Here is a 140,892-nt window from a genome sequence, read left to right as displayed (position 1 = left end):
TGTACGAGTCCCCGCAGTCATTCCATTTCCAGCCCTGGGCAGGACCCTCGTGCGAGGCTCTCCCGTGAACGCCAATGCCGTCACGGGGATGGATGGATGGCACAATGCATTTGCTGCGCATGGGTTCACTAATTCCGTCGAGTTATTTTGTTCTCTGTGACGGATGATGTTCGTCGTTTGACGAGGAGTTGAGAGAGGCGAGTAGGGGAGGGCAGTGGTTTGGTTTCCTGCTTTTAAACCGCGACACAAACCCAGACTGCTGGCCATGCGCGCCCTGCCTTTAAAAAAAGCAAACTCAACTTTAACAATAACGTTCCGTCGAAAGCGATCCTTTTGCATACTTCTCCAGGGAATATCTTACACGCTGGACGAACGGAAGATCCGGCACGGGCCGTTTCCCGCCGTGCACGTGGGCCGCGTTCGCGTCCACGTGTGCGTCACGCGCGCGTCACGTGCACGTGACTCACGCACGCGTCACGCGCACGTGACCCACGCACGTGCACGTGACTCACGCACGCGTCACGCGCACGTGACCCACGTGTCGTAGCGCCGCGTGTGTTTTTGTGCGCCGCGTCGTTGGAGGCTTTTTCCTGCTCACAAGCGTGCTTTATGTCTTCTCCGAGCCTCAGTTTGCAGTCGTCTGTTGCTATTATTATTACAAAGATTAATCTGCTTTGTTAATAAGGACTAAAGTCATCTGGGATCAGATCCCCTCTGCCAGTGCCCCAACCAGCTTGCCATTGAGATATCCTCAACTTAATGACGCTGATTAGTCTAATATTGACACAACTGTGTACGTTATGAAAGCAATTAATGTGATTATTCACCGTTATTTGTTAATCTTACTGCTGGATTAAGACCTTCCCCACGCCGTCAGTCATGGGGGTTTTGTTTGACCGTACTTCACCACGCTGGTCAGTGCGGGTTGGTGATGGGGATGGGGGGGGTCGAGAATGGTTCAGATATCATTCGGTGTAACTGGTGTTGGCCTGGCCGGGAGTCGAACTCGGGTTGGGCCTGGTTCGTCGTGGTGCGGTGTGCGAACCACAGCCCCACCGCCTCCCCCACCCACCATCCCGTCCGCCAAATCATTTTGAGTAAGATGCCCAATATCAAATGCGGTTTGGCATGTACTAAACGATATAGCATTTACACTACGAAAAACTTGGCACGCAATTCGTCACATTGGCCATCATTGTACAGTTGAAAAGTTTAACGCGAGCGTAAAAAAATTTGAATCGTCTTTGGTTACCAACGTCCGAGTCATTTTCTGCGTGACGGTCGCTCGCGAATTGGCCATGGATGCATTGAATGTAGCATTTTTGCAATGATGTTTAAACAACCACAATTGACTTTTTTTCTCCTGTTTTTTTGATATAAAACCTAAAAAAAAACTGTGTTGGGAATTATCGGCAAATAATGATTGATCCGTCCACAATAACGCTCAATAAAGGCAAGAGAAACTGAACGCGCGCGCGTATTTTCTGGGCTTAAAACGATTCGGCTGTTAAGATGCCTAATACTGGTAGGAACCCACTGGTTCCACCAGCCCACAGGGGATGATTGTGTCCGTCCGTCCGTCGTGCAGGGAGGGGCTGGGAGGGGCTGGGTGGGGAGGATGGGGCTGGGTGTCGAGGGTGGGGCTGGGTGGGGCTGGGTGGGGAGGGTGGGGCTGGGTGGGGAGGGTGGGGCTGGGTGGGGAGGGTGGGGCTGGGTGGGGCTGGGTGGGGAGGGGCTGCTCACCCCGTGGTGCCCTTATAAAACTCAACGTTTAACCTACTCACGCCGGCTTGTGCCCGCCCTCACAGTCGGGCATATTTGCGGACTACACCACGCCGCCGTTGACCCTGGCCATTGACCAAGCAACCCAACGTTCCTACCAGCTCCCTCCGCAGGAATGTGTTAAGGAGTGTACCGAGTGATGCAGAGGTCATGGCGATGACCCGGCACCGCTGAGATTTCATGGGTTCAAATCCAAGTGATTCAATCTGGGTCTCGAGTGTAGCGATGAGTTGTTGATGGCCTGAGACAGGTCACCATTGACCTCACACACAGTGGCTCAGGGGTCAAAGCGATGACCCGACACCGCTGAGATACATGGGTTTCAATTCCAGGTGGTTAACCCGGCTTCCCGAGCGTAGCGGTTCATTGATGGTCCCAGGCAAGTCATCAGTGATCGCGCGCACACAACAACAATAGGAACCCCATCGCATTCAATTTGTTTCAGCGATGTCAACTCTTGTGAGCGTCTCTTCTCCTCCATTAGCGACCAACCTCTGACAATTCAAACGTCCGTTTGACCGTCACGTAACGACCCCCCCCCCCCCCGCCGTTCTCTCATACGCACATCGAGCAGAGAAGTGTTGCCCTCTGGAACTAAATAGTGGGCTGGGCACTTGGAGGAGACTTGGGTGATGTCCGCTTCCAGGGGTTGTTTTCCAACGCGAAGTGGTCGCACAGCTGCAGGCAGGATCCGTTGCAAAGGTTTCCTTTATTTTTAAATCCTTTATATTAAGTTCACTTGCTTGCTTGCTTACGACCGTGCAAATCTTTCGGTCGTTTTTTAACCCACTTCCCGTGATCCAATCGAGCTGACATTTTGCACACAGACTCGTTGTGCGTGACAATGTATTTTCGTGAAAAAAATTTCCACAATTTCCACAATTTTGCACTTCTTAGGAAAAAATTAATTATATTTAATTACCAATTGCTTAATGGTGGCAGCCATTCATCTGACCCATAGGTGGCAGCCATCTCAAGCCAGAGGACGAGAGGACTCTAGCCGCCACGCATATAAAGGATTTATAGTGAAAAACTCTGTTTTTACGGGTTAATTTTTTTCGCACGAGGGTATTTGAGGCGCGATTGCCATCCGTGTTAGTGCTTGTGGGTCAGAGAGCTGGTCGCTTAACTGAGCATGATATTTTTATATGCAAATGATTTTGTCAAGGCGCCCTTCCCCCCTTCCAACCCAGCTTAAATATACGCTCCAAGCGTGGTGGTGTTTCATTCAGACGCTGTCTCCCCGACAGACCTGGTCTTCACCTGAGGACGGCTGCTTGCGTTGTGGCCGAAACGTGAGAATTATTTTATTATGTTTTATTTTTTTTATTTTATTACTTCCCTTCTACGTGACTTTACCGAAAGAACCAAGAAGATAACTGAGCATGGTCTATGGCATTTGAGCACACGTTCCTTGAGATGGACCGCTGCGAATTTCGCGGCAACGCCGGAAAACACAATGGCACAAGTCCGGAAGAGAACGTGGCGAAAGCGAGTGTCCTAGATGCGATTTGGCAACGACAACAAAAGCGAGCTAGGATGGGGTTTGGTGGGACCCGTGTTGGGGGTGATGGGGCAGGGTCTTGAAGGCATCGATACTCCATACTCTTTGGTTCTTTCGGTAAAGTCACGTAGGTAGAAATAAACTAAAACAAATCACGACGTTTCGATCGCAACACAAGCAATCGTCATCAGGTGGAACAACCACAGCAAGACAAAATGCTGAAGTAGGCGAGAGAGCCGCCGTGGCAAGAGGTTATATAGGTAAGAAAGGGGGAGGAGCTAGGGGGGAGAGAGAGTGAGGGGGGGGGCTGCGTGAGCGCTAGGGGGAGAGGACGTGAGGCTGGGGGGGGGAGTGGGCGGGGCTAGAAGTGGGAAGCTGAGTGTGGGACACTGGGGGAAAGTAACTCGGAAAAATCTACTAGTACACGGCTGGTATAATGGAAACAACCACAACCAGTTAGGGGCCATATTCTTAGGTTTTTTCGGTAAAGTCACGTGGGTAAAAAAAATAAATTAATAAAAGTAAAATAAAAATCACGACGTTTCGGAGGCAACACAAGCTTCCGTCTTCAGGTGGAACCGTCACAGCACGATAGCTGCATCAAGTAAGAGAAATTCTAAGAAAACAGTCAACCAGTATATATACACCTGAAGACGGAAGCTTGTGTTGCCTCCGAAACGTCGTGATTTTTTTTTTTTTTAAGTCACGAAAGCTTCAAATCTAGAACAGTTAGGGGCCGTCCATAAATGATGTCACGCACCTGGGGGGGGGGGTCAGACATTTGTGACGATGTGTGACGAGGGGGGGGGGGGGGTGAGAAATGTGACGTCACATCAAAATGCGCAACTTTAAATAAATATAGACAACACGTTATGCTTAATTAAATAGACTTTTTTTTTTATAAATGTTTTCTCCAACATCAGAGTGCAGCGCCACATTAAATACGCACTACGATGACAATAGTTTAAAGCGATTTGAAGCATGTTTTAATTTAGGGGGAGGCGGGAGCAGAGCTTTGTGACGTCATATTTGAGGGGGGGGGTCTAACTTTGTGACGCCGTGTGACGAAGGGGGTGGGGGGGGGTCAAAAATCCTCCAAAAGCGCGTGACGTCATTCATGAACGACCCCATTAAGGCTTTACCTGGTGGTGAACAAGCTTCAAGCTTCAAATCAAGATTTGCGTCGAGAATTGTCGCTCTGCGATTCGCTGCTCTGGATCCCAACCGTCGACCCGTCCAGCGAATGAGGAGCGGGCCACGTGGCTGATGTCGCCTACTGATGTCCCCAATGGCGGCCGTGGCAAGCGGCACGGCCACGGATCAAGAACCGTCGACCGCATCGTAAAACACTCCGACGCTGCCGCCGCTGTTACTGCCTTTCAGAGGTCGCAACCGGGTACCCGATACCCGTACCCTACCCGAAACCCGGCTACCCGTACCCGGCTGGGTAACGGGTACCCGTTTGCGACCCTGGTGCGGCCGGGTACGGGTAGGCCGTGAGTCACTGGTGAGTAACTGTTAGTCACTCATTTCCCAACGTCTTGTCTCTTCTCACAATTCAAGTTCCTAGAATCAACCCACCCGCGCCTGCAACATGGCTTCATCCCAGAGGTCGCAATCAGGTACCCGATACCCGTACCCTACCCGTACCCGGCCGGGTACGGGTAGGGTACGGCCGGGTACAGGTACCCGTTTGCGACACTGGTGCGGTCGGGTACGGGTAAGGAATCAAAGCCCGTTTGCGACTTCTGCTGCCTTTGCCTCTTTAAGGGAGGATCGGACGTGATCTACTCTGCTTCTAAACAAGACAATTGAGCCGGGTTGAACGACAGATTTATATTTTTGCGATCTAACCCAGCAAAAAAAAAACTATTATGGATGATATTGGTCGCGAAAGCCTACGTGTTGAACTAACAAATCTAAACTTGCATACTCTTTGGTTCTTTCGGTAAAGTCACGTAGGTAGCTGTTTTAGACTAATTTCAGGGTGCTGATTCCAAATCTGATCTCAGATTTGCTCTATCACATCTCATTTTATGCTATCGGCATACCCCATTTTCATTGATTTTACCCGAAATTAACTGTCACTTATGATTGCAAGTTGTTGCGAGTCAGTGACTGCTTTAGTGTTAAAATACGGTGCTGTATTTTTAGGATAGTGTGTTTATAATATCATTTTATGTAGATATCCACATTTATTTAATATTTTTCTTCCGCAGTTTTTATTGAAAATGCAATATTTGATATCTCAAAAACCTGAGGTGATAGACAAAAACCGATGCCAGATTTGGAATCAGCACCCCAAAATTACCTTAAACCCGTTGGAATACCTTACGCCAGAAAAAGTGTGTTGACCTGTGTAATCGGAGCGCCGCTAAACACGCTGTTGATGACAACACCGGGAGCCAATGTAAGTTTGGCTGCGCCGGGTGGTGGAGGTTGTCACCGACACACATTTCGCCACTCTACTGCTGTGGTTTATCTGTGCTGTGGAGGAGGGTCGTTGCCCGAAACGTCGCCGATTACGTTTCATTTTCTTTTAGGCCGTACGGTGATGTCAACGGTGATCGTGTGGATCTTTTGTTGTCGTTAGTTGTGCGTGCGCGTCACTGCCAGTGCAGAAGAAGCGGCATCGCCCAGATAATTTGAAGAGAAAATAAATATCGATTTTAAGCTTTCGTGACTGCAGGGATTCATCTTCTTGGTTCTTTCGGTAAAGTCACGTAGAAGGGAAATAATAAAATAATAAAAATAAAATTATTATGTTTTATTTTTACTATTTTATTACTTCCATTCTACGTGACTTTACCGAAAGAAGCAAGAAGAGAAAATAAATTTTAAAAAATCCAGACCATGACGTGACTTAACCCAAACATCCATGATGACTTTATTGGCTGCGGAACCCGTCGTGTGAATGAGTCAGGACGCAATCGGGCGAGATGGTTGGATGATGGCCGAGTGCCAAAATAAATTCCAGGAACAGTGCTCCGGACTTGCAGCAGCGATACGAGCAGCCAGACCGTGAATAATACATGGGGGGGGGGGGGGTTGTGACTCGATGCGTGTGTGCCACGGGGAGCGGTGGTGCAGCGGTCAGCGGACGCTGCGCTACGAACCCTGGTGACTAGGGCCCCACGCTGGTCCACGTTTAGAATCAACGTGCGTTGAGCGTATTTGGCTGCTTTAAATGTCCACGTGATAAGCCACTTGGTTGAGCGATCATTTGTGGCCAGGTTGCTTCTGAGAAAGAGCTGTATGGCTCAGTGGGCCTTGCCGAGTAAAATATAAAAATTAAATAAAATTATTTAGTCAAGGCGCTCTTACCCCTCCAACCCAGCTTAAATATACGCTCCAAGCCTGGTGGTGTTTCATTCAGACGCTGTCTTCGCGACAGACCTGTTCTTCACCTGAGGACGGCTGCTTGTGTTGTGGCCGAAACGTCGTGAGAATTATTTTATTATGTTTTATTTTTATTATTTCCCTTCTACGTGACTTTACCGAAAAAAACCAAGAAGATGAATCCCTGCAGTCACGAAAGCTTTCAATCGAAATGTAAAATAAATTAGTTTATCTTCTTGGTTCTTTCGGTAAAGTCACGTAGAAGGGAAATAATAACAATAAAAATAAAACATAATAAAATAATTCTCACGACGTTTCGGCCACAACACAAGCAGCCGTCCTCAGGTGGAGAACAGGTCTGTCGAGAAGGCAGAGTCTGGCCAAAACGTCGTGAGAATTATTTTATTATGTTTTATTTTTATTATTTTATTATTTTCCTTCCACGTGACTTTACCGAAAGAACCAAGAAGATAAATTAGTTTCGTTTTAAATTGCTACTTACCGAGTTCAATTCCTGCTCGACGGCCACCAACATCGGTGACGAATATCTGAAACCGGTTTCTATTGCCTCCTGCCATAGCTCGACTCGGCCTTAAATGAGCACCTCATGTGCTGTGTAGAACATCAGCACTGGGGAGACAAAGGTGGCCGGGCGTGGTGCTGGCCACCGATGCCTTCGTGCGCCGTTCCGGCATTCATAGGTGGGTGCTACTCGCGAGACAGCACTTGCCCTGACGGCCCGTCAAAGGCTATACGGGGCATCTGTGCCTTTGTGGTCGTGTCGTTCCGAGGGTCAGTTTTTGTTGTTGTTGCCGAGCAATATAAACCCCATTAACAATGAGTCACGTAGCGCATTTACGCTGCATTGACTAAGCCGTCATTCAATCGGACCGTATGATGTCACGCCTTGGCTTTAGAGTGCCCTTTAAAAGGGGCCTCTATTCTCATCGCGAGCTTTGAGGAAGACGGCCGCTGAAGGGGGGGGTGGTATGTTACCGTCTATACTCTCAGATCGATGGCGTTCTGCGCTGCTTTTAAATCGCGAACATTTTCCGAGCATATTCTTAGGTTTTTTCGGTAAAGTCACGTAGGTAAAAAATTAAAATGAATAAAAGTAAAAATAAATAATTCTTTTTTTACCTACGTGACTTTACCGAAAAAACCTAAGAGTATGAATCCTTGCAGTCACGAAAGCTTCAAATCTAGAATTTTCCGAGCAGGCGTTCAGTTTGGGTGCTCGTAATGTTTGAAATGAAATAGGGCGCACGAACGATTTGTTAGGAATTTTGACAATTTTTTTCGAGTCGAGGGGAGCATCTTCAGCATTCCTCCTCCGGTCTTCCTGATCAACCAAAATCCATTTCGCGCGTTTGTCCAGGACGTGCCGAGATTTTCATTTCATTGGCTCTTGTCGGATGGCAGAGGAGGGTATAGCAGAACAATGACATCGTACTCCTCCACGCGACGGTCAGTTCCAAAGAGTAACGAGTTCATATTCTTAGGTTGTATCGGTAAAGTCACGTAGGTAAAAAATTCAAATTTATAAAAGTTAAATAAAAATAAAATAAAAATCACGACGTTTCGGAGGCAACATAAGCTTCCGTCTTCAGGTGAAACTGTCACAGCACGATAGCTGTATCAAGTGATACGATAGCTGTATCAAGTGATACAGCTATGACAGTTCCACCTGATAACGGAAGCTTGTGTTTCCTCCGAAACGTCGTGATTTTGATTTTATTTTTATTTTACTTTTATTAATTTACATTTTTTTTTACCGAAAACCTAAGAATATGAATCCTTGCAGTCACGAAAGCTTCAAATCTAGTAACGAGTTCCATGAGTGACGACACTGGTGTCGAGAACGCCTTCGTACAAAATTATCCAGTGATGATGCCGCTGCTGCTGCTGCTGCTGCGTTAGCATCGGTGCAGAAGCACAAACAAGCAACAGACACAATCAGCGTTCCGCGTTAATTCCAACACTGTGTGTGTGGCCGTCAAAGGAAATAATAGGAGACGTTTCAGGCATTGGTCCTTCATGGCACGTTCATGTCCATCCATAATCATGTTCCATGAACAAGGGCCAGTGCCCGAAACGTCGCTTATTATATATACACGCCGTGTTATTATTGACGAATGTGTTGAGTTTGTGTTGTTTTGCTGCTTGCTGTAAGGTACTTTAAATATCATCTCATTACTTCCTCTTGGTTCTTTCGGTAAAGTCACGTAGAAGGGAAATAATAAAATAATGTAAAATAAAACATAATAAATTATTATATTATTTTACCTTATTTTGTTTTATTTCCATTACTTTATTATTTCCCTTCTACGTGACTTCACCGAAAGAACCAAGAAGATGAATCCCTGCAGTCACGAAAGCTTTAAATCGAAATCTCATTACTTGTTTAGATTTTTTTTTGTGCGAGGAAAGATCGGACTGGACCCAAGAAAGAGCGGCGGTGCCCGAGATGCCAGGAGAAGAAAGGGGTTGAGATGAGAGAGGGACGATCAATTGTGTCAAAGGCTGCAGTGAAGGTCGATCAAAAGTTAGAATGGAAGAAAGACCGGCGCGCTTAGTTAGGTAATTCTGGACAGCAAATCTTGCCGTCTTCAGTGGAGTGAAGGGAACGGGGCCCGGATTGGAATGTTGGGTATTTGCGATGAGAAGTAATGAACTGGGCGAGGCGGGAGTGGACCGGTCGTTCCAGAAGTTTAGAAAAGGGGAGTAGGGAAATTGGACGGTAGTTCTCTGGACGAGAGGTATGATGATTGGTTTTTTACCCTTCTATCTGGCAACAAAACTGACACCTTTTTTTACGAGGAGTCATGTTTGCATAGACCACAATACCTGCAGTCATAATGCAAAAAAAACATAACTCTGATAATGTAGGCACTGTCCTTATCAGAGTTGTGTCAGTTTTGTTGCCAGATAGAAGGGTAAAAAAACAATTTTCATATTTTTTACTGACAAATGAGGTTCCAATGGTGGACGAGAGGTGTCAAGAGTTGGCCTTTTTTTTGTAAGGAGGGGAATAATGGTGGCAGATTTGAATTCAGAAGGAAAGGCACCAGTGGAAATGGAGGGATTGAATAGGGAGACAAGATAAGGGTTTAATCAGAGGGAAGAGATGGGGTGTTAGGGAAGAGGTAATTGGATCGAGAGGACACGTGGTGGGGTGGGATTTGGAGACGGTGGAGATGACTTCGGAGGAAGTTGGTGAAGTGAAGGATTAAATGAGTGGAATCGGGAGGAATGGGCCAGGCAAACTCCTTGCGGCGCTCCGCACCACGAGATGATGATGTCAGCATCGCTCCATCTCCGTACCATCTCGAACCATTGCCCCCTCTCTCTCTTGTCTAGATATCTTCCGCCTTTTACTATTATTGTACTATATATGTGTTTTTTACCAGGTAAGGTCCCGCTGAGCTACACTGTATAGCTCTTTTTGATTTAAAGCTTTCGTGACTGCAGGGATTCATATTCTTGGTTCTTTCGGTAAAGTCACGTAGAAGGGAAAAATAAAATAATAAAAATAATAAACAATAAATCCACAGCAAGACGATTTTCTTGCTGTGGTTTTCACACCTGATGATGATTGCTTGTGTTGCAATCGAAACGTCGTGAGAATTTTATTTTTTATATTTTTTTTATTTTATTGTTTCCCTTCTACGTGACTTTACCGAAAGAACCAAGAATATGTATAGCTTTTTTTAAGAAGTGGCCTGGCCAAAAATGATGTATGTTGAACTGCTTTCGCAACGTACGTAGCCAACCATGTTAATCGGAGGTGCTCAACGAAGTGGCTTATCACGTGGACATTTATAGCAGCCAAATACTCTAAACGCGGGATGTTGATTCTAAGTGTGGAGGGAAAGAACCCGAGGACCCGGAGAAAAAAAAACCCACACGCCCACGGGGAGAGAGACACCGCAAACTCCAAATATACAGCAGCAGCCGTCAGGGTCAGGATCGAACCCACGACATCCTGTGTACCAGGCGAGGTAGTTAACATCTCCTAGCCACCGTGATAATGATGATGATGATGAGAGAAACACCGCAAACTCCAAATATACAGCAGCAGGCGTCAGGGTCGGGATCGAACCCACGACCTCCTGTAAACCAGGCGAGGTAGTTAACATCTCCTAGCCACCATGATGATGATGAGAGAGAGAGACACGCAAACTCAAAATCCACAGCAGCAGGCGTCAGGGTCGGGATCGAACCCACGACCTCCTGTAGACCAGGCGAGGTAGTTAACATCTCCTAGCCACCGTGATGATGATGAGAGAGAGAGACACCGCAAACTCCAAATACACAGCAGCAGGCGTCAGGGTCGGGATCGAACCCACGACCTCCTGTGTACCAGGCGAGGTAGTTAACATCTCCTAGCTACCATGATGATGATGGGAGAGAGAGACACGCAAACTCCAAATATACAGCAGCAGGCGTCAGAGTCGGGATCGAACGCACGCCAGGCGAGGGAGATAATATCTCGCCAACGCGGCGACTTATTGATTTAAGGAACGTTATTTATGATTGCCCAACTCCTTTCCTCCCACCATTCCCCCTCCCCCACTCCCCCCCCCCACTCCTTCCCCCCCCCACTCCTTTCCCCCCACCACTCATTTCCCCCCCCCCACTCCTTTCCCCCCCCCCACCATTCCTTCCCCCCCCCCACCATTCCTTCCCCCCCCCCACTCCTTTCCCCCCCCCCCACCATTCCTTCCCCCCCCCACTCCTTTCCCCCCCCCCCCACTCCTTTCCCCCCCCCCCACCATTCCTTCCCCCCCCCCACCATTCCTTCCCCCCCCCCACTCCTTTCCCCCCCCCCACTCCTTTCCCCCCCCCCACCATTCCTTCCCCCCCCACTCATTCCCCCCCCCCCCCCACCATTCCTTCCCCCCCCCCACTCCTTTCCCCCCCCCCCACTCCTTTCCCCCCCCCCACCATTCCTTCCCCCCCCCATTCCTTTCCCCCCCCCCACTCCTTTCCCCCCCCCCCACCATTCCTTCCCCCCCCCCACTCCTTTCCCCCCCCCCACCATTCCTTCCCCCCCCCCACTCCTTCACCCCCCCACCATTCCTTCCCCCCCCACTCCTTGCCCCCCCCACTCCTTCTCCCCCCCCCACTCCCCCCACTATCCCCCGAAGATCCCAGCCGAAGAGAGATCTACGACCTCGGCCTTCGTGGCGACATTCACGGGTCAATGCCCATGAGCTCCCACTGTCCCTTGCGGGCTCCATCACGTCGGCAGTGCTGTAGTAGCATCCCCCCCCAATTCCACAGTCGTTATCGTCATCATCATCATCGCCACCACCACCATCAGCCATGGTCAATCCACTGCTGGCTGAGGGCCATTGCCTCTCGTGAGCCCGCGATGCAATGAATTCCAGAATGTCCACGGGAACCCCCAACAAGCACACCGGAAGAACGCTGCTCTTAAACGTATAGAGGTAGCAGGTCAACAACCTACTTGCTGTATCTTCTTGGTTCTTTCTGTAAAGTCACGTAGAATGGAAATATTAAATAATAAAAATAAAACATAATAAAATATTTTATTATTATTTCCATTCTACATGACTTTACCGAAAGAACCAAGAAGATGAATCCCTGCAGTCACGAAAGCTTTAAATCGAAATTCTACTTGCTGTACTTGCCTTACACAAGCATGACTTGGTTTTTCCTGCGGGTGGGACACTGTCTTCATAGCTCCGTGGTGCCACCGACTACCTCGCCTGGTCTGCAGGAGGACGTGGGTTCGATCCCAACCCTGGCGCCTGCTGTATATTTGAAGTATGCGGTGTCTCTCTCATCATCATCATCATCACGATGGCTATGAGATGTTAACTACCTCGCCTGGTCTGCAGGAGGACGTGGGTTCGATCCCAACCCTGGCGCCTGCTGTGTATGTGAAGTTTGCGTGTCTCTCTCCCTCTCATCATCACGGTGGCTAGGAAATGTTAACTACCTCGCCTGGTATACAGGAGGTCGTGGGTTCAATCTCAACCCTGACGCCTGCTGTATATTTGAAGTTTGCGGTGTCTCTCTCATCATCATCATCATCACGATGGCTATGAGATGTTAACTACCTCGCCTGGTATACAGGAGGTCGTGGGTTCGATCCCAACCCTGACGCCTGCTGTGTATGTGAAGTTTGCGTGTCTCTCTCTCTCTCATCATCATCACGGTGGCTAGGAGATGTTAACTACCTCGCCTGGTATACAGGAGGTCGTGGGATCGATCCCAACCCTGACGCCTGCTGCTGTATATTTGGAGTTTACGTGTCTTTCTCCCCGTGGTGGTGTGGATTTTTGTCCGGGTCCTCCAGTTTCTGCCTCCACGTTTAGAATGAACGTCATGCGTTTAGAGTATGTGGGTGCTGCTGTTAATTTGTAGCCAGGTTTGTTCTGAAAAAAGAGCTGCATTACTCAGTGGAACTTACCTGGTGAAATAAAACAACAAGTAAACCCGTAAAAACAAAGTTTTTCACTATAAATCCTTTATATGTGTGGTGGCTAGAGTCAGATGATTGTCTGCCAGTATTAAGCAATTGGTAATGAAATATTTAATTTGTTTTCCCTAAACAGTGTAAAATTTTGGAATTTTTTTTAACGAAAATGAATTGTCACACACAACGAGTCTGTGTGGAAAATGTCAGCTCGATTGGATCACGGGAAGTGGGTTAAAAAACGAGCGAAAGATTTGCACGGTCCTAAGCAAGCAAGCGAACTTAATATAAAGTATTTAAAAAATATATATTCGCCTGTGGAGGGCGCGGGGATCGATCCCGCGACCTTTGGCATGGGAAGCGAGGGCGCTACCAACTGCGCTACTCCGCCACGGCCTGTGGAGGGGTTACGCTCTGGGCTCCTACACTGTGACGTTCAGCCAAAGCCATGAATGAGTTGTATTTGGATAAATGTAAAATATTTTTTTTTGCCTAAAAAGTGTCAAATTTTTTACAAATTTTTTTAACGAACATTAATTGTCTCGCACAACGAGTCTGTGTGGAAAATGTCAGCTCGATTGGATCACGGAAAGTGGGTTAAAAAACGAGCGAAAGATTTGCACGGTCCTAAGCAAGCAAGCACGCAAGCAAGCACGCAAGCAAGCAAGCAAGCACGCACGCACGCACGCAAGCAAGCAAGCAAGCGAACTTAATATAAAGGATTTAAAAATAGTTCATAGTTTAGTTTTGTCCCTTCAGTTTTTCGATAATAATTGTTTTTATAAGCTGGGTGCCACGTAAGGGTTTATAATAATAATAATAATCCCTAGGACGCTACGTTTTATTGACATGTTTAAAAAATAATAAAAATAAAACATAATAAAATAATTCTCACGACGCTTCGGAGGGGGAAGAAGAGCGCCTTGACAAAAGAATTTGCATATTCTTTTTATTGACATGTTTAAAAAATAATAAAAATAAAACATAATAAAATAATTCTCACGATGTTTCGGAGGGGGAAGAAGAGCGCCTTGACAAAAGAATATGCAAACTCTTTTGTCAAGGCGCTCTTCTTCCCCCTCCAACCCAGCTTAAATCTACGCTCCAAGCTTGGTGGTGTTTCATTCTTCACCTGAGGACGGCTGCTTGCGTTGTAGCCGAAACGTCGTGAGAATTATTTTATTATGTTTTATTATTTTATTATTTCCCTTCTACGTGACTTTACCGAAAGAACCAAGAAGATGAATCCCTGCAGTCACGAAAGCTTTACATCGAAATGTTTAAAAAAAGCAGTAAACCGAAGCAAAGCAATAAAATATTCATTTGAGAAATGCGCAGCCTGCAGACAAGCCCCTGGCAATGACTAACTACTGAAGCAGCCTCCTCGCTCGCTGTCGTAAACAAGCCGAGCCACCACCACCCTGGGCACCAGACGCCCCACGCATAGCGCCAGCAACCTCGCCATCGCAAATGACAACTCAGCGAAGCGGTCCCATCTTCGCGTGGAAATCCACAGCGGTAGCCAAATAAGTCTAGAGACGCGTGATGCCGACTCTGAATGTGGAGGGTTGAAAACCGGAGGACCCGGAGAAAAATCCACGCGACCGCGGGGAGAGAGACACTGCAAAACTCCAAATATACAGCAGCAGGCGTCAGGGTCGGGATCGAACCCATGACCTCCTGTATACCAGGCGAGGTAGTTAACATCTCACCACCGTGATGATGATGATGAGAGGGACACGCAAACTCCAACTATACAGCAGGCGTCAATGTCGGGATCAAACTCACGACCTCTTCCTAACCAGGCGAGGTAGTTAACATCTCACCACCGTGATGATGATGATGATGATGAGAGAGACACGCAAACTCCAACTATACAGCAGACGTCAATGTCGGGATCAAACTCACGACCTCTTCGATTCCAGGCGAGGTAGTTAACATCTCACCACCGTGATGATGATGATGAGAGAGACACGCAAACTCCAACTATACAGCAGACGTCAATGTCGGGATCAAACTCACGACCTCTTCGATTCCAGGCAAGGGAGTTAACATCTCACCACCGTGATGATGATGATGATGAAAGAGAGACATGAAAACTCCAACCATACAGCAGGCGTCAAGGTCGAGATCGAACCCGCGACCTCATGCATGACTAAGATGACCGGCAGATGCACCCACCACCTGTACCCTCTACTGTGCCAACTTGCTGTGCTCCTCTGTCCTCCGTTGTTGCTGGAGGGCGACTTCACTAGCTCGCAAGCACACGCGCGCACCACTCCCACCATTATCTCTTGATATCAGATATCAGATTCGACATGGAACCTCCCTGCCAACGGCCAATTTGCTTGTCAGCCAACGCACGCGCCGCGCACACAGAGGTCAAGTCAAAGGCAAGTGAATCTGCCCCAGCCAAGGCAACGCTGACTTGCAACCCATCTTAGTTGGCAGCACTGATCTTTGTCCCGGAGGCAATCCCCCCTTCAACAGCTGCTGGTTTTACTGGTAGGAACCTACTGGTTACACCAGCCCACAGGAGATTATTGTGTCCGTCGTGCAGGGAGGGGCTGGGTGGGGAGGGGAGGGTGGGGAGGGGCTGGGTGGGGAGGGGCTGGGTGGGGAGGTTGGGACTGGGTGGGGGTGGGGCTGGGTGGGGAGGGGCTGGTCACCCCGTGGTGCCCTTATAAAACTCAACGTTTAACCTACTCACGCCGGCTTGTGCCCGCCCTCACAGTCGGCCATATTTGCGGAATACACCACGCCGCCGTTGACCCTGGCCATTGACCGAGCAACCCAACGTTCCTACCAGCTCCCTCCGCAGGAATGTTTTCCTGACGCTATATGCTGGCTTGATGTCGGGATGATCGGCATAAGGCACTACCACTAGAGTCCCGAAGTAACCTTATTCACATTCAATAATACGCCTAAATTAATCATATCGATGGGGTCAATAAAAAATAACGATTTTCACTTTGCCCTGTGGATAAACTCGTCCCCGCCATGGGAATATGGAATTTCCATAACTGGTTCTGGGCTTCATCTTATTGGTTCTTTCGGTAAAGTCACGTAGAAGGGAAGTAATAAAATAAAAATAAAACCTTTTACGTGACTTTACCGAAAGAACCAAGAAGATGAATCCCTGCAGTCACGAAAGCTTTCAATCTAAATTTTGCTCTGGGCTCTAAATCGGACAGGAGCAGTAAAGAAAGAACATCTCTTGACTATTTACCTGACTCTATTCTCGGGTCTTTCGGTAGAGTCGCGGAGATAGGTTCAATGAAAATAACAAAAATAACCAAAAAACTACCACGTTTCCCTTTAGCTTCCAAAGCAAACTGTTTATAAACGGTTTGCCTCGGAAGCTAACCCCCCTTTCCTTGATGACGACCGCTTGTGTTGCGATCGAAACGTCGTAGTTTTTTTGTTATTTTTTAAATTTTCTTTGAACCTATCTACGTGACTTTACCGACAACCCAATAATATGAATTCCTGCAGTCACGAAAGCTTTAAGTCATCAAGATATTAGCTGACTTTTAAATCCCATGTTCCTCCAATCCTGTGTATGGACATACGTATAGGAATATAGGGGGCAGAATCAGGACACAATAATAATACACTTATTTATCTATTAAAGTCACACTAAGTCGTTGGACTCTTTTATCCTGACATATCTGTGAAAAATAGCCTCATAGCTCATCGGATTTTCCTTCAATAGAAGTAAAGATTCGGATTACTTTTTGTCAGGAGGGACGTTTACATCCCCAGCCAATGACGAGTCGTGTTTTCCTCCCCATAGCTAAAGCGGTGAACTATTTGTCTTTGTCAACGTGACACTTTTTTACTGATTGGCCGTTTCGGGTGGTGGAGGGTTACGACACATTTATAAATAACGCGATCTAAACCCCAAATACGTTGATTATGAGTCGTGTTTTGTTACGCCGCGTGGGGGGGAGGAAAGCAGAACACCCGGAGACAACCCCACGCCTCGCGCGCGAGCGAGGGAGCAACGCTCTATCCCCCGCCGAACAAAAACAGATGGGAGATGAGAGCACCCACTTGCGAGCCAGATGTGGGGGGGGGGGGGGGGTATGATGGCACCTCCCCGACGCACACGGCGAAGGGAGTTTCATTTGCGGCGGTGACTCACCAACCCTCACTGCTGTATCCGCAGTGAGTCAAGCGAGGAGTTGTCTGCAGGGTGCCTCGGCTCACGTGGTCGTTGCCCGGGCGTGCGCCCGTGTCCCCGGGGGCGGGGGGTCTTGAGAAGTCAGCCGTGCCGACGATAGAATCGTGTGCCCGGCGTTGGGCACGAAACGAGACGTGGTGGGTGTCTGTCAACCCCCTCTAGCCCCCCCCCCCTCTAGCCCCCCCCCTCTTCCCCATCTCTTTCCGCCTTGGCTTTGCCTGCGCGCATGGATAGCGAGTGTGCGTGTGTGTTGATGAGCTCATCAAATCGCTCCATCTCCGCGTTGTCCGCCCTGATCATCATCATCATACTAAGGCCGTAATTATAATATATATTGGGGAGGACACATCCCACCCAATATTCAAATATGCTCAAAATGTCCCCCCCCCCCCCCATATATTGCTATAAACAATATGTAAAATATATATAATTGTTATGTGATGTAAATAAAAACAACTATTTGCTAAACCTTGGCCACAATATCTGGACTTGTCTTCATATAACAATGCATAGGTTTCTGTTCATATGATTGTGGTTAAGGTTGTACTTTATAAACCCCTAATCTCTGCCATTGCATACAATGAAACAAGAAAATGTTAATAAGGAAAAACAGAGCAACGTAATACAATACACTATTACACTTTATTGTAAACAAATAAATAAAAAGTCCATCACGTGTGTTAGTGAATTTTTTAATATTTTAGGAAGAAAATTTGTTTTAAAATGTATAATCTTTTTTGTCTGGAAGATTTGGTCCCCCCCAATGTTGACTCCATGGCTCCGGCCTTGCATCATACGTTTGAATTTGTATCAGTTTACATGAGTGGTTCTTCACCTGTGGGTGCTAGAAATGCCCCTTTCTGAGAACCCGGCGGCTCTAAAGGTTAAGAACCGCTGGTTTCATGATAACTTGAGCCATCATCATCATCAACAAACAGTTACCCATCACCAGCGTCAACCATGGCACCCGAGTCGGTCCCGTGACTCCTGCCAGCGGGCGTTCGACATTTCAAGCGGCCTTAAAGTGCACCTAGCCTGGCACAAGCGCCGTGGTGAAGTCACTGCCGCTTAGTGGCGAACGGCTGTTGTTGTTGTGTGGGGAACGGTGGCGTTGTGGTGAGCGCGCTGTGCCAGGGACCCAGATGAGCCCGAATCTCGCGGCATAAAACATAATAATCGGCGATGAAATATTTGAAGCGGCAATGGCCCTCCCCTCTTGCCCGAGTTCGACTCAGCCATGAATGAGCACCTGGTGGTGTGAGCAATCAACATCGGCACCGGGGGACACAAAGGCGGCCGGGCGTGGTGTGTCGTACGAGCCTCCAGAGGTGCTCGCTAACATCACTTTGCCGCCAACAGCTTCTGCAGGCGAGACGTGTTGGCTGTCTGTACGTACACCGCACGCACACACACACACACACTGCTGCTATTCTGTTTTCTTACGGTGTGTTAAATATGTAGTGACATCAGGGATGTCACATCGGGGATGTCACTGTCTTGTGCCGGCCCGGAAGGGTCGTGCCTTTCGATGTTCCTACATCGTGTACAGCACCGTGTGGGTGGTTGTGTGTAACACCAGCCCAAGCGGGGCTTGGCGAACACTGGGATAGTGCGGCCACCACACACAGCGTGTGGAGCCCCCCCCCCCCCCGAGGGGGAGGGGGTGAGTGTGAACCCAGGAGCGGGGTTTCCCTGGGTCGTGGCGCTCTGGTTGACCCCGTAGACACGTGATCCTGAGTGTCCACGTAGGGGGCCCCAGGTGGGGGGGTTAGTGGGTGGTCACGTGTCCGGGGAGAGCTCTTGAGAAGGGTCGAGAGGGAACGAGAATGTTCGGGATGGTGGGCGGGGCCGAGGGCGGAGCGGCCTCGACCGAAGAGGGATATAAGGCGGGTCCCTGAGAGGGGCCGGGGTCTCTTCGTGCTACAAGCGGGAAGCTCAACATCTACAAGCTGGAAGCTCAACATCTCAAGCTGGAAGCTCAACACCTACAAGCTGGAAGCTCTACAGCTGGAAGCTCAACATCTACAAGCGGGAAGCTCAACATCTACAAGCGGGAAGCTCAACATCTACAAGCGGGAAGCGCAACATCTACAAGCTGGAAGCTCAACATCTACAAGCGGGAAGCTCAACATCTACAAGCGGGAAGCTCAACATCTACAAGCGGGAAGCTCAACATCTCAAGCTGGAAGCTCAACACCTACAAGCTGGAAGCTCTACAGCTGGAAGCTCAACATCTACAAGCGGGAAGCTCAACATCTACAAGCGGGAAGCTCAACATCTACAAGCGGGAAGCTCAACATCTCAAGCTGGAAGCTCAACACCTACAAGCTGGAAGCTCTACAGCTGGAAGCTCAACATCTACAAGCGGGAAGCTCAACATCTACAAGCGGGAAGCTCAACATCTACAAGCGGGAAGCTCAACATCTACAAGCTGGAAGCTCAACATCTACAAGCTGGATGCTCCACAGCTGTAAGCTCTACATCTACAAGCTGGAAGCTCAACATCTACAAGCTGGAAGCTCAACATCTCAAGCTGGAAGCTCAACACCTACAAGCTGGAAGCTCTACAGCTGGAAGCTCAACATCTACAAGCGGGAAGCTCAACATCTACAAGCGGGAAGCTCAACATCTACAAGCGGGAAGCGCAACATCTACAAGCTGGAAGCTCAACATCTACAAGCGGGAAGCTCAACATCTACAAGCGGGAAGCTCAACATCTACAAGCGGGAAGCTCAACATCTCAAGCTGGAAGCTCAACACCTACAAGCTGGAAGCTCTACAGCTGGAAGCTCAACATCTACAAGCGGGAAGCTCAACATCTACAAGCGGGAAGCTCAACATCTACAAGCGGGAAGCTCAACATCTCAAGCTGGAAGCTCAACACCTACAAGCTGGAAGCTCTACAGCTGGAAGCTCAACATCTACAAGCGGGAAGCTCAACATCTACAAGCGGGAAGCTCAACATCTACAAGCTGGAAGCTCAACATCTACAAGCTGGAAGCTCAACATCTACAAGCTGGAAGCTCCACAGCTGTAAGCTCTACATCTACAAGCTGGAAGCTCAACATCTACAAGCTGGAAGCTCAACATCTACAAGCTGGAAGCTCTACAGCTGGAAGCTGGAAGCTCAACATCTACAAGCTGTAAGCTCTACAGCTGGAAGCTCAACATCTACAAGTGGGAAGCTCCACGTCTCAAGCTGAAGCTCTCCGTCCTGCGAGGCAACCACGTGATCAGAGACCCGAGTGAGGGATCGACCCTTCGTATCAGTAACTCGCTGTAGTCTGGTGAAGCGGCAGTTACCCCTTTGTGTGTGACGGTGTTACAAATAAGAGTGTTGCCTCTAAGAGGAACTACGTCTGCCACGAAGTTGGACCCACTACAAAATACAAGATGCAGAGACATACAATAGCATGATAGGGGAGTAGTGCGAGATGAGATGAGAGGTAGGCGAGTGCGTGGAGGGGAGTAGAGTGAGATGAGAGGGGAGAGGCAGGAGAGTGCATGATAGGGGAGTAGTGCGAGATGAGATGAGAGGTAGGAGAGTGTGTGGAGGGGAGTAGAGTGAGATGAGAGGAAAGGTAGGAGATTGCGTGGAGGGGAGTAGAGTGAGATATGAGAGGGGAGATGTAAGATATTGCGTGGAGTGCAGTAGAGTGAGATGAGAGGGGAGAGGTAGGAGAGTACGTGGAGGGTAGAGGAGTGAGATGAGAGGGGAGAGGCAGGAGAGTGCGTGGAGGGGAGTGGAGTGAGATGAGAGGGGAGCGGTCGTGGTATCTCGCGGTCTAGGTACCTCGTTTTGATGATGCTGGGGGTAGATTACATTCACTTCACAACGGCCTTGATGATATCGGATGGCGCATGAAGTCTGTTTGCAGGGAGTTAGCTGCTGATGATCCCGTGTGATTGCGAGGCTTTGCCACACCTCGCGTTATCAGATGTGACCGGGGCACGGAATGCATTGTGGCATCATCAGCAGCAGCATCATCATCATCAGCAGCATCGTCATCATCATCAGCAGCAGCAGCATCATCAGCAGCAGCAGCAGCATCATCAGCAGCAGCAGCAGCATCATCATCAGCATCAGCAGCAGCAGCAGCAGCATCATCATCAATCATCATCATCAGCAGCAGCATCATCAATCATCATCAATCATCATCATCAGCAGCAGCAGCATCGACCGTGATCTATCCACTGCTGGATGAAGGCGTCACGTCATCACCATACGACACATTCCTGCAATGGCTTGGTTCCATCTCCTGCGGATGTATTTTGATCAAGGCTATATAACGAGCTGAATCTGTATAGTCTCCAAACCTCTAGGGTACTTCCCGACGAGGTAGAAAGCTGAAATGTGGTACGCAAGTAGCTTAAATGACACAAACAACAGAAAAAACTGAAATTTTCGCGATTTTTAATTTAAGGCCCCCAAATCTCGATTTTAAGTGCCCCATGAATACGTCCGTGCGTCGTCTCATTCATAAACCGTTCAAAATATAAGATTGCGGGTTTTTTTTCCCTTTGATAGAGCGTTAAACAGAAAATGAAACTACAGCTAGAACTATTGTTCTATCTTTAATTGCTTTCGAGATATTTCGGATTCAAGCAGTTTTGAACGAAAACAATACGTATTTTATGATGTTCAAATCTGAATCATTCGAAAACTGTCAAAGATAGGAACTTCCCACTCATAGACTATTACGGTAATAATGTTTTGTTCGCTCTTATAAAAAAAAAGGAACGGAATATTTAAATTGAGCGGTTTCCGATGGGTCACGTCTTTAAATATAAGTTGAATAAAGTTGTCAACTATTTTATTTTTTTCTGCGGAAAAATGCAATTTTTTGTGTAGTTGTTAGTGTCTGATTGTAGATACTATATTGTAAAAAAATAATCATATCACCTTAATTATTATATTTATTGAAAACTTTTGCCTGCAAAAGACAGGCTTTATGAACTCGTATACGAATAAAACTAAACTTATCAGGTAAAGCCCATTTGAGAGCTGTTAAAAAAATATTTTCCTAAGCGACCTGTCCACCACAAGTGATATAGCTCAACAGAAGTGCCTCATCAACGAGGCCAATTTATAGAGGCAAACTAATAATCCAGACCCAGTGGCGGGTGAAGGAGTGACACTCGCTTCACTAACCCCGTGTGAGCGAAACTCCCCCACGGCGACTCATCGCAGCCCCCCCCCCCGCGTGACTGCCCGGACCTTTCTGCACTCACCCCGGATGGCGTGACCCCAAACGCTTAAGAGCCTAAGCCTAGCACGCTTGAATCGGGCCTCGATCTCGAAACCCTTAACCCGAACCACTAAAACATTCAGCCGTAATCCTGAGCCCGAATCCCAAACATCTAAAACATACATTTCGATTTAAAGCTTTGGTGACTGCAGGAATTCATATTCTTAGTTCTTTCGGTAAAGTCACGTGGAAGGGACTTTACCGAAAGAACCGAGAATAATTTTCGATTTGAAGCTTTCGTGACTGCAGGGATTCATCTTCTTGGTTCTTTCGGTAAAGACGCTGTCTTTCCGACAGACCTGTTCTTCACCTGAGGACGGCTGCTTGTGTTGTGGCCGAAACGTCGTGAGAATTATTTTATTATGTTTTATTTTTATTACGTGACTTTACCAAAAGAACCAAGAAGATGAACCAAGAATATCTAAAACATAATCATCACCTCGTCACCCAATTCATTGACCCTAATCTCGAACCCTTCATCTTAAGTAATTAACCAGAAGCCCTGATCCCTAACCCTAACTCCTGAGCCTAACCCTTACAACCTAATCATAACCTATCCCTAAGCACTAACATTTTACCTTAACCCATAATCATTAACCCCTGACCCTTACCCCTAAAAATTTACCCTAATCCTAACCACTAATCTTTAATCCTTAACCCTAACTCGCAAACCTTGACCCATAACCTTTTTTCCCTAGTCCCTGACCCTATTCCCTAACCCCTCATCCTATGCATTGATCCTAATCCTTAACCCTAACCCCAAACTCTAAACCTGACCCTAACCCACATGACCGAGGCTTGCCCTGAACTCTGACCCTGGGAGGTTTTCCTGGAACCGCACCACTCGTGACGCAGCATGGCGACGCGTTTTTCATCGCACGCCGCATGCCCCCGATGATTACACAATGTAACACCATTTTTGTTCCTGGGTAGCAGGAACCACTGCGACAAAGCTGTCCCAAGCCGCTTTCTCCTTACTGGTGAGCTTCTTGGGGAATTCATTGCACTCCAGGATCTTCCTTATCTGTGGTCCGACGAAGACATCAGCTTTGACCTTTGCCTCAGACAGCTTAGGGAAGAAGTCTTGAAGGTACTTGAAGGCTGCCGACTCCTTATCTACAGCTCTGACAAATTGTTTCACAAGGCCCAATTTGATGTGCAGTGGTGGCATCAGCACCTTCCGGGGGTCCACCAGTGGCTCCAACTTGACGTTGTTCCTCCCCACAGAGAACTTGGTTCGCTGTGGCCAGTCCCGCCTGTGGTAGTGCGCCTTGGTGTCTACATCTTTTGTAGTCATTTTTGTATTACTTTAGTATAAATACATTACATTTTTTATTCATATGTTGTTTTTTTCTGACTTTATGTGAACGAAAATATACAAATTCGCCCGTTTTCGCATTGAAAATAGGTACATTTCAAAAATATAAATGTCCTGGGTCACAAAAGCAAAGTTTGTGGGGAATAATAGCCATTGTCTGAACTTTTGAGGCATCAGCAATTAGGAAATAACACTGACTACCCAGGAACAAATAAATAGATCAATAAAAATGTGTTACACAGTGTCACTACACACGCTTGTACGTGACGTTTCAGCCCCTATGCCACGTAGAACAAAAGCAAAGATCCACTGCACTGTATAGCCTTCGACGGACTGTTGGGGAAAGTGCTGTTAAGGGGCCGTCCATAAATGACGTCACGCACCTAGGGCGGGGGGGGGGTCAGACATTTGTGACGATGTGTGACGAGGGGGGGGGGGGGTTGAGAAATGTGACGTCACATCAAAATGCGCAACTTTAAATAAATATAGACAACACGTTCTACTTAATTAAATAGACTTTTTAACAAATGTTTTTGTCCAACAGCACGCCCGGCCGCCTTTGTCTCCCCAGGCGTTTATGCAAACAACTCTTGCACTCGATGTTGAGGCGTATAATGAGGATATGTATTCATAATATAGGTTTTTTTTTTGGGTCAGATCGCGTTATTTATAAATGTGTCGTAAAACCCTCCACCACCCGACACGGCCAAACAGTAAAAAATGTGTCGCGTTTTTCAAAATGACAAAATAGTTCACTTCTTTAGCCCACCGGTGTGCTGAAGAGAGAATCAACTGCATTTTAAAATTTGAGTAGCACGACGTTTCGCTGATAATTACAATCAGCTTCATCGGGCAAGAATGGTGAAGCTCACCTGTTGCTCCCGGTCTTAAATAAAGCAGCATCAGGGTGATGACATCATTTAATTCATGTTTTACTGATTGGCCTGTCGGGTGGTGGAGGGTTACGACACATTTATAAATAACGCGATCCGACCCAAAAAAAAAAATATTATGAATAATATTGGTCGCGAAAGCCTACGCGTTAAATTGAGATGATTGATGAGCAAAGACGAGGTGTATGATGAGGTAGTGTATGATAAGGTGGTGGTGTATAATTGAGTGTATGATGAGGTGCATTATGATGAGGGGTGTAGTACGATGAGGTTCAAGTTCAAGTTCATTTATTAGGTGTAGCCCTGTGAGCCATTCGGCTCTTGAATCGGGTGCAACCGCAACAAACAAAAAACAAAAACACGAACAAAAAACATCTTAAAGTGAACATGTGACTAAGTGCAAACAGAAAATCCAAGAAAAGACAGCAAAATATTGCAGAAAAAAAACACCGTACACCAACGCTGTGTGCAAAAATCCCAGTGGGATGCAAGTCAAACAACAACAACAACAACAACCATAAGACAACTTAGATTAAGGCCATCAGTCTAACTCTGTACTACAACAAACAAACATGGCTAAACCAATACACTTTTCGAAATCACCAAAATAAAGCCATGAAAGCAATGAAACAGCGATCATAGGAACTGTGACGGAATTTTCACAATAAATGGCATAAACAACATGTACTACCAAAACCCTGCAGCCATAGTTGGCTGCATGAACCACTCCACAACAGCAGGAGCATCAATCGGAGTGTTATACTGGTAGGAACGAAGTGAACCAGCCTGCAATAGATTATATCGTCCGATGTCCGATTAGGTGTAGCATCATCGCCCCCTACTGCAAACACTTGGCAGGACCCTACAAAAACCTTTAGACTCAGTGGGGCTTTCCTGGCTAAACAAGTGTAACATTCCCTTATAATTCTCTGAGATAGCTTTTAATTAAAACATTTCAATTAAAAATTAACTCACAGCGGCCTAAAGCCTACAGCTAGTAATTCCCTGAGATAGCTTTTAATTAAAACATTTAAATACAAAATTAACTCACAGCGGCCTAAAGCCTACAGCTAGGCCTAAAGCCTAGAACTAGGCCTCAAACTCTCCCTTCGTATCGTCTGATTAGGTGTAGCAGCATCGCCCCCTACTGCAAACACTTGGCAGGACCCTACAAAAACCTTTAGACTCAGTGGGGCTTTCCTGGCTAAACAAGTGTAATAATACATTATGTTTATATTCTTTGGTTATTCGTTCCTACCAGCCCACCCCGCAGGGTCCTGTTAAATTTTCAATGCAGGTGAGTGACGAGGTGAATAACGAGGTGGAGGAGGGGTGGCTACACCTGTGTGTGTGGTGTGTGCGTTGGGCGCGTGGGCAGCTGTGTCAACACTCAACCGCCACGCACAGGCAAAGGTCCCCCGCGTAGCCTCCACAGGCTGTTGGGGCAAGTTGCCTCTTAGTTGGCCGTCCATAAATGACGTCACGCGATTTTGGACGATTTTTTAACCCCCCCTCCCCCCTTTCGTCACACGACGTCACAAAAAGTCAGACCCCCCCCCCCCTCAAATATGACGTCACAAAGCTCTGCCCCCCCCCCCAAAAAAAAAACATGCTTCAAATCGCTTTAAACTATTGTTATTGTAGTGCGTATTTAATGTGGCGCTGCGCTCTGATGTTGTAGGAGAAAACATGTATTAAAAAGTCTATTTAATTAAGTAGAACGTGTTGTCTATATTTATTTAAAGTTGCGCATTTTGATGTGACGTCACATTTCTCAACCGCCCCCCCCCCCCTTCGTCACACATCGTCACAAATCTCTGACCCCCCCCCCCCTAGGTGCGTGACGTCATTTATGGACAGCCCCTTAGAGAGCACCCCCATGAAGGTCGGGCACTGGTTTGGTGCGATCCAGGCACCACGCCCGGCCGCCTTTGTCTCCCCAGTGGCGACGTTTACGCACCACACCAAGGCGCTAATTTAGAGGCCGAGTCGACCTAGGGGAGGCCCGGGACCGGTTCAAATATTCGCAAGTGGTGTTGGTCGTGGCAGGGAATTGAACTCCGGGTCGCCGGGTTCGTAGCCCAGCGCGCTCGCCACTCGACTTCCTCTGCCCACACACACACACGCAGAGTTGCACACTTTGACACAAAGATCCCCCGTGTAGCCTGTCACAGACTATAGGGGCAAGTGCTGTTAGCGAGCAGCAACTGTGAAGGCCGGCACGGCACACGAGGGGGTGGGTGGCCAGCACCACGCCCGGCCGCCTTTGTCTCCCCAGTGGCGATGTTTACTACACACCGCACCAGATAGCCATTTGAGGCTCTTTCTGAGCCGTCCCCCCTCTCTCTCTCTGAGTCGTCCTCTCTCTCTGAGTCGTCCTCTCTCTCTCTCTGAGTCGTCCTCTCTCTCTCTCTGAGTCGTCCTCACTCTCTCTCTGAGTCGTCCTCTCTCTCTCTCTCTCTGAGTCGTCCTCTCTCTCTCTCTGAGTCGCCCTCTCTCTGAGTCGTCCCTCTCTCTCTCTCTGAGTCGCCCTCTATATCTCTCTGAGTCGTCCTCTCTCTCTCTGAGTCGTCCTCTCTCTCTCTCTGAGCCGTCCCCTCTCTCTCTCTCTGAGTCGTCCTCTCTCTCTCTGAGTCGTCCCTCTATATCTCTCTGAGTCGTCCCTCTCTCTCTCTCTGAGTCGCCCTCAGGGTCGGGATCGAACCCACGACCTCCTGCACACCAGGCGAGGTAGTTAACATCTCCTAGCCACCGTGATGAGAGAGAGACACGCAAACTCCAATATATACAGCAGTAGGCGTCAGGGTGGGGATCGAACCCACGACCTCCTGCACACCAGGCGAGGTAGTTAACATCTCCTAGCCACCGTGATGATGATGAGAGACACGCAAACTCCAAATATACAGCAGTAGGCGTCAGGGTCGGGATCGAACCCACGACCTCCTGTACACCAGGCGAGGTAGTTAACATCTCACCACTACTTTGCGACAGCGTCGCGTTACGCAACCTGTAAGATTAATAAACCAATGTTTGTATCGCAGCTTTGTTTGATCATCGCAGAGTGAACCGAACCGCGCCTTGGCATGCGGCGTGTGGGATTAGCGCGCGAGCCGAAGTCCCTGAGACTCGGGGAAGTGACTCCAATTCGCGTCGTTTATTCGGAGATCCGTTCAAAGCGCAAGAGGGCGACACTCAAACGACGGTGGAACGCGTCGTAGTAGAAGTCGTCGTGGGGGGGGGGGGGGTTACGCACGACCAATATAAAGGGCCGTTCATAAATGACGTCACGCACCTAGGGGGGAGGGGGGGGGGTCAGACATTTGTGACGATGTGTGACGAGGGGGGGGGGGTTGGAGAAATGTGACGTCACATTAAAATGTGCAACTTTAAATAAATATAATCAACACGTTCTACTTAATTAAATAGACTTTTTGATAAATGTTTTCTCCTACAACATCAGAGTGCAGCGCCACATTAAATACGCACTACAACGACAATAGTTTAAAGCGATTTGAAGCATGTTTTATTTTTTGGGGGGGGGGGGGGCAGAGCTTTGTGACGTCATATTTGAGGGGGGGGGTCTGACTTTTTGTGACGCCGTGTGACGAGGGTGGGGGGGGTCAAAAATTATCCAAAATCGCGTGACGTCATTTATGGACGGCCCCTAATCCGTTATTTAGGTTGTGTTCTTTTTGCGAGGTCAGATCGCGTAAATATAAATGCGTCGTTAAACCCGCGAATTGGCAACATTCTGTTCACGTGGCAAACCTCACTAATGGGCTGTGTCGGGTGGTGGCGGGTTTACAGACACATTAATATTTTCGAGATTTAACCCAAACAAAGCCCTCTCTATTAAGGACCAAACAACGGGTTACATCAGCGCCAAAGGTGTCAGCCAGCCAGCTGATCGGCCGGCCAGACTGCTGATGAAACCCTTGAGTGTAGAAACACAATGCTGCCGATTGAGAGTGCACTCATCAGAAATCCGTAGCGCCGATGTAGTAATGTGTGAGAAGTGTTTTTGTTATATATAAAATATGTATTTACTGTTATTCAATGTGGAAATACAACGAGGGGAATGATGCAGGCTCTTTTTTTTAAAAATCAGGGCAAGTAAGGTCATGTTATAATTTGAGACCATCCCTGTGCTCTGAAGTAGGGCTATTGCCCGAAACGTCGCTTTATGTTTTTTTCGTCCCCCCTTGTAAGGTCACACGGTGTTGTTGTTGATGAATCCGCTGAGTTGGCTTCTTGCAGGCAATTCAGTAATTGATATCCCTTGCAAAAAGGTCTTTTATTTGGTGTCTGAACATCTTAAAACAACTGTTTTATTGCCAGAAAGGGTAAACCCCATTCGTATTTTCCATACTTTGATACTAAAAGCTATCCCATGATAGTCGCTGCTCACCCCTAGCTACAAATGCTCTGCTACGTGTGGCATTGCCATTGCACTGTTCGATTTAAAGCTTTCGTGACAGCAGGGATTCATATTCTTGGCTCTTTCGGTAAAGTCACGTAGAAGGGAAATATTAAAATAATAAAAATAAAACATAATAAAATACAATTCTCACGACGTTTCGGCCACAATGCAAGCAGCCGTCCTCAGGTGAAGAAACTGTTTTTTTTTTCTGATGACGGCTGCTTGCGTTGTGGCCGAAACGTCGTGAGAATTCTATTTTATATGTTTTATTTATTATTATAATTAATTATTTTATTATTTCCGTCCTACGTGACTTTGCACTGTTCGTCACTTGGCGTTGTCGTCTGGTCTGTCACTGGTGGTGAGACTAGGCAATGAAGAAGGCTGCCGTCTCTGGTGCAGGCCAACGAGTTTCAAAGACAATGCAAATATGATCAAATCCACGCTTGTTGGCATGTTCACTACAAGTACCAGTGTGTGGTCAGTGTAGCACGTGCTTCCTTGGCGTTTGAACATCTTTAAACCACAACTGTTGCTGCTGCTGCTGCTTTATTGCCAGAAAGGGTAACACCCAATTCTTATTTCTCATAAATTGACACTGGCAAAGAAAACGATGTCCCGTGATATGAATTATTCTCGCCGTCGTCGTTAATCGCTGTGCTTCGTGCACTACGCTGACAGATCGTTTAGAGGAGAGCGGCGAGTCACCAAACGGGAAATGATTTTATCGGTTCGCCTGGATTAACATCGCGAACAAAGAGGAAAAGCGGATTGGGAGGGGCGTGGGGGGGGTGCTGCCCTCTGTTTGAATTAACGAAGTTGGTTAACCATCCCCTCCCCTATTACCACCACCACCACCCCATCCCTGCCTGCCATTTGTCAAACACGCGGTGCCATTGTTCCATGGCTCCTTGTCAATGTTTGGTTCCATTTGCATGCGGAAGACTTACAGATGCAAACACTGCCCCCCACCCTTCTTTACCCCCCCCCCCCATAGCCATTTAACAGGATGTTGTAGTCGCAAGTGCTGTTGGAGAGCACCTATCATGCTGGCGTCGCCGGCACACGACGTGGTGATTGGGGAAAATAAACAGCGCCCGGCCGTCTTTGTCTCCCCTAGTAGCGATGTTTACACGCACCACACCAGACAATCAACACACGCGCGCATGCGCACACGGACACACGGGCACGCGTGCACAGAGGCAACGACAAAGATCCCCCGGGTAGCCTGTAACAGACTGTTGGGGCAAGTGCTGTGAACGAGTGGCACCCGTGAATGCGGGCACGGCGCACTACCGGGGGTCGGTGGCCAGCACCACGCCCGGTCGCCTTTGTCTCCCTCGTGGCGGCATTTACACTCATTTGAGGCTGAGTCGACCTAGGGGAGGCCCACGACCGGTTGAGATAATCGTCAGTGGTGTGGGTGCACAGATGCACACACAGAGACGCAGAGCGAGAGAGAGAGAGAGAGACATGGGGGTGTGGTGGTGTTAGAGAGAGAGAGAGAGCAGCAATCCGTGAGAGACGGTGGAAGTCGATAGTGAGGGGAGAGTCAATAGCGGTGCTGGTGTCTGGGAGAGGGGGGGGGTAGGGGGAGAGATGGAAGGGAGAGGGAAGAGACCTGGGGTGGTGTTCAATAGAGAGAGGGGGAGAGGGAAGAGAGAGGGGGGGAGAGAGGAAAGAGAGAGGGGGGGAGTGAGTGACGTGAGGATGGGGAGAGGGAAGAGAGAGGGGGGAGAGGGGGAGTGAGTGACGTGAGGATGGAGAGAGGGGGGAGTGAGGGGGGGGAGAGGGGGGAGTGAGTGACGTGAGGATGGAGAGAGAGAGATGATGACCGAAACAAAGTGCCGAATACACCGAGCATCTTCTTGTTTCCACTGATCGTAAAAAAAGGAGAAAAAAAAGAGAGAGAGAATAAAGAGTGAGAGAGAGAGGGAGGGAGAGAGGGGGGAGTGGTGTTTGTGCCACTCGAGCGCTGTAGGAGAGCGAGGGAGAGTGGGTGGTGGGGGTGGAGAGACGGGGGAGAGGGAGGGGGGAGTTGGTATCAATAGCTGAGAGAGAGAGAGGGGAGAGTGTCGGGGGAGAGAGAGAGAGAGACGAGGGAGCTGTAAATGTTATGCGTGGTTGGTGTGCGGTGGGGGTGGGCGTTGCCTCTCGCAAGGTGAGGAGCGGGAGAGGGAGGGGAGGGGAGGGAGCAGAGAGAGGGAGGCAGGAGACGAGAGGCAAGACGAGCGGGGACTCACACACGCCTTCTGAGACGCGCCACGGGGTTGAGGACTGCTTTAGAGAAGAGGCGGGTGCCGGGTACATCGAACGAGACACACAGACACACACAGACAGAGACACACACGGAGACACACACACGGAGACACACAGAGACATACACAGAGACACACACACAGAGACACACACACGGAGAGACACACACGAGGACACACATAGAGACACACACACACACAGAGACACACACACAGAGACACACACACAGAGACACATACACAGAGAGAGACACACAGAGACACACACACAGAGACACACACACAGAGACACACACACGGCGAGACACACACAGACACACACACACAGAGACACACACACGGAGAGACACACACAGAGACACACACAGACGCATACACACGGAGAGACACGCACGGAGACACACACACGGAGAGACACACACGGAGACACACACAGAGACAGACACACACACAGAGACACACACACGGAGAGACGGACGACCCTTTAATAAGCCGAGAGTTCCGTGCGGAGCCACCCCACGTAACGGGAGAACACCGGCGTATCATCATCGTCATCGTCATCATCCTCCTCCGCCAGTGGGGCGAGATTTTTGTTTTATTTTTCACGAAATCTCCGAGACTCTGGTGAACTCCTTCACGACGCGCAGCCAGTGAGACAAGATCCAGCGGACAGACGCAGTTGGACACGGACAGATCGAGCGGACAGAGGGAGTTGGACACGGACAGATCCAGCGGACAGAGGGAGTTTGGACACGGGACAGATCCAGCGGACAGAGAGAGTTGGACACAGGACAGATCCAGCGGACAGAGAGAGTTGGACACGGGACAGATTCGGCGGACAGAGAGAGTTGGACACGGGACAGATCCAGCGGACAGAGAGAGTTGGACACGGGACAGATCCAGCGGACAGAGTGAGTTGGACACGGGACAGATCGAGCGGACAGAGAGAGTTGGACACGGAGAGATCCAGCGGACAGACGCAGTTGGACACGGAGAGAGAGAAAGATCCATGTGGAGGAGGATGGAGAGATTCGCTGGGCCGGTGATGGTGGCGGTGCTGATGGCGGTGGTGATGGCGATGATGGCCCCATCAGCGTCCGCGTTCAACCTGGACGCCGAGAAGGCGCTGGTGAAGGAGGGCCCACAGGGCAGCCTCTTCGGACTCTCGGTGGCCATGCACCAGAAGGTGGAAGACAAGGGGTTCGCCAGCGTGTGAGTACACGTGTGTGTGTGTACACGTGTGTGTGTGTGTGTACACGTGTGTGTACACGTGTGTGTGTACACGTGTGTGTGTATACACGTGTGTGTGTGTACACGTGTTAGTACACGTGTGTGTGTGTACACGTGTTAGTACACGTGTGTGTGTACACGTGTGTGTACACGTGTGTGTACACGTGTGTGTGTGTGTGTACACGTGTGTGTACACGTGTGTGTGTGTACACGTGTGCGTACACGTGTGTGTGTGTACACGTGTAAGTACACGTGTGTGTGTACACGTGTGTGTGTGTACACACGTGTGTGTGAGTACACGTGTGAGTGTACACGTGTGAGTGTGTACACGTGTGAGTGTCTGTACACGTGTGCGTGTGCACGTGTGAGTACACGTGTGTGTGTGCACGTGTGAGTGAGTACACGTGTGTGTGAGTACACGTGTGTGTGTACACGTGTGAGTGTGTACACGTGTGAGTGTGTGTACACGTGTGAGTGAGTAAACGTGTGTGTACACGTGTGTGAGTACACGTATGAGTGAGTACATGTGTTAGTGTGTGTACACGTGTGTGTGTGTACACGTGCTCGCTAACAGCACTTGCCCCTACAGTCTGTCAAGACTATACGGGGGATCTTTGTCTTTGTGTACACGTGTGAGTGAGTACACGTGTGTGTGAGTACACGTGTGTGTGAGTACACGTGTGAGTGAGAACTCATATGAGTGTGTACACGTGTGTGAGTACACGTGTGAGTGAGTACGCGTATGAGTGTGTACACGTATGAGTGTGTACACGTGTGAGGAGCGGTGGTGTATCGGTTAGCGCGTTGCGCTACTAACCTGGCGACCCGGGTTCGATTCTCGATCACGGCCAACACCAGTGACGATTATCTGAATCGGTATTGTGCCTCCCCTTGGTCGACTCAGCCTTAAATGAGTCTGTGGTGTGTGTGTGTATATATAAAACGCACTGGGGAGACAAAGGCGGCCAGGCGTGGTGCTCGCCACCCACCCCCTCGTGTACCGTGTCGGCCTTCGTAGGTTCTCGCTAACAGCACTTGCCTCAAGGCTATACGGGGGATCTTTGTCTTTGTACACTTGTGTGTCCTGCACGTGTGTGTACAGCTGTGAGTGCTTGAGCATTTGAGTACGTGCTACACTGTTTGCTAAGCCGTCTCCATCCACAGTTACGTCCGCCTGGTAAATGGGTGAACACAGTCCTTCCAAAGTAGGGCCATTGCCCGAAACGTCGCCTTGTCTGTACGTTTATCTTGTAGCGCCAAGTCATCGTGTCGCTATCAAACCCAACAATGGTTTCAAATGTGCGTCGGACCTCCTCGCGCGCCGATGATGCCTCTGAAAATTCGCGAAGAGCACTCACCTATAACGGTCACCACTCACACGCGGATGGACCGGCCGCCGGCCATGGGAATGTGGAATTACCACCACTTTCTCACGCTCAGTGATAGCTGACCGTACTTGGCCCTTCCCCTCTTCAACCATTATATATACGGAGTGTAATCTCTCATTTACTTGATACAGCTGTCGTGGCTGTGACGGTTCCACCTGAAGACGGAAGCTTGTGTTGCCTCCGAAACGTCGTGATTTTTATTTATATTATTACTTTTATTAATTTTTATTTTTTACCTACGTGACTTTACCGAAAGAACCTAAGAACACCGATAAAACTTCAGAATAATGTGTGGTGCACGTGTGGGTGCCCACCCCTCTGAAAATTAGCGAAGAACTCTGACCTACATGGTAACCCACATGCGGATGGACCGGTACCGGCCCTGGGAATGTGGAATTTCCCACCAACTTTCTCATTTCGTCATCGCGCGCGGCGAGGTTCGAAGTTGCGTGAGAAGTGACCCGGCAAATCACCTGCTCCGTGAAATCCACACCGCCCCCCCCCCAGCGGGTGTTTCTCAAAAATGTTTGTGTTGGCCCACCGTTTGCCCCACCCACCCTTGTCGAATTTTGTTCCAAACCGAATGAATGAACGGGTGGCCAGTGACTCCTCCTCACACTGTGTGGGTGCTGTTGTGTGAGTGTGGTGAGCGGTGGTGCAGCGGTTAGCGCGCTGCGCTACGGACCCGGGTTCGATTCCCGCTCACGGCCAACACCAGTGACGATTATCTGAACCGGTCCTAGGCCTCCCCCCTAGGTCGACTCAGCCTCAAATGAGTACCTGGTGCGATGTGTAAACATCGCCATTAAGGAGACAAAGGCGGCCGGGCGTGGTGTTGGCCACTAAACTCCCTCGTGTGCCGTGCCGGCCTTTATAGGTGCTCGCTAACAGCACTTGCCCTACAGTGTGTGAAGGCTATACGGGGGATCTTTGTGTGGGGAGTGGTGGTGCAGCTGTTAGCGCGCTGCGCTACGAGCCTGGCGACCCGGGTTCGATTCCCGCTCACGGCAAACACCGGTGACGATTATCTGAACCGGTCCTGGGCCTCCCCTAGGTCGACTCAGCCTCAAATGGTGCGTGTGTGGTCCTAGCCACCCACCCCCTCGTGTGCCGTGCCGGCCTACATAGCTGCTACTCGCTAACAGCACTTGCCCCTACAGTCTGTTGCAGGCTACACGGGGGATCTTTATCTTTGGTATTTAACGGAGCAGCGGTCGTGCGCTTTGAACCCGCTGGGACCTGAGTTCGATTCCCGTTCACAGCACTAAGTACTATACGTACCTGCTACAGAGTACATCTGATGTAAACATACATGCACTGTATAGTAATATCAATATGTGTCTAGCACAGTACCTAATAATATACACAAACAAAGCTATGACTTCACAAAGGATAAATATTCCCCCGTGTATAGCCTGCAACAGACTGTGCGGGCATGTTGCTGTTAGCGAGCACCTATGAAGGCCGGCACGGCACGCGAGGGGGTTGGTAGCGTGCACGACGCCCGGCCGCCTTTGTCTCCCCAGTGGCGATGTTTACACGTCGCACTCGGCACTCGTTTGAGGCTGAGTCGACCTAAGGAAGGCCCAGGACCGCTTCGGATAGCTAATAAGTATAACCCGTAAAAACAAAGTTTTTCACTATAAATCCTTTATATGCGTGGCGGCTAGAGTCCTCTCGTCCTCTGGCTTGAGATGGCTGCCACCTATGGGTCAGATGATTGCATTGCACCATTAAGCTATTGGTAATTAAATATAATATTTTTGTCCTAAAAAGTGTAAAATTTAGGAAAAAAAAATTCACGAACATTAATTATCACGCACAGCGAGTCTGTGTGCAAAATGTCAGCTCGATTGGATCACGGGAAGTGGGTTAAAAAACGACTGAAAGATTTGCACGGTCCTAAGCAAGCAAGCAAGCGAACTTAATATAAATGATTTTAAAAATGTCTTAGGCGACCTCGTTGCATCAGAGAGTGTTCAGAGCGACTGTGCCTGTTCCGTGAACTTCCTGGGTTCGAATCGAGGCTGAGCCACTGCGCTGTGGTGGCTGATGCTGCGGTTGGTTTCCGGCGACTGAACCCCCCCCACCCAGCACGTTCATTCCGTTCGCCTTTGGCTGCGTTCCAGCTGCTGGATCCTCGGAGGTAGCTCCCTGGAATCCACTTCCGCGCATCGTTCCGCCGACATGAAACACTCAGAACAACCGTGACGCGTCTGTCAGCAACAACACGCAGTACGTGGCCTTAAAGGGAAAATAAATAAAGTGCGCGTGTATATATACAACGCGTCGTTTCAGGCAATGGACCTTCTTCAGAGCGCGTAGAGAGAGGGCCGAGGCACAGCCTCCGACTTCACGCAGTAGAACTCCGCTGCGTCCGTGACTCTGTTATCCGCAACGCCACCGTGGCTCCCGTTAGCCGTGGCTCTCTCTCCCTCCGTCCCCATTAATTCTCCGCAATGTTTTCACAGGGGTAGCGTGAAGGGGGGGGGGGAGGTGCAGTGGCCTCTGGCGAGGGCGAGTGTTTCAAAGGCCCCAATTTTGCCCAAGCGAATAAATGCCGCAGTGGCGATGTCCGCCTCCGAGTTTCGCGTTGCGTGCGGGATCTGTGCCTGACCCACCAACCCCCCCCCCACCGCCCCCTGCATCGTAATCGCTGCTGTTGGAGGTGTACGAAAGATTGCAAGGGGCAGCTGTGCATGTATGTGTGTGTCTCGTGAGCAGTTAAGAGTCGTTTACAGCAGCCCTGCGGTCAATCCGCGGCAGCGAGATGTTGACTACCTCGCCTGGTATGCAAGGAGGTTCGTGGGTTCGATCCTGACCCTGACGACACCTGCTGCTGTATATTTGGAGTTTTGCGTGTGTCTCTCTCTCTCCCCGTGGTGAGATGTTAACTACCTCGCCTGGTATGCAAGGAGGTCGTAGGTTCGATCCCGACCCTGACACCTGCTGTAGATTTGGAGTTTTGCGTGTCTCTCTCTCTCCCCGTGGTGAGATGTTAACTACCTCGCCTGGTATGCAAGGAGGTCGTAGGTTCGATCCCGACCCTGAAGACGCCTGCTGTAGATTTGGAGTTTTGCGTGTGTCTCTCTCTCCCCGTGGTGAGATGTTGACTACCTCGCCTGGTATGCAAGAAGTCGTGGGTTCGATCCCGACCCTGACGACGCCTGCTGTATATTTGGAGTTTTGCGTGTGTCTCTCTCTCCCCGTGGTGAGATGTTGACTACCTCGCCTGGTATGCAAGAAGTCGTGGGTTCGATCCCGACCCTGACGACGCCTGCTGCTGTATATTTGGAGTTTTGCGTGTGTCTCTCTCTCCCCGTGGCCGCGTGGATTTTTCTCCGGGGTCCTCCGATTTTCCCCTCCACATTTAGAATCGACATCACGGCGTTTAAGAGTATTTGGCTGCTGTAAATATCCACGTGATAAGCCACTTCGTTGAGCGGTCATGTGTGGACAGGTCGCTTCTGATAAAAGAGCTACGTGGCTCAGTGGGCCTTACCTTCTAAAATAGCAAACTAAATCATAGTTCATAGTTTAATCCACTGCTGGATGAAGGCCTCCCTACGCCGTGCCGGTCACGGCGGTCGTTTGACCATACTTCACCACGCTGGTCATTGTAGGTTGGTGAAGATGGTGGTGAGCGCTCCACCGCGGATGTTCACCGTGGCTGGAAACGGCGATGCGCTAACCGCTGCACCACCGCTCGCGCCCCAAAGCAACGTGCGTTTTAGCCGGATACGAATTCGCTTGAAACGTCGCTCAGTACAGTTCAACGTTGTGTCGCCGACGCCGATTGCGAACTGAACTCTTGTACCCCACTCGGCACGGGGGGAGAGGGGGGCGGGTGAAACCCACTAAGCGAATGTGCAGAGAAGGTTGTTTTGTGTTTGTGCGGCTATTTAGTGAGTGTAGAGTTGTTATTCACTGCGGCTAAGGCTTGGATTTGAACGTAGATTAGCAGCGGTTCTGGCTCAGCGACTCTGCCCTGGCCATTGTGAACCGCCCTGAGTCATCTGCTCATGGGGTAGACAACGAAGAACAATGCACGCTTGTGAGTGAACGAGTTGCGACTCGATGTGCGTGAGTGTGAGCGCGTGTGGGGAGCGGTGGCGCAGCGGTTAGCGCTGCGCTACGAACCCGGTGACACGAGTTCCATTCCCGCTCACGGCCGACACCAGTGACGATTATCTGAAGCGGTCTTGGGCGTCCTCTAGGTCGACTCGGCCTCAAATGAGTGCCTGGTGCGATGTGTAAACATCGCCACTGGGGAGACAAAGGCGGCCGGGCGTGGTGCTGGCCACCCCACCCCCTCGTGTGCCGTGCCGGCCTTCATAGGTGTTCGCAAACAGCACTTGCCTCAATTGTTTGTTAAAGGCTATACATGGGATCTTTGTCTTGTGTGTGTGTGTGCGCGTGCATTCTTGCAAGAAATTATCGATGCTGAGTCACGAGTTTGGAAGCGGTTCAAAGCCCCACACCTACCACCTCCCACCCACCCACGTTCCATTCCACGGCCTCCGCTCGTCCATACGCAGGAGGGGAGGAAAACCTACAGCCTGCAGGCCCGGATACAGCGCACGACTTCATCCAACACAGCACGAGAATTCGTCTCACTCGGCCCGAGATTTCATCTCACACGGCACGTGACTTCATCTCACGCGTGGCACGTGACGCCATCTCACGTGGTCTGTGACTTCATCTCACGTGGTCTGTGACCTCATCTCACGTGGTCTGTGACCTCATCTCACGTGGTCTGTGACGACACGTGAAGTGACAGTGCGCGCAATCAAAGTTCATTCCATTTATTTTTTATAACAAAAACGAATGCAGCAGAGTCCAGGGCGAGGATACGCGACGTTCAAACGGCCGACAACGGTGGCGGTCGAACCCTGACGCCTGTACACCAGGCGAGGTAGTTAACATCTCCTAGCCACCGTGATGATAAGAGAGAGAGATACGAAATCTCAAAATATACAGCAGCAGGCATCAGGGTTGGGATCGAACCCATGAACCTCCTGTACACCAGGCGAGGTAGTTAACATCTCCTAGCCACCGTGATGATAAGAGAGGGAATATCCAAATATACAGCAGCAGGCGTCAGGGTTTGGATCGAACCCATGACCTCCTGTACACCAGGCGAGGTAGTTAACATCTCCTAGCCACCGTGATGATAAGAGAGGGAATCTCCAAATATACAGCAGCAGGCGTCAGGGTTTGGATCGAACCCATGACCTCCTGTACACCAGGCGAGGTAGTTAACATCTCCTAGCCACCGTGATGATAAGAGAGAGAGATACGAAATCTCAAAATATACAGCAGCAGTCGTCAGGGTTGGGATCGAACCCATGAACCTCCTGTACACCAGGCGAGGTAGTTAACATCTCCTAGCCACCGTGATGATAAGAGAGAGAGACGAAATCTCCAAATATACAGCAGCAGGCGTCAGGGTTGGGATCGAACCCATGACCTCCTGTAGACCAGGCGAGGGAGTTCCCCCCGGATCTGTTGCGAGTGTGCACGATTTGGAACCCAGCTGGAGCTCCCAGTCTCCTCCACTACCTCGCTCATTGCAGCAAACTATGAAACTTAAACTCCGTCTCCCGCCATCGTCTCTCGCGCCCGAGTTCTCACAGTTAACGACCTTTGCATCAGTTCAACAAACCCGTTTTTTTGCACCCTGACCCATTAACAACGTTCACGACGGTGCTGTTCGTTGCTGGCCGCTTGGCGTTCGGAGTCTTATAGGCATGTGTGCTCGGCCAATCGTCATTTAAATAGTGGCGGCACATACCCTGGACACAGTGCAGCATTGGCTCACGCGAATTCAAACTTGCCCAATGGAGGGACTGGCCCACGGCCAAGGAATGTGGAATTTCCACTACTGGCTCGGGACATAACGGAGGTGCTTCGCTCCGACCACACCCCACCCCCCACCCTGTCAACTCCATGCTCATTTGAACAGAGAGGATGTCTCCATGCAGCTCCAATACCCATCCGCACTATCGGCGGTCACCATCGTCGTCATCACGATGTACCGACTGGCACAGTGCATGAAGGGTACACGGGGAAGAAGGGAGAGAGACACACAGAGAGAGAGAGAGTCACGTTGTGTCTGTGGAGCTTGACATCGAGATAGCCGTCCCTGTAAGGTGCTGCGATGCAGGAATGTGCTACAGGGGGGTGTGCGCGTCTGTGCGCGTGTGTGTATCTGTGTATCTGTGCGTCTGTGTCTGTGTATCTGTGTGTCTGTGTGCCTGTGTATGTGTATCTGTGTGTCTGTGTATCTGTGTGTCTGTGTATCTGTGTGTCTGTGTATCTGTGTGTCTGTGTTTCTTTGTGTCTGTGTGTCTGTGTATCTGTGTGTCTGTGTATCTGTGTGTCTGTGTCTGTGTATCTGTGTGTCTGTGTATGTGTATCTGTGTGTCTGCGTGTCTGTGTATCTGTGTGTCTGTGTGTCTGTGTATCTGTGTATCTGTGTGTCTGTGTATCTGTGTGTCTGTGCACGTGCGTCTGTGAGCGTGGGAGCGGTAGTGCAGCGGTTGGCGCGCTGCGCTATGAACCCGGCGATCCAAAGTCGATTCCCGCTCAACTCCAGCCATAATTAACCTGATTTGCCACTGGGCCTTCCCTAGGTCGACTCAGCCTCAAATTAGCACATGGTGCGGTGTGTATAAGACGTCGCGACTGGGGGAGACAAAGGCCGCCATGCGCAAGTGTTGGCCACTCAGCCCGTCGTGGGCCGCTGCTTCTCGCTAACAGCACTTGCCTCAACAGCCTGTCAAAGGCTATACAGGGGATCTGTATCTTTGTGTGCACGTTGTCTGTGCGTGTGTGTGGACCCAGTGTGCATTGCTCAATGCGGGGTTGTAACCTTGCGAACGTTCCACAACCGATTTTTTTTAACATTCATCCACACCGTCTGTAAAGTCTCACGTCGCGTGCAGAGGCGAGCGGCGACGTTGAGCGGACGTTGCTTCACCCACTCGGCGGACTAACTCACTAAATCGCTGAACTCCCTACCTGTGTGAATAGAGAGTCACGTGACCACCTGTGTGAATAGAGAGTCACGTGACCACCTGTGTGAATAGAGGGTCACGTGATCACCTGTGTGAATAGAGGGTCACGTGACCACCTGTGTGAATAGAGGGTCACGTGACCACCTGTGTGAATATAGGGTCACGTGACCACCTGTGTGATTAGAGGGTCATGTGACCACCTGTGTGAATAGAGGGTCACGTGACCACCTGTGTGAATAGAGGGTCACGTGACCACCTGTGTGATTAGAGGGTCACCTGTGTGAATAGGGAGTCATCAGTTTACCTTCTCGCCACCTGCGGGGATCCCGAATTGTTCAGAATCCCAGCATCACGGATCCTATTGTCCGCAGGTGTGACTCCCATTTGCCTGCAAAAAATCACGGATAATAGGATGAGGGGTGCTGCTGCGAGTATCATCCCAAGTGAGTCGTTTTGCAGTCAAAACTTTTTGAATGCGGAAAATCCACTGTGAGTGAAGCGGATGGTGCAATGTCGTGGTAGTAGTGGCCATTGTACACCCGCGGTATTAACCAGGGCGGCCGCTGGATTCGAACTGCGAAGCCCCCTCTCTCTGTCTCTCTCCGACGAGCGACCAACGCGCTTTGCCCGTTGGGCTGGATCGTGGCATTGTCGCACAATCGGCGTTTGTCAAGCTGCGACCGTCAATCCTGCGTCAGGGCCGAGACTGAATGGCGCTTGCGACGAGGGTTTCGTGAGGAATGTCGGGAAGGAGCGATGCTAATGATGGTGACGTACGTGTACGTACGTTGAACTTTGTTCGCACCGTACGTAGCCGACCGTGCTAATCGGTGGTGCGGGGGGAGAGGACGACAAACTAACAATTAAAATGCATTTGCAAAGAAATGAGTTTGTCAATACAGATGATTTTAAAGTGCATGGCTCCGGTGGCTTCGTCATATTGGAAGGAAGAGCGTTCCAGACGGCCGCAGAAGCGCGTCTGAAAGCGCTCGCCGCGGCCACCACCGTCTTTGTTTCGATGGCCAGACAAAATCCGACGCAGTTCGCGTGGTGATCGTGGTTTATCCTCCTTGATGAGATCAGCGAGTTGCTGTGGATTCACTCGTGGCGAGCGCGCTGTGGTGACGACCGCGATCGGCCCGCACGCGAAGGTGCCGGCCAAGTCGTCGCGTCATCGCGGGGGGGGGGGGGGAGAGTGAGAGACGGCGACAGATTGGGGAAGAGACCGTCATCCAGCAGTGGATTGACCACGGCTGTTAGTGAGCGGTGGGAGGAAACCGGGGGTGTCCCGGAGAAAACCCACCCATGCGTCGCGATAAACACTCAAACTTCTATGAACTGTCGAATCAGCGCACGCCCTCCGTCGTCGTCATCATCGTCACACACGAAGCGCTCGCCACGAATGAACCCACAACACCTTCGCTGATCTCGTCAAGGATGCGAAAACCGTCACCACGAAAACTGCGGCGATCGCAGCAGCAGCGGCGGCGGCTTTTGGCTAGCCGTCGAACAAAGACGGTCCTCCGGCAAGGTCCTGCTAGCCCGACCTAGAATTGGTCATTCTACGCTGGGAGGTCGTGGGTTCGATCCCGACCCTGACGCCTGCTGCTGTATATTTGGAGTTTGCGGTGTCTCTCTCTCTCATCATCATTATCACGGTGGCTATGAGATGTCAACTACCTCGCCTGGTGTAAAGGAGGTCGTGGGTTCGATCCCGACCCTGATGCCTGCTGTATATTTGGAGTTTGCGGTGTCTCTCTGATCATCATCATCATCATTACGGTGGCTAGGAGATGTTAACTACCTCGCCTGGTATACAGGAGGTCGTGGGTTCGATCTCAACCCTGACGCCTGTTGCTGTATATTTGGAGTTTGCGTGTCATTCCCCCCACATTCGGGAACAGTTCAGGAAACTCTGCAAGACTAATTTTTCCTTTCAGCTTTTCCATCAGTATGTCCTCTCATTTTGATAAGGTAGGAGGTCTTACCTCTCTTTAATTTAAACTGCAACGTATCGCGAGTTCTTTCTGCAAAAAAAAACTGAATTGACGAATGAATCATCGTCGTCGTCGTCGTCAGCCAAGGTCAATCCATAGTAGAGGTTTTTGTTTGGGTTAGATCGTGTAAATATATTAATGTGTCGTTAAAACCGCCACCACCCGACACAGCCCAACTAGCAAGGGTTGTCACGTAAACAGAACGTGGCCAATTCGTCACTAGCACAGCACCACCGGTGTGTTGGAGAGCCAAGCCACAATCTGAGTACGACGTTTCGCCAGTAATCGCAACCAGCTTCATCAGGCGACAGCCAAGGTCAATCCGCAGGCTAGACGAAGGCCCCCGTCGCCAAGCCGTCCGTGTCGCCAATCCTCTAGCGCAGTCCTTGCCGGGCAGCGATCCACCAAAGCTGCTGCAACGCGGAAAGCGGATTTCGTCGCTCCGTCTCCTTTTTCCTCGTTCCATTGCGTGGCTCCAGCCGTCAAAACGCCGTGGACGTTCTGCTTGGCGACCGAACGGTTACTCTCGCGATGTATTTTATAGATCCAGCGGCGCACATCCTTGACAGAGGCACTTGGGGCTTCTTCAATCGATTGAGACGCCAGCTCAGGCTAACGTCCAAAGCCCGGGTCACGGGATCGCAACTCCGGTTCGTGTTGGCAGGTCAGCCGATGCCCGTCCATTCATGTGAAAGCTTCACAAAAGCGCATTAAGCACGCCCGGACGGTTTGGCGGCATGGAAAATCCCCACCGGAGTCAGTTTGCGGAGCCTGGAGGCGTAATGCAGCTTGCATGGGGGGGTGTAGGTTTGACCCCGAACTCCAGTCCGGTGGCTCGCTCGAACGTCGGCCCGGGTTTTCGGGAAAAAACTTTCAGCATGAGCCGGCATTGAAAGTGGGCCACGTAGGCTGTGCTGAGCGAGGTGCTGCGAACGAGCGGTGGGAAAGTGGCCGGGGACTCAAACGTTTTAGGGACGATTGTGATGCATCTGGTTGTCTCGGAACGGTGACATGGGCTACATGGTCAGCAGCGCACTGGACTTCCTCATTTGAGGCTGAGTCGATCTAGGGGAGACCCAGGACCGGCTTAGAGTGTCGTCACGGATGTTGGCCGTGTGTTGAACTCGGTTCACTCACACTCACTAAAAATCCCCCGTATAGCTTGAACAGACTGTTGGGGCAAGTGCTGTTAGTGAGTGGCACCTGTGAAGGCCGGCACGGCACACGAGGGGGTTTGGGTGGCTAGCACCACGCCCGGCCGCCTTTGTCTCCCCAGTGGCGATGTTAACCCACCGCATCAAGGTGCTCATTTGAGGCTGAGTCACCCCAGGGGAGGCCCAGGACCACTTCAGATAATCGTCACTACTGGTGTTGACCGTGAGTGGGTATTGAACCCGGATCGCCGGGTTCGTAACACAGCTCGCCAACCATTGCGCCACCACTCCCCACGGACTCACTCACACCAACACCGTCATTTGTCCCTACGTCGCCTGTGCCAGGCCACGTGCTCTCACTCACTCACACACACACACTTCGTCTCGCGTTCAGCCGTTGTGTCCTTCCACCCGAATCTTTTCCCGCAGCGTGTCGGGGAATGTGGGATGGAGATCGGTCCATCGCCCCGCGTCGCCCCGCGTCGCCCCGTGTCGCGTCCGCGTCGCCCACACGGATCTCCAGCGCAGACTTCGCTGCTTCCGCCATTGACTTCCTCGCTCGCTTCACGTAGATTGCGTCCGACGGTCGCTATGACGACCGCGTGATTGCAAAATGGGAGGTTGGCGAAAGCATTCGCCAATTATAATTCCTTACTGCGATCTATTTTATGTTTTATCTTCTCAATGTCCCGTGAGCCAGAGCAAAACAAAACGGTAGCCACCCAGCCAAGGGGCCGGAAACGAAAATAACAAGCAGAACAGGTGGCACTGCCACGTGAACACGTGAACACATGGCACTGCGTGGCACTGCGGTCATCCGTGGCTTGTTGCTGGCCATCGGAACAAATTGCGGTGGTCACCACATCGCGCTGCGCCTTCACGTGCGCTTCTGAGGCCGTCTGGAACGCTCCTCCTTCCCATATTAGGAAGGCACTGAAACGCTTCACGAATTTGCGTGTCATCCTTGCGCAGGGCCCATGCTAATCTTCTCTGTATCGTTCCAATTTTAGTATAGGCACAGAGAGCTCACCTCTATACAACTGCTCTTTGTGTTTTTAGTTTGTGGTCCTTCCCCTGCAACCTCCGATTTACACGGTTGGTTACGTACGGTGCGAAAGAAGTTCAACGTGCGTACGTACACGCGTGACGCCTCCTCGTTCTTGTTTGTCAATCGTGGGCTTGCGTCTGTGGTCACGCGTCCTGAGGTGCTTCTGTTCTGGGCGGAGACCACAGTCGCTGCACACTGCACCGGATAGTTTTTAATTTCCTGTGTGTGAATCATCATCGTCATCATCATCATCATCCGCACGTATCTGCATCATCATCATCAGCTCCTGCTGCTGCTGCCATGGTTCGTGTGTGGATGATGAGGTTCAGGGGTTGTGGTCCGTGAGCTCCAGGGCGGGAGATGTTTGTACTGCGATTTTTATTTTAGCAGGTGAGGCCCACTGAGCTACGTAGCTCTTTCTCAGAAGCGACCTGGCCACAGATGATAGCACCACGAAGTGGCTCATCACGTGGACATTTAAAGCAGCCAACTACTCTCAATGTGGAGGCGAAAAACCGGACGACCCGGAGACAAATCCACGCGACCGCTGGGAGAGAGACACACAAACTCCAAATATACAGCAGCAGGCGTCAGCATCGGGATCGAACCCGCAACTTCCTGTGTACCAGGCGATGGAGTTAACATCTCCTAGCCACCGTGATGATGATGATGAGAGAGACACACAAACTCCAAATATACAGCAGCAGGCGTCAGCATCGGGATCGAAACCGCAACTTCCTGTGTACCAGGCGATGGAGTTAACATCTCCTAGCCACCGTGATGATGATGATGAGAGAGACACACAAACTCCAAATATACAGCAGCAGGCGTCAGCATCGGGATCGAAACCGCAACTTCCTGTGTACCAGGCGATGGAGTTAACATCTCCTAGCCACCGTGATGATGATGATGAGAGAGACACACAAACTCCAAATATACAGCAGCAGGCGTCAGCATCGGGATCGAAACCGCAACTTCCTGTGTACCAGGCGATGGAGTTAACATCTCCTAGCCACCGTGATGATGATGATGAGAGAGACACACAAACTCCAAATATACAGCAGCAGGCGTCAGCATCGGGATCGAACCCGCAACTTCCTGTGTACCAGGCGATGGAGTTAACATCTCCTAGCCACCGTGATGATGATGATGAGAGAGACACACAAACTCCAAATATACAGCAGCAGGTGTCAGCATCGGGATCGAAACCGCAACTTCCTGTGTACCAGGCGATGGAGTTAACATCTCCTAGCCACCGTGATGATGATGATGAGAGAGACACACAAACTCCAAATATACAGCAGCAGGCGTCAGCATCGGGATCGAACCCGCAATTTCCTGTGTACCAGGCGATGGAGTTAACATCTCCTAGCCACCGTGATGATGATGATGAGAGAGACACACAAACTCCAAATATACAGCAGCAGGCGTCAGCATCGGGATCGAAACCGCAACTTCCTGTGTACCAGGCGATGGAGTTAACATCTCCTAGCCACCGTGATGATGATGATGATGAGAGAGACACACAAACTCCAAATATACAGCAGCAGGCGTCAGCATCGGGATCGAAACCGCAACTTCCTGTGTACCAGGCGATGGAGTTAACATCTCCTAGCCACCGTGATGATGATGATGAGAGAGACACACAAGCTCCAAATATACAGCAGCAGGCGTCAGCATCGGGATCGAACCCGCAACTTCCTGTGTACCAGGCGATGGAGTTAACATCTCCTAGCCACCGTGATGATGATGAGAGAGACACACAAGCTCCAAATATACAGCAGCAGGCGTCAGCATCGGGATCGAACCCGCAACTTCCTGTGTACCAGGCGATGGAGTTAACATCTCACCACGGACGTTCTCTGACGACGGAGGTCTCTCGCGAGGTCGAGGAGCTCGTGACCTCTCGTGAACTCCACGTGGCTTTTCCACGCTCGTTGCCCCGCGACGCTTCACCGTCCTCTCCGCTAAGCGGAAGTCGCCGACGTTCCGACCCGACAAGCGGAGTGGGGGGGGGGTGGCGGGGAGCAACGTGAGCTCGGCGAACCGACGGAAAAGCCGAAGTTGCCGCGTCGTTGGGGACTTTTCACTCGGCAGCTGCCACCGCCGCCGCCGCGCAAGCGAGGCGGGTAACCAGACGTGACCTCGCTTAGCAAACATATAATAATCATTTACTTTTGTAAAGTGCCGCATTGCATCGATGCGCCACTGTGTGTGGAAAGCGAGGAAGTAAACATAACCTGCTGGGCAAATGGCCAGAACCAGTTGGAGGGGGGTAAAGGCCAGTTTACTCATTTTGCTCAACCACTCACTCACCCACCCACTCGCTTACCCATTCACCTAACCACTCTCCCATTAATTCACTCACCCACCCACTCACCCACTCACTCACCCACTCACCCACTCATTTACCCACTGACTTACCCACTCACCTACTCATCCACTCACCCACTCACTCACCCACTTACCTACTCACCCACTCACCTACTCATCCACTCACCCACTCACTCACTCAACCACTCACTCACCCACTCGCTCACCCACTCACTTACCCGCCCACTCGCTCACCCACTCACTCACCCACTCACCCATTCATTCTCTCACCCACCCACTCACCCACTAACCTACCCGCTCACTCTCCCACTCACTCTCCCACTCACCCACTCACTTACCCACTCACCCACTCACTCATCCACTCACCCATTCACTCACCCACCCACTCGCTCACCCATTCACTCACCCACTCAATCACTCACTCACCCACTCACTTACCCACCCACTCACTCACCCACTCACCCACTCACTTACCCACTCACCCACTCACTCATCCACTCACCCATTCACTCACCCACCCACTCGCTCACCCATTCACTCACCCACTCAATCACTCACCCACTCACTTACCCACTCACTCACTCACCCACTCACCCACTCATTTACCCACTGACTTACCCACTCACCTACTCATCCACTCACCCACTCACTCATCCACTTACCTACTCACCCACTCACCTACTCATCCACTCACCCACTCACTCACTCAACCACTCACTCACCCACTCGCTCACCCACTCACTTACCCGCCCACTCGCTCACCCACTCACTCACCCACTCACCCATTCATTCTCTCACCCACCCACTCACCCACTAACCTACCCGCTCACTCTCCCACTCACTCTCCCACTCACCCACTCACTTACCCACTCACCCACTCACTCATCCACCCACCCATTCACTCACCCACCCACTCGCTCACCCATTCACTCAATCACTCACTCACCCACTCACTTACCCACCCACTCACTCACCCACTCACTCACCCCCTCACTCACCCACTCACCGACCCACCCACTCACTCACTAACCCAGAACCATGATAAACGGCACAACACGTTCCAGATCTCGCGAGAGCTGCACAGCGCAGGCAAAATCCCGATCACCCCAGGAAGTGAACCTTGACCTCGGGGTACTTAAATGAAGGCGTCGTTTCGGGCAATCGCCCTTCTTCAGAGCGTCGTTGACACGGAGCGTGCTGAGCGATTGTAGCGCGTGCCTCATCACCTGCGCTTGTGTCGCACAAGTCCGACCAACTGCCATGGTGGAGCAACTCCGATGGTAGAGCAACTGCCATGGTGTAGCAACTCGGCCTGGTGGAGCAACTGCCATGGTGGAGCAACTGCCATGGTGTAGCAACTCGGCCTGGTGGAGCAACTGCCATGGTGGAGCAACTGCCATGGTGTAGCAACTCGGCCTGGTGGAGCAACTGCCATGGTGGAGCAACTCTGATGGTGCAGCAACTCAGATGGTGGAGCAACTGCCATGGTGGAGCAACTGCCATGGTGGAGCAACTCTGATGGTGCAGCAACTCAGATGGTGGAGCAACTGCCACGGTGAAGCAACTGCCATGGTGGATCAACTGCCATGGTGGAGCAGCTCCAATGGTGGAGAAACTGCCATGGTGGAGCAACTGCCATGGTGGAGCAGCTCCGACGGTGGAGCAGCTCCAACGGTGGAACAACTGCCATGGTGAGCAACTCCGATGGTGGAACAACTGCCATGGTGGAGCAACTGCCATGGTGAGCAACTCCGATGGTGGAACAACTGCCATGGTGGAGCAACTCCGATGGTGGAGCAACCACGATGGTGGAGCAACTGCTACGGTGGGGCAACTGCCATGGTGGAGCAACTGCCACGGTGGAGCAACCACGACGGTGGAGCAACTACCATGGTGGAGCAACTGTCATGGTGGAGCAACTGCCATGGTGGAGCAACTGTCATGGTGGAGCAACTGCCATGGTGGAGCAGCTCCGACGGTGGAGCAGCTCCAACGGTGGAACAACTGCCATGGTGAGCAACTCCGATGGTGGAACAACTGCCATGGTGGAGCAACTGCCATGGTGAGCAACTCCGATGGTGGAACAACTGCCATGGTGGAGCAACTCCGATGGTGGAGCAACCACGATGGTGGAGCAACTGCTACGGTGGAGCAACTGCCATGGTGGAGCAACTGCCACGGTGGAGCAACCACGACGGTGGAGCAACTGTCATGGTGGAGCAACTGTCATGGTGGAGCAACTACCATGGTGGAGCAACTGTCATGGTGGAGCAACTGCCATGGTGGAGCAACTGTCATGGTGGAGCAACTGCCATGGTGGAGCAACTGTCATGGTGGAGCAACTGTCATGGTGGAGCAACTGCCGTGGTGGAGCAACTCCCATGGTGGAGCAACTACGATAGTGGAGCAACTGCAATGGTGGAACAACTCCGACGGTGGAGCAACTGCCATGGTGGAGCAACTCTGATGGTGGAGCAACTCCGATGGTGGAGCAACTGCCATGGTGGAGCAACTGCCACGGTGGAGCAACTGCCATGATGGAGCAACTCCGACGGTGGAGCAACCACGATGGTGGAGCAATTCGTCCGGTGGAGTGGGTATCTGCCACACTCGAGAGGCGCCCTGCGGTGCGCTGGAGGCGGGGAGGGGGGAGGGGGTAACGGGACTTTTGTGGTGATCATTGTGAAACCACCGGCTCGGCAAAAAATCTCCCCAACCCTCACGAGCGCTGTCGAGTCACTTCACCTTCGAGCCGTGCCGCTGCGCGTGCCACGAGGGGAGTGGCGGCGCCGCGGTTAGCACGCTGAGCCGTGACTTCCGGCGACGAAGACCGAATTCAACTCCAGGCCACGGCCAACAGCGGGCCGGCGAGCGACGCGCCTTCAACCGGGCCTGGCGCGCGTCTCGTTCACCGAGACGAACTGGCGATCCGGGTGAAATATGGTCAATTAGCCCTTCTTAGCGCGGTGGCATACAGGAGTTCGTGGGTTCGATCCCGACCCTGACGCCTGCTCTATGTTTTGAGTTTGCGTGTCTCTCTCTCATCATCATCACGGTGGCTAGGAGATGTTAACTACCTCGCCTGGTATACAGGAGGTCGTGGGTTCGATCCGTGACCCTGACGCCTGTTGCTGTATATTTGGAGTTTGTGTGTCTCTCTCTCATTATCATCACGGTGGCTAGGAGATGTTAACTACCTCGCCTGGTGTACAAGAGGTCGTGGGTTCGATCCCGACCCTGACGCCTGCTGCTGTATATTTGGAGTTTGCGTGTCCCTTTCATCATCATCACGGTGGCTAGTAGATGTTTACTACCTCGCCTGGTCTACAGGAAGGTCATGGGTTCGATCCCGACCCTGACGCCTGCTGCTGTATATTAGGGGTTTGCGTGTCTCTCTCTCCCCGTGTTCCCCGTGTCCGCGTGGGTATTTTTTCTCTGGGCACTTCCCGTTTTTTCCCCTCCACATTTAGAATCGACGTCACGCGTTCAGAGTGTGTGGCTGCCACACATTACCACGCGATGACCATGATGATGATAGGTCACTTGGTCGGGCTACTACCGTTGGTGTTGGCCAGGGTCGCTTCTGAAAATAAAAAATTGCCACAAAGCTCAGACGGGCCCTTGCCTGGTTAAAATAAATTTGTACGAAAAATTGCAGTTCAAGCAATAGTTCGCTACACTGGCGTGGCGTTTTTGGGGTGGGGTGAGGCGTTCGTCCTGTAGGTGATTGACGGAATGGCCGGGAAGGATGAATGCCCTCGCACCGTGAGTTGAGCCGCAAGAGGTCAGAGGTCAGGGGGAGGCTCCTGCGTCTGGGCCTCCTGCTGGTCGTGCCGCGTGACGGGGTCCCCCGTGTGAAGATGATGATGCCCCCCGTCACGTGACTGCCGCTGGAGATGACGACTCTCTGCCTGTGTGTGTGTGGTGTAGGCGACCCAAGTTCGATTCCCGCTCACAGCCGAACACCAAGTTACGATTATCCGAACCGGTCCTGGGCCTCCCGTAGGTCGACTCAGCCCCAAATGAGTACCTGGTGTGGTGTGTAAACATCGCCGCTGGAGAGACAAAGGCGGCCGCGCGTGGTGCTGGCCACCCACCCCCTCGTGTGCCGTGCCGGCCTACACAGGTGCTCGCTAACAGCACTTGCCCCAACAACCCGTTGAGGCTATGCGACGGATCTTTGTCTTTGTGAGCGTGCGTGGAAGAAGGTTATGAGCGCGCGATGCCGGCTGCAAGGTGAGCCAACTCTGCACCGTCGTTGCTGCGCGCTCCGCGTGCCCGGCGCTTTGTCGGAAGAAAAAAGAAATACCGCTAGCCGCTCACTCCCACCGCCTGCCGACGTTCCTGCCCACAAGAGGAACATCTCAAACCCTCCCTACACCTCGTCTGCCCCCCCCCCCCGCCGTCCGCACGCCGCCCGCTCCGCCCACGCGTGCAACCCCAAGACGTGTTGCTTCGAACACTTTCCCTGGAATGCGGCTCGGCGTTGTCTGAGCAGGTGCAGACAAATTCGTCGGGAGGTGTTGTGCGTGTGAGTGAGTGAGTGTGGGGAGCGGCGGTGCAGCGGTTAGCGCGCTGCGCTCCTACCCCCTACCCGTACCCCACCACCAGCTCACGGCCAACGCCAGTGACGATTATCTGAACCGGTCCTAGGCCTCCCTCCCCCCCCCTAGGTCGACTCAGCCTCAAATGAGAGACCTGGTGCGGTGTGTTAACATCGCCATAAGGGAGACAAAAAACTACGTGCGTGGTACTGTCCACCCACCCCCTCGCGTGCCATGCCGAACTTTATAGGTGCTCGCTAACAGCACTTGCCCCAACAGTCTGTTAAGGCTACACGGGGGATCGTTATCTTTGTTGTCCGAGCCTGCCTGCTCACCCACCCACCTAAGCCTACCCACCCACCTACACAAACATCCACTCACCCACCTACATAAACATACCCACCCACTCACATACCCACAATCCACTCACCCAACCAATAACCCACCCACCCAAATAACCACTCACCTATCCACCCACCCACCCAATAGCCCAACTCCCATCAAATAACCCACCCACCTAACTCCCCACTCACGTATCCACCTACCCACTCACCCATCACCCCATCCACCCATGTACCCACTCACGTTCCCATCAACCCACTCACCCAAATACCTACCCGCTCAGCCGCCTCCCCACCCACCCACCTACCCCCACATACCCAAGCATCTGCTCACCTTTTGGTTCTTTCGGTAAAGTCACGTAGAAGGGAAATAATAAAATAATACAAATAAAACATAATAAAATAATTCTCACGACGTTTCGGCCACAACGCAAGCAGCCGTCTTCAGGTGGATAACAGGTCGAAACGTCGTGAGAATTATTTTATGATGTTTTATTTTTATTATTTTATTATTTCCCTTCTACGTGACTTTACCGAAAGAACCAAGAAGATGAATCCCTGCAGTCACGAAAGCTTTAAATCGAAATCTGCTCACCTACCCACTCACTCACCCACCCATCACCCTACACAGCCATTACCCCACCACGGAGCGAGATGAATTGTGCCCGCGAACCAGGGGCATGGGTGAATTGTCGCAACGCAAGAACGTGAGAGAGAGAGAGACACACACACAGAGAGGGGCCTTCATCCAGCAGCGGGTAGATCGCGGTTGCGGTTGCCCACGACGATGACGATGTCGGAATGTGACCGCGTCTCTGGGTGACGCGCGGCTCAAGGGAAAGTGATTCACGCGCCTGAAAGTTGTGGTCGGAGCGAAAGCAGCAGGGAGGGATGTGTTAACAAGCAATGCTCCTCATCATTGACTTCGGTTAGGAACAGTGATCAATTATCGTCGTCATCATCAACAACAACATCATCATCATCACCGCTCTGAATCATCATTACTGCCGTATTCTGCCGAGTACAAGACGCCCTCAATCCCACCCAGTGTTGTAAAGGTGGTGGAGGAGGTGGTGGAGGAGGAGGAAGTGGAGGAGGAGGTGGAGGAGGAGGTGGAGGAGGTGGTGGAGGATGAGGTGGAGGTGGAGGAGGTGGTAGAGGAGGTGGAGGTGGAGGGAGGGAGGGAGGAGGAGGGGGAGGAGGTGGTGGAGAATGAGGTGGAGGTGGAGGAGGTGGTAGAGGAGGAGGTGGAGGAGGTGGTAGAGGAGGAAATGGAGGATGAGGTGGAGGAGGTGGTAGAGGAGGAGGTGGAGGAGGTGGTGAAGGGAGGGAGGGAGGGAGGAAATTCTAGGGGGGGAGGGGGGCAAAGAAGGCGGTGAAACCGCCGGCGCTCTGATGTCGACGTTGTGAATAATGATTGATTCGGGCGATGAGGAGTGGGGGCTGGGGGGAGGTTGCAACGTGAACCCTGAATCAATTGACCTCCCCCCGCCACCCCATCTCAGCTGCGTCACTCATTGCCTCGCCGTTAAAAAGGCATTTGCCCAAAGGATCTCATCGCCGCCCCCCCCTCCCTCCCTCCCTGCACAGCGACAGCGGATCCCGAGTCTCGCCAGCGCCTCCCCCCCCCCCAGACCGACACCGCGTGGCACGCGCTGGGCGACTCGAGCCGCGTGCGTTGCGAAGCTCGAGGCGTGTTGCCTAGGCGACCGTTGCCATGCGGGGACCCGGCTCTTTGTCTCCGCGTTGCTAGGGGGTCGAGGGAAGGGAGGGAGACCGCCTTGTTAATGGGGAGGGAGGGGGGAGATGGGGGGGGTGACGATGAGTGTGAGCAGAGTTGGGAGTGCTGGCTGTGGTGATGGTGAGAGAGTAAGATGAGCGAGTGAGAGAGCGAGTGAGCGAGCGAGTTTAATAGTGTCCAAGATAGAGGGCGAGCGAGCGAGCGATCGAGCGATGGGGGGGGGGAGGCGGGGGGGTGACGACGAGTATGAGCTGAGTTGGGAGTGCTGGCTGTGGTGATGGTCCTGGTGAGAGAGTAAGATGAGCGAGTGAGCGAGTGAGTGAGCGAGCGAGTTTAATAGTGTCCAAGATAGAGGGCGAGCGAGTGTGAGAGCGATCGAGCGAGCGATGGGGGAGGAGGAGGAGGCAGGTTTGGCGGTCTTAGCGACGAGTGAATTCGTTGTTCGGTTGCTAGTGCTGTGTGGGACGGTGGCGGGGGTGCGTGATGTTGGAGTGGTGGTGGTGTGGGGGGGGGTAGTGGTGGTGTGTGGGGGGGGGCAGCTGTGAAAGACAAAGGAGAGGGGGCAGTCGAGCCGCCCCCCCAGCGAGTATCACGTTCCTCCCCCGGGGTGCCAGATATCCACCAATTAGTGTGTTTGCGACAGCTGCGGTGAGGAATGTCGCCTCGCTAAGCTGCGTTTCCCGCATCAACCCCCTCCCCCCCTCCCCCTAGGGGCCGTCCATAAATGACGTCACGCACCTAGGGGGGGGGTGGTCAGACATTTGTGACGATGTGTGACGAGGGGGGGGGGGTGTTTGAGAAATGTGACGTCACGTAAAATGCGCAACTTTACATAAATATCGACAACACGTTCTACTCATCTTCTTGGTTCTTTCGGTAAAGTCACGTAGAAGGGAAATAATGAAATAATAAAAATAAAACATAATAAAATAATTCTCACGACGTTTCGGCCACAACGCAAACAGCCGTTCTCAGGTGAAGAACAGGTCTGTCGGAAAGACAGCGTCTGAATGGGCACCACCAGGCTTGGCAGCGTATATTTCATTAATTAAAATTTTTATAAATATTTTATCCTACAACATCAGAGTGCAGCACCACATTAAACACGCACTACAATGACAATAGTTTAAAGCGATTTGAATAATGTTTTATATTTTTTGGGGGGGAGGAGGGCAGAGCTTTGAGACGTCATATTTGAGTGGGGGTCTGACTTTTTGTGACGCCGTGTGACAAGGTGGGTGGGTTGGGGGGTGGTTAAAAATCGTCCAAAATCGCGTGACGTCATTTATGGACGGCCCCACCCCACCGCTTCGTCACAATCCCCTCTTCTGCGCCTCCTCTCCCGCTCTGAACGCCGCGCCAGGCACACGCGCGTGCCCCCTCTCCCTTCATGGGACGGCAGCAGCGTCCTGTTTCTAACGAGAGGCGCGCCCGTCATGGGAACGTGGAATCCTCGCAAGAGTGGTGGGGGTGGTGAGCCGGAGAGGCTTTGCTTGTTTTGTTGCTTCACGTTTGTACCTCGTGTCCGACGTTTCGCGGTCATCAGCCGCAGCAGCAGCCCACATTGAGGCCAGACGCAGGACGAATCTTGAGAGGGATGGAGGTGCGTAAACCCGCGACGATGAAGACGAGTGGCCATGAAACCCAAACACTATGGACCAAGCAATTAAACCGTCTCGGGGCTGAAGCCCTCTCTGCGTGTCGAGCAGCATGGCTAGCGGATCTCCACATCCGCGTGAGGCTACTGGACGTGCTTCCATGGAGTAGTGGCTCGTTACCGGTCAACGACGCTCACTCACCCGCCGATCAAAACAATAATGACGTGGTCATTTGTTTACTTATACTGGTAGGAAGCTCCTGGTTACACCAGCCCACAGGGGATTTTTGTGTCGGTCCGTCCGTCGTGCATCCAAAAATGGGAGGGGTGAGGCTGGGTGGAGAGGGGAGGGTGGGGAGGGGCTAGGTGGAGAGGGGAGGGTGGGGAGGGGCTGGGTGGGGAGGGTGGGGCTGGGTGGGGAGGGGCTGGTCACCCCGTGGTGCCCTTATAAAACTCAACGTTTAACCTACTCACGCCGGCTTGTGCCCGCCCTCATAGTCGGGCATATTTGCGGAATACACCACGCCGCCGTTGACCCTGGCCATTGACCGAGGAACCCAACGTTACTACCAGCTCCCTCCGCAGGAATGTGTTTTACCCCCATCACAGCGTCAGCCGTGTCACAAACATCACCGTGCCGGTGTTGTTTGTGGCCAATTACTCGTGGGGTACTTAATCCACTGCTGGATGAAGGCCGTCGTAACCCCACTCCCATGTAGGTGCCATGGGTCGTTGTGGTACCGTACTCCACCCCCCTGGTGGGTGCGGGCTCGGTGAAGGGGATAGCCCAGGACCAGTTCAGGTAGCGCTCGCCACTGATGGTAGTCACCGCCAAGGAATAGAACTCGGGTTGGGCCGGGTTCATCGCTCGGTGCCGCTCACCGCTGCGCCGCTCATTACTCCACCGTCAATTACCCTTGGCACTTGCTCTGCCAGTCGATCGCGCAGAAGACGGCCTGAGTTGAGTTGACTCCAGATGGCCCACGTTGATCTCGTGGGGGGGGGCCCGAGTTGGCCGGATTTCTCCCAGGACTCAATTTGAACCCGGGAGAGTTCAACGCGGATTCGTCGCTCAGCGAGGGCTCCACTTCGCCTCCCGGACGACGCCCGCGGACGGGGCACGCGGCGGGAGCCTCCGACGGACATCCCCGTCCGGCGCGCGATTGGCCAACGACGGGCGCGGCTCGCACGTTGATTGGCCGACTGCGACAGTTTTGTTTGTCGCGATCGCTCCATTGTGACGTCGACGGCAGAGCACCGGCGGTTTCACCGCTATCTTTGCCCCCCCCCCCCCCTAGAGTCCCCTCCCTTCACCTCCACCACCTCCTCCACCATCTCATCCACCTCCTCCACCACCTCCTCCACCTCCTCCACTTCTACCACCTCCTCTACCTCCTCCTCCACCACCTCCTCCACCTCCTCCTCCATCACCATTTCCTCCTCCACCTCCTATACCTCCTCCACCACCACCATCTCCTGCTCCACCACCTCCACCACCTCCTCCACCACCACCTCCTCCACCTCCTCCACCACCTCCTCCACCACCTCCTCCTCCTCCACCTCCTCCTCTTCCACCGATTCCACCTCCTCGTCTTTCTCTTCCCATCGAGGGCTCCGAACAGATGAGCGCTCGCCCCAACAGAGGCGACCCAGCCGGGTCGCACAAGTCCCCGTTTGGACGCAGCCACAACAAAACATCGCGGGATCAAATTCTCGTGTTTTTTGTTTGTTTGTATTTAATATCCGGCCAGGAGCGTCGCCTCGAGTCTCCCTCCTTCCCTCCCCCTTCTTCAAATGTTTCCGTTTGTTCAATCGTCACGCCAAGATGTTGGGAGCCGGCGGTGGTAACGAGATGGGGGGGTGGGGCGGTGTTTGGCGTGGGGGGATGTTTCACGCCGTTTTTCCCCCGCGGAGCCCATCTGGAGCTACTGCTCCATCACTCGGTGGTGCAGAGAGACCCCCCCACACACACAAGTCCCGCACCGCCCCCCCCCCCACTCTCGCCGCTAGCGATCAACAAAGGGCGCTTTGTGGCCCCCCCCCCACTCCTCACTGCCCCCCCCCTCCCCCCGTACCTGCTGAGGCCTGGCACGGGTTACCGTGGCAACGCCTTAAATGAGGGCCGACTCTCGTATTTTATGTACGTGCGTTGAACTTCTTTCGCGCCGTACGTAGCCAACCGCGCTAATCGGAGGTGCGGTGTGTGTACGTGTGTTGAACTTCTTTAGCGCCGTACGTAGCCGACCGTAGCCAATCGCAGGTGCGGTGTGTGTACCTGCGTTGAACCTCTTTCGCGCCGTACGTACGTGTGTGGCCTCTGGAGGAGGCTCGTGATGGAAGCTACTAATCAGTTGGAGGCCCTACGACAGCAACGGAGGGCAGAGGAGCGACGCTCACAACAACGTGCTGAGCGCCGGGCGGATAAAACGCAGCTTGGTGCATCTACCGGTCATCTCAGTCGGTCAACCCATGGCACCTGCTGGGTCTGTCCGGTGACCTCCTCCTGTCAGCAGAGAGCCTTCGACACTCAAGGTGCACCTGGCCTGGCACAGGCGCCGTGGTGCCATCGCCGCCACTTAGTGACGAAATGAACGCTGCTATCGCCGTTGTTGTGGCCTCAACGTGCACCTAGCCTGGCACAAACGCCGTGGAGACGTCGCCGCCGCTTGAGTGTTGTTGGGTCTGTTCGCGATGAGCAGCGGTAGCGTAGCGGGTGAAGCGAGCTGCACCTCGAACCCGGCCACCCGAGTTCGATTCCAGTTCACGACCACCAACAGACGGTGACGATTTATTCTGAACCGGTGCCGGGCCTCCCCTAAGTGGACTCGGCCTCAAATTATTACGCAACATTGCCACTTGGGGAGACAAAGGCGGCCGTGCGTGGTGCTGGCCACAACAGCACTTGCCCCAACAGTCTGTTGAGGCTACGCGGGGAGGGGAGATCGTTGTCTGTCTGGACGTCTTATAATTGGGAGATTACGGTCATGATTTAGATTTTAGAGCACAGATTTTCGCAGCGGGTGCTGGCTGTGTTCAGACAAAGCCGTCGTGCACAGCCCCGTTACGTCACCACCCTCACTTCAATAAGGATTCAAAAATGGGAGGGGTGGGGCTAGGTGGAGAGGGGAGGTGGGGAGCGGCTGGGTGGGGAGGGGCTGGTTGGGGAAGGGAGGGTGGAGAGGGGGTGGGTGGGGAGAGGCTGGGTGGGGTGGGGCTGGGTGGGGAGGGGAGGGGCTGGTCACCCCGTGGTGTCCTTATAAAACTCAACGTTTAACCTACTCACGCCGACTTATGCCCGCCCTCACAGTCGGGCATATTTGCGGAATACACCACGCCGCCGTTGACCCTGGCCATTGACCGAGCAAACCAACGTTCCTACCAGCTCCCTCCGCAGGAATGTGTTTCAGAAGCGACCTGGCCATCACGTGGAGTCGCTTATCACGTGGAGATTTATAGAAGCCATGTGGTCGTAATGCGCTTTGATTCTAAATGTGGATGAAAAAAAACGGAGGACCCGGAGAAACAATCCACGTGACCACAGGGAGAGAGAAAGAGACACGCAAGGATCCATACTCTTTGGTTTTTTCGGTAAAGTCACGTAGGTGAAAACAAAATAAAATAAAACAACTAAATTAAATCAGCAAAATTACTGGAGCGTATGAAGAGAGCTATTTAGAGGCACATGTATATATATAGGGTACCCAAAGAGTACCAAATATACAGCAGGCGTCAGGGTCAGGATCGACCCCACGACCTCCTGCATAGCAGGCGAGGTAGTTAACATCTCCTAGCCACCACGGCACCCATCTCCCACGATCTTGCGGAGCAACAATCCACAGGCTGATTTCATCGCTCCCTCTCTGCGCTGAGCACCCCTCTCGGCTGCCCCCACCCCCCCAACTCCGCACACTGTCCCTGATGGGAGATGCGCGAGCGATACCGCTGTCGGTCGGGGCCGTTGGCAATAAATGCGGGAGACCTTTGGAGCGGAGACGCTCGGGACAGGGCTCGAGGTGCCATCGTTTAGGGGCGTTCGTGTCCGCTCGCTCGACACCGCCGGGGAGACAGCGCGACGGGACGGTGGCCGGGGTGGTGTGGTGGTGACATCCGTCACGGGGCCGCCAGCGTCATCGTCGCTGCCGCCATCGTCGTGTTGATTCGACAGCACGTGGCGATCGTCGTGGAAGCCATCACAGTCGACGTGCATCGCTTTGAATGGCGAGCAAGCGGCAGAAAGGCACGATGGCCCGAGACTCGATCTAATCGCTTGAGAGGATGTCGAAGCAAGGAGATGGAGCGCTGAAATGAGCCGGTGTCTAGGCGCCGGGTGGATTATTATTGCATCGCGGGATCGTGAGCGATGGTGAAGGCTCGGGGGAGGGTTCTCATCCTTCATCCAGCAGTAGAGTGACCCACAACGCACTCGCCGCGAATGAACCCACAACACCTCGCTGATCTCAAGGAGCATAAACCTCCATCACGGGAACTGTGGTCATCCTCGCAGCAGAAGCGGCTTTTCGTCAACCATCGAACAAAGACGGTCGCCGCATCGCGCACTTTCAGATGCGCTTATGTGGCCGTCTGGAACGCTCTTGCATTCCGACAGTAGTAATCCACTGGAGCTATGCACTTTTAAATCATCGAGTTTGAACATTTCTTTAGAACAGTTTTTCGTGTTTAGTTTGTTGTCCTTCCCCCGCACCTCCGATTAGCAAGGTTGGCTATGTGCGGTGCGAAAGAAGTTCAACATACGCACGACTGATCATGATGATGATGACTTAACCAAATCGATTCGTTCACCGCGCACAGTTGAATCCAGAGGCGTAGCTAGGGGGAGGGGGGGGGGCAGGGGGGTACATGTGTCCCCGGGCGCCAAGGTAAAGGGACGCCAAATTGAGGCTTACAACGTTACATTATAACTTATTGCGGCGGGCGCGGCAGCCTGAAACGACTGCACAAATCTACACCTCAACCTAAAAGTTTCTATATCCCGCCACACACAGCCTACATGTCATGTAATTACATTTTGGTATGTGATTAAACGGGGGGGAGGGGGGGGGCGTCAATTTGATAGTTTGTCCCCGGGCGCAAAATATCCTAGCTATGCCACTGGTTGAATCTGCTCAACCTGGGACGTTCCAATTACCTCTCGCCAGACAAACATCGACTCACGTCCCCAGCCACTTCTGCCGCTGCAAGAGGCCGCTTGCGGCTACGAAAGCGGCTGAGCACGGCGCTAAAATGACAGAGGCAGCGTTATTTCCGCGTAGGAACAAAAAATATCCCCGTCTGCTACCCGATTAGTGCAGCAGCGGCAGAATTAACGTCGTACGTGGTAGGGCTGTGTGTGGTTGTGGTCCGTGTGAAATGCGGGCCAAAGTTTCCCCCAGCCCCGCCATAAACTCGTTCATTCCTTCACTTGCCACCAGGTAAAACTATAAACGAAACAATTTTTATTGTATTTTACCAGGCAGGGCACACTGAGCCATATAGCTCTCTTTCAAAAGCCACCTTGGCTATCATAAACGATAGATCAACGATGCGGCTCATCATCATCATCATCGTGGAAATGTATCGCAGTAAAATACTCAAAACGCATGACAATTCCAAGCGTGGAGGGGAATATCCGCAGGGCCCTGAGAAAAATCCACGCGACCACGGGGAGAACACGCAGAATTCCATGCGTACGGGCATCAGGGGGACAGGATCTAACCCACGACCTCCTGCATACCAGGCGAGGAAGTGAGCAAATCGTCACCGCGGCGCCCTAAAGGTGAGAGACAGCTCGATAGCAGGCGCGTCTCGTCATTGTTTTCAAGCGTGCGAGACGCGGGTTAGCAAACGGGGACGAGCGGTGGACGGAGATAGCCATCGAGACAAAACAACGCTGCAATCTCCAGGCGGCGAGAGTTGATTTGCGGTCGGGGAGACTTCGCGCAGAGAGAGATGTTCGCCTCCTGTGCCGATCTGTTGCACAAGGGGGGGGATGGAGGGCGGGGTGGGTAGCAAGGTAGGTGCGGCCATCTTGGGTTCAAAGCTCGCTCCGTTTCGGGCTGCAATTGATGACCCTTAACCTGCACTGTACCGCCCGGGTGTGGTGGAGTTTTGGTCCCCCCCCCGCCCGCTCAGTGCCGGGCTAAGCTAAGTGTGGGGCTCGTAACATATGTTATAAAGGGGCCCTAAATAAAAATAAAATTAAAACACACATTTTTTTACTTGCATAGTAAAGTAAATGTATTTGTTCGTTTGCTGTACAGCCAGATAATACGACAAATCGCTAACTTTAAACACGCAGTCGTTCATGAAAGTTGAAGGCGGTGTAGTACTATAGCAGTAGAGCAAGTGCAGAATCACTGAACTGGAATTGATCGCTTGAAAGCATTTAGCGCGGGGCCCTTGAAAGTGCGGGGCCCGTAGCTACTACATATGCAGTAGTAGCTACTACTAGTAGATAGTCACGGCACCCGAATTGTAAATGTTGTAGTGGGTTCACTCTCCAAACACACCACCGGTGTGCTGTACCAGTAACGAATTGGCCACGTTCTGTTAACGTGAACATATGCAGTAGTAGCTACTACTACATAGTAGCTACTACTGCATATGTAGTAGTAGCTACTACTAGTAGCTACTACTACATAGTAGCTACTACTGCATATGTAGTAGCTACTACGTAGTAGCTACTACTGCATATGTAGTAGTAGCTACTACTAGTAGCTAGTAGTAGCTACTACTACTACATAGTAGTAGCTACTACTACATATATGTAGCTACTTTTGCTACCACGATAATCCGGCACTGCCCCAGCCGCCCCCCCCCCCCATGGTAACTCCGAGGCAACCTAGCCTGGCACGGCGGCAGGAGGCGCGCCTTCCCATGTTGTTGTTGGCGATGGTGATGGTTTGGTCTGGCCAATGAAGGGCAGCTGTCGAGTGGCGTTTACGACGGCATTGATGGTCCCAGTGAGCTGCAGAGAGCGCTAAATGCGGGATTCCTGCGTTGATGGCGGATGTCGCATTCATCGAGTTTAAAAAAAAAAAACGCCCGGTGCATTTTAAAAGGCAGTTAACGGTACAAAGCGGTGCGTAATCATGGCATGTTTAAGACGTAGGATTTCGCCTCCAAAATTATCCACGACAGGGGTTCTTTTGGGTTAGATCGCGTAAATACAAATGCGTCGTGAAACCTGCCGCCACCCGGCACAGCCAAATCGTAGGTTTTTTGTCGCGTAAACAAAACATGCCAATTCGTTACTAGCTCAGCACACCGGTGTGTTTGAGAGTATGATGCTTCGTTAGTACGATGTCGCCTGATGATGCTGGTTGTGACTACCGTGGAAATGTCACGGCACCCGAATTGTAAATGTTGTAGTGGGTTCACTCTCCAACAACACACCACGAGTGTGCTGTACCAGTAACGAATTGGCCACATTCTGTTAACGTGAACAAACCTTGGTTATTGGCCGTGTCGGGTGGTGGCGTTGTTGAACGACACATCTATGTTCACGCGATATAACCCAACAAAAACCTCCATTATGGGACACATGGCCTGGTCACAGTCACGAAACGCATTGCACGAAACGTAAACGATTGCCCCAGGTCTCTTTATATAAATGGGTGGTGCTCGCTAACAGGGTCTGAATGGGCCCCGTGTGTGCGTGTGCGTGTGCGCATGCTGCGGGCTTTTTGTGCGTATGTGTACGTTGAACTTCTTCCGCACCGTACGTAGCCAACCGCGCAAATTGGAGGTGTCCCGAGTCTCAACCACCAGCTTAGACGACATGAGACCACCGGGGTAGAGTGGGGGTAGGTGGGTGGGGGGTGGATACGGTTAAGTAACCCATACTTCACGCTGGTCAGCGTGCGTTGGCGAAGGTGATCCCTTAGCATGTCCTCACTGGGTGCCAAGGGCGGTGCCAGCGTTGGTAGTGGGGACCGGGGGGGGGAGGTGAGCTGGCGGAGGTGAGGAGGGGTTCGGGTTGGGGGGGGTTTGTGTAAACCTCACTCGCATTCTCCGTTCAAGGCCCATTGACGCATCCGGGTCCGAGTGAGAAGCAGAGCAGCTGACAGACTGACGGACTGGCTGGCTGGCTGGCTGACTCAATGAATGATTAACTGGCCGTGCTCACTGACCAACTGACTGAATGGTTGACTTTATAACAGACAATCCGACTGGCTGGCTGATCGGATGGCTCACAAAGCTGACCGACTGCCCAACTCACGGATGAATGACTCACCAACTGACTGGCCGACCAGCTGACTGCCCGACCAGCTGACCAAACCTACTGACTGATCAACTGACCGACGATTGGCTGACTGGTCAAACAGACTCACCCAATACCAAATGAATATTACGTTGGTGATTCTAGATTTGTAGCTTTCGTGACTGCAAGGATTCATATTCTTAGGTTTTGTCGGTAAAGTCACGTAGGTAAAAAATTCAAATTATAAATTTTTATTTTTTACCTACGTGACTTTACCGAAAAAACCTAAGAATATTACGTTGGTGCATGCACACGTTAGCGGTGGGGGGGGGGGCGCAACGGTTAGCGCACCGCGCCGCGAACACGGACAAACCCGACATCGATTCAGAGGCGTGATGGTACCTGGAGCGGGCCCGCGCCTTCCTTAGTCGGGTGCGGCGTGGGTAAACACAATCACTGGGAGGGGAGACAAAGGCGGCCGGGCGTGGTGCCGGTCTCACCATCCCGTGGGTTCTCTCTAAACACCGCCCCCCCAGGCAATCGGCTACATGGAAGGGGGTGGGGGGGGGAGAATCTTTGTGTTCGTGTGGCTGTTTAATTTTCACAGGTCGTCACAATTTGGCGTGGGCTCGCGAGAGCCCCTTGGCCTGGCGTCGTCGCGGGGAAGATTGCTGTTTGTCTTGACGGCCGCTCGCCACTTGTAAACCATCAGCTGGGGGGCTGGGGGGGGGTGGGTGGTGAAGGAGGGGCGGGGGCACAGGGGGGCTAGGGGGGGGGCCCAGCATGGCACGGGCACCTCTCTCGTCCTCGGAATTCCTCACTTGATGCAGCAAATCTGGCTGTGACGGTCCCACCTGATGACGGAGACTTGTGTTGCCTCCGAAACGTCGTGATTTTATTGTTTTACTTTTTTTATTAATTTTCATTTTTTACCTACGTGACTTTACCGAAAGAACTAAGAGTGTGAATCCTTGCAGTCACGACAGCTTCAAATCTAGAATTCGTGAAAGAGCCTATGCAGCAAATCCCCGGGGGTTGGATCTTCCGCGAAGATCGCGGTCCCACAACCTAAACCTGTGTGCCTGATGTACGAATGGTAAAGTGAACAAACAAACTCTCCTGCCGTGTTGTGGCGACCGTGGTCAACTCAGAACATGCCGTGACAGCTTGCGACGACGCAACGCCCCGATCCACGGAATGCGAAGTAGACATCGCGGCTTTGATGGCACAGAAAATTTGGTTGTTTCGGTAAAGTCACGTGGAAATAAAGAAAATTTAATAATAATAATAGAATGCGACGTTTCGATTGCAACACAAGCAACCATCGTCAGGTACAAATGAATGAGAAAACAAACATAGTAAATTTTGATTTAAAGCTTACGGGACTGCAGGAATTCATATTCTTGGTTCTTTCGGTAAAGTCACGTAGAAGGGAAACAATAAATAATAAAAATATAAAACAATAAAAAAACACAGCAAGAAAATGTAAAAAAAGTTGCGTTTTTTTTCAATTGCTGTTTTTTTCACACCTGATGACGATTGCTTGTGTTGCAGTCGAAACGTCGTGAGCATTTTATCGTTTTATATTTTTTATTATTTTATTGTTTCCCTTCTACGTGACTTTACCGAAAGAACCAAGAATAAACGTAGTAAACTTGGCAATATAATGCAATACAACACAGAGAGTCGGCCAACACCAAAGTCAATACCCCACCTGGTCTTCGACGGCCACCAGGAAGAAAATGTGCGCGCTACCCTCGGGATCGAACGTTGTTCATCTCCCGGGCGTGTTCTCATTTTCCTCCCGCACGTCAATAATACATGATTTTGCCGCTTGTAAATGCCCAAATGATAAGCCACTTTTGTTGAGCTATCATTTGTGGCCAGGTCGCTTTTGAAAAACAAGTTAATACCTGAGTGGGGCTTTGTCTGGTAGGGTGGGGATGGTTTCGTGTTGTGTTTGTTTGTGTTTGGGTGATTTGTTTACCTTTCTTGTACTTTGCACTCCGATCGCGTGTTTGTACGGCTCGTTGTTGTGACGTTCTTACCCCGTGCCCCGACTGGACATCCGTTAAAGAAAACTTCATAGCTCATCGGTTTCCTCCAGTCATAAAACACATTCCTGCGGAGGGAGCTGGTAGGAACGTTGGGTTGCTCGGTCAATGGCCAGGGTCAACGGCGGCGTGGTGTATTCCGCAAATATGCCCGACTGTGAGGGTGGGCACAAGCCGGCGTGAGTAGGTTAAACGTTGAGTTTTATAAGGGCACCACGGGGTGACCAGCCCCTCCCCAACCAGCCCCACCCCTCCCACCCCCCACCCAGCTCCACCCTCCCCACCCACTCGGATAATATATGCATTGCCCTTGAAACTGATTGGTCCACACCAGAGACAGCTTTCTTTTGAGCCTCGTCTCATTTGGTGCTAGACCAGAGGACGCCAAAAGGCGTATCAGAGTGTGTTTTTTGTTTGCATTTTGATCACAAGTATTGTGGTTAATGCACACATGATTCCTTGTCGGGGGCGGCTGACGGGGGTTGAACCGCGCGTGTGTCATGTTCGTGTGTTGTGCGTATGCACGTTGAACTTCTTTCGCACCGTACGTAGCCAACCATTCCAATCGGAGGTGCGCATCTTCCAGCCAAACAAAATCCACACACCACCGACCTGCAGGAGAAGAACACCGCGGACGTCCTAGGGGAACGCGAGACAACGAGACACGCGGAGACTCGAATGGAATCGGACAGTTCTCAGACAACGGACGAGGACCGTGCGCCAAACATTGCCCCCCCCAGGACGTTCACCACCAGGCAAAAAGGAAACTCTGGGAGACCCGAGATCACGTGGCGCAGGCCCGCGATGGACGAGCCGGCGGCAGCGATCAAATCGCTCTTGGGGGGGCCCCGCGGCTCGACGCGTCGCCAAGGACAGAAGGAAATGGAGGGAACTCATCGTGGCCTTTGTCCCCCCCCCCGTAGTGGGGACGGAGAGGATTATAACTAAGGCTGTCGCCTGGTGAAGCTGGTTGTGTTGCTGGCGAAACGTCGTACTCGGATTGTAAATGTCGTGGCTTGGCTTGCTGACACACCGGTGGTGCTGTGCTAGTATACTACACTATACACTACACACTAGTGCTGTACTAGTATACTACACTATACACTACACACTAGTGCTGTACTAGTATACTACACTATACACTACACACTAGTGCTGTACTAGTATACTACACTATACACTACACACTAGTGCTGTACTAGTATACTACACTATACACTACACACTAGTGCTGTGCTAGTATACTACACTATACACTACACACTAGTGCTGTACTAGTATACTACACTATACACTACACACTAGTGCTGTACTAGTATACTACACTATACACTACACACTAGTGCTGTACTAGTATACTACACTATACACTACACACTAGTGCTGTACTAGTATACTACACTATACACTACACACTAGTGCTGTGCTAGTATACTACACTATACACTACACACTAGTGCTGTACTAGTATACTACACTATACACTGCTGCTGCTGCAGCTGCTGCTGCTGCTGCTGCAGCTGCTGCTGCTGCTGCTGATGATGATGATGAGACACTGGACGTGGACGCCAATGCTGCCGCGAAGTGGCAGTCTCAGAAGGCCGTGCGCGCCTCGGACGATCGGTGCAGAAGTTGCTGCAGTTTGTGCTCCTGTCACGCGGGAGAAGTGGCGTTCCCGAAGAACACTGCGTTATGGGGAAATAACTGCGTTTTTGTAATACAATTTTTGTATTTTTTTTTCTTTTGTTCTTTTATTATTATTATTATATTTTGTAACGTATTTTTCTTCTTTTTTTTTCTTTACCTACGTGACTTTACCGACAGAACCAAACAGTATGGATCCTTGCAGTCACGAAAACTTCAAATCTAGAAAGAACAAGTGACGTCGGGTAAAGCACAGTCCGCGGCCGCACGTGAGATGCGCACGCAGGGCCGGACAAAGATCCGAGTTGGGCAGCGTCGAAAAGCATCCAGCAGTATCCCAATGCCTCTGTACGATGACGACGACGATGTTACGCCGTTCACTCGATCGCGTTGCATCGAGTCCACTCACCATCGCGTTATAACGCGTCACGAGAACAGACCGCATAGGCAGAAAGACAAAGGCGGGCGAGAGGGGGCATTATTCACTCCGCCCGTTCGTAGAGCGAGCGGGGAGAACGATTCGCGTTACGTGCGGTGCGAAGGAAGTTCAACAGACAGGCGGGCGGGCGGGCGGGCGGGCGGCAACGTCCTTCACGTCGTTGTGGAGGTGGACAAGAAGCTGAGTCGCTTCTTGACCTTTTCGTCTTTTTCAGTTGCTCAAGAATGTGTGCCTGAGTCTCCGCGTGGCTGCCCTCCCTCCCCCCATGAGCCCCTCCCCCCATGGCCCCCTCCCCACATTCCCCCTCCCCCCATGCCCTCCCCCTCATGCCCCCTCCCCCCATTCCCTCCCCCCATTCCCTCCCCCATGTATCCTCTCCCCCCATGTCCCTTCCCCCATGTCCCCTCCCCCATGCCCCCTCCCCCCATGCCCTCCCCCTCATGCCCCCTCCCCCCATTCCCTCCCCCATGTATCCTCTCCCCCCATGTCCCCTACCCCCATGCCCCCTCCCCCATGTCCCTTCCCCCATGTCCCCTCCCCCATGTCCCCTCCCCCCATGCCCCCCCTCCCCCTTCCCGCCCGGGCCGGTTGGGCCACATACCTGAGCCGTGCACCTTTACCCCCCTCCCCCACCCCGCGTGTAGCCCCTCCCCCACCCCGCGTGTCGCCCCTCCCCCACCCCGCGTGTGGCCCCTCCCCATCGCGCCCGCCACCTCTGGAGGCCGTTGGCTTGTGCCTGCCCCGCCCCCCAGTGAGATTGGCCGTGAGCACCGTGCGTTGTTGCACACGGCGCGTGCGTGCGTGAAAGTGCGTGCGTGAAAGTGCGTGCGTGAAAGTGCGTGCGTGAAAGTGCGTGCGTGAAAGTGCGTGCGTGAAAGTGCGTGCGTGAAAGTGCGTGCGTGAAAGTGCGTGCGTGAAATTGCGTGCGTGAAAGTGCGTGCGTGAAAGTGCGTGCGTGAAAGTGCGTGCGTGAAAGTGCGTGCGTGAAAGTGCGTGCGTGAAAGTGCGTGCGTGAAAGTGCGTGCGTGAAAGTGCGTGCGTGAAAGTGCGTGCGTGAAAGTGCGTGCGTGAAAGTGCGTGCGTGAAAGTGCGTGCGTGAAAGTGCGTGCGTGAAAGTGCGTGGGTGAAAGTGCGTGCGTGAAAGGGCGTGCGTGAAAGTGCGTGCGTGAAAGTGCGTGCGTGAAAGGGCGTGCGTGAAAGTGCGTGCGTGAAAGTGCGTGCGTGAAAGTGCGTGCGTGAAAGTGCGTGCGTGAAAGGGCGTGCGTGAAAGTGCGTGCGTGAAAGTGCGTGCGTGAAAGTGCGTGCGTGAAAGTGCGTGCGTGAAAGTGCGTGCGTGAAAGTGCGTGCGTGAAAGTGTGCGTGTGTGAAAGTGCCCAACAGTCCGTTGAGGCTATAACGGGGGGGGGGGGGGGTCTTTGTCTTTTGTGCGTCGTCACGTTGAGCGCCCCGCTGAGATTTTGGGGGCCCACACTTTCCGGGCACTTTATTTGACCAGGTGAGGAGAGCCCCTCCCCCCCCCCACTGAAAGTCACACGAAAGGCGTTGTCTTTGTATGTGGCCGATGAGCGAGATTTCAATTGATATTTAGATGAAAACAACAACCCTTCCTTTTTTTACATCTGCGAAATCCCACTTGAGATTTGTGTGGCATCCACGGTCCTTTTACTTTGACCGGTTGAGAATCCCGCTGAGATTTGGGTTCATTCGCTGTCCTTTATTTGAACAGATAAGAAGAGCCCAAGTGAGATTCGGAGTTAATTACCGTATTCTTCGGATTATAAGTCGCACTCCCCAACTGTTAAAATTTAAATAAATGGGGGTGGGGTGGGGGCGAGTTCGTCTTCTATTCGAGAGAATACGGTAACAGCCCTCGATCTGAGCGGTGACATTCCATTGAGATTTTCGTTTAATTCTTCGTGCTCGGCGCGACCAGGTGAGAGCCCCAACTTGCATTCCGTTCCGGAACGGTGTCCTCGATTCAGCCGGCTAAGATCTCTCACCGAGATTCGCTTCGGCGAAATTTTTTCCTTCTCGCCCGGCGTGCCGAGATCAAACTCTCGCCTTGTTTCAAGCGAAAGACACGGCAGGTTGTACCGTCGCAGCTACACGCAGGCAACGGTAAGCCGTGCCCGACGAAGGGGTTAATGATGAATCATAAACACGGCTTGTTTTGCCGGCATCACGAGGACAAGGGAATATCCCTCCCCCCGCTCACCTCCCCCCACTTCGTTTGACTGAACATTAGAATTTACATCGGGGCAGTATTTTATTCAACGCAGCGAATTACAGATTTCATCCTCTGCTCTAGTCCCTGGCACGCGATGGCTTTGCTCGTGCGAATGATCGCATCACGGGGCCTGCACCGGACGGCACATTTTTGGTCATTCCACCCCGAACCCCGACCCACAACGTAACCGCCACTCTGCCGCCATCAAAGTAATACATTCATGAGGCCCAGCGTCGATCTCCCGCTGGATGAAGGACCTGCCGCCTAACCGAGCGTGTGTGTCCGTCGAGGATTATCTGGACCATACTTCAGTGTGGGCTGCCGAAGGCTTTTCACCAAAACCGATTCCAGCCGTGGCCGGAATGGAACCCGGGTGGCCACATTTTGCGACGCCGCTCCACCTCGCCCCTCGCTTCGTAACGATGACGGACCTACGGGCGTTCGGCTTCAGTTGCCCTCGAAGGGTTTTTGCACGGCGCCACGAGGTTTACTCCGGCCGCGTAGGGGCGAGGCGCTGAGCCCGCGAGCGTGGGAATCCGGGGTTTCGACCGATGTTTTCTCCCCCCCCCCCTTCTCTTTTGAGATGTTCATCGGCAGCACCTCGCCCCTTCCTCCACCTCCCGAGGTTCAGGATCGCGCCCACCCCGAGCGTGAATCGTAGAGGCAGTGCCGACCTCACCCACGTTGGTTCCACAGATGAATAAATTATAGGACCATAACCTCCCACCACACCCAGGCGCGCGCAGGCAAGCGTGCACGCGCACACGTGCACACACGCGCACGCACGTCGCCACGGCGCTCGTGCCAGGCCACGTGCACGTTCAGGCCACGTGAAGCTTCGAACGCACGCGCGCACACACGAAGGCACATTTCTATCCAGGTGATGGAGCGGAATGTGGGAGTCAGGGGGAAGAGGAGGGGGGGGGGAGGCTACCACTGTACTCCAACTGCTTCCGAGACGTGTGGCCAGCGTGGAATAGTAGGCCAAATACACTCCGATAGATGGACTCTCGGGAGCTCCATCTAGGTGGCAGTGGCCGTGAGCAAGCAGCTTGCAGGGCTGCGCCTCTATCCTTTCCACGGCGGTGGAGCCTGCAAGGCGGCGCTCGCAGCTAGTACAGCAAGTAGGTAGAGCCGCTCAGACTGGCAGCTGAGCAGCGCTCAACTCTCTGTCGGCCTCGTGGAAACTCCACATTCATATGGCGGGAGGGGGGGGGAGGTGGAATTCCCGAGTTCAGTTGCTCCTGACCACCCACAAAAGTAGTTCTCATTTTACCGACCCATTAAGAGTGATGGGCCGAGTGTGATCCCCGGATTTGGATTTGAGCTCAGGACCGTTTGACTTTAAATCGAGCCAGCAAGCTCGGTGATGGCCGTTACGAGCTACGCCTCTGATCCACAATCTTGTAGGGACGGTGGCGGGGGAGGGAGGGGGAGTAGGGGGGGAGGGTTGGTGGATCACGAAGAGATGACGTCGTGGTGTGCGCGGGACATTCCCCTGCAGTGTAACAGGTGTGCAGTGCAGCAAGTAGGTTACCCAAACCATCCGTGTGCTGCGTGTGTGTCTGGATGGGGGTGGATTGGCTTGACAGCAAACAAAGGCGTTCACCGCGTCACGCGCTTTCAGATGCGCCTCTGCGGCCGTCTGGAACGCGCTTCCTGCCGATATTAGGAAGCCACTGGAGCTATGCACTTTGAGATCATCATCCACATTGACAAACTTACTTCTCAAGAACTCCTTTTTGCGTTAAGTTCGTTGACATTCCCCCTCCCCCGCACCTCCGATTAGCACGGTGGGCTACGTGCGGTGCGAAAGAAGTTCAATGCGCATACATTGCGTGACGAGGAAGTGGCCCAGCATGGTGAGTAGGAAGCCCCTGAAATTGAAAGAGCTGGGGACGGAGGTGGGGAAGGGATTTCAGATTGTTGCGGTTAATGATACACGGATGTGATTCTGACTCTTAGACCTTTTCAGTTCTTTTCTCTCTCTCGCAATTCCACCGCCCCCCCCCCCGATCTCACTCGCCGAATTTGGAGATAGGCCCTCGCGGAAGGCGATGTCACGAAACTACCTTTGGGATTCCCTTCGAGTGAACTTCCTTCGTGGCCGTCAAACCAATATTTTAGTTTTTAATACCCTCCCAGAGATGGAATGCAGCCCAATGGATTTCACACCTGATGATGATTGCTTGTGTTGCAGTCGAAACGTCGTGAGAATTTTTATTGTTTTATATTTATATTATTTTATTATTTCCCTTCTACGTGACTTTACCGAAAGAACCAAGAATATAACATATTATTTGTTAGGATTTTTCTTTTATCTATGTGTGTGTGTGCACAGTCATTGTGGGGGGGGGGGGTGGCAACCCAAGTTTCGCTTCCCACTCATGGGCACCAACACCAGTGACATCTGAACCGGTCCTGGGCCTCCCCTAGGTCGACTCAGCCTCAAATGAGTCCCTTGTGTAAACATCGCCACTGGTGCTGCTGCTTGCTAACAGCACTTGCCCCAACAGCCTCGTCAGGCTATACGGGGGATCTTTGTCCTTTGACAGTCATTGCTGCACTTGGGACTAACGGTTTAATCATGGGCAGTGGCCGAAACCAGGATGCGAGCCGCCGTGCCACCTCCACAGCTTGGCCAGGCGACGGATTCGGTCGAATTGAAGCGTGAGTAGCGATCGAGCAAGCGGGAGAGGGCGGCAGAGCGAGCGGGCAGGAGAGCAAGAGAGCGAGAAAGGGCGGAAGGAAGAGCAAGCAAGCAAGCGGTGTGGTGGGTGGGTGGGTGTGGTGGGTGGGTGGGTGTGGTGGGTGGGTGGGTGTGGTGGGTGGGTGGGTGAGAGCTCGCGCTCAAGAGAGAGATGATTCATTACTCGGCACCGGCCGCGCGGTGTCGGATCAATACTGATGAGTCGGAGGAATAGAATTCTCGCTCCATTTGCTGGCGACGCCGCGTGACACCGGATCGCCGTAAATCTCTCGCGGGCTGTGCGGACCCCACGGCTCGGATCGCTGTTGGGACGGCGGCGGCGGCGGTGGGGGCGGTGGGGGTGGAGAGAGGTTACAAATATTGAAGTGGACGTTTTCACGAAAGCTAAACATCGGCTCTGAATCGTGGTTTTATTTTTTTTGCCGTGGTGTTGCTTGTGGTCGTGGTGGTGTTGGTGGTGGTGTTGGTGTTGATTATGGTGAAGATCACGCTGGCGATGGCCGTGTCCAGGGTGACGATGACGACGATGGCTGACAGAGTAAAGATGACGGCAGTGGTGATGGAGTCGTTACTTGTGGCTGGTGTGAATTATGGTAATGCTGAAGATGGTGTTGATGGTGTAAGAATGGTTACGTTGATATTTTCTGATTCTGATGGTGAAAGTGGTTGGGCATTTTATTTTTTATGCCGGTGGTACAGTTAATGATGATGATGGTTTGAATAAGGAAATGGTGATGATCATTATTTTATGGAGATAGCCGTGGTGATGTTGCTGATGATGATTGGCCAGACTCCATTGAGTTGCATCGGCCACCCACCCACCGCTCCCTAGCCAAACCCCCATCCGATGTACGATTTCGAACTGTGGCTCGTGAGTTTTCTAATTAGATTTAACAGTGTATGAGCTCCAGTGGCTTCCTGCTATCGGAAGGAAGAGCGCGTTCCAGACGGCCACGGAAGCGCATCTGAGAGCGCCGCGGAATGGGATACTGTGGAGCCACATCCCAGGGGGGGTGCCTCTAAGCAGCCCCCCCCCCCACCTCTCTTTCTCTCTGGTCCTCGCGACCGCTCCGCGTGGAGCCGGGGGGGTGGAACGGTCAGGCGGAATTTCATCGGGGAATCGAGCCGGCGTTCGTGGGCGCGGCGGGAGAAGCGTCGTCCCTGAGTCGGACGGACGGCGTGACGCCGCTATTGATCGACCACCGACCCCCCCACCGCTCCGTTCATCTCCCCTCGGCCGGTTTGTCTTTCGCGAAACTTCATCGCTGCGCGCAGGAGCGGCGTTTTAATCCACTAATGGCATCCCCTGTCCGCGTCTTCGGTTGCCGATTTTCCAATCGCCTCGTTTGCTCAATGCCCTCATCCTTCTCCTCCGTCGGCGGCGGCGGCGGAGGATGAGGAAGGGCTTCTTCACCGCGATGATCGTCATGCGTGGGTTGCACGGTGCAGACGAGATTGAGGCCAACATTTTTTGTTATCTAATTTTTTTTTATCTAAATTTTTTTTTCATCTAAAATAAAAAAATGTCACACTATTGTTATGTAGGCCAGGCCTTGTCACAAACCGTACCTCTCCATAACAAAGGCTCACCCTCTTAAGCCTCACCTTACCATATGAATAAAAAGTGTGCCGTACTTGGCCCTTCCCCCCTCTCCAACCATTATATAAACGGAGTGGTAGCTCTTGCAATCTCTCATTTACTTGATACAGCTGTCGTGGCTGTGACGGTTCCACCTGAAGACGGAAGCTTGTGTTGCCTCCGAAACGTCGTGATTTTTATTTTATTTTTTATTTTACTTTTATTAATTTAAATTTTTTACCTACGTGACTTTACCGAAAAAACCTAAGAATATGAATCCTTGCAGTCACGAAAGCTTCAAATCTAGAATTTTTTTATTTGACCAGCCAAGGGTCCCACTGAGCTGCTAGGTGGCTCTTTACAATTTTTTCAGAAGCGACCCGACGATCGCAAGTGACAGCTCAGCAAAGTGGCTTATCGACGTCGTGTGGAAATGTGCAGCAGCCGAATGCTCCGAACGCGTGACGTTCACTCCGAATGTGGAGCGGGGAAAAACCCGAAAGACCCGGAGAAAAATCGGGGAGAACGCGCAAACTCCCTCCAAATACACAGCAGGTGTAAGGGTCAGGATCGAACCCACGACCTCCGGTATTCCAGGCGAGGCGGTTAACATCTCCTCGCCACCGTAGCGATCACGGTACCGTCATCCTCGTCGGATGTCTCCCGCCACCGGTATCGATCCTCCATCGGATCAGCCCCCCCCCGCCACCCCACGGCACAGTCGTATCTTGGCTGGCGCGTCAACGCGCCACTCGCCACCAAGTGGCGGGGACGTGACCCCGTACCAGGCTGGGTGCCTGACCGTGCGGGCTACGAGCTCGCGCCCTGCTGCTAGACGAAGCTCTGCTTTCCATCTCTCCTGGGCCTCTTGGCAAACGCTCGGGTGCGTCGCTGTAGTTACGCCGATAAAACAGCGTTGTTATTTTTATTATTTCTTTAGGTGTCTTTTTTTTCTTCCGACGATCCACAGTCTGTGACCGCTGGTTGTTGAGCTCCGTTTAGGCAAGAGTTGTCCCTGGGGCAGACCCAAGTGTTTTTACTGATTCGCAAGCCAGGGCGGAGAATTGCCAGATGCACCACCTGCACGCTCCTCCACCCTGCCAAGCCGAGATGCGTTTTAGCCGCCCGGAGCTCAGCTCCTTCTTGTGATTGGCACACCTCCCTCCACCTCTCGGCAAAGTCAAATAACTCACGTGCAGGGACTCCACTACTTACGAACAAGTTAAGTTCCAGAGGTCTGTGTTCGTAAGTCAATTCGTTCGTAAGTCCAACTCTACTCCTGTCGATTCCAACCGTCGTACACAAAACACGGGGGATGGCTTTACAAGTTGTATAATCTCCTGTAGATGTAGGTACCACTGGTTCGTCACGTTCTGCAGATTTGATCCTATCTCTGAAAGTTCGTAAGTCGAATGTTCGTAAGTAGAGGTAGTCCATGTATAACCCTTTTAGCAAGTGCTGTCAGCGAGCATGGCACACGAGGTTGTGGGTGACCAACACCCTGCCAGGCCACCTTTGTCTCCCCAGTGCTGGTGTTTTACACACCGCACAAGGTGCTCGTTCTCTTTTTAAGGCTGAGTTGACCTAAGGGAGGCCCAGGACCGGTTCAGATATTTGCCACTGATGTTGGTCACAACGCAGTGCGCTAACCACTGCACCCCTTCCCCACCTCCACACAGAGACAAACATCCCCTGCAGATCCTTAACAGACTGTTGGGGCAAGTGCTGTTAGCGAGTAGCACCTATGAAGGCCGGTACGGCACACGACGGGATGGGTGGCCAACACCACGCCCGGCCGCCTTTGTCTCCCCAGTGGCGATGTTTACTACGTACCAGGTACTCATTTGAGGCTGAGTCGACCGAACTCAGCGAGGCTTATTCCCGAATCAACTCCCTGCCTAAACGAACGTTCACCACGACATCCGGCTCGGAGTTACTCGTGCAGCCCAGCACGCGCGGATTCATGTCCTTGTTTACTTTCAGTGAAACATTAACTTGACGATGACCCCCGTTTGTGGCTGGGCCCGTATTTCTGTGCGTGTGTGTGTGTGACTGTGTGTGACTGTGTGTGACTGTGTGTGTGTGACTGTGTGTGTGACTGTGTGTGTGTCTATGCGTTTGTGACTGTGTGTGTGTGTGACTGTGTATGTGTGACTGTGTGTGTGACTGTGTGTGACTGTGTGTGTGTGTGACTGTGTGTGTGTCTGTGTGTGTGACTGTGTGTGTGACTGTGTGTGTGACTGTGTGTGTGTGACTGCGTGTGTGACTATGTGTGTGTGACTGTGTGTGTGTGACTGTGTATGTGTGACTGTGTGTGTGTGACTGTGTGTGACTGTGTGTGTGTGTGACTGTGTGTGTGTGACTGTGTGTGTGACTGTGTGTGTGTCTATGTGTGTGTGACTGTGTGTGTGTGACTGTGTATGTGTGACTGTGTGTGTGTGACTGTGTGTGACTGTGTGTGTGTGTGACTGTGTGTGTGTCTGTGTGTGTGACTGTGTGTGTGTGACTGTGTGTGTGACTATGTGTGTGTGACTATGTGTGCGTGACTGTGTGTGTGTGATTGTGTGTGTGACTGTGACGTCACCGCCACTTCGTGGCGAATGGCGGTTGTTGTTGTGACTGTGTGTGTAACTGTGTGTGTGACTATGTGTGTGTGAGACTGTGAGACTGTGTGACTGTGTGACTGTGTGTGTGTGATTGTGTGTGTGTGACTGTGTGTGTGACTGTGTGTGGCTGTGTGTGTGACTGTGTGTGTGTGTAACTGTGACTGTGTATCTGTGTAACTGCGTGTATGTGTGGCTGTGTGTGTGACTGTGTGTGTGTGACTGTGTGTGTGTGTGTAACTGTGTGTGTGACTATGTGTGTGTGTGACTGTGTCTGTGTGACTGTGTGTGTGACTGTGTGTGTCTGTCTGTGTGACTGTGTGTGTAACTGTGTGTGTGTGTATCTGTGTGACTGTGTATGAAACATAACTTGACAATGACCCCCGTGTGTGGCTGGGCCCATATCTCTGTATCTCCCCGCGCACCTGGGCACGAGGTGGATGTTTGGAATTCCTCCCATGGGCCGTCGATGACCTACGGCTGTGGAACGCAGCGCTGATAGCTGTCGCAGGGGGGGGTGGGGCAGGTTGCAGTTCGAGCCCGTAGGCCACCCCGGAAAATACCGCAGGAGCCTGCTGTGCAGTGGACATTGAAGTTTGCACTCATACACAACACACTCATACACAACACACTCATACACAACAACAACAACAACCGTCATTCGCCACTAAGTGGCGGTGACGTCACCACGACGCTTGTGCCAGGCCATGTGCACCTTGAGGCCACGTGAAGTGTCGAACGCCCGCTGGCAGGAGGTCACGGGGCAGACCCAGCAGGTGCCACGGGTCGACTGACTGAGATGACTGAGATGACTGGCTGATGCACCACCTGTGCCCCCTACTGTGCCAACTTGCTGTGCTTTAGCCACCCGGCGCTCCACTCGTTGTTATACACAATGTACTGATACACAACGCACGCACACACAATATACTAATGCACAACACACTCGTACACAATACACTTCTGTATAATATTTGGAGCTCGCGTGTCTCGCTCCCCACTCATCGCGTGGATTTGTCTTCGGGTCCTCCCGTTTTCCCCTCCACGTGTAGAAGCGACGTCACCGCCTTCAGAGCATTTGGCTGCTGCTGTCAGTGTCCACGTTGACGACGATCGGCCGCTTTCGTTGAGCTAATTATCATCATTTGTGAGTGCCAGGCCGCGTCTGCAAAAAGGAGCTACAGTATGTGGCTCAGCGGGGCCTTGACTGGTAAAGTAAAAAAAAAATGTTGATAGTTTTATAATTTTAATAGTAATTGCTGCGAGTGACGTGCCATGCCCACGTGGGTGGTGGTGGTGATGGTGGTTGGCACAGTAGGGGGGGCACAGGTGGTGCAACGGCACCTGCTGCGTCTGCCCCGTGACCTCCTGCCGGCGGGCGTTCGACACTTCACGTGGTCTCTCGACGTGCACCTAGCCTGGCACAAAGCGCCGTGGTGACGTCACCGCCGCTTAGTGGCGAATGGCGGTTGTTGTGTTGGTGGTAGGTGGTGGTGGTGGCAGTGGTGGCTTCGGTGGCGGCGGTGGTGGTGTGTGTTCCTTTGTTACGGAGCGATTGAGCGAGCTTAATGCGCGCACCACTGTGGCGTTAACCAGGGCCGCCTGCCGGAGTCGGACCGCGAATATTTGCAACGCGCGCGCTGTGGGAGGGCGCGGTCGGGTTGTGTGCTGGGGGGGGGGGGTGGTGGTGGTGGTTCTGGTGAAGGTGGTGGAGGTAGACGTGGGTGGATGTGGCGGAGGAGGAGATGGTGGAGGTGATTAGCAGGTGTTTCCGAGGTCTCTCCTCGTGTTGTGCCTGGCACTTCCCTCTTTGTGGGGGAGGCGAGGGGGGTGGGGGGGGTCCCGCGACAGAAGTTGGTGGGTGGTGGGAGAGGGGGGGCGCTAATTTTGCCGTGGCCCCTTTGGTGATTTCTCCGTGGCTGTTCTGCGTCGCGTTGACCGTGATGTCGCTCACTGCTCGCGGTGCGATGGAGGTGAGGTCATATCGTCAGATCGTTGTCGACACGAACACGATGATGATGATGACGATGATGACAATGGCAATAATGACAACGATGATGATGACAATGAGGATGATGATGACAATGACGATGACAATCAGGATGATGGTGTTGACATTGACGACGATAATGATGACAATCACTATAATGACGATGATGACGATGATGATGACGATGACGACAATGATGACGATGACGATCACAATGACGATATCGTTCAACCGACTTGCCGTCATCCGTCACTCCGAGCTCAAAGGCTTTCGCAGAGCGCTCCCAATTTAAAATCAAGATTCATTTCATAATCGTGACCTTCAATGTGAAGAATGATCTTCTCGGGAAATCCGACACGCGTGACAATTTGTTTCGAGGGCGATGTTGGTCACCCGACACGACACCGCCGTGGGGCCACAGAGCACCCTTCACGTTGTGGCCGAAACGTCGTGAGAATTATTTTATTATGTTTTATTATTTTATTATTTCCATTCTACGTGACTTTACCGAAAAAACCAAGAAGATGAAGCGCCCTTCACGTCACTAATCGTCCGCGTGGAACAGCTGCAGGGGTAGCGACCACGTCGCCACGTGCATTCTCATGTGCGACGCAGACCTTGTGCACTGTTCAACCTAAACCCCACGTGGCTGCGATGGACGCTGCTTCGCTTTTTGGTCTACCCACTGCTTCCCTGTGTGGTCTATCTTTGGTCGATCCGCTGCTGCTCTGCTTGTTCAACGAATTTAACGAACGGAAGCCTTGCCGGTTGACTGAACGACGGGGACGGAGCGATTGAGCCATGGAGCGAACGATGGAGCGATTGAGCGAGCGATGTAGTGATGGAGCAAGCGACGTAGCGAGTGAGCGAGCGAGCGAGTGAACGATAGATTGAGTGAGCGTTGGATCGAGAGAGCAATGTAGTGATGGAGCAAGCGAGTGAGCGAGCGAGTGAACGATGGAGCGATTAAGCGAGCGACGTAGCGAGCGAGTGAGCGAGCGAGTGAACGAGCGAGCGATGGAGTGATCAAGCGAGCGACGTAGCGAGCGAGTGAGCGACGTAGCGAGTGAGCGAGCGAGTGAACGAGCGAGCGATGGAGTGATCAAGCGAGCGACGTAGCGAGCGAGTGAGCGACGTAGTGAGTGAGTGAGCGAGCGAGCGAGTGAACGACGTAGCGAGCGAGTGAGCGAGCGAAGTGAACGAGCGAGTGAACGAGCGAGCGATGGAGTGATTAAGCGAGCAATGTAGCGAGCGAGTGAGCGACGTAGCGAGTGAGCGAGCGAGTGAACGACGTAGCGAGCGAGTGAACGATGGAGCGAGCGAGTGAGCGAGCGAGTGAACGAGCGAGCGATGGAGTGATCAAGCGAGCGACGTAGCGAGCGAGTGAGCGACGTAGTGAGTGAGTGAGCGAGCGAGCGAGTGAACGACGTAGCGAGCGAGTGAGCGAGCGAGTGAACGAGCGAGTGAACGAGCGAGCGATGGAGTGATTAAGCGAGCAATGTAGCGAGCGAGTGAGCGACGTAGCGAGTGAGCGAGCGAAGTGAACGACGTAGCGAGCGAGTGAACGATGGAGCGAGCGAGTGAGCGAGCGAGTGAACGAGCGAGCGATGGAGTGATTAAGCGAGCAACGTAGCGAGCGAGTGAGCGACGTAGCGAGTGAGCGAGCGAGTGAACGACGTAGCGAGCGAGTGAACGATGGAGCGAGCGAGTGCTTGACGAAGCGGCCGTGCCGTGCGTGCGACGCAGGTTCCTGGCGGGCGCCCCGCGGAGCAAGGCGGACGCGAAGCAGACGTCGCACAACACCGGCGCGCTCTTCTCCTGCCCCTTCACCGCCGACCCCTCCGACTGCGAGCGAGTCAACTTCGACAACAGTGGTGCGAGGGTGGGGGGGGGATGTGAGGGGGGCGTGAGGGATGTGAGGGGAATGTGAGGGATTCATCTTCTTGGTTCTTTCGGTAAAGTCACGTAGAGGGGAAGTAATAAAATAATAAAAATAAAACATAATAAAATAAAATTATAAAATATAATAATATAATATAATATTATTTTATTATGTTTTATTTTTATTATCATTGTTTTTTATTTTTTATTATTATTATTTTTTATTTTATTACTTCCCTTCTACGTGACTTTACCGAAAGAACCAAGAAGATGAATCCCTGCAGTCACGAAAGCTTTAAATCGAAATGTGAGGGATGTGAGCACACGAGGAACACGAGGGGTGCGTGTGTTTGTGTGTGGGGTGGAGTGCTGGTGCAGTGTTTAGCGCACCGCACTACGAACCCCACAAACCGAGTTCGATTCCCGTTCACGACCAACACCGTTGACGACTATCCGAACCGGTCCTGGGCCTCCCCTAGGTCGACTCAGCCTTACTAACGAGCGTCCAGTGCTTTGTATAAAACATCAGCACTGGGGATACAAAGGTGGGCGGGCTCGGTGCTGGCTACCCCCTCCCGCGTGTGCCGTGCCGGCATTAATTGGTGCTCGCTAATAGCACTTGGCCATACATTCTCGTAAGGCTATACGGGGGATCTTTGTCTTTGTAGCCGTGCGCTATGAACCCGGCGGTCCGAGTTCGATTCCCGCTCACGGCCAACACCCAGTGACGATAATCTGAATTGGTCCTGGGCCTCCTCCCCTAGGTCGACTCAGCCTCAAATGAGTACCGGGTTCGGTGTGTCAACATCGTCACTGGGGAGACAAAGGTGGCCGGGCGTGGTGCTGGCCACCCACCCCCGCGTGTGCCGTGCCGCGCTTCATAGGCGCTGCTCGCTTGAACAGCACTTGCCCCGAGAGTATGTTAAGGCTACACGGGGCACCTTTGACTTGTGTGTGTGTGTACCCGTGTGTGTACCCGTGTGTGTACCCGTGTGTGTGTGCGTGTGTGTGCGTGTGTGTGTGTGCGTGTGTGTACCCGTGTGTGCGTATGTGTGTGCGTGTGTGTGCGTGTGTGTACCCGTGTGTGTGTGTGTGCGTGTACCCGTGTGTGTACCCGTGTGTGTGTGCGTGTGTGTGCGTGTGTGTGTGTGCGTGTGTGTACCCGTGTGTGTGCGTATGTGTGTGCGTGTGTGTGCGTGTGTGTGTGTGCGTATGTGTGTGCGTGTGTGTGCGTGTGTGTGTGTGCGTATGTGTGTGCGTGTGTGTGCGTGTGTGTGCGTGTGTGTGTGCGTGTGTGTGTGTGTGCTTCCGGGGGGCAGAGTCCTTGGAGAGGGAGAGCAAGGAGGACGAGTGGATGGGTGTCTCTGTGGCGAGCCAGCGAGCCGGCGGATTGGTCATCGTGAGTGACACACAGCACGCTAACACACAGCACGCTAACACGCAGCACGCTAACACGCAGCGCGCTAACACGCAGCACGCTAACACGCAGCACGCTAGCACGCAGCACGCTAACACGCAGCACGCTAACACGCAGCACGCTAACACGCAGCACGCTAACACGCAGCACGCTAACACGCAGCACGCTAACACGCAGCACGCTAACACGCAGCACGCTAACACACAACACACAGCACGCTAACACGCAGCACGCTAACACGCAGCACGCTAACACGCAGCACGCTAACACGCAGCACGCCAGCAAGCTAGCACGCAGCACGCTAACACGCAGCACGCTAACACGCAGCACGCTAACACGCAGCACGCTAACACGCAGCACGCTAACACGCAGCACGCTAACACGCAGCACGCTAGCACGCAGCACGCTAGCACGCAGCACGCTAGCACGCAGCACGCTAACACGCAGCACGCTAGCACGCAGCACGCTAGCACGCAGCACGCTAACACGCAGCACGCTAACACGCAGCACGCTAACACGCAGCACGCTAGCACGCAGCACGCTAACACGCAGCACGCTAACACGCAGCACGCTAGCACGCAGCACGCTAGCACGCAGCACGCTAACACGCAGCACGCTAACACACAGCACGCTAACACGCAGCGCGCTAACACGCAGCGCGCTAACACGCAGCACGCTAACACGCAGCACGCTAACACGCAGCACGCTAACACACAGCACGCTAACACACAGCACGCCGACACGCAACACACCGACACGCGAACGCGACGCGCACCCCTCCACTCCTCATCCTCCCCCTCCCCTGCCCTGCACCTGCCCTGCTCCCTTCTCCTCGCTACCCCCCCCCCCTACTTTCTCCCCCCTCCCCCCCCTCGGGCACCCACGACGCTCACCACCCCAAGACGTGCGCCCACCGCTACGAGAACCGGGTCTACGTGGGCCAGCCAGAGCAGGAACAGCGTCACTTGGTGGGCCGCTGTTTCATACTCACCGACCTGCTGGTGCCGGTCGACGATTTTTTCGAGTCCACCTTTTGCAAGAACCGCGACATCCGTCCCGACGGCTTCGGCATGTGCCAGCAGGGCACGGCGGCCGGGTTTGTGCCGGACAGCGACTACATCTACTACGGCGCGCCCGGCACTTACAACTGGAAAGGTGGGCGGTGGTGGTGGTGGTGGTGGTGATGATGGCGGTGGTGGTGTTGATGGTGGTAGTGATGATGGTGGTAGTGGCGATGATGGTAATGATAGTGGTGATGGTGGTGGTGGTGTTGATGGTGGTAGTGATGATGGTAGTAGTGGCGATGATGGTAATGATAGTGGTGATGGTGGTGGTTGGGATGATGATGGTGGTGGTGATGATAACAATGATGGTGATGATGGTGGTGGTCATTAAAATGGTACTGGTGGTGATATTCATGATGAACACTGATGATCATGATGGTGGTGGTGATAACGATGATAACAGTAATAGTGGTAATTATGATGGTTATGATGGTGGTGGTGATGATGATGGTGATGATGATGGTGATGATGGTGGTAATGATGATGATGGTCGGGGTGGTTGGGATGATGGTGGTGGTGGTGGTGGTGCAAATGATGATAACAATGATTGTGATGATGGTGGTGGTGATAACAATGATAACAGTGATGGTGGTAATTGTGATGGTTATGATGGTGGTGGTGGTGATGATGATGGTAGTGGCGATGATGGTAATGATGATGGTGGTGGTGGTGATGGTTATTGTAGTAGTGGCGATGATGGTAATGATGATGGTTATTGTGGTAGTGGCGATGATGGTGATGATGATGATGATGGTGGTGGTGATGATGATGGTTATTGTAGTAGTGGCGATGATGGTAATGATGATGGTTATTGTGGTAGTGGCGATGATGGTGATGATGATGGTGGTGATGATGATGGTTAATGTGGTAGTGGCGATGATGGTAATGATGGTGGTGGTGGTCACAGATTCGGCTTCTTCGTTTTTGCTCATCGTCTTCGTCTGAACTTATAACCGAGAAGCATTTGTAAATTATACAAGGTGGTGGACGGGGCGGTGATGATGATGATGGCGTTGGTAATGACCATGATGATGGATGTCATGGTAGTGGCGATGGTGATGATGGTAGTGATAGTGGTGGTGGTGGTAATGATGATAACAATGATGGTTATAATGGTGGTGGTGATGATGATGGTAATGATGATGGTAATGATGGTGGTGGTGGTGGTGATGACAATGATGGTGATGATGGTGGTGGTGGTGGTGATGACAATGATGGTGATGATGATGGTTGTGTTGATGACAATGGTAACAGTGATGGTGATAATTATGATGGTTATGATGGTGGTGGTGATGATGATGGTTATAATGGTGGTAATGATGATGGTAATGATGATAATGGTGGTGGTGGTGGTGGTGTGTGCAGGAATTGTTAGAGTGGAACAGTGGAACAAGACCCTGGCAAAGGATGCGATTTACCTGGACCCGCAGGAGACTGGCGATGAAAAGAAAATGAATCAAGAACTTATCCCTCTGCCTTTCCACAGCTACATGGGTACAACACGCACACACAAAGACAAAGACACCCCCCCCCCCCGTATAGGCTGAACATACTATGGGGGGGGGTGGTGGGCAAGGGCTGTTAGCGAGTAGCACCTATGAAGGCCGGCACGGCACACGAAGTTGTGGGTGACCAACACCCTGCCAGGCCACCTTTGTCTCCCCAGTGCTGATATTTTACACACCGCACAAGGGACTCATTTGAGGCTGAGTTGACCTAGGGGAGGCCCAGGACCGTTTCAGATATTTGCCATTGATGTCGGCCATAGCGCAGTGCTCTGACCACTACACGACCACCCCCCCATCCCACCTCTACACAAAGACAAAGATCCCCCTGTTAGCCTTAACAGCCTGTTGGGGCAAGTGCTGTTAGCGAGTAGCACCTATGAAGACCGGCGCAAAACATGTCGGGGTGGGTGACCAGCACCACGCCCGGCCGCCTTTGTTCCCCCAGCGGCGATGTTTACACACCCACCAGGTACTCATTTGATGCTGAGTCGACATAGGGGAGGTCCAGGACTGCTTCGGATAATCGTCACCGGTGTCGGTCGTGAGCGGGCTTCGAACTCGGGCCGCCGGGTTCCTAGCGCAGCGCGCTAACCGCTGCATTCCCGCTCCCCACACACACACACGTAATTACACACCACCACCGTCATCATCGTCATCCACGGCCTTGTATGTGTACGTATGTTGAACTTCTTTCGCACCCCACGTAACCAACCGTGCTGAAATGCCACAATCAATCCACTGCTGGATGAAGGCCTCCCGCACGCCGCCACGAGTCCTCATGGACCTGCGATGCGGCGATCCATCAAGGTGTCGCGCTCGAGGGGAACTCATCGCTCCGTCTCCACGGGGCGCGTCCTGTTGGGCACGTTCTGTCCTTTGTCATCCTGTTGTTAGTCTGGTGCCGCGCGGTGGCCAGGAGATGTTAACTCCCTCGCCTGGTATGCAGGAGGTCGTGGGTTCGATCCCAACCCTGACGACTGCTGTTGTATACTTGGAGTTTGCGTGTCTCTCTCTCTCATCATCATCACGGTGGCTAGGAGATGTTAACTCCCTCGCCTGGTATGCAGGAGGTCGTGGGTTCAATCCCGACCCTGACGACTGCTGCGTGTCTCCCTCTCTCCCCGTTGCCACGTGGATGTTTCTCCGGTTTCTCCGGTTTACTTCCTCCGCATTGAGAATCAGCGTCACGCGTTCAGAGCATTTGGCTGCTGTACATTTCATGATGATGATGAACCACTTCATGGAGCTGTCATTTGTGATGTCCAGGTCGCTTCTGAAACAAAGAGCTTCATAGCTCTGTAGGACCTTACCTGGTAAAATAAAAATATATGTATATATAGTTTTCTTTGGTTCTTTCGGTAAAGTCACGTATAAAGATAAAATAATAAATTAAATTAAATACTAGCATACGACGTTTCGATTGCAACACAAGCAGGTATAAATTAAATAGAAACACAAATCTAGTATACTTAGAAATGTAATGTAATGCAACAGAGAGTCGGATAACATAACAGTCAACACCCTACCTGGTTGATTACGTTCTTCCTGAGAATGGTACATTTGAGAGAGAGATCAAACACAGAACCAGAGACATATAGACAGACATATAAGCAGACAGATATCACAGAGATACATAGAGAGAGAGCAAACATAGGCACACCTGATGATGATTGCTTGTGTTGCAATCGAAACGTCGTATGCTAGTATTTAATTTAATTTATTATTTTTTCTTTATACGTGACTTTACCGAAAGAACCAAAGAATAATTCCTGCAGTGACGAAAGCTCCAAATTAAGTTTATATATAGTTTGTATAGTTTGATATATATATACACGCGTCTTCGGTCAGAAACGGTTTAGTTTAATCGTTTAATAATTTAAATAATAATTTATTCGTACGCCGTGCTCCCTGCCCCACGCGTCAATGACATCTCTCGGCAAGTCGGCACGACGCCTCCGCCAAAGCCCCCCCCTCCTCCCCTTCTGTGCAATCGGTTTGTGCAACTCGGGTAGCACATGCAACCGGTTGCTCTTGTTGTCGAGTTTTATTTTCTTGATTTGAATGTAGCGAGAACCCCGAGAGAGAGAGAGAGAGCGCGCCCGGGGTGAGGCCTCGCTTGGCAAAGAACCACCCGGCCCTGGGCCAACAAACGTGATGAGAGAAAAGGCAAATTATTAACTGTTAACATCGACGAAGCATTCAGGGGCAACAACGCTTCTGCGCTCTTGCACAATGTGGGGGGGGGGGGGGATTACTGGGATCAAAGCGGCCCATCATTTGGACACTTATAGCACCAAAATAATCAATAAATCAGCCCATCATTTGGACATTAATTGCACCAAAATAATCAATAAATCAGCCCATCATTTGGACATTAATTGCACCAAAATAATCAACAAATCAACCCATCATTTGGATACTTATAGCACCAAAATAATCAATAAATCAGCCCATCATTTGGACATTAATTGCACCAAAATAATCAACAAATCAACCCATCATTTGGACATTAATTGCACCAAAATAATCAACAAATCAACCCATCATTTGGACATTAATTGCACCAAAATAATCAACAAATCAACCCATCATTTGGACATTAATTGCACCAAAATAATCAACAAATCAGCCCATCATTTGGACATTCAAGCACCAAAATAATCAACAAATCAACCAATCATTTGGACATTCATAGCACCAATATATTCAATAAATCATCCCATCATTTGGACATTCAAAGCACCAAAATAATCAACAAATCGGCCCATTTGTGCCGGCCACGTTAGCTTCTGGATAAGAGCTACACAAGCCCAAGTGGGCCTTACCTAGTAAAAAAAAAAGATAAAAGTAAAAATTGTAAAAAAATAAATGTTACAATGGTTACATTTCCCCCCCCCCCCCGGCCGCCCTCCCCCTGACCCCCTCCTCCACCAGGTTACTCGCTGGACGGGAGTCGCGGCGTGACGAACCGCGTGAGCGTGTCCTTCCTGGCGGGCGCCCCGCGCGCCAACCACACGGGCGCTGCGCTGCTGCTCAAGCCCAGCGGGCAGGCGGTGCTCATCCCCGAGCTGCTCATCACGGGACACCAGCTCGGCTCCAGCTTCGGCTACGACGTGGCGCTGGCCGACATCAACGGCGACCGGTGAGCCGCGGACGTCGTCGTCGTAGACACAGTTGTACTTGTAGACACAGTCGTAGTTGTAGACACCGTCGTAGTTGTAGACACAGTCGTAGTTGTAGACACAGTCGTAGTTGTAGACACAGTCGTAGTTGTAGACACAGTTGTAGTTGTAGACACAGTCGTGGTTGTAGACACAGTTGTAGTTGTAGACACAGTCGTAGTTGTAGACACCGTCGTAGTTGTAGACACAGTCGTAGTTGTAGACACAGTTGTAGTTGTAGACACAGTCGTGGTTGTAGACACAGTCGTAGTTGTAGACACCGTCGTAGTTGTAGACACAGTCGTAGTTGTAGACACAGTCGTAGTTGTAGACACAGTCGTAGTTGTAGACACAGTTGTAGTTGTAGACACAGTTGTAGTTGTAGACACAGTTGTAGTTGTAGACACAGTCGTAGTTGTAGACACAGTCGTAGTTGTAGACACCGTCGTAGTTGTAGACACAGTCGTAGTTGTAGACACAGTCGTAGTTGTAGACACCGTCGTAGTTGTAGACACAGTCGTAGTTGTAGACACAGTCGTAGTTGTAGACACAGTCGTAGTTGTAGACACAGTCGTAGTTGTAGATGTAGTCGTAGTTGTAGACACAGCTGTAGTTGTAGACACAGTCGTAGTTGTAGACACCGTCGTAGTTGTAGACACAGTCGTAGTTGTAGACACAGCTGTAGTTGTAGACACAGTCGTAGTTGTAGACACAGCCGTAGTTGTAGACACAGTCGTAGTTGTAGATGTAGTCGTAGTTGTAGACACAGCCGTAGTTGTAGATGTAGTCGTAGTTGTAGACACAGTCGTAGTTGTAGATGTAGTCGTAGTTGTAGACACAGTCGTAGTTGTAGATGTAGTCGTAGTTGTAGACACCGTCGTAGTTGTAGATGTAGTCGTAGTTGTAGACTCAGCCGTAGTCATGGACACAGCCGTAGTCATGGACACAGCCGTAGTCATTGACACAGCCGTAGTCATGGAAACAGCTGTAGTCATGGACACAGACGTAGTCATGCACACAGCCGTAGTCATGGAAACAGCCGTAGTCATGGACACAGCCGTAGTCATAGCCATAGTCATGGAAACAGCCGTAGTCATGGAAACAGCCGTCGTCGGAGACACAGCCGTTGTCATGGACACAGCCGTAGTCATGGACACAGCCGTAGTCATGGAAACAGCCGTCGTCTTGGAAACAGCCGTAGTCATGGACACAGCCGTAGCCTCGGTCCTGCGGTAGGAACGAGATGACGATCCTGGGCGAAGAGTTTTGGAAGGACCGGTGTACAGGGGGAGGTGGGGTTTGCAGTTTGAGTTGAGATGTGAGCGGTGTCCAGGAAGGGCGAAGAGACGCTGTTCATCTGACAAGACGGCGACGAGGAGTGAGAGGGGAGTGGTGGTGCAGCGGTTAGCGCTACGCTGCGCGACGAACCTGGCGAGCCGGGTTCGATTCCCGCTCACGGCCAACACCGGTGACGATTATCTGAGCCGGTCCTGGGCCTCCCCTAGGTCGACTCAGCCTTAAATGAGTACCCGGTGCGGTGTGTAAACATCGCTACTGGGGAGACAAAGGCGGCCGGGCGTGCTGTTGGCCACTCACCCCCTCGTGTGCCGTGCCGAACTTCATAGGTGCTCGCTAACAGCACTTGCCCCTACAGTCTCTTAAGGCTATAAGGGGGATCTTTATCTTTGTCTTTGTGTGCGAGCGTGTGTGTGTGTGCGTGTGTGTGTGTGCGTGTGTGTGTGTGCGTGTGTGTGCGTGTGTGTGTGCGTGTGTGCGTGTGTGTGTGCGTGTGTGTGTGCGTGTGCGTGTGTGCGAGCGTGTGTGTGCGTGTGTGTGCGTGTGTGTGCGTGTGTGTGTGTGTGTGCGAGCGTGTGTGTGCGTGTGTGTGTGTGCGTGTGTGTGTGTGTGTGCGTGTGTGGGTGTGCGAGCGTGTGTGTGCGTGTGTGTGCGTGTGTGCAATGCTTGTCCATGTATACACAGTGGGGAGCGGCGGCGACACAGCGACTTTGCCCCCCCCCCCCCCCCCCCGTTGTGCTACAAACCCAGTCGCCCTGGTCAACACCAGCGGTCCTGGGTCTCCCCTAGGTCAACGCAGCCTTAAATGATTACATGGCACGGTCTGTAAACGTCAGCGCCACTGGGGAGACAAAGACAGCCCCGGGCATTGGTGCTAGCCACTCACCCCCTCGTGTGCCGTGCCGGCCTTCACCGGTGCTGCTACTCGCTATAACAGCACTTGCCCCAACGGTCTGTTGAGACTACACGGTGCGGGGGAACCTTTGTCTTTGTAGCTGGATGGAGGTGCTGGTGAGCGCACCCAACTACTTCAGCCGGCGTGACGAGGCGGGCGGCGCCGTCTACGTTTACCGCAACCGGCAGGGCAACGTGGTGCTGGACAAGCCGACGGTGCTCACCGGGCCCCCGTACTCCGCCTTCGGCACCGCCGTGGCACGAGCCGGCGACCTCAACCAGGACGGGTTCCAGGGTACGCGGCGGCGCCGGCACGATGGGTGTCACTGGTACCATGGATATCATGGGCATCACTGGTACCATGGGTATCATGGGCATCACTGGTACCATGGGTATCATGGGCATCACTGGTACCATGGGTATCATGGGTATCACTGGTACCATGGATATCATGGGCATCACTGGTACCATTGGTATCATGGGCATCACTGGTACCATGGGCATCATGGGCATCACTGGTACCATGGGTGTCATGGGTGTCACTGGTACCATGGGTATCATGGGCATCACTGGTACCATGGGTATCATGGGCATCACTGGTACCATGGGCATCGCTGGTACCATGGGTATCATGGGCATCACTGGTACCATGGGCATCGCTGGTACCATGGGTATCATGGGCATCATGGGCATCACTGGTACCATGGGTATCATGGGTATCACTGGTACCATGGATATCATGGGCATTCTGGCATCACAGGCATTACGGATGCCACCGGTATTATGCGTATCACGCGGTGCCATGGGGATCACCGGTGCCCCGGGCATCACGGGACGCCGTTGGGCACCGATGGCGCCGGCCCACTGCGCGCTCTGCCCGTGGGCGACTTTCGCGCTCTCTTTTGTTTCTGGAATCTCCGTCGCCGTCGTCACCGTCGAAGATGCGCCTCGCCCGCGGTGAGTGACGACTTCTCTCGCATCCTTCGTTCGCAGACATCGCCATCGGGGCTCCGTTCGCTGGCAGCGGCAAAGTCTACATCTACCACGGCGGCAAGGGCGGCATCGCCACGGAGCCCGCCCAGGTCAGCCCACGGAACCGAAAGTTGAACACGCGGTCGGGCTTTCGCGACCGATGTCATCCGTGATCGAGGTTTTTTTTGGGGTTTGATCGCGTCTATAATATAAACGTGTCGTTAAACACGCCGCCTCACCGTTAATGTCGGGGGGTTACTCTCCAACGCAACCGGTTAGTGCTGTACTAGTGACGAATTCGTCACGTTCTGTTTGCGTGACGAAACTTTACTAATTGGCTGCGTCGGGTGGTGGCGGGTTTAACGACGACACATTTATATTCACGCGACCCGAACCCAAAAGCCTCGATTGTGGAAACCCAAGTTTTTGCGGGGCTCCATATGGGGTTTGGTGAAAGGGGGTGGGGGGCAGGGTGGAGGGCCTACACTGTTGGGGGGGGTGGGGGGGCTTTGACGATGTGGCAGATGTTATGTAGAAGATGAACGGGAGACACGGTGAGGCTGAGTGTCGCTGTGTGGAGGGGCTGTAGCTGAGGGGACACGGGGAGGCTGAGTGTAGCTGTGTGTAGGAGCTGTAGCTGAGGGGACACGGGGGGGCTGAGTGTAGCTGTGTGGAGGGGCTGTAGCTGAGGGGACACGGGGGGGCTGAGTGTAGCTGTGTGGAGGGGCTGTAGCTGAGGGGACACGGGGAGGCTGAGTGTAGCTGTGTGGAGGGGCTGTAGCTGAGGGGACACGGGGAGGCTGAGTGTAGCTGTGTGGAGGGGCTGTAGCTGAGGGGACACGGGGGGGCTGAGTGTAGCTGTGTGGAGGGGCTGTAGCTGAGGGGACACGGGGAGGCTGAGTGTAGCTGTGTAGAGGGGCTGTAGCTGAGGGGACACGGGGAGTCTGAGTGTAGCTGTGTGGAGGGGCTGTAGCTGAGGGGACACGGGGGGGCTGAGTGTAGCTGTGTGGAGGGGCTGTAGCTGAGGGGACACGGGGGGGCTGAGTGTAGCTGTGTGGAGGGGCTGTAGCTGAGGGGACACGGGGGGGCTGAGTGTAGCTGTGTGGAGGGGCTGTAGCTGAGGGGACACGGGGGGGCTGAGTGTAGCTGTGTGGAGGGGCTGTAGCTGAGGGGACACGGGGGGGCTGAGTGTAACTGTGTGGAGGAGCTGTAGCTGAGGGGACACGGGGGGGCTGAGTGTAGCTGTGTGGAGGGGCTGTAGCTGAGGGGACACGGGGGGGCTGTGTGTAGCTGTGTGGAGGGGCTGTAGCTGAGGGGACACGGGGAGTCTGAGTGTAGCTGTGTGGAGGGGCTGTAGCTGAGGGGACACGGGGAGGCTGAGTGTAGCTGTGTGGAGGGGCTGTAGCTGAGGGGACACGGGGAGTCTGAGTGTAGCTGTGTGGAGGGGCTGTAGCTGAGGGGACACGGGGAGGCTGTGTGTAGCTGTGTGGAGGGGCTGTAGCTGAAGGGACACGGGGGGGCTGAGTGTAGCTGTGTGGAGGGGCTGTAGCTGAGGGGACACGGGGGGGCTGAGTGTAGCTGTGTGGAGGGGCTGTAGCTGAGGGGACACGGGGGGGCTGAGTGTAGCTGTGTGGAGGGGCTGTAGCTGAGGGGACACGGGGGGGCTGAGTGTAGCTGTGTGGAGGGGCTGTAGCTGAGGGGACACGGGGGGGCTGAGTGTAGCTGTGTGGAGGGGCTGTAGCTGAGGGGACACGGGGAGGCTGTGTGTAGCTGTGTGGAGGGGCTGTAGCTGAAGGGACACGGGGGGGCTGAGTGTAGCTGTGTGGAGGGGCTGTAGCTGAGGGGACACGGGGGGGCTGAGTGTAGCTGTGTGGAGGGGCTGTAGCTGAGGGGACACGGGGGGGCTGAGTGTAGCTGTGTGGAGGGGCTGTAGCTGAGGGGACACGGGGGGGCTGAGTGTAGCTGTGTGGAGGGGCTGTAGCTGAGGGGACACGGGGGGACTGAGTGTAGCTGTGTGGAGGGGCTGTAGCTGAAGGGACACGGGGGGGCTGAGTGTAGCTGTGTGGAGGAGCTGTAGCTGAGGGGACACGGGGGGGCTGAGTGTAGCTGTGTGGAGGGGCTGTAGCTGAGGGGACACGGGGGGGCTGAGTGTAACTGTGTGGAGGAGCTGTAGCTGAGGGGACACGGGGGGGCTGAGTGTAGCTGTGTGGAGGGGCTGTAGCTGAGGGGACACGGGGGGGCTGTGTGTAGCTGTGTGGAGGGGCTGTAGCTGAGGGGACACGGGGAGTCTGAGTGTAGCTGTGTGGAGGGGCTGTAGCTGAGGGGACACGGGGAGGCTGAGTGTAGCTGTGTGGAGGGGCTGTAGCTGAGGGGACACGGGGAGTCTGAGTGTAGCTGTGTGGAGGGGCTGTAGCTGAGGGGACACGGGGGGGCTGAGTGTAGCTGTGTGGAGGGGCTGTAGCTGAGGGGACACGGGGGGGCTGAGTGTAGCTGTGTGGAGGGGCTGTAGCTGAGGGGACACGGGGGGGCTGAGTGTAGCTGTGTGGAGGGGCTGTAGCTGAGGGGACACGGGGAGGCTGTGTGTAGCTGTGTGGAGGGGCTGTAGCTGAAGGGACACGGGGGGGCTGAGTGTAGCTGTGTGGAGGGGCTGTAGCTGAGGGGACACGGGGGGGCTGAGTGTAGCTGTGTGGAGGGGCTGTAGCTGAGGGGACACGGGGGGGCTGAGTGTAGCTGTGTGGAGGGGCTGTAGCTGAGGGGACACGGGGGGGCTGAGTGTAGCTGTGTGGAGGGGCTGTAGCTGAGGGGACACGGGGGGGCTGAGTGTAGCTGTGTGGAGGGGCTGTAGCTGAGGGGACACGGGGAGGCTGTGTGTAGCTGTGTGGAGGGGCTGTAGCTGAAGGGACACGGGGGGGCTGAGTGTAGCTGTGTGGAGGGGCTGTAGCTGAGGGGACACGGGGGGGCTGAGTGTAGCTGTGTGGAGGGGCTGTAGCTGAGGGGACACGGGGGGGCTGAGTGTAGCTGTGTGGAGGGGCTGTAGCTGAGGGGACACGGGGGGGCTGAGTGTAGCTGTGTGGAGGGGCTGTAGCTGAGGGGACACGGGGGGGCTGAGTGTAGCTGTGTGGAGGGGCTGTAGCTGAAGGGACACGGGGGGGCTGAGTGTAGCTGTGTGGAGGAGCTGTAGCTGAGGGGACACGGGGGGGCTGAGTGTAGCTGTGTGGAGGGGCTGTAGCTGAGGGGACACGGGGGGGCTGAGTGTAGCTGTGTGGAGGAGCTGTTGCTGACACGGGGGGCTGAGTGTAGCTGTGTGGAGGAGCTTTTATTTCCCTCTGGCCAGCAGTGGCACGAGCAAAGAAATTTCAGGTCTTGTGCCTTTATTTACAAACATACATTTATATTGTGCGTGTGTGTGTGGGGGGGGGGGGGGTAACAGGTGATCTCGGGCGAAGAGCTGAAGCCGCCGATCACCCAGTTCGGCTTCTCGTTGTCCGGCGACATGGACGTCGACGACAACACCTACCCGGACCTCCTCGTCGGCTCCATGTCCGACAAGATCGCCTTGCTGCGGTGAGCTGCTTGCCGGGGAGACTGCCACAAAGACATTCCGTGGCCACGGGGAGAGGATGGCGAAAACCGCCCGCCCGCCGGCCCCTCCCAGCATCGTCATCGCCGCGACGAACACCCATTACCGACATTGGCAATGTCGTCATCAACATCACCAACATCATCACTATCACCACCAACATCATCACTATCACCGGCAACATCATCACTATCACCGCCAACATCACTATCATCACCACCACCAACATCATCAATATCATCACTATCACCACCAACATCACTATCATCACCACCATCATCAACATCATCACTATCACCACCAACATCACTATCATCACCACCATCATCAACATCATCACTATTACCACCAACATCACTATCATCACCACCATCATCAACATCATCACTATTACCACCAACATCATCACTATCACCACCAACATCACTATCATCACCACCAACATCATCATTACTATTACCACCAACATCACTATCATCATTACCACCACCACCACCATCATCACTATCACCACCAACATCACTATCATCACCACCACCAACATCATCACTATCACCACCAACATCACTATCATCACCACCACCACCACCAACATCATCGCCATCAACATCACAAGCCATAACATGACCCCATCGCCAGTAGACGATCTCAAACCACGAGATCTATTCTTAGGTTTTTTTCGGTAAAGTCACGTAGGTAGAACATCAAAATTAATGAAAATAAAATAAAATAAAAAACGAAAAATCACGACGTTTCGGAGGCAACACAAGTCTCCGTCATCAGGTGGGACCGTCACAGCCAGATTAGCTTGATGCAGCTAATCTGGCTATGACGGTCCCACCTGATGACGGAGACTTGTGTTGCCTCCGAAACGTCGTGATTTTTTGTTTTTATTTTATTTTATTTTCATTAATTTTGATGTTATACCTACGTGACTTAACCGAAAAAAACCTAAGAATATGATTCCTTGCAGTCACGAAAGCTTCAAACCACGAGATCTATGTAGAAGATAAACCGAAGACACGGGTTTATATAAAACGCAGCCGGAGGAGCTCTTTCTTTCAAACTATACAGAAACATCTTTTTGGTTCTTTCGGTAAAGTCACGTAGAAGGGAAATAATAAAATAATAAAAATAAAACATAAAATAATTCTCACGACGTTTCAGCCACAACTCAAGCAGCCGTCCTCAGGTGAAGAACAGGTCTGTCGGAAAGACAGCGTCTGAATGGGTGTCTTTCCGACACACCCGTTCTCCACCTGAAGACGGCTGCTTGCGTTGTGGCCGAAACGTCGTGAGAATTGTATTTTATTATGTTTTATTTTTATTATTTTATTATTTCCCTTCTACGTGACTTTACCGAAAGAACCAAGAAGATGAATCCCTGCAGTCACGAAAGCTTTAAATCGACATTTATACAGAAACAACTATCAACTATTTTCATTTCACCACGTAAGGCCCCACCACTGAGCTACTGCATAGCTGGCTATCTCGCATGACAGCTTAACGAAGTGGTTCATCCTCGTCACGTGGACATTTAGAGCAGCAGCCAAATACTCTGAACGCGTGACGTTCATTCTAAATGGGGGGTGGAGGGGGAGGAAACCAGAGAACCTGGAGAGAAATACGTGCAACCACGGCGAGAGAGTAAACTTCAAATATACAGCAGGCGTCATGGTCGGTATGGAACCCACAGCCTCCTGTAATGCCGGGCGAGGTAGTCAACATCTCATCAGAGAGCTACACAGCACACCTGCGAAAACCTACACCGGATTATAATCTCCGGTTATAACCGCTGGTTCTTATAGTGTGATGGGGCAAACATGACCACCAGAGGAGACGTAGATGGCATCAGATCAGGCGCCGGAGTTCGCCACGCCACACCACCCCCTCGTGTGCCGTGCCGGCCTTCGTAGGCCCTGCTGCTGCTGCTGCTGCTACTCGCTGACCGCACTTGCCCCAACGATCCGTTAAAGGCTACACGGGGGACCTTTGTCTTCACCAGGAGCCGTCCCATCGTGCGAGTGACTCACAACATCACCGTGTCTCCCGAGCTGCTTGACGCCAGCGAGAAGAACTGCGGTTCCTACACATGGTGAGTGTCTCTGCGTCGCCGCGGTGAGCGGACCTCACAGTAGCAGCAGGCCTCGACATTGGCATCTAGCTCGTCAACCACATTGCCCTGCGTAGAAGACAGAGAGGTCAATAGAGACGCGGTGAAGACTAGTGGCCGTGCAACCCAAACTGCGGACCGGATAATAAACGACTGTGTCCTGAAGCCCTCTCGTGATGGCCAGCAGCAGCAGCAGACTTTGGGGCATCGACCTCCTGAACGTGCAGCTGCTGCCATCACATGCAACCATCGAACACAATTGTATTGTCCGTTTTTGTTTAATATATATCTCAAACATATCTCTTGTTGTTGTCTAAATGTCGTTGTTGTCTTTCAGCATCAAAGTGAGCCTCTGCTTCACGTACGTGGCCAAGCCTGCATCCTACAGCCCACGTCTCGGTGAGATTTGACCACGGAATTCGTCGTCATGCTCCCGGGAACTTACGCCACGAACGGCGCTCTGTACCCAAAATCCCCGGGATTGTAAGGTGCTTTTAAAAGCAAGCGTTTGTGGGTGCCTCTCGTAATCCGGAGAATGCGGCACTCTCCTTCGTTTACCCCAGGAGAGCTTCAGTGAGGCTCGGGACTCTGTTTTGAAGAGGGTCGTCAAGGACCCCCTTGGGCGAGCGAGCGAATGGATGGGCGATCGCGTGAATGGGCGAGTGAGCGAATGGGCCATCACGCGGTGTACGAGCCAATGAATGAATGGGCGAGCGAGCGAATGAATGGGCGAGCGAGCGAATTAATGGGTGGGCGAGTGAATGAATGCGTAAGCGAGCGAATGAATGGGCGAGCGAGCCAATGAATGGGCAAGCGAGTGAATGAATGGACGAGCGAGCGAATTAATGGGTGGGCGAGCGAATGGGTGAGTGAGCGAATGGGCGATCACGCGGTGTGTGAGCGAATGAATGGGCGAGCGAGCGAATGAATGGGCAAGCGACCAATTCAAGCGGTGTGGCTGTGTCGTTTAAACCTCCCCCGCCACCCCCCCCCCCCCCCGTCAGTGCTAAACTTCACGGTGGAGGCGGAGGTGGATCGGCGCCGGCTGGGCATGGCTCCGCGCGTCTCCTTCGTGCGGGGAGCGCGCGAGGCCGAGGTGCAGCGCGGCACGGTGGTCCTCAACGGGCAGAGCTCGCCCAAGTGCAGCGGCGACGTCGTGCTGCAGATCAACGTGAGCGAGGGCAGGGCGCGCACGCACGGGGACGAGCGGGACACGCGCCCATTCAGGGGGGGATATGCAGACACACGAATGGACGAGGGGGGGGGATATGCAGACGCACGAACGCGCACACATGGGCACACACGCGCGCATGGGGGGACACGCCGACGTACCGACGGAGGGGACATGCACGGCACGTGCGGACGGACATGGGACGCACGCAGGCACGAGCAAGGAGAAAGGAGACGAACACACACAGATGGGTGGACAATACGGACGGACAGACACACACACAAATAGATAAACTGACAGACAGACAGTCGCAAGGACGAATGGTCGGACAGATGGAGGCGGATGGACACGCAAACACAGAGATGCCCTGTACAGCCTTAACAGACTGTTGGGGCAAGCGCTGTTAGCGAACACCTATGAAGGCCGGCACGGCACAATGGGGGGTGGGTGTCCAGCACCACGCCTTTGTCTTCCTAGTAGCGATGGTTACAAACCACACCAGGTACTCATTGAGGCTTTTGGCCTTGAGCGGGTATCGAACTCGGCCCGCCGGGTTCGTAGCCCAGCGCGCTATAACCACTGCGACACACGGAGGGATGCACAGACGCACGCGTGCACGCACGGACGAACAGACAGACAGGGGGACGCGCAGATAATGGAGATGACGGAGGGACGCACGCACGGACGCGGTGACGCGCGCTGATGGGCGTGTCGTGACGCTCGCAGGACAACATCCGGGACAAGCTGCGCCCCATCATCGTCGTGGCCCAGTACGGCATCCTGGAGACTCGAGCCGCCCGGCGGGGCAACCGCCAGGAGCCCGGGGACGTCGCCACGCTGGACAGCCGCCCCGTGCTCGACCCCCACGCAGCTCACGCGCGAGAAGCTCGAGGTCCGCTCGCCTGCTCGTTCGCCCGCTCGTTCGCCTCGCCCACCCACCCGCTCGTCCACTCGTTCGCCCTCCCCCACTCACTCACCCCGCTAACCTGCTCACTCCGTTCGCTTGCTCGCCCACCCCGCTCGCTCGCCCATCCGCCTCGCCCACTTCACTCGCCCACCCACTCGCCCACTTCGCCCACTTCGCTCACACCACTCACCCGCTGGTTCGCCCACCCGCTCGCTTGTCCGCCCGCCAACTCACCCGCTCGCACTCACCTACCCGTTCACCCGCTCGCTTGCCCTCCCGCTCGGTCCACTTGCTCGCCCGCCCGCTTCGCTCGCTTCACAGCCACCCGGCCCACATTTGTCTCCCCGGTGGCGATGTTTACACACCGCACCAGGTACTCATTTGAGGCTGAGTCGACCTCGGGGACCAGTAGACTAACACAGAGACCCACAGACTCACGTAGACAACCATAGACTCACGTCGATCAATCGACTCTCACAGGGATCAATAGACCAGCATCGAGACCCATAGATAGGCAGCTGCCCCCGGCACTCCGCTTCTGTTCGGCGTTTGGCACATCAACGCTTTGTCAACTCCTTACCCCCCCCACCTTGCCCCCCCCTTACCCTCCCCCCACCTTGCCCCCCCCCTTACCCTCCCCCCCTTGCCCCCCCCACCTTGCCCCCCCCCTTACCCCCCCCCCACCCTTGCCCCCCCCCCCTTATCCTCCCCCCCCTTGCCCCCCCACCTTGCCCCCCCTTACCCCCCCCCATCTTGCCCCCCCTTACCCTCCCCCCACCTTGCCCCCCTCTTACCCTCCCCCCCCTTGCCCCCCACCTTGCCCCCCCCTTACCCCCCCACCTTGCCCCCCTCTTACCCTCCCCCCCTTGCCCCCCCACCTTGCCCCCCCTTACCCCCCCACCTTGCCCCCCTCTTACCCTCCCCCCTTGCCCCCCCACCTTGCACCCCCCTTACCCCCCCCACCTTGCCCCCCCCTTGCCCCCCCACCTTGCCCCCCCCCCTCTCCCTCAAACCCTTGCAGGTGAACTTCTTGAAGGAGGGGTGCGGGTAGTGACGGCAAGTGCCACAGCAACCTGCAGTTGAGGCCGTACTTTTGCTCCGAGGTGAAGGAGGGCGACTGCACCCTGTTGCCCACGTGAGTGCCCCCCCCTCCCCCTCCCCCCCCCCCCGACAACGTGTTCCCTGTGGGTTTTATCTGGACCTACGGTTTGTGCGCGCGTGCGTGTGCCGTTCCAGCCTTCATAGGTGCTAAGAGCACTTGCCCCAGCAACCCGTTAAGGCTGTACAGGGGATCTTTGTCTTTGTTCGATTCCCGCTCACGGAGAACACCAGTGACGATTATTTGAACCGGTCCTGGGCCTCGCCTAGGTCGACTCAGCCTCAAATGAGTACCTGGTGCGGTGGTGTAAACATCGCCGCTCGGGAGACAAAGGCGGCCGGGCGTGGTGCTGGCCACCCACCCCCCGTGTGCCGTGCCGGCCTTCATAGGTGCTACTCGCTAACAGCACTTGCCCCATCAGCATGTTACAGGCTACACGGGGGGATCTTCATATGTGTGTGCATGTGTGTGTGTTTGTGCACGTGCGTGTGTGCGTGTGCGCGTGTGTGTGTTTGTGCGCGTGCGTGTGTGTGTGTGTGCGCGTGCGTGTGTTTGTGCGCGTGTGTGCGCGTGCCTGTGTGTGCGTGCGTGTGTGTGTGCGTGTGTGCGCGTCCCCAGCGACGAGACGGGAGCCCAAGTGCTGTCCCTGCGCTCCCAGAAGGACGTCACGCTGGGCATGGACATCAGCAACGAGCCGTCGAACCCCGCGCGGCCCGACCTGGACGGGCACGACGCTCACGACGCGCACCTCTCCATCCTCATCCCCAGCGCCATCACCTACACCGGCTTCCGCAACGCCGACAGGGCGGTGAGCGCAAGCCCCATCCCAAACCCCCTCTTCCTCCTCCCCCTTCCGTCCCCATTGGTGCCAGTGCCATCATCATTGTCGTCATCTTCATCATCTTCGTGTCGGTTGGCGTGTTGACTTTCGTTGTCATCGTCATCACGGTCATTTGCGTCGCCATCATCGTCGTTGTCATTACCGTCATAATCGTCATCATCGTCATCATCGTTGTCATCGTCATTATCCCCATCATCATCATCAATAATTGTCTATTGTCATTAGCTGCCTACTCTCGTAGCTGCTGCTGCTACCGTGTCTCCAACTGCAGTATCTTGCTGATGATCCTGATGACGATGACGACGTCCCCTGCCCCTTGCTCCCTCCCCCAGGTGTCGTGCACTCCGCTCAACGACAGCGCCACGGAGTGCGAGCTGGGGAACCCATTCAACAAGGGGCAGAGGGTAAACACCACGACGATCTTTGCCACTCTCATCGTCGCCGCCGCCGTCGTCGTGATAGAACAGGCGGCCTCTGCTTGTGCGCGGTCCGTCGCGTTGACGCCGCTCTCTATCTTCTCCGCTCCGCAGACGAAGCTCTTCATCTTGCTCGGCACGTTGCTCATCACCACGGAAACCACGGAGTTCGCCGTGGAGCTGAGGCTGAGCACGTGAGAGTCACCCCCTGCCCCCTGCCCCCCACTCCCTCCCTGCCTTCCTCCCCCTCCCTCTACCCACCACCCTGCCCCACTCCCCCCAACTCCACCCCCCCCCTGCCCCCCACTCCCTCCCTGCCTTCCTCCCCCTCCCTCTCCCCACCACCCTGCCCCCACTCCCCCCAACTCCACACCCCCCCTGCCCCCCACTCCCTCCCTGCCTTCCTCCCCCTCCCTCTCCCCAACACCCTGCCCCCACTCCCCCCAACTCCACCCCCTCCCCTGCCCCCCACTTTCTCCCTGCCTTCCTCCCCCTCCCTCTCCCCACCACCCTGCCCCCACTCCCCCCAACTCCACCCCCCCCCCCTGCCCCCCACTCCCTCCCTGCCTTCCTCCCCCTCCCTCTCCCCAACACCCTGCCCCCACTCCCCCCAACTCCACCCCCTCCCCTGCCCCCCACTTTCTCCCTGCCTTCCTCCCCCTCCCTCTCCCCACCACCCTGCCCCCACTCCCCCCAACTCCACCCCCCCCTGCCCCCCACTCCCTCCCTGCCTTCCTCCCCCTCCCTCTCCCCAACACCCTGCCCCCACTCCCCCCAACTCCACCCCCTCCCCTGCCCCCCACTTTCTCCCTGCCTTCCTCCCCCTCCCTCTCCCCACCACCCTGCCCCCACTCCCCCCAACTCCACCCCCCCCCTGCCCCCCACTCCCTCCCTGCCTTCCTCCCCCTCCCTCTCCCCACCACCCTGCCCCCACTCCCCCCAACTCCACCCCCTCCCCCGGGGGACCCTGCCCCACTGACCGACCGACCGGCAGCGTCGCCACGTTCCGCCGCTCGGAGTCTCCGGCGCGACTCGACCGCCGGCCCGGTGGAGTTGCCGGCACGCCGGGCCGGTTAGATTCCACCTCCCCCGGCGCGAGGGCTGTGGAAGGACGGAAGGAAGGCCGTGGTCGCGGCTCACGGAGAGAGACGGAGAGAATCACAATTTATTGATTGAGATTGTGACGCTTGCCACTGCTCCCCGCGTGTGTACGTGGTGTGACGCTCCTTACGTGTACGCGGTGTGACGCGGTGTGATGTTTGTGTCACAGTGCCAGTGAGCAGCACACCCTGCAGCCGATCGTGGTGCGTCTCCTCGTGAGAGTAGAAATCCAGCTCTCCCTCACAGGGTGCGTCATCATCGCCATCATCGCCATCGTCACGACCCGAATCACCACCAACATCACTATTGTCATCATCACCATTATCACGATCGTCATCACCATCATCATCACCATTTCTGTGTGCCCCCGCGTGTCTCTCCACGTGTCTTTCCGTGTCTCTCCGTGAGTCTTTCCGTCTGTCTGTCCACGTATCTCTCCGTGTGCCACCCACGCATCTCTCCGTGTGTCTCTCCATGTCTCTCCGTGTGTCTCTCTGTGTCTCTCCGTGTCTCTCCGTGTGTCTCTCCGTGTGTCTCTCCGTGTGTCTCCGTGTGTCTCTCCCCATCTGTCTCTCCGTGTCTCTCCGTGTCTCTCCGTGTGTCTCTCCGTGTGTCTCTCCGTGTGTCTCACCGTGTGTCTCCCCGCGTGTCTCTCCGTGTGTCTCTCCGTGTCTCTCCATGTGTCTCTCCGTATGTATCTCCGTGTGTCTCTCCGTGTGTCTCACCGTGTGTCTCCCCGCGTGTCTCTCCGTGTGTCTCTCCGTGTGTCTCACCGTGTGTCTCCCCATCTGTCTCTCCGTGTGTCTCTCCGTGTCTCTCCGTGTCTCTCCGTGTGTCTCTCCGTGTGTCTCTCCGTGTGTCTCACCGTGTGTCTCCCCGCGTGTCTCTCCGTGTGTCTCTCCGTGTCTCTCCATGTGTCTCTCCGTGTGTCTCTCCGTGTGTCTCTCCGTGTGTCTCACCGTGTGTCTCCCCGCGTGTCTCTCCGTGTGTCTCTCCGTGTCTCTCCGTGTCTCTCCGTGTGTCTCTCCGTGTGTCTCTCCGTGTGTCTCACCGTGTGTCTCCCCGCGTGTCTCTCCGTGTGTCTCTCCGTGTCTCTCCATGTGTCTCTCCGTGTGTCTCTCCGTGTGTCTCTCCGTGTGTCTCACCGTGTGTCTCCCCGCGTGTCTCTCCGTGTGTCTCTCCGTGTCTCTCCATGTGTCTCTCCGTATGTATCTCCGTGTGTCTCTCCGTGTGTCTCACCGTGTGTCTCCCCGCGTGTCTCTCCGTGTGTCTCTCCGTGTGTCTCACCGTGTGTCTCCCCATCTGTCTCTCCGTGTGTCTCTCCGTGTCTCTCCGTGTCTCTCCGTGTGTCTCTCCGTGTGTCTCTCCGTGTGTCTCACCGTGTGTCTCCCCGCGTGTCTCTCCGTGTCTCTCCGTGTCTCTCCATGTGTCTCTCCGTGTGTCTCTCCGTGTGTCTCTCCGTGTGTCTCACCGTGTGTCTCCCCGCGTGTCTCTCCGTGTGTCTCTCCGTGTCTCTCCGTGTCTCTCCGTGTGTCTCTCCGTGTGTCTCTCCGTGTGTCTCACCGTGTGTCTCCCCGCGTGTCTCTCCGTGTGTCTCTCCGTGTCTCTCCATGTGTCTCTCCGTGTGTCTCTCCGTGTGTCTCTCCGTGTGTCTCACCGTGTGTCTCCCCGCGTGTCTCTCCGTGTGTCTCTCCGTGTCTCTCCATGTGTCTCTCCGTATGTATCTCCGTGTGTCTCTCCGTGTGTCTCACCGTGTGTCTCCCCGCGTGTCTCTCCGTGTGTCTCTCCGTGTGTCTCACCGTGTGTCTCCCCATCTGTCTCTCCGTGTGTCTCTCCGTGTCTCTCCGTGTCTCTCCGTGTGTCTCTCCGTGTGTCTCTCCGTGTGTCTCACCGTGTGTCTCCCCGCGTGTCTCTCCGTGTGTCTCTCCATGTGTCTCTCCGTGTGTCTCTCCGTGTGTCTCTCCGTGTGTCTCACCGTGTGTCTCCCCGCGTGTCTCTCCGTGTGTCTCTCCGTGTCTCTCCGTGTCTCTCCGTGTGTCTCTCCGTGTGTCTCTCCGTGTGTCTCACCGTGTGTCTCCCCGCGTGTCTCTCCGTGTGTCTCTCCGTGTCTCTCCATGTGTCTCTCCGTGTGTCTCTCCGTGTGTCTCTCCGTGTGTCTCACCGTGTGTCTCCCCGCGTGTCTCTCCGTGTGTCTCTCCGTGTCTCTCCATGTGTCTCTCCGTATGTATCTCCGTGTGTCTCTCCACGTCTCTCCGTGTCTCTCCGTGTCTCTCCGTGTGTGTCTCCGTGTGTCTCTCCGTGTGTCTCTCCGTGTGTCTCCGTGTGTCTCTCCCCATCTGTCTCTCCGTGTGTCTCTCCGTGTCTCTCCGTGTCTCTCCGTGTGTCTCTCCGTGTGTCTCACCGTGTGTCTCCCCGCGTGTCTCTCCACGTCTCTCCGTGTCTCTCCGTGTCTCTCCGTGTGTCTCTCCGTGTGTCTCACCGTGTGTCTCCCCGCGTGTCTCTCCACGTCTCTCCGTGTCTCTCCGTGTCTCTCCGTGTGTCTCTCCGTGTGTCTCACCGTGTGTCTCTCCGTGTCTCTCTCCACGTCTCTCCGTGTCTCTCCGTGTGTCTCCGTGTCTCTCCGTGTGTCTCCGCGTGTCTCTCCACGTCTCTCCGTGTCTCTCTCCACGTCTCTCTGTGTCTCTCCGCGTGTCTCTCCGTCTCTCTCCGTGTGTCTCTCCGTGTGTCTCCGTGTGTCTCTCCCCATCTGTCTCTCCGTGTGTCTCTCCGTGTCTCTCCATGTGTCTCTCCGTATGTATCTCCGTGTGTCTCTCCACGTCTCTCCGTGTCTCTCCGTGTGTCTCTCCGTGTCTCTCTGTGTGTCTCCGTGTGTCTCTCCGTGTGTCTCTCCGTGTGTCTCCGTGTGTCTCTCCCCATCTGTCTCTCCGTGTGTCTCTCCGTGTCTCTCCGTGTCTCTCCGCGTGTCTCTCCGCACGCGCCCGCGCGTCATCTGACCGCGCGTGTGCGTGCGCGCTCGCGCCTCCTCCTCCTCCAGGCTGGTGAAACCGTCTCAGGTGACGTTCGGGGGACGCGTGCAGGGCGAGAGCGCGATGAACGCAGAGGAGGACGTGGGCAGCCTCGTGGAGTACACCTTCGCCGTGAGTCACCGACGGCGCACGCTCGTCACGATCGGCGAGCGAACGTGACGAGCTGTTCGTGGCACCCCTCCCGGGGCTCCCGGCACGATTGCAGCGCGGTGAACGATTGCAGTGCGGTGAACGATGGCAGTGTGGTGAACGATGGCAGTGTGGTGAACGATGGCAGTGTGGTGAACGATGGCAGTGTGGTGAACGATGGCAGTGTGGTGAACGATGGCAGTGTGGTGAATGATGGCAGCGTGGTGGACGATGGCAGTGCGGTGAACGATAGCAGTGTGGTGAATGATGGCAGTGTGGTGAATGATGGCAGCGTGGTGAACGATGGCAGTGCGGTGAACGATAACAGTGTGGTGAATGATGGCAGTGTGGTGAATGATGGCAGTGTGGTGAATGATGGCAGTGCGGTGAACGATGGCAGTGCGGTGAACGATGGCAGTGCGGTGAACAATGGCAGTGCGGTGAACGCACCCAGTGGCTTTTGCCGTCGCGTCGTTGGAGATTATCTCTCGCGCCGATAAATGGGGAGCGGGCGTTCATTTCCATTTGTGCCGCTACCACCACCGTCATGATCACCCCGAACACCTCCACCATCGTCACCACCACCGACTCTTCCATTATTCTCACCCCTACCACCAACATCTTTACCACCACCTCCGTCACCACCACTCCCACCGCCACTACCACCACCATCATCATCACCCCTACCACCAACATCTTTACCACCACCTCCTCCGTCACCACCACTCCCACCGCCACCACCACCATCATCATCACCCCGACCACCACCACCATCATCACCCCTACCACCACCATCATCATCACCCCTACCACGACCTCTACCAATACTTATGTCACCACCACGCCTACCACCACCACTCCCACTCTCACCACCACCGTCATCACCCCTACCACCATCATCACCCCTACCACTACCACCATCATCACCCCTACCACCACCACCTCCGCCACTACTTCCATCACCACCACGTCTACCACCACCACTCCCACCGCCACCACCACCACCATCATCACCCCCACCACCACCATCATCACCCCTACCACCTCCACCACTACTTCCATCACCACCACTCTCACCACCACCACTCCCACCCCTACCACCACCACCACCTCCGCCACTACTTCCTCCACCACCACTCCCACCCTCACCACCATCACCCCCACCACCACCACCACCATCACCCCCTCCTCCCCACCGCTATTTCACTTCACCCCCCCCCCCCCCGCCGGCAGGTGAGTAACCTTGGCAAGCCGCTGCTGGCGAACAACGAGGACGGTACGGTGCTGGTGAGCGTCTCGGTGCCCGCCACCACCGCGTCGGGGAAGTGGCTGCTCTACCTGGTGAGCGTCCACACGGCGTTGGGCGCACAGCCACACGTGGCCTGCCAGCCCGCCGGGGTCACCATCAACGAGCTGAACCTCGAGGTAACGACCGGCGCGCGTGTGGGTGGGTGGGTGCGTGGGTGGGTGCGTGGGTGGGTGGGTGCGTGTGTGGGTGGGTGGGTGTGTGGGTGGGTGGGTGTGTGGGTGGGTGGGTGGGTGTGTGGGTGGGTGCGTGGGTGGGTGGGTGTGTGGGTAGGTGGGTGGGTGGGTGGGTGTGTGTGTGGGTGGGTGGGTTGCATGGGTGCGTGGGTGGGTGTGTGGGTGGGTGCGTGGGTGGGTGCGTGGGTGCGTGGGTGGGTGGGTGCGTGGGTGGGTGCGTGGGTTGGTGTGTGGGTGGGTGGGTGGGTGCGTGGGTGGGTGCGTGGGTGCGTGGGTGGGTGCGTGGGTGGGTGGGTGCGTGGGTGGGTGTGTGGGTGGGTGGGTGCGTGGGCGGGTGCGTGGGTGGGTGCGTGCGCGGGTGCGTGGGCGGGTGCGTGGGTGCGTGGGTTGGTGCGTGCGTGGGTGGGTGCGTGGGTGCGTGGGTGGGTGCGCGTGTGTGTGCGCGTGTGGGTGCGTGTGTGCGTGGGTGGGTGCGTGGGTGGGTGCGTGGGTGCGTGGATGGGTGCGCGTGTGTGTGCGCGTGTGGGTGCGTGTGTGCGTGGGTGGGTGCGTAGGTGGATGCGTGGGTGGGTGCACGTGTGTGTGTGCATGTGGGTGTGCGGGTGGGTTGGGGAGAGGTAGTGTAGTGGTTAGCGCGCTGTTCTATGAACCTGGCGACCCGGGTTCGATTCCCGCTCACGGCCAACACCGGTGACGATTATCTGAACCGGTCCTGGGCCTCCCCTAGGTCGACTCAGCCTGAAATGAGTACCTGGTGCGGTGTGTAAACATCGCCACTGGAGAGACAAAGGCGGACGGGCGTGGTGCTGGCCACCCACCCCCTCGTGTACCATTCCGGCCTTCATAGGTGCTCGCTAACAGTACTTGCCCCTACAGTCTGTTAAGGTTACACGGGGGATCTTTGTCTTTGTGCGTGTGTGGGTGGGTGTGTGGGTGGGTGTGTGGGTGTGTGCGTGCGTGGGTGTGTGGGTGGCCACGGGGGGAGGGGGGGTACGAGGAGAGGGGTACGAGCGGAGGTGTATGTGGCACGCGTACACAGAATGAATGAATGGAGAATGAATGAATGGAGAATGAATGAATGGAGAATGAATGGAGAATTAATTAATGAATGGGGAATGAATGATGTACGTACGTTGAACGTATTTTGCACCGTACGTAGCCAACCGTGCTCATGGAATGCACGGGGAATGAAGAGGAATGAAGAGGAAGGAGGAACGAATGAGGATTGACTTGTCACGTGGCGTTGTGCAGCAGAGCTCGCTGGGTGGAGCGAGGAGGAGGAGGAGGGGGGGCGGAGGGGGAGGAGCCTGAGGGGGGCGGGGCCAGGAAGACGGCGCTCGTGATTGGCGGAGGGAAAAAACCCTCGGCGACTTTCGTGAGTAGCGTCATCATCACCATCATCATCATCAACCATCATCATCGTCACCATCATCATCAACGATCATCATCATCATCATCAACCATCATCACCACCATCATCATCATCCTCACCATCATCACCGCCATCATCATCGTCATCATCACCATCACCACCACCATCATCACCATCATCACCACCATCATCAACAACATCATCATCACCATCATCAACAACATCATCAACAACATCATCATCATCACCATCATCAACAACATCATCATCATCATCAACCACAACCACCATCATCATCAACAACATCATAATCACCATCATCACCATCATCATCATCAACCATCATCACCACCACCATCATCATCATCACCACCATCATCGTCATCACCACCATAATCATCATCAACCATCACCATCATCACCGTCATCATCATCACGGTCATCATCATCATCATCGTCACCATAATCACCATCATCATCACCATCATCATCATCGTCATCATCATCATCGTCATCACCACCATCATCACCACCATCATCATCATCATTATCATCATCATCAACAACATCATCATCACTATCATCAACATCATCATCATCATCAACCACAACCATCATCATCACCACCATCATCATCATCACCATCATCAACCACAACCATCATTGGTGGAGGGGGTGGGGGGAGATAGAGAGAAGAACTTCTAATGGTCCGCAGTAGTTCGGCGCGTGTTGTGCATCCCTCGCCATCGTCATCGTGGTGGTGGTGGTGGCGATCGTCATCCTGGTGGTGGTGATCGTCATCGTGGTTGATGGTGGTGGTTGTGTGCGTGGTTGATGGTGGTGGTTGTGTGTGCGTGTCGCCGCAGGACTGCGCGTCGTCGCGCTGCGTGAATCTGCTCTGTCCGCTCGACGGGCTCACGGGCGCCGGCACGGTGACGCTGCGCACACGCGTCTGGAACAGCACCTTCCTGGAGGTGAGGTGCCTGCAGCACCACCACTAGCACCACCACCAGCACAACCAACACCACCACCACCACCACCGCCAGCACCGCCACCACCACCACCAACACCATCACCGCCAGCACCACCAACACCACGGCCACCATCACCACCACCGCCAGCACAACCAACACCACCAGCACCACCAACACCGCCACCACCGCCACCACCACCCGCACCACCAAAGCAAGTAATAGCCTGAACAGACTGTGTGTGAGTGTGTGAGTGAGTGAGTATGTGAGTGAGTGAGTGTGTGAGTGAGTGTGTTTGTGTGAGTGAGTGAGTGAGTGCGTGAGTGTGTGAGTGAGTGAATGTGTGAGTGAGTGAGTATGTGAGTGAGTGAGTGTGTGAGTGAGTGTGTGAGTATGTGAGTGAGTGAGTGTGTGAGTGAGTGTGTTTGTGTGAGTGAGTGAGTGAGTGCGTGAGTGTGTGAGTGAGTGAATGTGTGAGTGAGTGAGTATGTGAGTGAGTGAGTGAGTGTGTGAGTGAGTGTGTGAGTGTGTGAGTGAGTGTGTGAGTGAGTGAGTGGGTGAATGTGTGAGTGAGTGAGTATGTAAGTGAGTGAGTGTGTGAGTGAGTGAGTGAGTGTGTGAGTGAGTGTGTGAGTGTGTGAGTATGTGAGTGAGTGTGTTTGTGTGAGTGAGTGAGTGCGTGAGTGCGTGAGTGTGTGAGTGAGTGAATGTGTGAGTGAGTGAGTATGTGAGTGAGTGTGTGAGTGTGTGAGTATGTGAGTGAGTGTGTTTGTGTGAGTGAGTGAGTGCGTGAGTGCGTGAGTGTGTGAGTGAGTGAATGTGTGAGTGAGTGAGTATGTGAGTGAGTGAGTGAGTGTGTGAGTGAGTGCGTGAGTGAGTGAGTGAGTGTATGAGTGAGTGAGTGTGTGAGTGTGTGAGTGAGTGTGTGTGTGTGAGTGAGTGAGTGTATGAGTGTGTGAGTGAGTGAGTGTGTGAGTGAGTGAGTGCTTGCCTGCGTGCTAACGTTGTCTCCCTCCCGCCGTTCCACAGGATTACATCAAATACGAAAACATGGAGTTGTACGTCACAGCCAACATCATCTTCAGAGCCAAGAACCCAAACGTGAAGATGCCGAACGTGACCCCAATCAGGGTGAGCAAGGGGGGGTTCCGTCACGGGGTGGGGGTGGGGGCAGGGGGCGGGGGGGGTTAGGGGTCACACGGTGACGGTGTGGCTGCGTCGATTCACGTCATCAGTTCTTCGAACTCACGACGGGTGGAGCGGTGGCGCAGCGGTTAGCGCACTGCGTTACGACGTTTCGCCAGTAATTACAACCAGCATCATCAGGCGGTCAGACAGATTTGCTCTCCCAACACAGCGGTGGTGCTGTACTGGTAACGAATTGGCATGCTCTGTTTACGTGACAAACCTTACTGGCTGGCCGTGTCGGATGGTGGCGGGTTTAACGACACGTTTATATATTTACGTGATCTAACCCAAAAAAACAAGCTGTATTATGGATAATGTTGACTCTAGATTTGAAGCTTTCGTGACTGCAAGGATTCATATTCTTAGGTTTTTTCGGTAAAGTCACGTTTACCTACGATGATGGTGACGTTGACGGCGGTGATGATGGTGATGTTGGTGGTGATCGTGATGACGTTGGTGATGATGGTGGTGATGTTGCTACTCACGAAAGTCGCCGAGAGTTATTGTCCCGACGATGTTGGCGATGATGATGTTGTTTGTGACGTCGGTAAGAGATGTTCGTGGTGATGGCGGTGGTGAAGTTGGCGACGCCGACGGCGGTGATATAAAAAAAATAAAAAATGTTTAAAGAGTCTTCTTGGTTCTTTCGGTAAAGTCACGTAGAAGGGAAGTAATAAAATAATAAAAATTCAACATAATAAAATAATTCTCACGACGTTTCGGCCACAACGCAAGCAGCCGTCCTCAGGTGAAAACCAGGTCTGTCGAGGCGACAGCGTCATTCAGACGCTGTCGCCTCGACAGACCTGGTTTTTATTATGTTTTATTTTTATTATTTTATTACTTCCCTTCTACGTGACTTTACCGAAAGAACCAACAAGATGAATCCCTGCAGTCACGAAAGCTTTAAATCGAATTCTAGATTTGAAGCTTTCGTGACTGCAAGGATTCATACTCTTAGTTCTTTCGGTAAAGTCACAAAAAATGAAATTTAAATTAATAAAAATAAAACAATAAAAATCACGACGTTTCGGAGGCAACACAAGCTTCCGTCTTCAGGTGAAACCGTCACAGCAAAATACCTGTACCTTATATAGTGGTTAAGGGGGAGGAGCCAGGAAGGACAGCGGGGGAGGAGGAGTTGTGAAGTGGTCAATTACTGCTTTTGTTATACTGCTGGGTGGGTAAATGAATTAGATACGATTAAGCCGCTCTTTGTTATGCTGTTTGTGCGCAAGTCACTGTGGGATGAATGGACTCGTGGTCAGGGACGTGTTGCGCAAGTCACTGTGGATGTACATGATAGAAAAGGAGCGGAAATGCCCAAATCCAAGTTTAAAGAGTCGTTAACAGTTCCGTCTCCGCGCAGGTGCGTCTCACGCTCGACCCCGACGGCACGGTGACCCCGTCGGCGCCTATCCCCTGGTGGGTTATCGCCCTGTCGGTCGCCGCCGGTGTCTTCGTGCTTCTGCTGCTCGTCGTGCTGCTGTGGAAGGTGAGGCACCCGGCACCACGGCGGCTAAGAGATGTTAACTACCTCGCCTGGTATGCAGGGGAGCTAAAGCCCCAGTGGATTCCCAATAATAAGAAGGAAGAAATGGAATGTCGTTTGGGTCTTTCGGCAAAGTCACGTAGATAGTCTCGATTTGAAGTTTTCGTGACTGCGCGGATCCGTACTCTTTGGTTCTTTGGGTAAAGTCGCGTAGGTATAAAATTTGAATAAATTAAATGACGACGTTTCGGGCGAAACACAAGCGTCCGTCATCAGGTGGGACAACCACAGCGATAAACAATTGCTGCAGTGGGCAAAAGGGTTGCTGAGACAAGAGGCTATATAGGTAAGATAAGGGGGGGAGGAGCCAGGGAGGTGAGACAGGGAGGGTGGAGGTGTGGGGTAGGGGGAGTGGAGGCTACAATTAAGACTCAAGCACGGCAGAAAATGCCGGGGCGGGGAGGGGAAGTGGGCGGGGCGGGGAGTGGGAGGGTTTGGTAGCCAGGGAGTAGATACAGGGAGGGTGGGGAGTTCAAATTGATAGGTTCAAAGAAAATAACAAAGAAATGACAAAAAAACGACGACGTTTCGATCGCAACACAAGCGGCCGTCATCAGGAAGATCATCAGGAAGACGACGAACGCTTGTGATGCGATCGAAACGTCGTCGTTTTTTGTTATTTTTTGTTATTTTCTTTGAACCTGTCTACGCGACTTCGCCGAATGACCCAAAGAGTATGAATCCCTGCAGTCACGAAAGCTTCAAGTCAAGATTGAATGAAATGGAGCCTGCGGTCTTGTTAAGTGGCGGCGAGGACACGGGCGAGCGACCCGCAGGTTCACTGCCTCGACCACGAGATCCACTCAAGGGGGAAATCGATCGATTAGTGGGTGCCGCGGTGGAGAGACGTTAACTACCTCGCCTGGTGTACAGGAGGTCGTGGGTTCGATCCCGACCCTGACGCCTGCTGCTGTAGATTTGGAGTTTGCGTGTCTCTCTCTCTCATCATCATCACGGTGGCTAGGAGATGTTAACTACCTCGCCTGGTATACAGGAGGTCGTGGGTTCGATCCCGACCCTGACGCCTGGTTCGCGTGTCTCTCTCTCTCTCTCCCCGTGGTCGCATTGATTTTTCTCCGGGTCCTCCACTTTTCTCCCTCCACATTTCGAATCGACGTCGCGCGTTTCAGAGTATCTGGCCGCTTGTAAATCTCCACGTGATGATGATGGTGATGAGCCACTTCGTTGAGCCACTGTCATTTGTGATATCCAAGTCGCTTCTGAGAAAGAGCTACACAGCTCGGCGGGGCCTTACCTGGTAAAAATAAATTTCGATGTAAAGCTTTCGTGACTGCAAGGATTCATCTTCTTGGTTCTTTCGGTAAAGTCACGTAGAAGGGAAGTAATAAAATAATAAAAATAATAAATATTATTTTATTATGTTTTATTTTTATTATTTTATTACTTCCCTTCTACGTGACTTTACCGAAAGAACCAAGAAGATGGTAAAATAAAGTTTAGTCCGTGAGTCTTCTTCCGAGTCAGGAGCGGTTCGATCGCTCGATTGAGTGTCGAGGCATCGGCCGATCAACGTCCTCATCGAGCTTACGATCCTGACTTAGAAATTACGAGTCTATCCATAGGAAAAACCGCCGCTGACTTCCCCACAAAGTGGTACGAAATTTATAGGCCCTTGAGGTATGATGGGCTGAGCCAACCTCCCCCCGACCAGGATTTGAACTCGCGCCGTTTCCGATTGCGAGCAGCACCCAGGTGGTAGGTGTGGCCAGAACGATGCCCGGCCGCCTTTGTCTCCCCAGTGCTGATATTTACACACCGCACCAGGTACTCGTTTGAGGCCGGGTCCACCTAGAGGAGGCCTTGGACCGATTCAAATCTTCGCCACTCACCACTGCACCACCGCTCCTTATGTACACACACAATGCAAAGACAAAGATCTCCCGTATAGCCTCAACAGACTGTCGGAGCAAGTGCTGTTAGCGAGCACCTATGAAGGCCAGAACGGTACACGAGGGGGTGGGTGGCCAGCACCACGCCCGACCGCCTTTGTCTCCCCAGTGGCGATGTTTACACACCGCACCAGGTACTCATTTGAGGCTGAGTCGACCTAGGGGAGGCCCAGGACCGGTTCAGATAATCGTCACTGGTGTTGGCCGTGAGCGGAATCGAACCCGGGTCGCCGGGTTCGTAGCGCAGCGTAGCGCTAACCGCTACACCACCGCTCCCCACAACACACGCACACACACACACGCGTGCACACACACACAGGTAAAGATGCTGCAGTATGTATAGAGTCAATGCACTCGGCGAGAACGAAACACATTGTTTACCGAGAGTACATCAGCGGCGTTCATTAATGTTGCGTGCGACTGCACGTTGCTGTGTTTGACGGCGGTGTCCGACACGTGGTGGGGTGCATTTGTCTGTGAGCGCGTCTGTACGTACGCCATTACCATTATTGTTTCATTCATTTTAATTTGTGTTTTTTTTGTTCGTTTCTGTATTTGTACGCGTGCGTGAATCCCATCGCCACCCCCTCGCTGCCATTCACTAACACCCATCGCCTCCTAACACACGCGCGCGCGCGCTCGCACACACACACACATTCACTCGATTCACTCGCACACATTCACTTGATTCACCCGCACACACACATTCACTTGCGCACACACACATTCACACACACACATTCACTCGCACATACACATTCACTCGCGCGCACACACATTCACACACACACATTCACACACACACACATTCACTCGATTCACTCGCACACATTCACTTGATTCACCCGCACACACACATTCACTCGCGCACACACACATTCACACACACACATTCACTCGCACATACACATTCACTCGCGCGCACACACATTCACACACACACACATTCACTCGATTCACTCGCACACATTTAATCACACACACATTCACTCGCACACAAACACATTCACTCGATTCACTTGCACACACACATTCACTTGCGCACGCACACATTCACACACACACATTCACTCACGCGCACACACATTCACTCGATTCACTCGCACACACACATTCACTCGCGCACACACACATTCACACACACACATTCACTCGCACACACACATTCACTTGCGCACACACACATTCACACACCCACATTCACTCGCGCGCACACACATTCACACACCCACATTCAATCGCGCACACATCTTCTTTCACTCGCATACACACGCACACACACACGTTTGCTCTCACACGCGCGCACGCACGTGCACACACATAAACAACGTGCACACACACACGCATTCGTCGGTTCTCACGCACGCACCCACACACGCACGTACACACGCACGCATACCTGCACGCACACCCCAACACATTCACAAATACATAAACGCGCGCACGCGCACGCACGCAGTGTGGATTCTTCAAGCGGACGAGCAAGGAGATGCGCTATGAGGCCAAGCTGCACAAGGCAAAGATCGGCGCGCAGCCCTCAGAGACCAACAGGCTCACGGCGGAGGAGGACATTTAGCCCCCCCACCCTGGCCCCCCTCACTCCCTCCCCCCCAACATCTCGGTAACTGCGCATCATCCTGCATTTCATTTCCCCGTTCGTTTGCCTTTCATTTCGTTTTGTTTGACCTTTTTTTGCTCGACGTCTTGCCCGTTCATTTGTTGTCCGTCGGCCCGCGCGTGAGCGAGCGAGCGAGTGAGAGAGCGAGCGATTGAGAGAGTGAGCGAGCGATTGAGAGAGCGAGCGAGTGAGAGAGCGAGTGATTGAGCCAGCGAGCGATTGAGAGAGTGAACGAGTGAGTGAGAAGGAGATAGGAGGTGGTGACTCGATTGCATTGCGCGGGGGAGATGCACGCGTGATTTGGAGCACTCGTAGATGCGTGAGAGGGGAGAGGCAGGATAGGGCGTGGAGGGGAGTAGAGTGAGATGAGAGTGGAGAGGTAGGAGAGTGCGTGGAGGGGAGTAGAGTGAGATGAGAGGGGAGAGGCAGGAGAGTGCGTGGAGGGGAGTAGAGTGAGATGAGAAGGGAGAGGCAGGAGAGTGCGTGGAGGGGAGTGGAGTGAGATGAGAGGGGAGAGGCAGGAGAGTGCGTGGAGGGGAGTAGAGTGAGATGAGAGGGGAGAGGCAGGAGAGTGCGTGGAGGGGAGTAGAGTGAGATGAGAAGGGAGAGGCAGGAGAGTGCGTGGAGGGGAGTGGAGTGAGATGAGAGGGGAGAGGCAGGAGACTGGAGGGGAGTAGAGTGAGATGAGAGTGGAGAGGTAGGAGAGTGCGTGGAGGGGAGTGGAGTGAGATGAGAGGGGAGAGGTAGGTGAGTGCGTGGAGGGGAGTGGAGTGAGATGAGAGGGGAGAGGTAGGTGAGTGCGTGGAGGGGAGTAGAGTGAGATGAGAGGGGAGAGGCAGGAGAGTGCGTGGAGGGGAGTGAAGTGAGATGAGAGGGGAGAGGTAGGTGAGTGCGTGGAGGGGAGTAGAGTGAGATGAGAGGGGAGAGGTAGGTGAGTGCGTGGAGGGGAGTAGAGTGAGATGAGAGGGGAGAGGCAGGAGAGTGCGTGGAGGGGAGTGGAGTGAGATGAGAGGGGAGAGGTAGGTGAGTGCGTGGAGGGGAGTGGAGTGAGATGAGAGGGGAGAGGTAGGTGAGTGCGTGGAGGGGAGTAGAGTGAGATGAGAGGGGAGAGGCAGGAGAGTGCGTGGAGGGGAGTGAAGTGAGATGAGAGGGGAGAGGTAGGTGAGTGCGTGGAGGGGAGTAGAGTGAGATGAGAGGGGAGAGGTAGGTGAGTGCGTGGAGGGGAGTAGAGTGAGATGAGAGGGGAGAGGCAGGAGAGTGCGTGGAGGGGAGTGGAGTGAGATGAGAGGGGAGAGGCAGGAGAGTGCGTGGAGGGGAGTAGAGTCAGATGAGAAGGGAGAGGCAGGAGAGTGCGTGGAGGGGAGTAGAGTGAGATGAGAGGGGAGAGGCAGGAGAGTGCGTGGAGGGGAGTAGAGTGAGATGAGAGGGGAGAGGCAGGAGAGTGCGTGGAGGGGAGTAGAGTGAGATGAGAAGGGAGAGGCAGGAGAGTGCGTGGAGGGGAGTAGAGTGAGATGAGAAGGGAGAGGCAGGAGAGTGCGTGGAGGGGAGTAGAGTCAGATGAGAAGGGAGAGGCAGGAGAGTGCGTGGAGGGGAGTAGAGTGAGATGAGAGGGGAGAGGCAGGAGAGTGCGTGGAGGGGAGTAGAGTCAGATGAGAAGGGAGAGGCAGGAGAGTGCGTGGAGGGGAGTAGAGTGAGATGAGAGGGGAGAGGCAGGAGAGTGCGTGGAGGGGAGTAGAGTGAGATGAGAGGGGAGAGGCAGGAGAGTGCGTGGAGGGGAGTAGAGTGAGATGAGAAGGGAGAGGCAGGAGAGTGCGTGGAGGGGAGTAGAGTCAGATGAGAAGGGAGAGGCAGGAGAGTGCGTGGAGGGGAGTAGAGTGAGATGAGAGGGGAGAGGCAGGAGAGTGCGTGGTGGGGGTAGAGTGAGATGAGAGGCGACTAGGCATCGGTGGAGGGATTGGAGGATTAGGTTACGTGGTCTCGTTTACGAAATCGACCTCCCGCTCGATTGCGAGTGGATGTCTCACGAGACCACACGTCGCCTCTCACCGCAAGCAAGAGGTCACCGCGGCCAATGCTGTCGATCGCACCGCACCCATCCACCGCATGCCATCCATCACAGTCATCCCTGCCATCTCAGGTCAACTCTTACAGCCTCGCCGCCACGGAGATCCAAATTTAAGACGTCCGTTTCCTGCGCAGTCAGTGGTACATCATCGTCGTCGCCACCAGCATCTGGCTTTTGGTCTTCTCTTCCCCGATGGTGGTCGACCTTTGGGTGTCACCTCCAATGCCTGTTTCGATCAGCCCTGAGGGCATATTCGCACACTCGCGGTAGCGCAAAAGCCCTGGGGGCATTCTGCGCACACTCGCGGTAGCGCAGAGCCCCAGGGGCATCCACACACACTCGCGGTTGCGCAAAGTCCGAGGGGCATCCACACACACTCGTAGTAGCGCAGAGCCCTGAGAGCATCCTCGCACACTCGCGGTAGCGCAAAGCCCTGAGGGCATTCTGCGCCCACTCGCGGCTGCGGGGTCCAAAGGCACGAACCGCTGGATGAGCTCACGTGCAGCCAACTGTGGTCGCTCCAGGAGCCAACAGTGCACCACGGATATGCTGCAGAGTAACGGTCCTAAAGGAAATACATTTTACACTTTTTGTTTTATTTTACCAGGGTATAAGGCCCGCTGAGCTGTATAGATATTTTTCAGAATATGTGTTGAACTTCTTTCCCACCGTACGTAGCCAACACAAGGACAACAAACTAAGCACACAAAGTAGTTCTAAAGAAATACGTTTTCACTGTAGATGATTTAAAAGGGCATAGCTACCAGTGGCTTCCTAATATCGGAAGAATGTTCCAGACGGCCGCAGAAGCGCATCTCGAAGCGCGCGACGCGGTGCCCGTCTTGTTTGGAAATTATATCTCAATGAAGTGGCTTATCACGTGGAAATTTATAGCAGCCAGACAATTTTAAACGCGTGATGTCGATTCCGAATGAAGAGGGAAAAACGGGAGGATCCGGAGAAAAATCCACGCGACCACGGGGAGGGAGAGAGAGAGACACGCAAACTCAAAAATATACAACAGGCATCAGGGGTCAGGATCGAACCCACGACCTCCTGTATACCAGGCGAGGGAGTTAACATCTCTCCCCTCGTGGTCTAGGAGGGGGGTGGCGGTGATTCTGCAGGTCGCTCGCCCGTGTCCTCACCGCCACTTAGCAGACCGCACGCTCAAATTATTTTATTGTTATTTGGAAGCCACTGGAGCGATGCACTTTTAAATCTCGATTGAAGGCTCATTTCTATAGAACTGCTTTTTGTGTTTAGTTTGTTGTCCTTCCCCAAGCACATCCGATCACTGGCGGAGCCAGTGGGGGGGTGGGGTGGGGTGGCACGTGCCCCCCCAATGATCCGATCGAAATCCCTAATTTCGATCGGATCATTGGGGTTTATTAGTAATAAATCGGCATTTTGCGACCCCAACTGCCACTGTGTAGCGTATTATTATGTGGCCAGGGACTCTATGAGATGATAGGACAATAGTCTGAGTCCACAGTTGCCAAAAAGTAACGGCAAAGCGGTTATAAGTGACTCACAGAATTGTGCGCAGTTGCGTACACAGCACACGACTTCCCTGAAGGCATCAACAGCTCCAGCGAGCGCGATGCCGATCACACACGATTCGAATTAGACCCTCGATCGATGGCTGCGCCATCGCCACACACGCGTCGAATGAAAAGCAAGGGACAAGTCCTTATTTACTAACAACTCCTTACTTACTAACAACTCCTTACTTACTAAAAACTATCATTTTTCATTGCCCCCCCTACCTGAAAATCCTGGCTCCGCCATTGCCTCCGATTAGGACGGATAACTACGTACGGTGCAAAAGAAGTTCAGCATACATATTTTTAAATCTCTTCGTCCCGGTTGTCAAATGATTTCCCGCGCAAATGAGCCAGTGGATGGAAATTCCACATTCCCATGGCAGGGGCCAGACTGCCTGTATATTTGGAGTTTGCACGTTCTCCCCGATGTTGCATTGATTTTTCCCCACCACATTTGAAATCATGTGTCGAGCAGATTTGGCTGCTCTATACTTCCACACGATAAGCCACTTCGACGAGCCGCAAATTGTGGCCAGTGCGCTTCTGAGAAAGAGCTATGCAGCTCAGCGAGGCCTTACCTGGTAAAATAAAAAAAAATGTTCGTAGTTTTATTCACAAGACAGCTGCTGTTGACTTCCCCACAAAGTGGTACCTGTTTTGTCGACTCCGGAGGAAGGGATGATGGGCCGCTCGCTGTGCCACGGTCACGCTAATCTCGCTCGTACCGCTTCCTGCCAGCCGGAAACCGAATGTTTTCTTCCCGGTTAACCAAAGGAGCTTCCAGCACGTGGCACGAAACGTCGGACATCGTGCCGGACAACGGGCGGCAGAACCAAGCTTAATGAAGCTGGGGTGTTGTTGTGGTGGTGGTGGTGGTGCTGTCTTCGAGAGCGAGCTAATATTGTGCGGCGGTGACGCACTGTTATTGTTGTTGATAATTGTTTATTTACCCTTTTATCTGGCAACAAAACTGACACCTTTTTTACAAGGAGTCATGTTTGCATAGACCACAATACCTGCAGCCATAATGCAAACAAAAAACATAACTCTGATAATGTATGCACTGTCCTTGATGTCAGTTTTGTTGCCAGATAAAAGGGTCAAAAACCAATTATCATATTTTTTACTGCCAAACGAGGTACCAATGGTGTTACTGTTGTTGTTATGACAATGGCGATGTCACGTCTCACCTTGCCCGTACCGCCCCCCCCCCCCGCTTGCCCCCCCCCCCCCCCGATCGCAGTGCGGCTTCTTCAAGCGCCCGTCCCCCTACGCGCACGTCCCCAAGTACCAGGCGGTGCGCATCCGCAAGGAGGAGCGCCAGCGAGGAGTCTCCCGGCCCGACAAGCCGGCGCTGCGGCGGGGCCCGCGGGCGCGCCACTGGGTCACCACGTGGACCGACCGCTACGCCAGCTGCTAGCGCCGGCGCCGCCCTGCCCCGACTCGCTCGGCCGCCCTTCCCAGTCCTTCATCCTCAGCACCCGGCGCCACCCCTGCCCCCCGTCCTTCCCACTCCCTGCGTGATGTGCGTCCCACCCTCAGTCGTCCCGGATGATCGGTTTCCGCCGGTGTTGTCGACATCTCCATCTTCGGCGTCGTCTTTTTTTTTCCCCCCCATCAACGTCGCCCCGAAGATCTGTGAGACGGCTTCTGATTGGACGGTGTGATTATTATTTTTTCTTCTTCCCTGAAGAAGCTGGGTCCTGGCCAGCGGTTCGACGCCTTGACCTTCTAGCTGAGTCGTTTCTCCGCGCTGCTTCTCTTCAAATCGTTCTCCTGAGAACCATCTTAAACCCGTCCCATGAAGTTTCCTTCGCAGGTTTCCTCCCCCAACGTTCCGTCGACCTGTCGACCTCTTCGCACTCCTCGCGGGAAGCCTCTCATCCCAAGAATTTCTCCCCCCCGGGAACGCTGTTTCCGACTCCTCACCTCGAAGCCTCCGAGTGATCTTCTTCCAAGCCAAGCCACTTGTAGACCTTGATGAAATCATCAAGCCCTCACGGAGCTGCCGGTTTGGATCGACGCGGATCGACTCCGTTGTGTCCAGCGTTAATCCCCGATGACCGACGGAATCCACGTTCGACCGTCATGGCCCGAGTCAGCCCTTCACCGGGATTTGAACCCGTGCCCATCCGGTTGGCGAGTCAGGAACCTCCGACTACCAAATTTAAACCCGCGGGGTAAATTCCATGCCGGCTGACGTTGCCCGCGGCGCACTGATTGTGGTGCTTGACACGCAGTTTCGTTCATCCGAGTAAAACCCCCGCTGTGTGACCCGCATTTACCTCCAGTGGCCACGGTTGGCGACGTACGGTGTAAAAGAAGTTCAACAACGCACACACGCGGACGCACGTTTAATTGACCACAGTTAGTGGCAGACTAATACCCGCTGGTGACTCATGGGTTACCAACTCTCCCAGATTGTCCGGTGGAGTCTCTTACCAGATTATCAGTAATTATCTGTATCGATTTCCTCCCCCCCCACCCCCCACCCCCCTGATGACGATTGAAATCAATGCGGGAGATTTTAAGAATAACACTGGTCAACACGCTTTTTCTGGCATAAGGTATTACAACGGGTTTAATGTAATTTTGGGGTGTTGATTCCAAATCTCGCATCAGTTTTTGTCTATCACATCAAGTTTTTGAGATATCAAATATTTTGGGTAAAATCAATGAAAATGGGGTATGCCGATAGCATAAAATGAGATGTGATACAGCAAATCTGAGATCAGATTTGGAATCAGCACCCTGAAATTAGTCTAAAACAGCTGCAAAAGTCCATGCCAGATTTTTTTTTGTTGACCAGTGTAATAAGAGATTTTTTTTTTTGAAAATAAATTCATTGTAGAAAAATGAAACCTCCAGCGGTGGCTTCGGTCAGAGTTGGCAACCCAATTGCTTTTGCAAATGAGACTCCTGTCCCGGTCTCTGGTTCAACAGGATACACTTTAACAGCCACAAACTAAGCGTACAAACGAGGAACCAATGCGGAAACGGGCAACGTCTCGTTTAAGAAACATCAGATGTAAACACGCGACAATGCCTTCGTACGTGGCTGCGAAACGTTGAACTATCGCAACCCAAACGTTAGTCTGGACTCACGTTTGATCGACCCGCCTTCAGAAACCCTCAAACCCACCACAGCCCCAGTATATTTAAAAAATACAAATATACAAATGCCCTATTTGCGTAATTGTCACATCGCGTGTGTATCTGCCACGCGGGGCTGCGGTGACTTGAGGGGCTATCACGGCAAGCTTGCGACTCACTGCGCGTTCTTTGCCCGCACACGGCGAGATGAGAGGAAGTTCAACGTCTCCCCGACCGTTGGATCCATCGATGTTTCATCTCGCGACGCCTGCACTGCACGCGTGAAACGTTCGCGCAGATCGGCGGGTAGGGCACCGGTCCCCGTCCGGTTGTTGTGTGGGAGCGGGTTAACACGCGACCACTGCGGCAGAGTCTGAATATTTATTTATAGCTGGAGGAGGAATCCGATGAGCTATGAAGCTCTTCTTCACAGATGTCCAGTCGGGGCACGGGGGTCAGAACGTCACACGAGAAATATACAAAATAAAACTAAATTATTTTTTTTATTTTAACTGATATAGCCCACTGAGCTATTAGCTTCATTTTCAGAAGCGACCTGGTCATCACGAATGATAGCTCAAACAAGAAGTGGCTTTTACACCATTGGAACCTCCTTTGCCAGTAGCAAAATATGATAATAGTTTTTTTACCCTTTTATCTGGCAACAAAACTGACACCGTTTTTTTACAAGGAGTCATGTTTGCATTGACCACAACACCTGCGGTCGGAATGCAAACAAAAAAACAACTCTGATCATGTATGCACTGTCCTTGAAATTGATTGGTCCACACCCGAGACAGCTTTTCTTAGAGCCTAGTCTCACATGGTGTTGGACCAGAAGTGGCTTCTCGTGTGGAAAGAATCGATTCTTGAATTGAATCGTGACCACGGTTCTTTGCGGCAGCGCATCGAATCGTTACAGCGGGGGGGAGGGGGGGGGGGTGACGCAAACCACCCCGCTTTACGGGGGGATGCGTTCCTAAAAGGTCCCGACGACGGATATCGAAACGGCGTCAATCAAAGCGACGTCAATCAATGCGATTTACAGGGTAAGTAGGTGGTGGTGGCGACGGCTGAAAGGCAACGGATAACGAGAGAGGAAGGGACGATGATGCTGTCCGCGACGCTAATCAGTTAGTGGTTTTAATAATGAAGTGACGACCTATTTGAGAAGCGACGTTATGTGGGATTATCGATCCTCGGTCACTAATTTGCGACAAGCTGTGGCCTGTAATCCGATTGCGGTTGTCCGTGCCTCAGTTGACTTGATATTTTTCCGCCGATTTCATCTATTTTAGAAGTCTAATTGCTCCGAGGTGAGCCATTTAAAGATGTCAAATTGCCATATATATATATACACGTGCTGGCTAACCCCTGACCCTGTTTTCCCAGCTGTTGCGTCTTGTAAGGACGTGCCAACGCCACTATCGATGGGCCAATCGATCTAAGACGCAAAACGCCAATATGTAAACTTTGCCCGAAGCGTCGTAATGGCACAGGCTTCACCTGTTCAACCCTCCTCGCCACATTTTTCGTGACTCGAGGACACGAGGTGATCGCCCCAATTGTGTGTTGTCAAACCCTCCTCCACCCAACCAGCGCCAGTGAATAAAAAGCGTCACCTAAATGAAATGTGCCAAATTTACATGACCCGTGGTTTTGGTTGTTGTTGTTGCCGAGTAATCTCACAACAATGAAATCGTTACGGCGTATTCGATGGACATTGCATCCATCATCGCCAGGTTTGTTAACACGAGCTCGGATCTCGAGACACGTGTTCACACGACCTCACAGCAAAATTACGAATAATATTGGCCGCGAAATAGCTACGTAGAAAATTAACCAACTCGGGTGGCAAACCCTTTTTATTTTTTATTTTCCTGGCTAATGAAGAGTGAATTATCTGACACAAACCCCATTCATTTCAGACGGTTATCGCTTCATTAACCCGTTATTGGCAACATCAAGGCATTGAAAACCAATAAGTGACACGGTCTCGGCCGCTACGGACGACTGTCCATTGGGGCTCGTGGACTCTGTGGTACGTCCGACGCTTTTGGACAATTCATGCCCAAAGTCGAGAAGGCGCCGGTCGCCTTCTCGACTTTGACTGCAGGGATTCATCTTCTTGGTTCTTTCAGTAAAGTCACGTAGAAGGGAAGTAATAAAATAATAAAAATAAAACATATATTATTTTATTTTATTATAATAATAAAAATAAAACATAATAAAATAATATATTATTTTATTATGTTTTATTTTTATTAATTTATTACTTCCCTTCTACGTGACTTTACCGAAAGAACCAAGAAGATGGGCCCCATTAATGTTGCGCTTGAGGTGGACGGCTCACGCATGTACGTGTGTCGAACTTCTTTCGCACCGTACGTAGCCAACCGTGCCAGTCGGAGGCGCGGGGGAAGGACAACAAACTAAACAAACTACGCTGCAGAGACACGTGGCCACGTGGGTGGGACTCGGCAGTGGTCTCCCGTCCGCCACGTGTTTGCGTGAAGTCTCGGGGGGGGGTGGTGGGGGGTGACGCTGTTCCACATTTGTCGCTGCGTCCGTGTGCGGTAGGGTGAATGAGGATCCACTATGGGAACCTCATTTGCCAGTAAAAATATGATAGTTGTTTTTTTACCCTTCTATCTGGCAACAAAACTGACACCTTTTTTTGTTGCCAGATAGAAGGGTAAAAAACCAATTATCATATTTACTGGCAAATGAGGTTCCCATAGTGTAGATGCTTGCCCCGAGCTCTCATACTCTGATGGTGCATTGTCTTTGAGTTGTGCGCCTTTTGGCGTCATCTGGTCCAACACCATGTGAGACTAGGCTCTAAGGAAAGCTGTCTCGGGTGTGCACCAATCAACTTCAAGGATAGTGCACATTATCAGAGTTATGTCTTTTGGATGAGGATCCATTTGTGTGTGAAGAGACACGGTGTTTGATGCTCGACCCGTGTGTTCTAAGGCGCCTGCGAAATGCGTGTAATTTAACGTTCTTTTAGAGTCGCAAAGACTGCGTAACATCACAATAGAAATATGTAATAAGTGGGTTTTTCTCTCACGGGGAAAAACACAGGTGGACCATTTGAAATCCTGTAGAAGCCGTGGCGATGTCCAATCTTGGGTGACCGTATTCTCCAGAATATAAGACGCACTTTATCACCCCGCCCTTTTACCCTCTTTAAAAAATTTAACAAAAGTTAGGGTGGGGGAGAGTGGGGGGGGGGTGCGTCTTGTAATCCGCTAGTTGTGTTTGGTTATCCGTCTGACTTTCTGGAATGTGTCTTATAATCCAGAGAAAACGAAAAGTGTATTTTATAAACATATCCACACGATCGATGTAAAACGTTTCTCCAAACCCAATTATGGATTTAACAATGTTGAGATTGGTTTGTTTTTATATATATGTAAAGAATGACATCGATGGGACCCTTACTTTATTTGCCCGAGAGGGTGAAGCCTATTACTTGTTTTCATCATAAAGGATTAACATTTATTTCTTTAAAAAAGAATGCATTCGCATTCATGAGATTTTAATTCAGTAACAAAAAAAACGGTTATCCATTAAAACATTTTTTTTTACTTTTCTAAGGAGGAGGCGACGGTGTGGAATGTAATTGTTTTTATTTGTTAATTTCGGCCTAACCAGCGAATTGTCGCGGGTTGCTCGTCCTAGTTTGATTTCTTCCGGGGTGACGGCGACGACGATTTAGGATGTTGGAGAGAGATATATTTAAAGCCGTCGTCTCCGGAAGAGTCGTCATCAAACTCTCCTGCCCTCTTGTCGCAGACCCTCCGAGCCCACATTTGAACGCGTTCGCAAATCGACAACTCGGATGCCTCGCGCGTCGCTCAAATTCGCGCGCGCGGTTGCTGGTGTCACGGCAGAGACGCCGGCTGCTTGCAAAATTCCATGTAGTGTTCGAATTAGCACGTGCATTTTAGATTTGTCATTTACAAAAACCGATGTCAGTCGCCGACGAAGCCCATTGGACAAACCGTAAGGCAGCCGCCGCTACCAACAATTGCCCCAAGTTCTGCAGTCCTCTATATATTCAGATGAATTCAATTTCAACGACCGTTTGTTGAACGACGGAGATCGCAGCAGTCGGTGTGTGTATTTAAATTACGTTTCCCCCAAGTCGTCTGTAATTTCAAAATACTTCGTCCATCTCTGTTAGCAATGTGGACAGTCGGATTGAGAGTCTGTGGGCATTGTGTGGTTGTGCAATACTACTGAAGACATCGTCACTGACCACAAAGTAATACTTTTTTTTTAATTAAAATATGAAATGGTTACGATTTAAAGCAACAAAAATAATAACGAAACATGATACTGTATATGTAATTGTGAGAAATGTGTGTTTTTTTTTTGCTAAAGCATTGTATATAGCGTGCAGGGTTATTAATGTTGTTTTAGCTTGGTCTTATGCCACATCGGAATCCGCAAGGATAAATCCACCTTGAGTGGTTGCTGTATCTGGTGTGTTTAATACTCCGAAAGGATAGAGGCTCGGAGTAATGTGCTGCAATTATTCCGCGTTGTGCCATTTTTTTTATGATACTATATAATATAATAATACCGTGTATGCTGTTATCACGCTATGCCACCATGGCAGGCTCGGCTAAAGTGGACAGGGTCACCCAGAGGTCGAGGGGGATTAGGCGACTTATTCTTAGGTTTTTTCGGTAAAGTCACGTAGGTAAAAAATTAAAATTAATAAAAGTACAGCTATCGTGCTGTGACGGTTCCACCTGAAGACGGAAGCTTGTGTTGCCTCCGAAACGTCGTGATTTTTATTTAATTTTTATTTTATTTTTATTAAATTTAATTTTTTTTACCTACGTGACTTTACCGAAAAAACCTAAGAATATGAATCCTTGCAGTCACGAAAGCTTCAAATCTAGAAGGAATAGGGGACAGTCTATTTCCCGGGTCTCACACAAAAGGAGGACCTTTCAATGGGCCAGCTTTATTGTTGCTAAGGATAATAGGGCCTCCACGTGGCATTCTATAAACTAAATGAAACTTTTTTTTTCATTAAAAACTAAATTATTTTTATTTTACCAGGTAAGGCCCCGCTGAGCCATGTAGTTATTTTTCATAAGCGACCTGGCTATCACAAATTATAGCTCAAAGAATTGGCTTATCACTTGGAAATTTATAGCAGCCAAATACTCTAAACGCGTGATGTTGATTCTAAATGTGGAGGGCAAAATCGGAGGACCCGGAGAAAAATCCACGCGACCACGGGGAGAGAGAGAGAGAGAGCCGTGCAAACTCAAAAATATATATACAGCAGGCGTCAGGGTCGGAATCAAACCCACGGCCTGCTGTATATCAGGCGAGGTAGTTAACATCTCGTCCCCGTGACGCACACGGTGGCGAGATTCTGCCGGTCGTGGGCCTCCAGAAACCTCTGGGCGACCCTGTTAGTGGGTGAATGGAAAATGTATCAGGCCTCGAAAGCAAACCGATGGTAACAATCCTGACGGTTGTTGTCATCGTTTTCTGTCCACCAGACGAACTCATGATCAGTGCTTAGATTCAGCCGGAACATTCTGGAATCGCTAACGCGGGGGGAATTATTTTGTGGTATGCCGCAGCCATCTCACCTTATTTTGTCCTCATAGGATTATAGGAAAAGAGGGCACGATAACATAGGGTTATTGTGGGCTGTGGATAGGCGTGCCTTGTACTACTACTACGAGTGGTTGTTGCGTCTTACGCCGGTCATCCTTACTTTCGAGGCAACCTCGCAGCGCCTTTGGAGGATGCCGATCGAGGCGTTCAGTCCCGCTCGAGTTTAAGTGTGACCTGTTGGGCGTGAGTCGTAGGGCGGTATCGGTAAATGTGGGGCGTGGGCTTTAAACGCTCTCCGGCGCTCGCGGATTTATACGGCAGCACCACCCGCGTTTGTTGCGACTTGGGCGGCCACTACTCCCCCACCGTCCCCCCCCCCCCCAAAAGGCCGAGTCTGAACCATGCACTGAATTATAGACCATAATGCATTGCATTTTATTGTTTTCATATTCATTGGGATGTGTGATGGGGAATGATTTGTAATAAATTAATTTTTGTTTAGTTAATGATGGTTTGCGTTTGATTTTCAGATTACTGTGGTGGTGATGATGGTGGTTTGTATTGGCCAGACAACCTGAGCAGTACCCTCCTGAGAAGGAGTTTTGAGACTCGGAAAGGTGGCAGCACCAGTGGTAACACTCGTGCCTCGCAGCAGGCAGAGCCTGGGTTTAATTTCAGAAGCGACCTGTCTCTAACAAATTACAGCTCAAGGAAGTGGCTTATCACGTGGATATATCTAGCATTCAATTAACTCTAAAACTCGTGATGTTGATTCTAAATGTGGAGGGGAGTTTATATTCTCTCTCCCCCTGCTCTGTGTGGATTTTCTCTGGGTTCTACAGATTCATCCTCCAATAGCTGAACATACTTGATTGGGATTTCACATTGCACAATCACACTTTATGAAAACGTGGCAGGACCTGACTGAAAAGGCGACTTGAGACTCGGTGATGGTTTCCTAGATAATCTAGAGCCCTTGGTAGATATATTTACAGCTGATTTTTCCAAAATAATCTGGTTATGATGCCTGTCCCCACAGCCAGGACCAAGCTTATTCCAACCCCTATCACTACCCCAACCCCTATCACTACCTTAACCCGTATAACAACCCCTATCACTACCCCTATCACTACCCCTATCACTACCCCAACCCCTATCACTACCCCAACCCCTATCACTACATCTATCACTACCCCTATCACTACCCCAACCCCTATCACTACCCGAACCCCTATCACTTCCCGAACCCCTATCACTTCCCCTACCCCTATCACTACCCCAACCCCTATCACTACCCCTATCACTACCCCAACCCCTATCACAACCCCTATCACTACCCCAACCCCTACCACTACCCCAACCCCTATCACAACCCCTATCACTACCCCAACCCCTATCACTACATCTATCACTACCACTACCCCTATCACTACCCCAACCCCTATCACTACCCCTATCACTACCCCAACCCCTATCACTACATCTATCACTACCCCAACCCCTACCACTACCCCAACCCCTATCACAACCCCTATCACTACCCCAACCCCTATCACAACCCCTATCACTACCCCAACCCCTATCACAACCCCTATCACTACCCCAACCCCTATCACTACCCCAACCCCTATCACTACCCCTATCACTACCCCTATCACTACCCCAACCCCTATCACTACCCCTATCACTACCCCAACCCCTATCACTACCCCTATCACTACCCCAACCCCTATCATTACCCCAACCCCTATCACTACCATAACCCCTATCACTACCCCTATCACTACCCCTATCACTACCCCAACCCCTATCACTACCCCAACCCCTATCACTACCCCTATCACTACCCCTATCACTACCCCAACCCCTATCACTACCCCTATCACTACCCCTATCACGACCCCAACCCCTGTCACTACCCCAACCCCTATCACTACCCCTATCACTACCCCAACACCTATCACTACCCCTATCACCACCCCTATCACTACCCCAACCCCTATCACTACCCCAACCCCTATCACTACCCCTATCACTACCCCAACCCCTATCACTACCCCAACCCCTAACACTACACCAACCCCTATCACAACTTCTATCACCACCCCTATCACTACCCTAACTCGTATCACTACCCCAACCACTATCACTACCCCTATCACAACCCCAACCCCTATCACTACCCCTATCACTACCCCAACCCCTATCACTACCCCAACCTCTATCACTACCCCAGCCACTATCACTACCCCTATCACAACCCCAACCCCTATCACTACCCCTATCACTACCCCAACACCTATCACTACCCCAACCCCTACCACTACCCCAACCCCTATCACTACCCCAACCTCTATCACTACCCCAGCCACTATCACTACCCCTATCACAACCCCAACCCCTATCACTACCCTATCACTACCCCAACACCTATCACTACCCCAACCCCTACCACTACCCCAACCACTATCACAACCCCAACCCCTATCACTACCCCAACCACTATCACTACCCCTATCACAACCCCAACCCCTATCACTACCCCTATCACTACCCCAACCCCTATCACTACCCCAACCCCTATCACTACCCCAACCCCTATCACTACCCCAACCCCTATCACTACTCCAACCCCTATCACTACCCCAACCCCTATCACTACCCCAACCCCTATCACTACCCCAACCCCTATCACTACTCCAACCCCTATCACTACCCCAACCCCACTACCTCAACCCCTATCAATACCCCAACCCCTATCACTACCCCAACCCCTATCACTACCCCAACCCCTATCACTACCTCAACCCCTATCACTACCCCAACCCCTATCACTACCCCAACCCCTATCACTACCCCAACCCCTATCACTACCCCAACCCCTATCACTACCCCAACCCCTATCACTACCCCTATCACTACCCCAACCCCTATCACTACCCCAACCCCAATCACTACCCCAACCCCTATCACTACCCCAACCACTATCACTACCCCTATCACAACCCCAACCCCTATCACTACCCCTATCACTACCCCAACCCCTATCACTACCCCAACCCCTACCACTAACCCAACCCCTATCACTACCACAACCCCTATCACTACCCCTATCACTACCCCAACCCCTATCACTACCCCAACCCCAATCACTACCCCAACCCCTATCACTACCCCAACCACTATCACTACCCCTATCACAACCCCAACCCCTATCACTACCCCTATCACTACCCCAACCCCTATCACTACCCCAACCCCTACCACTAACCCAACCCCTATCACTACCACAACCCCTATCACTACCCCTATCACTACCCCAACCCCTATCACTACCCCAACCCCTATCACTACCCCAACCCCTATCAATACCCCAACCCCTACCACTAACCCAACCCCTATCACTACCACAACCCCTATCACTACCCCAACCCCTATCACTACCCCAACCTCTATCACTACTCCAACCACTATCACTACCACAACCCCTATCACTACCCCAACCACTATCACTACCACAACCCCTATCACTACCACAACCCCTATCACTACCACAACCCCTATCACTACCCCAACCCCTATCACTACCCCAACCCCTATCACTACCCCAACCCCTATCACTACCACAACCCCTATCACTACCCCTATCACTACCCCAACCCCTATCACTACCCCAACCCCTATCACTACCCCAACCCCTATCACTACCCCAACCCCTATCACTACCCCTATCACTACCCCAACACCTATCACTACCCCTATCACCACCCCTATCACTACCCCAACCCCTATCACTACCCCAACCCCTATCACTACCCCTATCACTACCCCAACCCCTATCACTACCCCAACCCCTAACACTACACCAACCCCTATCACAACTTCTATCACCACCCCTATCACTACCCTAACTCATATCACTACCCCAACCACTATCACTACCCCTATCACAACCCCAACCCCTATCACTACCCCTATCACTACCCCAACCCCTATCACTACCCCAACCTCTATCACTACCCCAGCCACTATCACTACCCCTATCACAACCCCAACCCCTATCACTACCCCTATCACTACCCCAACACCTATCACTACCCCAACCCCTACCACTACCCCAACCCCTATCACTACCCCAACCTCTATCACTACCCCAGCCACTATCACTACCCCTATCACAACCCCAACCCCTATCACTACCCCTATCACTACCCCAACACCTATCACTACCCCAACCCCTACCACTACCCCAACCACTATCACAACCCCAACCCCTATCACTACATCTATCACTACCCCTATCACTACCCCAACCACTATCACTACCCGAACCCCTATCACTTCCCGAACCCCTATCACTTCCCCTACCCCTATCACTACCCCAACCCCTATCACTACCCCTATCACTACCCCAACCCCTATCACAACCCCTATCACTACCCCAACCCCTACCACTACCCCAACCCCTATCACAACCCCTATCACTACCTCAACCCCTATCACTACATCTATCACTACCACTACCCCTATCACTACCCCAACCCCTATCACTACCCCTATCACTACCCCAACCCCTATCACTACATCTATCACTACCCCAACCCCTATCACAACCCCTATCACTACCCCAACCCCTATCACAACCCCTATCACTACCCCAACCCCTATCACAACCCCTATCACTACCCCAACCCCTATCACTACCCCAACCCCTATAACAACCCCTATCACTACCCCTATCACTACCCCTATCACTACCCCAACCCCTATCACTACCCCTATCACTACCCCAACCCCTATCACTACCCCAACCCCTATCATTACCCCAACCCCTATCACTACCATAACCCCTATCACTACCCCTATCACTACCCCTATCACTACCCCAACCCCTATCACTACCCCAACCCCTATCACTACCCCTATCACTACCCCTATCACTACCCCAACCCCTATCACTACCCCTATCACTACCCCTATCACGACCCCAACCCCTGTCACTACCCCAACCCCTATCACTACCCCTATCACTACCCCAACACCTATCACTACCCCTATCACCACCCCTATCACTACCCCAACCCCTATCACTACCCCAACCCCTATCACTACCCCTATCACTACCCCAACCCCTATCACTACCCCAACCCCGAACACTACACCAACCCCTATCACAACTTCTATCACCACCCCTATCACTACCCTAACTCGTATCACTACCCCAACCACTATCACTACCCCTATCACAACCCCAACCCCTATCACTACCCCTATCACTACCCCAACCCCTATCACTACCCCAACCTCTATCACTACCCCAGCCACTATCACTACCCCTATCACAACCCCAACCCCTATCACTACCCCTATCACTACCCCAACACCTATCACTACCCCAACCCCTACCACTACCCCAACCCCTATCACTACCCCAACCTCTATCACTACCCCAGCCACTATCACTACCCCTATCACAACCCCAACCCCTATCACTACCCCTATAACTACCCCAACACCTATCACTACCCCAACCCCTACCACTACCCCAACCACTATCACAACCCCAACCCCTATCACTACCCCAACCACTATCACTACCCCTATCACAACCCCAACCCCTATCACTACCCCTATCACTACCCCAACCCCTATCACTACCCCAACCCCTATCACTACCCCAACCCCTATCACTACCCCAACCCCTATCACTGCTCCAACCCCTATCACTACCCCAACCCCTATCACTACCCCAACCACTATCACTACCCCTATCACAACCCCAACCCCTATCACTACCCCTATCACTACCCCAACCCCTATCACTACCCCAACCCCTACCACTAACCCAACCCCTATCACTACCACAACCCCTATCACTACCCCTATCACTACCCCAACCCCTATCACTACCCCAACCCCAATCACTACCCCAACCCCTATCACTACCCCAACCACTATCACTACCCCTATCACAACCCCAACCCCTATCACTACCCCTATCACTACCCCAACCCCTATCACTACCCCAACCCCTACCACTAACCCAACCCCTATCACTACCACAACCCCTATCACTACCCCTATCACTACCCCAACCCCTATCACTACCCCAACCCCTATCACTACCCCAACCCCTATCACTACCCCAACCCCTACCACTAACCCAACCCCTATCACTACCACAACCCCTATCACTACCCCAACCCCTATCACTACCCCAACCTCTATCACTACTCCAACCACTATCACTACCACAACCCCTATCACTACCCCAACCACTATCACTACCACAACCCCTATCACTACCACAACCCCTATCACTACCCCAACCCCTATCACTACCCCAACCCCTATCACTACCCCAACCCCTATCACTACCCCAACCCCTATCACTACCACAACCCCTATCACTACCCCTATCACTACCCCAACCCCTATCACTACCCCAACCCCTATCACTACCCCAACCCCTATCACTACCCCAACCCCTATCACTACCCCAACCCCTATCACTACCCCTAAGTAAAAAACAAACACTGTGATAATTACAGTAGAGTAATAGCAACAATGTCCTTTAACCCATTATGCAATTTAGGGCCCCATTCTTTAGTCATCACTCGGCTCAGACTTGGCTCTGGTTCAAGTGAGGCGAGTCAAAGGTCCACACACTGCACTGAAGCCGACTCTGAGTAGTGGTCCCAAACACGTTCACGATTTCCATGAGAGCGAGTCTGACCCGAGCCACGGCTGAGCTGCTCTTTGGGAGCATCTGAGGCTGGCTCACGCCTGGGCCGAAGTGAAGCTGAACCCAGAGCCCCCACCAACTTCAAGTCTCGGGCCTGATTTTTAGACGGGGGTTCTGCCTGCATTGGGGTGTTTGGCCCAAGTCCTGAACGAGTGAGTCTTAGTTCGTGAGAGGGAAAAGATAATACTTGGAATCAACCCCACACCTCCAGTTTAAAACTCAACTATTTTTGTTTATTTTACCAGGTAGGACCCACTGAGTTAGGGCAGCTATTTTCCAGAAGCGACCCGGCCACAAATGGTAGCGCACCGAAGTGGATTGTCAAGCGGAAATGTATAGCAGCCAAATACTCGAATAGCGCATTGTTTATAATTATGGGGGCGAAAATCGGAGGACCCGCAGAAAAATGTACGCGAATACGGGGAGAGAGAGAACATGCAAACTCCAAATATAAAAATAAAACATAATAATATAATAATGTTTTATTTTTTTTTATTTTATTATTTCCCTTCTACGTGACTTTACCGAAAGAACCAAGAAGATGAATCCCTGCAGTCACGAAAGCTTTAAATCGAAATCCAAATATAAAGTTTAACACGTAGGCTTTAACACGTAGGCTTTCAAAATATACAGCAGGCGTTCACAGGGTTGGGTTCGAACCCACAACCTGAATTCCAGGCGAGGTCGTTATCATCGTTATCATCTGGCCACAGTGGTGGTGAGAGTTGCAGGCCGGAACCACATGTTGTTTGGTGGTGCTGCTGCCTCTGCTGCTGCGTTGGCAATCACAAATAACAAAACAAAGGCAACGATCCCCCGTATAGCCTCAATAGATTGTTGGGACAAGTGCTGTTAGCAACCACCTATGAAGGCCGGCACGGCACGCGATGGGGTGGGTGGCCAACAAACCACGGCTGGCCGCGTTTGTCTCCCCAGTAGTGATGTCGACACACCGCAACCGGGTACCAATTTGAGGCTGAGTCTACCGAGGGCAGGCCCGTGACCGGTTAAGATAATCGTCACTGGTGTTGGCTGTGAGCGGGAATGGAACTCGGGCCGCCGGTTTTGTAAAGGAGCGCGCTGACCGCTGCACCACCGCTCCACATCACAAATAACACAAACTCAACATACAGAAAGTAGCATTCGTCAAATCACACCGCGTGTGTGTCCTGGGTGTTCGCGTTATTGCACGTATTCATTTGAAGGCAGTTATATTCGTGCGCAATATGTTCAGGAGCTGAAAAGGCAATCTTCGAGGTTTTTGAAGGCAGCGTTATTGACGAACGTGAGCTGTGTGTTTTTTTTTACTTTAATCTCAGCACAAAAACTGGGCTTTAGTAACAGCCATTAGTGATTCTCCGGCCCCTCCGATCACCAAACTGCACCGTGGGATTGATCACAGCGCTGTTTTATTGCCTTTCGACCCATTGCAACGCAGCGTACGTTTCCAAAAAAATTTACTTTTAGGAGTGGGGTCCCTTTAAAATTCGAGTCACCACCAGCTCCAAGGCTTCGGCAGCCCCCCCACCCTTCCCTGAGGCCACACGTGGCGTTGTTAGCCGCTCGCCCTGCGGCGTGGAGCAAGATCCAGTCGATCGCGATACGAGCCAGGGGCGAGACGCGGGGTCTCGTGCCGTCATCGATTAGATAAGGGCGATGGGATGAGGTGGGGGGGGGTGTAGGGGGGGGCGTGGGTTATTTTAAGCTCCCTGGCTCTGCTTGCATGTCTTTATTCATCTCTTGGATTGCACTTTCAGTCGTGATCCCTCGGGGTGGTTGGGGAGATGTGCAGGAGATTATCGATTAATTATCCGGCAGCTTCGGATGGGGCGGGGGGGGCCCCAGATTTTCCAAAACCGCCGGATATAACTCCACCAATCATTTAAAATAGCTTATTTTTTGCACATTCTTGATTGACATTATCTTGTTAGGTGTTGTTCATATGGTCTGTTTTTTTAATTTGTTTACCGTGTGAAATTGCCGTAAAAAAAAACCTACAAGTAGACTTCAATAAATATCCTATTATTAAAAAAGTTACTGCATTTACTGGACCGTACTTACCGCTCCAGTCTCGAAGACTCTGCATGGGGCGATGTTCGCACGTGCAGTATTTTCATTGCTTAGGTTGTACGTAGTGTACAATGTACTCAATGTATGTCTAACACTGCATTCAAGCGTAGCTTCTTTATTTTGTCACGCAAACGGTGCCCATCACTGGACTGGTCACAGCCTTTAGAGTGGGTTTTTCCGGATCGGCCTGGGACCACCGGATAATCGATTATCGGCTGTATATATATAACTAGCTTTACTACCCGGCTTCGCCCGAGACTTGGATTCTTGTCTTGGATTAATACACGGCCTACACGGAGGGTGGGATGCGTGACGTCAGCAGGCACACTGCGTGACGCTGCCGCATGCGGGTGACATCACAGATGTGACGTCACCGCTCACTTGCTGTGCAAAATATATCCATTATTGCGCCCCCCCCCCCAAATACTTAAATATATGTTTATACTTTTTACATTGTGTACAGTCTGGAAGCTACCCCCATGCCAAATTTCAAGTTTGTTGCATGTCGGGAAGTATGCTAAACATTTAGAAAAGACACACGTATTCACACATTTCCCTTTTATATATATAGAAGATGTAAAAAAAACACATCCTCTCTGGATGAAAGATATTGAATTGGCAATGCCAGCCAGAGTGTAGCCTGCTTATGGATTGATTGGGAGACACTTGCTTGGGAATATCCAGTGTTGATAGTGTTGGGCCAGGCTGGGGGCCAACCAGGAGATGGAGGTTTCACTACAGCAATGGATTATTGAATCTATCTGTGCGGGATTGAGCCTAGGCTAGTTGTTGGATGGGTGACTATTGTGCATGCCAGAGTGTCATAGGCTACTACGAGGTTATTTTGCCATGTGGGCAGCAAAGAGCAAGTACAGAAAATTCAACTATTGTCCTGTTCTCCGATGCACTCACGTCAAATAACCCCCACCCCCCAACTCCGTGAATGTGTGGTGGGGTGATAATTCTAGATTTGAAGCTTTCGTGACTGCAAGGATTCATATTCTTAGGTTTTTTCGGTAAAGTCACGTAGGTAAAAACATTTTTAAAAAGTGGGGTGATAATTGTTTTTTTACCTTTCTATCTGGCAACAAAACTGACACCTTTTTTACGAGGAGTCATGTTTGCATAGACCACAATACCTGCAGTCATAATGCAAACAAAAACATAACTCTGATAATGTATGCACTGTCCTTGAAGTTGATTGGTCCACACCCGAGACAGCTTTCCTTAGAGCCTAGTCTCATATGGGTTGGTCCAGATGACGCCAAAAGGCCCATGTGAGACTAGGCTCTAAGGAAAGCTGTCTCGGGTGTGGACCAATCAACTTCAAGGACAGTGCACATTATCAGAGTTATGTTTTTTGTTTGCAAATTTGATAAAAGGGTAAAAAACCAATTATCATATTTTTACTGGCAAATGAGGTTACAATGGTGTGTGGTGGGGTGTTCACCGGGTTTGCAATGTAGCAGGACCCTCCTGGGAACGAGTCTTGGGACTCAGCCAGGATTTAGATTACATCATTATTTCATCACGTGTTCAGTGTTCACTCGCTATTATTCTCCGTTAACTATCAATTTCCTAAAAAAAAATCTAATTTTCTTGCTGTGGATTTCACACCTGATGATGATTGCTTGTGTTGCAGTCGAAACGTCGTGATAATTTGTATTGTTTTATATTTTTATTATTTTATTTTTATTATTTTATTATTTCCCTTCTACGTGACTTTACCGAAAGAACCAACAATACGAATCCCTGCAGTCACGAAAGAAGCTTTAAATCAAAATTTGTCAATTTACTGTTGGACGAAGGCATCCGCACGCCTGGTCGGCCATGGTGGATTGTTTGACCATACTTCACCACGCCGGTTCGTGCCGGTGGGTGTAAATTTGACACTGAACCCTGGCCAAACCCTCAGTCGTTCTCAGGGCAACCCGACTGAGTCACCGGCGGTCACCAATTCGGCGACATGTTATCTCAAGGTTGTTTTTTTTATCGGCCACCAAACATTTCCACGATTTGAACGTCGGGGCTTCTGGGAAGCCACGTGGGCTGTTTCCACCGGTACCCGAAAGACCCGGAGTTTCCATTTGAATGTACAGTATATTTTTCATGTTAATTATAAAAAACGCGAAATGCAACTACAAAGTTACGCGAAACTGTTATCACAATGGTCACATCGTCAAATTCTGCATAAGGGGGCGGTCATAAATGACGTCACGCACCTAGGGGGGGGGGGTCAGACATTTGTGACGATGTGTGACGAGGGGGGGGGTGAGAAATGTGACGTCACATCAAAATGCGCAACTTTAAATAAATATAGGCAACACGTTCTACTTAATTAAATAGACTTTTTAATAAATATTTTTTCCTACAACATCAGAGTGCAGCGCCACATTAAAAACGCACTACAGTGACAATCGTTCAAAGCGATTTGAAGCATGTTTTATATTTTTTTTGAGGGGGGGGCAGAGCTTTGTGACGTCATATTGGAGGGGGGGGGTCTGACTTTTTGTGACGCTGTGTGACGAAGGGGAGAGGAGGGGGTCAAAAATCGTCCAAAATCGCGTGACGTCATTTATGGACGGCCCCTAATAGTATCGTATCGTGTTAATGCTATCGAGGCAACGACCTGCCAGCGCCTCATTGAGTGATGGTCCTGACACTGAACCACGTCCTCAGGTGAAGAACAGGTCTGTCGGAAAGACAGCGTCTGAATGATGCGTCTAAATGACGCGTCTGAATGACGCTGTCTTTCCGACAGACCTGTTCTTCACCTGAGGACGGCTGCTTGCGTTGTGGCCGAAACGTCGTGAGAATTTTTTTTTCATGTTTTATTTGTATTATTTTATTATTTCCCTTCCACGTGACTTTACCGAAAGAACCAAGAAGATGAATCCCTGCAGTCACGAAAGCTTTAAATCGAAATTGAACCACGTCAGCAATTGTTTCTTTGCTGTGGTTGTTCCCACCTGATGACGGACGCTTGTGTTGCGCCCGAAACGTCGTGATAAAATGTTTTTATTTTTATACCTACGTGACTTTACCGAAAGAACCAAAGAGTATGATGGTACTGTGCCATCTGCTGGTCACATTGGGAACCTCCTCCAATTGAAAGGGCAAATTAACCTAATGGCGAGACCCGGGGTTCCCATAAGCCCCCGGATCTCACATAAACATTTTATTATAATGTCAACAAAAACTTTGCTCTTTTTCACCAATGGGTTTGTAGGATGGTGGCAAATGTTGGCTTGTTAAACTATGGCTTTAAAACTGGAAACTACTTACCTGCACTCTAGATTTGACGTTTTTCATGACTGCAAGGATCCATACTCTTGGTTCTTTCGGTAAAGTCACGTAGGTAAATAAAATAAAAAATAAAAATAAAATAAAAAAATAAAATAAAAATAAGTACAAATAAATTATTTTTATATTTTATTTATATTTATTATTTTCTTTACCTACGTGACTTTACCGAAAACCCCAATAGCATACTTACCTGCAGTACCTCTAATTAAATACAGTAACGAAAAAATAATTGACACCCGTCGAATCGACACCCCTCTGTCAATCATCGTGTTTCTGAGTGTGGATTTGTGAACACACTTTGTAAACAGTACACAAAATAGTACGCGTTTTCAAGGCGCTGTTCATATTGTAACACGCGTTTATACCAATGTCACTCTACAGAGCAGTGGGTCGCCGCTCCTCTTATCCGCATTGCTACGAGCGGTATGTGGGGACTATGGTATGGGGCCGTCCATAAATGACGTCACGCATCTAGGGGGGGGGGGGGTCAGACATTTGTGACGATGTGTGACGAGAGGGGGGGGGGGTTGAGAAATGTGACGTCACATCAAAATGCGCAACTTTAA

General features: G+C 52.5%; 1 protein-coding gene and 1 non-coding gene across 2 annotated transcripts; one reads left to right on the top strand and one right to left on the bottom strand.

Moving 5' to 3' along the window:
• The first annotated feature begins 31,313 nt into the window (after positions 1 to 31,313).
• On the top strand, positions 31,314 to 123,481 carry LOC144951364 (integrin alpha-6-like). The gene is given in 28 exon segments (XM_078881589.1): positions 31,314 to 32,609; positions 80,983 to 81,110; positions 82,437 to 82,516; positions 83,437 to 83,689; positions 84,964 to 85,092; positions 88,041 to 88,248; positions 90,559 to 90,752; positions 91,451 to 91,539; positions 94,860 to 94,993; positions 97,015 to 97,104; positions 97,460 to 97,521; positions 98,127 to 98,293; positions 99,020 to 99,154; positions 99,156 to 99,185; positions 100,222 to 100,245; positions 100,247 to 100,335; positions 100,918 to 101,107; positions 101,473 to 101,544; positions 101,671 to 101,750; positions 102,827 to 102,904; positions 105,692 to 105,794; positions 107,046 to 107,237; positions 108,546 to 108,581; positions 108,583 to 108,669; positions 109,533 to 109,640; positions 110,667 to 110,768; positions 112,195 to 112,320; positions 120,761 to 123,481. Coding segments are annotated over 28 exon segments (3,366 nt in total). The 5' UTR covers positions 31,314 to 32,406; the 3' UTR covers positions 120,938 to 123,481.
• Positions 45,113 to 45,223, bottom strand: LOC144951522 (U6 spliceosomal RNA). The gene has a single exon (XR_013640511.1). It is a non-coding gene; the product is annotated as a U6 spliceosomal RNA (small nuclear RNA).
• Positions 123,482 to 140,892: the final 17,411 nt, after the last annotated feature.

This window comes from Lampetra fluviatilis, chromosome 62 (assembly GCF_964198595.1).
Source record: "Lampetra fluviatilis chromosome 62, kcLamFluv1.1, whole genome shotgun sequence".
Classification (NCBI taxonomy): domain Eukaryota; kingdom Metazoa; phylum Chordata; class Hyperoartia; order Petromyzontiformes; family Petromyzontidae; genus Lampetra; species Lampetra fluviatilis.
The sequence above is the reverse complement of the archived record's forward strand: the minus strand, read 5'-3'. Positions and strand labels throughout refer to the sequence as shown.